This window comes from Myotis daubentonii, chromosome 18, assembly GCF_963259705.1.
Source record: "Myotis daubentonii chromosome 18, mMyoDau2.1, whole genome shotgun sequence".
Lineage (NCBI taxonomy): Eukaryota > Metazoa > Chordata > Mammalia > Chiroptera > Vespertilionidae > Myotis > Myotis daubentonii.
The window spans coordinates 23355626-23499804 of NC_081857.1; the positions used below are offsets into that span (position 1 = coordinate 23355626).

At 43.5% G+C, this 144179-nt stretch overlaps 2 protein-coding genes across 2 annotated transcripts in view; one reads left to right on the forward strand and one right to left on the reverse strand.

Moving 5' to 3' along the window:
- Positions 1 to 9838: 9838 nt before the first annotated feature.
- BRINP2 (BMP/retinoic acid inducible neural specific 2) lies at positions 9839 to 97851 on the reverse strand. The gene is made up of 8 exons (XM_059673459.1): positions 97117 to 97851; positions 52832 to 53172; positions 30103 to 30293; positions 28860 to 29068; positions 21852 to 21957; positions 19100 to 19336; positions 16399 to 16621; positions 9839 to 14783 (listed from the first exon to the last, which is right to left on the reverse strand). Exons 2-8 carry the CDS (start codon positions 53098 to 53100, stop codon positions 13667 to 13669), a joined length of 2352 nt encoding a protein of 783 aa, XP_059529442.1. The 5' UTR covers positions 53101 to 53172; positions 97117 to 97851; the 3' UTR covers positions 9839 to 13666.
- A 6119-nt stretch (positions 97852 to 103970) lies between these two features.
- The window catches only part of ASTN1 (astrotactin 1), a 283425-nt gene continuing 243216 nt past the window's right edge, over positions 103971 to 144179 (forward strand). The window contains exon 1 of the mRNA XM_059675026.1: positions 103971 to 104368. Within this exon, the coding sequence (XP_059531009.1) occupies positions 104086 to 104368 (283 nt within the window). The 5' untranslated portion in view covers positions 103971 to 104085. The remainder of the gene's footprint in view (positions 104369 to 144179) is intronic.

Genomic DNA, 144179 nt, shown 5'->3' on the forward strand with positions numbered 1-144179 from the left:
GCTCCCCTAGACAGCTTTCTTCTATGCAGAGATCCAAGGACCCTCAAACCTTATATCTCATGGCTCTAACCTTCACGCTTCAGAACCCTTTCCTGTCTGCTCCTAGGAGAGGAAAGAAATAAGAGAATTGCATGTGGGAGCATCTCTGGGGAAGGTCTGGGAGGAGGTATATCATCTGTACAACCCTTTGTCCAGAGTTCAGGCACTTAACTTCAAGAGGGTGGTAAATACTAACTCTGTGTCAAGGAGAAAAAGGGGAAAGGTTTAGTGACCATAGGTTGGTTTTTGCCTCTCTCTCCCTCTCTCTCTCTCTCTTTCTCGCATGCGCTCTTGCTCTCGTTCTCGCTGTCTCTCTCTCTCTCAACTAAGATAGACTGTTTTGGGCTCTCACTTGACCCTGGAGGTTTGAGAATCAGGAGACTGAAGGAGAAGGGCAACCTTAATTAGAGGGTGATGCCCTAGAGTTTCAAGGTGATTATTAATCAGGACAGTGTCATAGTCAAGAAGTTGTATTGCCAAACTAAAATTTTTCTCTCTTAGGTTCCAGACCTAGTTTATTAGTTTCTGAGTCAAAGAAAGACAAGGTGCTATAAACCAGAGTGCCCACAGAGTGGAGGGCTGGGCCAGACTTCTCAGCACTCATTGGTACCAGGCTGTCACCCATGGCCCCATGTTCCAGCCACACTCAGTGGATCATTTGTGGTGGTATGGTATGGAAGAATATTTTCCTTTTGATTTCAAGAGCAATCCTGAATGCCCAGAGTAAGCAACATTATCAGTAAAGATATGGAAATTCCAGTCTGGTGAGGCACTGTGAAAGATAGGCGATGGTCATGGTGGGGTCATAATAGAGGTCATTATAACAGATGTTGTCGTGTGCCACAGGGGTCCCCTCTTCAGAGTTGACATACATCTCCGTACTTCTTTGAATATCAACCATTTACTGCTCACAGTTCCAAGCTATGCCTCTCACTAAGAAATGCCATATCCAAAGTTATGGCCCCTCCCATGCATAACTCTAGCCAGTGACTGCACACTTGGAGATTTAAACTTTGAGCTCTCTTGCCTCAGTTTGGGACAACTATGAAAGGTTGGTTAGGTTCCAGAACCCCAACAGAATCTGCTTAGGTCTCAGCAAAAGCTTCATTGCAATTCAGCTTCTCTTTCTGCCCAAACTTGCTTTCTTCACTTCCTTACATGTGTATCATCTCAAGAACTCTCCCCAATCAACCTTCCACATGCAACTTCTCAACAGAGGATTAGTTTATACAAAATGTGTTTTGAGGAAGCTGACTTTCAAAGTGGGGTTTTGGAGATGGATCAGTCATTGGCTCTGGCAGTGCAAACTTCATCACCGGTAGTAGGTGGAGTGAGGCTAGCCCCTGAGATGCTGCAGCAGTGAAGTTGTTAAGTGAGGAATTTCCTGAGCAGTTGTTAAAACTTCCACCAGTGGTAGACTGATATGCGATGTGCATAGAAGGGGGTACAAGGCCTATTGTAGTATTCCTCCTGATCGAGTGGAACAAGGGAAATTGTAATTATAAGGACCATGGAATTGGGTGTCTGTTGCTGAGCATCATTGATTTTTGAAAGATAAATAATGCTCAGATGATTAATCACCATTTCAAGGCACACAAGAAAGCTAGAGGGGCTTCTTAGCAGAATTTAAGGAAACCCTAATCTCCCGCAGCCAGAATACCAAGAGAATAGAAAACTAGGCTCAGGACTGAATCATATAAATAGTAGATCTTCAGGGAGGACTGACTTCTTAGCCTCAGTAAGTCTCCTACGCCAAGGACAGGGCTCAAACAGGGAAGGAGGAGGATGCTGAGACCTGGAATGTCTGAGTAGATGCAGTTAAGTACCTTAAATTGATGGCTCTGGAAGTCCCCTACACCCATCTGCCTTTTAGAAGAGAGTAGCCCTCTCCTGGTTTAAAGATGATGCAGAGAACTCAAATGAGGCATGCACTTTGCAAGATTACCCCTAAATCCCCAAACAGCACAATAAAGAAGATGGAATCTCAGTACAACCAGACTAGAGGTAGACATGCTGAGCCTGTTGTGGAAGGAGGGAGAGCATATGCCACGGGAGCTATAGGTGTGGCGAATGTGTACCTGTAGTAGTAGCTGGTAGCATCAGTACAGGACTGAACCATGGAGTATTGGATCAAGAGGGGAAGAACATGAGGCATAGTCCCCATTTTATATGATTCAACACTTCGGTGAATATCCAAGAGATGATAAGACTATCTTGGTAAAGGGCTGTTAGGATCTGGAAAAAAGCAAAGGCCCACGCTATGTGAAGTAAAAATGCTGGAACTGGCATGTAGCATGGTGAAGGAACAGATCAAGGTTCAAAGAAGTTAGCACACTGGAGTGCATGCACTGTATACGGCTGAAACCACCAGTTGAATATGTCTCATGGAAGGGTCTGAATGATGCTCCAAGTGTCAAACCAATAAGAAATGCCCTGGAACAAGTGGGAACAGCTCAGTGATGACTATTCTCTGTGGGCCAAGGTAGGAGAGGCTAATATAGAACTGGACTTCCTGATTGCCTGATTAGAGCCCCATACAATAAAGGTCCCAGTGGTAGCACTCAAACCTCAGAAGCAAGGAAGTTGCAGATATCATAGTGATAGCAAGGTGGCCACAGATACCACATTATGTGGCAAAATCCAAGTGGCATTTGGGTTCAGTTGAAGCGGCAATCTAAACTTGAAAGAACTGTGGAGATATTAATGGAACTTGATATTTCTACAGGCAAGTTAGATTAGCGGTTAAAGGGGCTGTTTCTTAGTTTACATAAAAAAAAATAGCAAAGATGAATGATAAGAAGGCTGAGGGAAGCCTCTCAAATTGAAATTCATGTTACTTTGCCAAGTTTCCACACTTGAGTCAGTTCTCAGACCCAGAACACCAAAGGCAGAAAGAGTTGCTTCTGAGGAGGACTGCAAATCCATAGCAATTATATTCTGTTGAAATTCCGCCAGTTCTTTTCCTAAGGGACCACAGTCATTTACTCAAGTGACTGTGTATTTGGGAAAAAGCAGTATCCAAACTCTTCTATGAGTATAGGGTCAGAATTTACACTGATAACCAAAATGGGACTCATATGCCATAATAGCCCTCCTGTTAGAATGGAATCTGCAGATCCATTTGGGGAGTATTGCCATTCAGTGTGGCTGTCTGGGAACAGGTAATAAATGGGATCCTGGAATTCTAGGTCTGGCTCACAGTGTGTTCACTGGTTTCATGAACCCACCTGATGGTCAATTGGAAGAGACATACTTGGAGTTTGGCAGAAACCCGTGGAGTTGGCATTGCTTTCTTAACCCGTAGAGTGAGAAATATTAGCCAAGTGGAAACTTCTGCAACTGTGCCTCCCCCAAGCCAAGATAGTAAATAAAAAAAATATTGCAACCTGGGGAGAATGGTAGACATTAGTGCTACCTTCAAAGGTATAAAGAATGCAAGGGAGTCTTTGACAAATCCCCGTTGAATTCATCAGAATGGCCCCTAAAAAAATGAAATGAATCACAACTGAATGATTCACTACGGCAAACTTAATCAAGTTAGTGGCCCCAGTTGCACCTACTGTGCCGAATGTGATTTTACTAGAGCAGATTAATATAGCCTCCAACACATACTGAATAACCACTGATTAATTTGGTGAGTGCCTTCTTTCCCATCCCTATAAGAAAAGAGGCTCAGAAGCAGTTCATATTCATGTAAGATGGACAAGAGTACACAATTATGGTCTCATCTTAAGATTATGGTAACACTTGGACCCTCTGACATAATATTGCTAGGAGGAATATGGAATGTCTAACATTCCACAGAACCTCACATTGACCCATTTTATTGACAATGCCATCCTTATCATCCTAGATGAGCAAGAAGTGGCAAGTATGTTTGTACCTTTGGCAAAACACATGTGCTCCAAAGAGTGGAGATGAAAGATTCAGAGCACCAGCTTATTAATGAACTTTTTAGGGATCCAGAGTACTGGAGAATGCCAGAACATTCCATCCAAATTAAACAACAAAGTGTTGTCTCTTACACCTCCCATTACTAAGAAAGTAGCATAAATCTTAATAGCCTTTAAAGGTTTTGGAGGCAGCATATTCTGTACTTGGGAATATTGCTCTGTTTCATTTGCTGGGCAACTCTGAAGGCTCTGGGCTTTGAGTTATGCTCAGAGCAGGAAAGAGCTCAACAGACAGATCAGACTATGGTAAAGTGGTCTTGGCATTTGAGCCATATGACTCAGGAGACCCATATGGTACTAGAGGTATCTATGGTAGGAGAAGATAATGTGTAGAGTTTATGGAAGACCCAATAGAAGAATCACAATGTAAACCTCTGGGGTTCTGGAGAAAAATCCCTGCCATCTATGGTAGAGGACTATCGCCATCAACAAGCAGTTACTGATGTGCTACTTGGCCCTGGTAAATACAGAGCTTCTGACCATGAGATACCAAGGGATTCTGTGAGTATATTATCCATCATGAGCTGGGTTTGATCAAAGCCACCAAGTCATAAGGCGGGACCAGTCCTACAGCAATCCATTCTAAGATGGATATGGTACAACTAAGGTTGGAACAAGCAGAGAAGGAGAAAATGCATAAGATAACCAAGTAGGTGACCCAGAACCCCATGCCATCCATTCATGCTGCACTAGTGTATCCCCCACAGCTCACATTGGGAGCTTAATGGGAAGATCTTTATGACCAGATAAGAGAGAAATAAAAAGGCCTAGGTTCACTTATAAGGTGGCTTTAATGGACAATGATGAGGGGAAATCCTTCCAGAGAACAGAGTTTTGATGCTAAGTTCATCAGTTTTGTGTAGAAAGAGTGGTGGCTTGAGGTAAATATATATATATATATATATATATATATATATATAGATGAACTCATGGGCAGTGGTGAATGGCATGATTGGTTGGTCAAGGCCCTGGAAGGAGAAATATTGGCAGATTAGAGACAAGGAGGTCTAGTAAAAAGACATGTGGATGGATCTATGGAAGTGGAAGCATGAAGATTTTCAAACTGTATGTTAACGTTCAGCAGAAAACACCTACCATGGAAGAGCTACTGAACAACTAGGCAGAGTGACTTGGCCAATTGGTGAAGAAGCCAATATCTGTCATTGGCCACTCTGGTGCCAGCCCAGTGAGAGTGTGAACTAAATAGCCATGGCAGCCAGGATGTGTTCTAATTTGTTAAGGCTGATTCAGTTACCACTGCTGTTGAATGGTCTTTGGAGGCAGCTAAAAACTTTGGAGATGGGCTATGAACAAACACCCGGATTATTGATTATTCTCACCTTTTCATCATTTTAGCTTTTGGATGCTTTTATGTATCCACAGATAATGCCGAGAGAGATATCTTTTTCTGTAGGCCAACCTGACTCCAGAGTAAAATAATTTTCTCAAGTGTTCCTGGTCAGAGCATAAAGGGGAAGTCCTCCTGGCCCCACAGGAGGCAGCAAGAGCAAGAATGAATCTTCACAGCAAGGGCAAGAAAGCACTGGTTGAGGTCGAGTCATTAAGAATAAAGGGAATAGTAAAACTACATTTGGAGATGAGTTGCTCCTGTATAAAAAATGTTCTAAGGAATCCACACCAAAAAACAATAACTGTTAGAACTAATAAATCAAGTTTAGCGATTGTAGTTGTATACACAGTGAACAGTCCAAAAATCAAATGAAGGAAACAATTCCATTTATAATAGCATAAAAATAATAAAATACTTATAAATAAATTTAGCAAAAGTAGTGTGAAACTTTTAAGGCCCAAAACTACAAAACACCATTAAAAGAAGTTAAAGATTTGAATGGAAAGATGTTCCAAATTTATGGATCTAAAGACATGGTTATGATGGCAGTACTCCCCAAATTGATGTACAGATTCAACACAATCCCTATCAAATCCCAGCTGCCTTTTTGTTTGCAGAAAATGGCAAGCTGAACCTTATATTCATATGCAAATACAAGAGGCCCAGAATAGCCATAACATCTTGATATGGAAAAACAAAGTTGGAAGTTATATATTTCCTGATTTTAAAACTTATTACAAAGCTACAGTAATAAATACAGTGAGGTATTGTCATAATGAGAGACATATGGATACATCAAATCAAATTGAGAGTACAGATATCAAGCCATACAATTGTTGTCAATTAAGTTTTGATACATGTGCCAAGACAATTCCTTGGGGGAAGAAAAGTCTTTTCAACAGATGTGCTGGGACAACTGGATATCCACATGCAAAAGAACTAAGTTGGACCCCTGTCTCACACCATGCACAAAATTTAACTCAAAATGTATCAGAGGCCTAAATGTAAAAGCTGGGACTCTTAAAACTTTTTTAAAACTCTGAACTTTCTTCTTAGAGTTTCTTTCTTTTGCATTTCTAAAACACTTCCTTCTTAGAAGATAACATAGGCATGAATCTATGTGATATTAGGTTAGGCAGGAGATGTGTAGACAGGACACCAAAAGTAAACAGCAAAAGAAAAAAATATACTTTATCAAAATTTTAAACTGTTGTGCTTCAAAAAAACACTATCAAATAAGTGAAAAGAAAATCCACATAGTGGGAGAAAATATTTGTATTTGTAAATCATATGATGTTTATGCATCATATATATTGTATGATCACACTTATATGAAATGTTCAGAACAGGCCTCTCCATAGAGACAGCAAGTAGATTTAGTGGTTGCCAAGAACTGGGAGTTAGGGAGGAATACAGAGAGATTGCTAATGGGCATAGGGTTTCCTTCTTGGGTGATGTAAATGTTCTGGAATTAGATAGTGGTGATTGATGCACACCCTTTTGAATAAAAACTACTGAATTGTACACTTTAAAGTAAGGGTGAACTTTATGGTATATGAATCCTAACTTAATAAAGCTGCTATTTGATAAAGAAGAAGGAAGAAAGTGAAGGGCATTGACCCAGGAGGCCGGGTTTAGAATGTGAACATTAAGCTGAACCCTCATCATGTCCTTGAATATGTGCCCAGATATATGCTCTTCTTAGAACATTTTCTCCACCTTTCTGCCTACCCAAGTCTTATACTTCTAATACAATTGGAATAAAAACTCTACCTCCCTCATGTCTGTATCTAAAAAACGTATGTCAGTACTACGCCCTGGCTCCTCATCAAAGAATTCAACCAGGAGTTGACTGCAATCTGGAATTTGCTAAAAGTGCACTTAATATGCACTATTGGAAAGGGACAGTCTAATGGGCACATTAACTAGCCATTGGCTTAGGTACTCCAGGCTCGATCATAGTAATAAGTTACATCATCAGAAACAATGCGCTTGGGCCACACGACCTAGCCAGCCATGGGCATTTTGGTGAGGAGTGATGTTATAATATTTTATTCTCTGCTTTTATGGAGGGTCTGTATAAAAATATCCATTTGAATGGCTTATCTAAGTCTGCCACAAAATTGTAATTGAAGACCTTTTCCATTATATTATCGAATGACCCTTCTGTAATGGCCCAGGCGATAAATGTCTCTTTGTTAAGGAAGAGGTTTCTTCAGCAAGTGAATAACATGGATATTTCTTTGCTTTTCCTTTGCTTCTATTTCCTTCCCCTCCCTTTACTTTTCCCCAAACATAGAAAGTATCTAATGCATTAAAAATGACCCACACTTACTGAGCATGTACTGTGAACCTGTCGAGATCCTTTACATGTCTTTCCTTATTTGACCATCACAACATCCTATGCTATACACACTGCTATTGTCCCTCCTACACAGATGTGCAGACTGAGGCTGAAAAAGATTTGATGACATATCCTGCTTCTCCCAGTGTGTAAATGACAGAGACGGGATTTGAACCAAGGTAGTCTGACTCCATAAAGCATTCTAAGTCCAGCTTCTGTTTTCACTTAGCTGTACAGCTTCTTCCCTACCCAAGTTTCACTTTTTAAGTCATCTGCAAAAATTTTGAATTAAGGGAGTGTGCCTACTAAATACATGTGTGCTTTATTCCTCACATCTGCTAGCTGAAAATGCTCAATAAATAACATTGATTGATTTATTCCTCCAAGTTCTGAGATCCTTGGAAGAATGACCCTCCATAAATCCCGGTGGCTATTTTTATTAATGATGCAAGGGTAGTAGTAATCATACAGGCTGAAGGGGAGGAGGACAGAGCTGAAAACAAAAGTGATTCATTTTATTTCTTCGATGAGGTGCCTGGAGGTGCAGTCTGAAGTCTGGGGCCTCTGGGTGCTTGCTCATTGCTGGTATAAATTTAATCGTCTCGTCTGATGTGTGTTTCCACAGAGTGGCAGGTACTCCCTCTCCCACTTCTGAACAGATTTACTCTGATAGGCTTAGGGAAAAAAGACCTTTTACTCTGCCAGCATGATTTAGCCGGTCGGTGGGACTGCTCTGCTGTAAACGCATTCATAAGCAAGCTAGCTCTCAGTCCACAGAATTTTGATTTGGTTGTTTCCTTTCTTTTCTCCCTTCTCTGCTTTTTTGCTCTATTGGTACATAGAGGTCAGACACCTGGCTCCTAATTGGTTGAAAGATGAAAGGCCAGTATAGCATCAAGATTTTCATAAGTGAGGTCCTCACCTCCTAGCCAGACATGATTAACCTTTCTGTTTCTCAACCCCCGTGCTTCTGGGAGGCTCCTGGTTTAGAGTGCTGATGCTGCAGGAAGCTAATAGGCAGACTCCCTAAGAAACTTGCCCCTGAAAATGTGGTCCACGTACCAGCAGCAGTAGCATCACTTGGGAGCTTGTTAGATGTGCAGAATCTGGGGCCTCACCCAGACCTGCTGAATCAGAATCTTCAGGTGAATCATATGCACGTTTAAGTCAGGAAGCACTCTTTTGAGACCATTGTAGTCTCAAGAGGTGGAAGCAGCTCTGCTACTAAACACACCTCCCATGGCAGCCCCTTGAGCATGCCTTAAACTGAATGCCTTGGTGCTGACATGGGGTTCAGGAGTTAGAAATAAGGGCACCGACCAGACATAACGTGTGACTTCAGTGGGGCTCTGCTGCCATCCTTGCACTTTTCTGCTCTCTGGGAAGGATGCATATGTTATATGTTAGTCTTTCCCTCCACTGAGGTTCACAGTAAGTGTCATTAGTGTCTCTTCCAGGGAGTGACTTTTCTGTGCATCATCAGTACTTTGTACATCTCTACTAGAGAATGCACCTCTCTGATTTGTGTATGCACCCCACTCCCCACATTATATTGTGCAATTCTTCATGGCCCAGAAGCATGTTTCAAAGAGTGTTCAATACCCTACACTTTAGCCTAGTGCCTAGCACTTAAAACATGAATGAAGGAAAGTAGGAAGGAGGTAAGGAGAAAGAGAAGAAACAGGCTTGATGTTTGGAGAATTGAAGATATACATGGGTTGTGGAGAGTATAGAGCAAAAGTGTGCAGGGAGGTGAGTGTTCAGAAAGAGAAAAAAAAGAGAAAAATCTTAAGGAGGTGGGCATGAAGTAGTTGGGTTACAGATAAGGGGACAGGTCAAGAATTAAGGTCACTTAAATATAAATGTGGAGCCTCTATGCAAATCCAGGTCTGTCCGACTTCCCAGACTGTCTCCTGCGTCATACTATTTTTTTAAAATATATTTTATTGATTTTTTACAGAGAGGAAGGGAGAGGGATAGAGAGTTAGAAACATCGATGAGAGAGAAACATCGATCAGCTGCCTCCTGCACACCCCCTACTGGAGATGTGCCCGCAACCAAGGTACATGTCTTTGACTGGAATTGAGCCTGGGACCTTTCAGTCCACAGGCTGACACTCTATCCACTGAGCCAAACCAGTCAGGGCTGGGTCATACTGCTTTTAAAGGGATAGTACCAGAAGGACCCCCAGTACCTGGGTAGAATATCCAACTCCCTCATACACAGGGGAGCAAAATGGGAGAAGTGGAATGACTTTCTCACGGGTGTAGAGATGGCTGGAGGCAGAACCAAAAGAAAGGTGTGTGTCTACAGTCAGTCACACTATCTGAATTTTCCACCTGTCCTTCCAGGCCAGGAGTGCCAGCCACAGGTTTGTCTTGGGTGGCTCTTTTGGCCCACGTTCTCACTCTACTGCTAGAAGGAGTGAGAACTCTGTACAGCAGAACTTGCCTCATTCCCCTTCTCTGCCATGGCCTAGACTCCAGTCATACACTTGACATGCTGACTGCACCACCTAAGCCCTTTGGTGTTGGTGGTACCTGGATACCTCTAGCCTTCACAAGAAAGTTGTTACACAGATTTGTAAAGATATTCAAACTCCAATTGGTGATCTATAGAAAACATCAATAAATTAGAGGCAGGATATTGTAATTAAAAAACATGTAGCTGATAGAGTCATCAGGAATCCAGTAAGGAGATCCAACCTGGATGGAAATATGTCTAGGCTGTGCTGAAAGCTTGTCCCGGGAGAAACTTCAGTCTTTTTCTATTGCCTGTTAGAGAAGCTGGTTACTTTTGCTAGAACCAATACCAGGGAAAGATGTGAAGCTCTTCCCATCTCTAAGTAGTCCTCTTCTTCCAGGGAAATCACCTTTCCTCCACCCTCACACTCCTAAGCCCCACACAGGGTGCCTGTCATCTCCCAACACCCAGATGTACTAGCGAGAGAGGTAGAGAAAAAAGCAGATTCAGTGCTATTACCAGTTCTGCTAATACATAGAACCTTGGGCAAGTTCTGTCACCTCTCCTTCCTCACATCAGAAATGAGTTGACTGAATGACCTCTAAAAACCTTCCAACTCCAAAAATTGCATCCTCTCTTTTGCCAGTGGGTTAACTTCTAAGATTTATTTCCTTCTAAGGGCATTTTCGTTTTCATATGAAACATAATGGCAAAAAGAAGGAAGACCCCTCTTGTGCAAGAGAATAGACTTGCATGATGGAATTACAGACTTTGTTGATGATATTTGGGGGCAGGACATCACGTAGCAACGCATTCCATCTACACATAAGGCAGTTCTGCCCATCATGATGACTGTTTTCATATTTGTGAAAAGAAGCCAAGAACTGTATGTGAACTATCTGTGATACCCAGTATTTGAAACAGACTTCATTTATGTTTTTGGCTGTGTGAGTATGAGTAGGCCTGCAGAGCATGGCATTATATTATTAGCAGCAGGCATTAAATATATTATTTAGTATTAGAGGTATTAGTCTCAAGCATTAGAACAGATTACATTTGATGTATTAGTTCTTTAGGGTGACAATTAAGGCTTGAATTCCTGATTGTTATAGCCAGTAACTGAACTGTGATTTGACTCTTAATTCCACAGGGAGTTCACCAACATTGACAACCCACTATTAATTAGTGACAATTCTTTATTTGTGACTATATCTGGGAATAGTTGTTTCCTATCATCTGGGTACTATAGACTTGGAAAGTGACAATTTTGACCAGTGGCATCCTTTTATTATTATGGCATTTCTTAGCCTAGCTTTTTTGAGAAATTCTATGCTGAATTCATGGTATTAAGCCTTTAACAGCCCCTTCAGGAATCCTGTCTATTCTTTATTTCTTCCTTTTCTTCCATCTGCCTTCTAGAAGCAGTCTTGGTACATCCATAGCCCTATTGATGAAGATGATCTGCTGGTTCCATATCCCACAGACAAAGAGCTTGAGACACACCCTCCCACCCCCAAGCAAGTAGTGGCTGAACTAGAAATGGGCAATAACCGTTCGTCCCTAGTTCATCCATCACTCTGCGTTCCCAGCCTAGAAGACTTCAGGGAGGTGTGAAGAAAGAAATGCCCTAGGCTTCTTATCTGCCTGGGATTTCAGGTCCTCGTGAACAGAGAGATGGTTCAGGCATTAAATAAAATGCTGGATTCTTCTCTATGCAGTGACAAACATGGAAGCTCTTGGGCAGATAGACATGACCATCCTCTCATTGTCTCCCAGTTCATTTTGTACCAACTGAGATGTACCACAGGTACAGAATGAGGTACTTAGTATTTATGTGGTGACTTCCGCTTGAATAAAATGGGGGTTGTCATGCCTACACATTGTGCTCAGGGCATGTGGGGAATAGTCAGAGAGACATGGTTCTTTAAAAGATTTGCTGTGAAGCGATTTCCATACCACCTGGGGAAGGCACTAAGGAGAGAAGAGGCACTGCCCTGTGTGGCGTATGTCAAACCTGCTTTTCAGGCTGGGAAGGTGGTGATCAGACCGAATGGAGGAAACTCGTGCCAAGTCTGCATCTTTCCCAGTGTCCTCAAAGGGCAATCCCAGACTTTAAGATGCAGAGTGTGGAAAATTCTCCTGATATCCGCAGCAGTGTAAGCAGAGGTGCCCCCTTTAGCCAGCATTTGCCCAGCATAAAGGCTGCAGTTCCCCTAAAGAGCAAAGACTTTCATTCTCCTGATAGTGTACAACCCGTGTTAGTCCTCACTCCTGGGAAAAGGGAGAGGGGAAGCCAGATTACCTGGGAGAATTCTGCCTTACTCTTTCTCATTCCAATCTTTACTCATTCTCTCTCTCTCTCTCTCTCTCTCTCTCTCTCTCTCTCTCTCTCTCTCTCTCTCTCTCTCTCTCTCACACACACACACACACACACACACACACCTCACACCCAGTCAAGATAGGCATGCATTCACTTGTGTATATACTAGTCAACCAGCTTCTCACACAGCAATATCCACCATCTAAGGACACCCACGTGTCACCCACAGAGCAGTAAAAAAATCCAGGAAACTATACTATTTTTTCCTCTTTTCTCTCTCATTTTCCCCCTAATAAAGGTCTTTAAAAATATATATTAAATCAGTTAATTTTTTTTTTACTCATATGTTCATGTGGCTGGAGCAGATTGACAAGGAAAACAATCACAAAATAAATATTTTTGTTTTTGTTTTTAAAAAAGAACATTTCCCTAGACATCATCTCTCTGACTGTACAGCTGCTTTCTTGGACAGATTGGGGGCTGTAGGAAGGGAGCTCTGGCTGGACCAGGGTAGGGGACGTGGAACAAGCCCAGCCCCAAAACTGGGGTAGCCCAGGAAGCCAGGGGACCAGGGAGGAGGGAGGAAGGTAAAGGGGGAGCAAGACCGCCTGCCCACCCTGCGTGTCCTCAGTTGGTGTCACTTCCCCTGTTTCCTAAAGGAGCCGCCTGGAGGAGCAGTCAGCGTCCGGGAGGGCTCAGAGGAGGCAGAGTACAAAAAGTAGGAGCCAGTGTGGGAATCACGAAACACCAAGAAACCTGGTTAAAAAGACTACAAAAGTGACTCCACAGAGGGGGAGCAGGAGCTTCCACCCCTCCCGTTTGTCCCCTCTTGCTTCCTTGAAAGATAAGAATCACTTTTAAGGATTTGTTTGTTTCATGGTTTGGCTGGTTCTTTTTCTTAATCTCTCCCTTGGCTCCTCTCCTTCAACTGCATTCATTCTGGAAAGCACCGACTTTACAGACACAAGGCTGCTGAGTTGTAGCCTCCCCGAGGGAGCGTGCGCGCGCACACCCGCGGCGTGAGTGTGTGCATGTGCAGTGGCTGTTTCTTTCTCTCCTGCCTGTGTCAGTCCAATCCCCGAGGTCTCATCTGCTGGATGCAGAGTCTCAAGGGAGCACCTTGTTGGCACCAAGGTGAGTGCCTGGATGCATGGATCCCCTCCCTGTCCAGCACTGAAGTGCCCCCCCCCACCCCATTAGCTACAGAGTTTGCCTGTCTCATACTCCACAGCATTTGGCAGCTTGGAATTGAAAGCCCTCAGGGAGGACTGGATCCTGCCCACCTCGTTGTTGGCCAGCTTGAGCCGGTGCCGGAGCAAGCAGGAGAAAAGGTCCAGCCGGACTTTGCCAGGTGGAGAAAGCTGGTTAACCCGGTCCCTAAGCTCTATGAGCTGCAAGAGGGCAGAGTCCTGGGAGCCTTGAGTGTATGGGTAATCCAACTGGAGAATTAAGTCCCGGATAGCATCTGGGTCAAAGGGCAGGCTGTAGCCAAAGACCTGCAAGGTGTTGATTTTCATGTAGCCCAAGTTCTTGGAGGGATCTGTCATCTCCAGGGGCTCATAGTAGATGGTCTCATTGGAGCTGTCATCCAGGGACTTGATTCGGCTCCGTAGGTAAACATGGACTGTCTCAAAGAAGGTCTTCCACCTGTTTCCCAAGGTGATCGTCCAGTTCTGGCACTGGGCAGCCGCGTCCACGTTAGTCCTTTCCCAGTCTGGGAAGTGGGCCTCGTTCACGGGCATGAACCAGCTCTCAGAGTGGCTGCCTCCAAAGGGGTTGACGTAGATGGCCATGACGGGCTCCAGGGTGCTGTTCTTGGTGAGGCAGATCTGCAGGGACAGGGCCAGCATCACATGCACCAGCCCAGGCTTGTACTTATTGCTCTTCAGGGTGAGCAGCATGCGCTTCCTCCAGGAGGGGTCAAACCAGCTGCCCAGGCGCATGTCGTTGCTGATGAAGATGGAGTGCACCTCGATGCGGCTGTCCCACTTCTGCAGCAGGTACTTCAGCTCCAGGTCCTGCAGGTCTGTCTCCAGCCCCAGAAAGTTCTCCAGGGACTCAGCCACCTCTGGCCGGCACAGCCCTTGGACCAGCACGTAGCCCGGGTTGCAGCCCCCACAGCGTGTGCTGTTGTCCCGGGCACAGTGGGCACAGGCAGACCCTTCACCCAAGGCACATGGGATGGGGCCCTGGCAGGAAGATTGGTCATAGGGGCAGCTGCAGCTGTGGCTCTGCTCCAGGAAGGTGCCAGGGAAGGTGCTTTCTCCACAGTAGAGGAAGGACTGGATTCGGTTCCACCAGAAGGACAAGGACCTTTGGGAGAGGAGACAGAAATGAAGCAAGAGTCGTAGGAAGCCACACACCGCCATCCTCCCTGAGGGTACCAGGACAGGGACCAGCAGACAGGGAAGGCGATCAGGAAATTAAAGGCCCACATTCTCTAAAAGATGGAAACCCTACTGACTAGGGCCTGGGACTCAGGTTCTGACAGATCGGCCCCAGAAATATTTGACATCAACCTTGAAGTGGAAGCCACCAAGCTCATCCCTCCCAGGCACTGCCTCACTCCCTCACTCAAAAGCCTACAGAAGCTCTGCCCCATCTTTTGTGTCAAATCTGGCTTCCAGCCTCCTAAATAAGATCTTCTCACAGCAGGCTCTCCACTTTCAAACATCCTGCCGACTTCCTCCCCACTTCTTAGTCGCTGTCCTTTGTGTTCCCTCTGCTTCTCTCACTCTTCCACCAAGAATAGGAATTTTCTAACATGGCTCCTTTAAAAAATTTCAGCTCTGTGATAATGCCTCCTCAAAGAGGTCTTCCGAGACTTCCCTTTCAGAAGAACTGCCCAGTCACTCTCTGTCTCGTCACCCTGTTTCTGTGAACCCACAGCAGTGATCAGGATCGGAAATTATTGTGTTCTTTTGGTGCTGACTTGTTCATGGATGGCTTCCTTGCAGATGCCGTGAGAGTAGGGACACTGTGTTATTCGCCAACGTGTTCTTAGGAGCTAGAATTGTTCCTGGTGCACAGTAAATATTTGATAATTATTCGTTGAAAAAGAAATGAATTGGTCTTGAAAACCCTTGCTGGCCTGCACTCCCCCTCTTCTTCCTTCTCACCTGTGCCTCCGGTAGAGTGGTGCCTCTGGTTTGTTGCCAGGGCAGCTCCCTCTCCTGGAATGCCCGGCTCACATGCAACCGCCTTTCCATCTCCCTTACAGCCTGGCGGCTCCTCCTTCCCCATGGTGGCTTTTCTCTCTGGCCTTTGCTAGACCATGTTTTTTCTTTACGCTCCATGAGCATGAAGTGAAGTGGCTTTAAGTGGCTGCCACATAGCTGCAATTTTTCAGTTTTTATGTTTCTGTATATTTTTTCAGTCTTCCCAAATGTCCCCCACAGCTTAATCAAAGCACATGCAATGTGGACTTAATAAAAACTTGTTGAACAAATGAGTCAATGAGCAGATGAATGAGTGAGTGCCTAAGATATAGCCCCACTCTGTCCCTGAAGACACAAGACCCCAGCTCTCTTTTCTCTTGTGACTCGGAGCAGTCACCTGTTCAAAATAATCCAATGTGTGTAGTTCTCATCCCAAGCAATTGGTATATGAGCTTTGACCCCCCCCTTTCTTTCCTAGAAGTCTTATCAAAATGGAAATAAGTGGGAATAGGAGTATTATTAGGATAACATTTGATTCTACCATCATTTATATATAAAAGTCCAATTAGCCTCTCTTTTTTTCACTCGCTCACTTTAGGTACATCTCATAGTTGAGGATGACACATGAGTAGGTCAAGATAACAGGAGCATCTAAAAAGCCATGTGTGTAGCTCCTTATTCCTGGGTCTCCCATGTTGGGCAGAGGGTCCTCCCTGGCCTTAGCTGTTGGGGAGGTGCCAAGCACTGGCTCTGGGGCCTGGGGTGCTCACCGCTCCTTGGGCAGACGGAAGCGAGGCTGCCGGTGGCAGCGTTTGCAGAGGTTGAAGAGCCGGCTGACGATCCGATGCATCTTCTTGAACAGCATTTTCAAGCTGGCTCCCAGCTGCTGGTAGCGGTGCTGGAGGCCAGCGTCCATGGCCCAGAACTGGGAGATGGTTGTGGAGTTCAGGAACCTGTCGTCAGGCAGCCTTTTCAGCAGGGTTTGGAATTCCTCTGTGGGCAAGGACACAGGCAGGGCTGAGGGGGTCCGTGCACACCCCCAGAGGGGCAGGTGGGTGCTCCCCAGCCCTTCAGAGTCACTGCATACAGAAGAGGCTTCGCAGCCATTCTTCTCCCAGACCCTTTATTTATGTATTTTTCAATAGCTTTATAGAGAAGTAATTAATATACCATAAAATATGGCTTCAGGATTCTTTCCCATCCTTCCTGTCCTTAATATGCTTCTCAATTTCAAGACAGATGTCTGTCATCCCCAAGGGGCCAATGGCCTTGGGGCATATACCCCTTTTCCCCTTTCTACTTCCTTGTAAGTCATTCACAATTGTAAGTCTGAGGCCAATCTTCAAAGACACCACAGCACCCTTACGGAAAACGGCACTCTTAAGGGTGAACAGCCCTTTCAGGCTGGCTCCCCACTGCTCATAGCAGTGCTGGAGGCCGGTGTCCATGGCCCAGAACTGACTAACCAATGGGGACACAGAGAGGATAGAGCACCAGCTGAGAAATCTTCCTGAAAGCCTTTCAGTCTCTGAGATCAGCCACCCTCTCCCTATCCTTTTATTTTTTTATTTTTTTTACTCTGGGATATACTTCCTTTTTTTGAGCTTCCACTCTTGGTCAGATACCCATTCTTTCCTGTAGCTAATCCAGAAGCAATGTGCTTTCTGGTTCTCAGCTCCTACTGCCAGTCTGAGATGTTCTCCGGGCTTCCTGGTCACATCATGCTTTCTGAATTCATGCTCAGGGATCTGTCCACATCTGCTTTAATGGGACCTGCAGCCACCAGTCTCCTGATGGAGATCCAGAGAGTCCTTGTTTACTCAGCAGCAGCAACTCATGGTGGTGAAAGCCCAAAGTCATTTCCTGCACACTTAAAAGTTATGGAACAGCTATCCCCAGTAGCCCATAGCAGCTGGGGTTGGAAGACTGGGATGGGATGTTCTTAGCTGCTAAATGCCTTGCCTAGAACTTGGAATGACAGGTGCCTCAGTTCATTCTGACTTCTCAAGCATCTGGTTCTGCATCCCCTGCAGAGAAGTGGAGAATCACTCCTGTAGTGAAACGTATAACTATCATGTACATCATTCTGTTTGATAAAACATTTAACCTACAAAGGGGTATGAAGAATAGCAGGACAAGTTCCCATGTGCCAACTACCTAGCATTTGGCCCTTTGCCATATTGGTTTCAGATTTTTTTAAAGGAAGTAAGACAAATAAATATGCTTGAATACCCCAAACTTCCCCACTTCTCCATCGAGATGTGGGCATTCTCTTGGATGTTTTCTTTATCATTATCACATATTTTTATGTGTTCCACAAGTGTATTTATCTATAAAAATATTAAGTATTCACTAGCACGTTCTTCAACTCCATATAAATAGTATTAAATGTGTATTATATTTAATAGATTATTATATTATAGCATTATATATAAATATTATATATAAATATGTATATATCTCTTCCTCTTGCTGGTTTATCTAACATTATGCTTTTGAAATATATCCATATAACTAGCATTCAGTAGTATGGAAATGTATGAATAGAATTGTGCAGAGTTCTTTTCACATTAATTTTATCTCAATTATCCCTTGTAAGCCTTCTATCCAACTGTCATTATCACTTTCTGTCTAACAGATGAGGAAACCGAGGCATTGAGAAGCCGTGTGGCCAATATAAGGTCATAAAGCTGGACAGCAACAGACTGCATCAGTCTGTTTGGGCTGCTACAACAAAATACCACAGACTAGGTGATTTATAAACCACTAAAGCTTATTTCTCACAGTTCTAGATGCTGGAAATCTGAGATTGGGGTTGCAGTATGGCCAGGTTCTAGTGAAACCCTTTTTAGGGCTGCAGATGGCTGACTTCTCACTGCGTCCTCACCTGGTGGAAAGGGTTAGAAATCTCTCTGGGTCTCCTTTATAAGGGCACTAATCCCATTCATGACCTAATCATTCCCCAAAGCCCCACCTCCTAATACCATCACTGAGTGCATTAGATTTTCAACATATGAATTTTGGGGTACACAGACTATAACACAGAGCAAGGATGCAAAACCAAGTCCTTCAGAATCTAGGTCTCAAGGTTACATTGATATTAGTTATACCTCGCATGTCTGGGTCTCCTAGAACTTTTCTATTCACTTTACTCATTCAGCTAACATTTATTGTGCACCTTATGTGCAGGCACTGTTCTAGGCACCGTGGAACCTATAGCATACAAAACAGACAGAGCGTATGCCTCCCTTATATTTCATTAGCTTACTAAGTCCTTCAAACATATCTCTTTGGTACGTAGTATGCCATTTGCATATAGAACAGAAAGAAATGACTTGAGACTCAGAGTGGTGATAGAACCTGCTTGAGGTGGCTGAGCCAGGATCCACGTTGAGTTCCCATGATCTTGCCCCGCACCTTACATCCACCTCCCATTAACAGGAAGGACACCTGGGACTGGTGACTGCTCACCTGACTCCTCAAACTGCCGGTTGTGAGTGGCCCAGGAGTCCTGGATCTGCAGCAGGCTGTCCTCCATGGCCTGGATGTCCGCATCAGGACAGTTGCACTCAGGGAAGGTAGGGCTGCACTGGCACCAGCAGTCATTCTCCTTGCAAATGAGCTCACCCTCAGAGCTGCATGTAATGTAGCTCAGCGCTGCAGCCACGAAGCGCTCCCGCAGGTACTCAGGCAGCAGCACCTGCAGGCCTAAGGAAAGGACGTGTCAGGAAATTGCCAGGCAGAACCAGTGGGGCTCAGTTTCCCTTACCCCAGGCTGCAGGAGCCCCAGCTAGGGTTCTGCTTCCTTGTGCATCCTGGGCCCAAGAACGGTCACCCCAGGGCCTGATCCTGCTGAGCTGGTTGGGAGAGAGGGTTGCTGCTGCCCCAGTGACAGATGGGGGAGGATCTGAAAATGCAAATGAGGATCATCAAAGCCCAAGGCTTAGTTGAACCCCTTATATCAGCCAAATTGAGAGCGTGCACATCATATGAACGGGCTTATTGGCTACCCATCAGCATTTCTAGGATGGAAACAGGAAGATGTTTCAGATAAAAGAAGAGCTTACGGCTCTCATGGGGGAGGAATCAAGCCTTGATGGGCTTTTTGCTTTGTCTCTGATAACCATCCTGTTTCTAGCTTCACTGAGATTAGCAGCAGGCATCCTAAGATGTCACTGAATGCTGATCCTTCTGGGCCTCCCACCCCAGTCCCAAGGATGGAAGAGGTTGCCCTGGTTAGGAGGCAGGGACAGGTATTGTGGGTATATCGTGGCCAGGCACTACCCCAAGTACTTTCCATATACAATTGCAAGTAACAGTTGTGGTCATACTAAGCCTCTTAGAGGTGAGGAAATCCAAGCCCAGTGACCACGGTGACCAGCCCAAATCACAGTACTAGTAAAGTCAGACGCTGCCCTTGTCCCACCAGGACTGGCTGCCCCATCTCAATGTAATTTAACTCCTGAGGAGATTCGAAAATAGGATGGTGGTAAATACCCAAGATCAGTCAGGCCTGGATACATGCAAATGGCTCTCAGCTCTCTTCTAATTAGCATCCTCTGATCTTGGCTGTAATCCACTGATGTTTCAGTTTCCCCACCCATCTGTGGTAGGTATTCGTTTACCAGTCGTAGCAGAAGATACCCCTAGCTGGTTTCAAGCCACACAGAGTGGCTGTTGGAAGCATATCAAGGGATGAGTGAGGGACAGGCATGCCTTGGGACACAGCCTGAGCTTGTTCAAGGTCAGACCTGCCGGAGGCTCCCCCGCTAGGGACACTGTGAGATCCTGTGTCAGGAGCGTGAGGGACATGGGGACTTATGTATATGATGCACCCCTTTTCTCAAATGTCTGCCAGCTCTTTATTTTCACACCCTTGACCTTGTCCTTGGCAGGCAATCAGAGAGCCTGAAGTATATATCCCAGTCTCAGCAATTCAAAATATGTTAGAATTGCAGCTGCAGTGGATGTTTGGTGTTTTTGTCTAAGGCCTCCCTCCCATTCTGAACTGCTCCCGAATTTTCCTTCCTTGATGTTGTGCCTGTAGGGGCCTTAGAACTGCCCTCCCCACACTCCCTGTCCATAGGCGTGCTCTCAACACCCACCCCTCTGCAAGTCCATTCCTTTCACCTCTCCTATCACCTCCCTCTGCCTCACCATAACATTTCCCACTGCTATAAAATAAGTGCCCGGAGCAATGTCTGCATGAGTGATGGGCTATAAAATTAAATGGCATAAACTATTCCAAATGAACCACCAGACATTCTGAACTTCCCTCGTTGCTAATTTCCAGGCACCAACCCAGCCCACCCAGGGATGTAGGAGAAGAGGGATGCTAACCGCCTTAGGTGCCAGCTAAGGAGTCTTTTACTCCTCTTTATCATTTATTCCTTGATTCCTAAAGCATTTATGGGTTGCATCCAGCTTATGTTGCCTGGAATTTGTAAACGTAGATCCTGGGTGAGGGCTATTGATTTTATAATACAGAGACAATAATATCTTTAGCAGAGTCCAATTCAGTTAGGCCTTAAAAAAAATGAACTTTTCCCACTAGCAAACAGCTCTGACTCAGTTTGCGTGCCTAGGGGGCAGACAGCAGGAGTGATGCCGCCCATCTTCAGCCTCCTGACCTAGTGGAGTTCCCTTTCCTCTGGCGTTCCCATTTTCCTGCTTGCTGCTCTGTCTTCAGTTGAGGATCCCATTCCTCTCACACTCTCCTCCTAGCTTTGATCTCCCATGGAAGATCACTGACTAATAACAGAAAGCAGGGCACTACTTTCAGGGTAACCAGTGGTCCCATGGTTTGTATAGTTCTTAATTGAGCTAGATATGGTGGCCCCATAACCATTCTGCAAAGGCCAGCTGTTTCCAGTGTGTTCTCAGGACAAAGCAGAGGCTTCTTTGGACAAGAAAGGAGATCGCTGAACGAGGTCAAGGCATATAAAGATGGATGTGTTGTTGCTGTAGGACAGTGACAGCATTTTTGGATTCGGGGTGTTGAGTGGTATAAGCATTGGTCTTGGGTGTGGGGCAAATCATGTCAGAAGTTTTCTCAAATGAATGATGGAAAGTTGTTAACTACCAATCCCAGAATTCTCGGTCATTCTTGTCTTAAAAGGGGGTGAGCAAATGGGCAGGGCCAGCAGGACTTTTCCCTGCTCCCTGGGGATCCACACCTTTTACCAGGTGTGAGGAATGTGAACACCATCCCTATGCAGCTTACCGAGTAACTGCACTCTGTTCTCCGGACTTTGCACCAGGACTGAGCTGACCGAGTCCAGATTGTCGTAGTTGCTGCAGCCCAGAGGGCCAGTCCTGGTCTCCGTGACCTAGAGCAGGAAGGGCAGAGCATGGGTTTACATATCAAGGGGAGACTCCCTTTGCCCTTCTCTCTCCAGTCATCCATCTGAGGCTCTGTGTCCTGTCCTGACTAGCCAAAGGAATGGCATGTGTTCCCCCACCCCCAGAGCATAACACCACTTTTCTTCTTTGTCCTAAGATAGTGACTATCTGTGGGGCATGGTTGGAAGCAACAGTTCTACACAGAGGCAGTCTTTCAGAGGGAGCCAGAAAGAATTTGTGTCGGGGAAGAGAAAATTCAACATAGGCAGAGGAAGCTGGATCTTTAAGCTGGACCCTCCCCTCCCTGGAGGGAGACAGGAGACCAGATGTGGACGCCTGCTGGTGAGCCCAGATGCAGCCAATCACTGTGGTGCTGACAGGCTTGATGGATCCCTAAGATGAAAAGCACTAGAGAAATATGAGTTATGAGTATTATTATTAGTATTAAACATTTAAGTCCCACCTCGGCACTGAGGAAGTCCTTAGAGAAAATCAGCCATGGGCTTACTGCATATTTTACTAAGTATATTAAATATACATAAAGTCTTATAGCCATGTAATATTCCAAAACATCAGAGCCATTTTAAAATATTATAAAGTTGGCCTATCAGTTTTTCCCTGATGTTTAAAGTATAAGATGAAAAATGAGGAGCTTTAAATGCACTGAAATAATTATGTAATAAGAACGATGGGGACCTGAGGCCCTTTCTTCTCAGAATCTCCGAAGGCTTTTCCCACAATCAATCAACCAATGAACTAGTATTTATTGAGCAGCCACCATTTCAATTCCATGCAGTTCATCAAATATTCATAGTGTGCCTTTCCCAAAGTTCTTCCACGAAGTCTTCCCTGACACCTCTCACCCCCTCTCTGAGCTCTGGGCACCTCTGCTCAGCAGCAGGCAGGCAGGCCACCCTATTCCATCCTTTGCGGTGAATATTTCATAATGTCTGGGTCCTCCACACACCAAAGGCTCCACAAAGTAAGCTCATATTGTCAGCAGCTGTTAACACAGTGCCTGGCACATACCAGGTACTCAGTAAATTAGAGAATTTATGAGTGATAGGTTTCAGGCTTTAAGGGGAAGAGGGGGTGAGCACAAAGATATACACATTATATACTGTATTGTCCAGGAGATTACAATCAACTACCCTCCTCCAAGTCCTCATCTATACCTGTAGTGGGGGTTAGGTATATATACAACTGACTGATACACATTCAAGTCTAGCAGAAGCAGTAAGTCATGGCTACTGAGGGAAGTATAGTTTTAAACAAAGAGAAAACAAGGGAAGAAGTAGCAGAGAAGAAACCAACCGAGTTGGTCCTTAAAGATAAGTAGAAAGTGGACAGGAAGAGAAGGGAGGGAAAGGTACTCTGAGAAAAAGAAGGGGCAACATGATGTAATACATATGGGTTCAAAGTGTATATTTCTAGCTCTCTTCTGGTTACCATGTGAATACCAAAGTATAAGCAACATGCTTAAAGGGAATTTAGCATACTTAGGCTTAATACATATATATATATCTCAGAGTAATCAAGTGAGAGCTGGTATGATAATGACTTGAAATACAGTGGGGTGAGAGACAGAGATATTTGTAACTTAAGTAGTCAGGAAGGCTTTATGAAGAAGGTGAGCCACAGCCAGATACTGGTCTTGAAGGATGAGTAGGGGTGGGATGGAATGGGGAGGGAACTGAGGGAAAAGGAGGTACCTCAGTCCCAGAGTCTGCAGAGTTGGTCCAAAGACCAAGGGGCAAGGACAGACACAGTACATGAATGGGACACAAGACCAGACAAGGTAGGAACAACAGTTTTCCAAGTTCATCTTCCAATATCATTCTTTTTCACCTTCACAGTGACTCTCTGAGATAAATCTCAGTACTGTCACTCTCCAAAGGAGGACCCCAAGGTTCCACACTGTTGAGTAGCCCAAACAGGATTTTAACCCTTGAGTCTCCAGACTCCAGTTTGGTGCCCTTGTGTCTCCTGTGAGGGCATGTCAACAGACTGCAGAAAATAGAGTTAAACCCCTTTAGATGGCATCATTGTTAAAAACAATTACTTTAAACAGCATCTTTTAGTGATTTGCCTTCTTTTCCGAATGTGAACCTGAGGCAAAACAAACTGTATAGCCTTGAGATTGGAGGACCCTTATATTATAAATTAGGAAGCCCAGGCCAGTGAGCTTAAATGACTTATTCAAGGTAACACAGCTAGTCACCTGCTGGGCTAGGATTCATCCAACTTAATTATTCATTCACTTATTTTTTTCACTAAACAAATATTCAAGGAGCAATCAGAACTCACAGAGTATAAGCCCCAATCACTGCCACAAGAATGCATAGACAAGTGGAAACATGTTTCCATAATCCCCAAGTTCTGGCTGTTATACATGGGCCTGTGTCCCTCAATAGGTGGGCATTAAGGGCTGCATTGGGTGAGTGAGTGAGTGAGTGAGTGAGTGAGTGAGTGAGCGGTGAGTTGCCAGACTGAACTGGAAGGCTGAACATTGCCTTATATCAAGTGAAATTTTCTTTGTCCATATGGTATGAGAATCCCTGTAAGAAGAGCCATGGCTAAGGACTAGCTCACCTGTTCTGGAGAAGCCTGCCCCCAATGGAATGGCTTGGGTTGAAGGGCTGGGTAGGATGGTGGGTGTGGTATTTGGAAGACCTACCCCTCCCCAAATCCAGGCAAGCTGGCATCACACTGTCACATAGTTCTGCACTGGATTTTCTATCCACCCATCGCTAAGCTGGTCCATTCACCAGCATCAGGTCTAGGCAGAGAGGGAGCTACACACTTTATGTAGGAACAGGATGACTCCCAAGGAGGAAAACCTAGAACAGCCACCTTCCTGTCCTTAGTCCCACCAGTAAGCCTTCCTCCCTACCACCCATCCATCTGACTTCCCACCATCCTGTTAGCATTCTGGGCTGCCTCGGATTGTCTTTCTGACCTTCACTTTGCTATTAACAAAGGTAATTTCCACAGAGGACAATCAGCTAGGTAATTCACTGAGCGAGTGTGAGTAGCTTCACTTTATTAATTGTGGCACAAGGATATGAATGAGGAAGTGACAATGACCATGATCCCCAAGCTCATTTCTTGTTAGAGGGAATGATCAGGCCTTCTCTCCAAGGGGGAGGAAGGTTCACTATGATTTTACTAGATCCCAAAGTCACTGCTCTTCCCACTGCTATTCTGCTCTGAGTCACCTCTGTCCTCCCTAGACAAGTAAGGAGGAGGAGAAAGGGCATTGGAGAGGGTGCTCTTGCAGACAGTGCCTAAGCATGGACTTAATAAGCAGGATTGCCTAATGCCCCCTCCCCCCAGTGATGGAGTCCCAGAGTCTGCAGAGTTGGTCCAGAGAGCCCTGTGCCTCTCTCTGTGGAAGAGGCAGGCAGCTTGGGCAGATTATAAAGAGGGCCCACAGAGGTAATGGAAAGTGCAGTTCACTCAGGCGCACACGTTCAGAGTGTTTCAGATAAGCTTTCAGAAAGGGGAAATAATTGTGTGCTAATTGGCCTGTTGACAGAGACCAGCCTGCCATCAGAACGCCCTGATGGATCTCAGGTTCATTAGCACATCCAGTTTTTTATATATACCATTCTAGCCGCCTACTCTCCTCCCCTTGCCCTTCACTTCCGGCTGCTCTTGTCCTACCAGATAGGACACCTGCCGAGCTGAGAGTGAGTAAAATGGGCTTCTAATTGTGAGCAGTGGGGCTGCTTGGGAGAGCAGGGCCGACGCCAAGTGTGCCAAAAAGATCTGCAAACTGAATCGAAGGCTGCTGCTGTGAGCAATTTGTACAAAGCCCTCCTGGGATGCTTTGTGAGAACCACTTCCTTTTGCCATCTCGGGATCCACCTGAACTTTGTGTGGGCTCCGGAGCATCTTGAGCCACCCCCCACCAAGTCCTTCCTCAGCCTTTGATTAAATAGAGGGTGAGTTGCAACTGAGGAACAGGCCCCCTCCCCTCCTTCATGCCTCTGATCCCGTCCTGACACTTATGGGCAGGATGGATATGTAGTCAGCCCTTTATAGTTTACAAAGTGTTTTCATGTGAACTATATCATTTGGTGTCACTCCAGCCGAGAGTCAAGGGTTATATTCACAATATTTGTGGCAGGAAGGACAGGGTATGCCAAAGTAGGGTTCTGGAAGCCTCCTGAGGTGCATTAGCCCTTTGGTTACTACCAGGGGGGCATCTGGAGGGTCCAGGGAAGGGTGAGACGGTTAGGGTGGCACACAGGGCGGTGTGATGAAGACCGTTTATCAGCCAGGATGGAAGTGTTTTAATATTTTAGTAACTATGTAGCCATAGCAACTGAATATAAGCCTGGGTCTAGGTAAGTCAAATCGTTGGTAACTCCATATCAAGGAGCTCAGTGACTCCTCAAGGTCATAAAGATAGGAAGCATCTAGGCTGAAACCCAATCCCAAATCTCACTTGAGTAAGTTTGTTTCTCACTAAACCATGCAGCCCACTGTCACCTATTGAACATTTGATTGGCCTTACTATGCCAGATACTGTGAAGGGACCCAGAACTGTGTGCACTCCGCAGTCCTACTATTCAAAGCCATCTTGTCGTGATGGGTGTGGGAGACAGAGATGGGCATGTAAACAGCTGTAGTATAATGTGCCATGTCCAATAGTAGAGGTGTGTGCTGATCAGGGTCCACCTTGCTCTCAGAGGAACAGGCTGGATAATCAAAAGGGACCACCATCCTTGGAAGCCTGTTTTTGGAACATCTCTACTTGGATGTCTAATAGAAATGTCAAGTTCGATATGTTGAAAACCAAACTTTTGTTTCACTCCTTTCAGATCTGCACCTCCCTTTCTTAGCAAATGGAATCGCTGTTCATCCAGTTGCTCAGGCCAAAAATCTTGCTGTTAATCTGGATTCCTTTCTTCCAATTCATGAGTAGTCCTGTAGGCTCTGTCTTCAAAATACATTCTAGCCGAAACCGGTTTTGCTCAGTGGATAGAGCGTCGGCCTGCGGACTGAAAGGTCCCAGGTTCGATTCCAGTCAAGGGCATGAACCTGGGTTGCGGGCACATCCCCAGTAGGAGATGTGCAGGAGGCAGCTGATCGATGTGTCTCTCCCATCGATGTTTCTAACTATCTCTCTCCCTTCCTCTCGGTAAAAAATCAATAAAATATATTTTTTAAAAAAAAGCAAAATACATTCTAAATCTGCCATGCCAGCTTCTCACTGCTTACTTATAGCCAGCTGTGTCCGAGCAAGCTACCATGATTTCTCACCTTGACCACTGCAACAGTCGCTAATAAGTAATGCTCATGATCTTGTGCCTACAATCACTTGTGCCATTTCCCACTTCACCCCCTCTTTGACTCCACCTCATATGGTGTTCCACCGAGAACACTCCCACTTTAGGGCAATTGCATTTGCTCTTCCCTCCATCTAGAATGCTCTCTCTCAAGATGCCCATGTGGCTTACTCCATCACCTCATTCAAATGTCTGCTTAAATAACATTCATCTAGACCAGTGCTTCTCAACCTTCTGGCCCTTTAAATACAGTTCCTCATGTTGTGACCCAACCATAAAATTATTTTCATTGCTATTTCCTAACTGTAATGTTGCTACTGTTCTGAATCGTAATGTAAATATCTGATATGCAGGATGGTCTTAGGCGACCCCTGTGAAAGGGTCGTTCGACCGCCAAAGGGGTCGCGACCCACAGGTTGAGAACGGCTGCTCTAGACAGATAATCCCTAAAGCACCAGGTCTCCATTACCCTCTTTTCCCTGGTTCATTTCTTCATATCAATAATCCCACTTGACATGGCATATTTATTTAATTATGTCTCTACTACTAGAATTTATGCTTCATGAGATCATGGACTTAATATGTTTTGTTCACTCTTGGATTCTCAGTATCCAGAAGAGTGACTGACACATAGTAGGTGTTCAAAATATTTATTGAATAATAAATAAATAAAACAGGACTTCCTTATGAATTTTGGGTAGGATAAAGGCAGGATATAAGATGAGACTGACCCTTACTTGCCACCCTAATTTTATATTTTGAATTCTAAAAATCCAGTATTCTCAAGTATTCTCACTAGTCTTCTCTTCTCTAAAACAATATGAACTTTCCTCGAACTCTGCTAGATGTAAGTAGAGATAGTGGGATGGAGGTTATAGTTATTAAAGTTACAATAATATTGATCTTTTCCAAACATGTATGGTCATATTGCTCCTCTGCTCCAAACTCTCTGGTTGTCTTCCATTGTACTTTGAAGTTCTCTATCATGGCCACATAATCTGGCTCCAACCTACTTCTGAACCTCATCTTGTACCAGCACCTTTCTTGTTCATCTCACTGTAGTCACAGTACTCTTCTCTGTGTTCCATCAAAGCACCGAGCTGGTTCCTGCCTCAGGGCCTCAGCACTTACTGTTCCCTCTGCCTGAACACTCTTCCCTCAGATCTACATACAGTTGGTTTCTTTTCATTCAGATCTCCATATATAGACCAAAGGTGTCCTCCCCTGACCAATCTGGTGAATATTATCTGCTCCCTTCTCTCACCCCAGAAAAATCTGTACCTTATGACTCTTCCAATTTCATAATTATCTGAAATTACTTTACTGATATTTAATTATTTATCATCTCTATCCCCTACTACAATGTAACCTTGGGGGAGCAGGGACCTTGTCTCCCTTTGTCTATAGTCCCTCGGCTGGAGTCAGCTTCAGAGCAGATCTACATGACTGTTTGCTGCAGAATGAAGACCTGGACCATGTTTAGGCTTGACCATGCTTCTATAAGAAAACTTCCTTCCCCCTCAGTCGGTCAGGCCTGGCCGGCTTGGAGCTGGTTAAGACTCTCGCCTCCCCGGTGCCTCTCAGACCGTTACCTTGATGGCCCCTGTGGCTATCTGGATATGGTGCAGCCGCCGCAGGGTGCTCTCTCTGTCGATGAAGTAGGAGGCTGCCAGCTGATGCAGGGTCTCCAGGGACACGGCTGAGCTGTTCCCACTGCCCCCAACTGTAGGGGCACTTCCTGCTGCTTCTGTCTTTCGGCTCAGTTTCCGCTTGTCCACAAAAATGGTCAGGGACTCTTCTCCTATAGCAAACAACATGGGTTCATTGATGAGGCCTTCTGCTCCCTCCTCCCCTACCATTAAGAATGAAATGTTTGGCCAGAATAGACGGAGCTAAGAAGGAGCCCAGTACTTCTGTGGACGGCCTCTTCCCCGTCCCTTATCATATTTAGAAAAATCTCAGCAGACTGTGTCATAGGACAGCAGACATCACACCTGAGAGGTCCTCCTTCCTTTCCTTAGTTCCGTATGTCTCCCCAGAGCTCCCCCTTGTCATCCAGCTTATCCATTTAACATCCTCTTTTGATCTCTATCTCAGGCATCTACCTCCTTGGAGGACAGAAAATTCTTCCTCTTAAGTTGTTTATGAGAAGTTGCCATGGATATGTATGCTCCCTCCTAAAGGACAGAAGCCTAGAAGTTTAAAGGGCCCTTTCCACTCAAACACTCAACACCTACCACATGCAGCAGCTGGCCTGACCCCTCAGAGAGCTCTTTTTTGTCCGTCAGACAGTGAGCTAAATGTTATAATAAATCCTGTTTTCTTCTGCCAGGACAGAGAGAACTCTGCCTCTAGCCTCCATCCAGCTCAGAATTATTAGAATTGGTGTGTCTGGTTACTCGTCTAGAGAGGAAGCAGGGGGCAGGGATTCAATAGACATTTCCCTCTTTGCCCATGGGCTTGGCAACTGTAGCCACAGCAAATGTAGGGATGTGGAGAAGCTTCAGGGTTGATTGGCTCAGTCAAAAGGAAACTGAGAGCACCCACTGCTGGCAAGGGCTTGGTGGGAGTCTGTGTGTCCCCCAACCTCTTTATCCCGTCCTCCTCCTCAGGAAAATGCTGAGAAGGTAACAGCAATGTTCTGGAGTGAATTTGGATATTAAGAAGCTATACTGTTCTCAAAGCCACCAGAAAGGAGACAATTCTCAGGCAATAATAGGCCAGGAAAAACTAAAGATGCAGGAAGACTACTAGTATGGAAGCTATACTCAGTGGGCTTTAAAGCTATTTTCAACAACCCGGCAACAATTCACGCCGGATCATGGTGTTGCTTACCTCCAAGGGTGGCAGAAAGTAGGAAATGGGTGCCGTACTTTTTGATCAGGTTTTCGGTAACCTGTTGCAGGTTGGGTCTCCTTCCCAGGAGGCGGATGTTCCGGATAAACTCTGGGGCAAGAGGCAATGGCAAACTGAAGAAGTCTCTCCTTTCCAGAGCCAAGTTGTTCACTTTCCAACGGGCAAACTCCCTGGAGGAAAGGTCAAGGGATAAGGAAAAGCTCATTGTATTCTGGAAAAGAGGCACGCAGTCCGCAGTAGGTCATGTTCTTCCTCCCCTGGAACCTGCTCATCTGCTCTCAGCCCACATCTCCAGATGGATGTACCCACTGCCTGAAAGAGGCCCTTTGGCCTCCCCTGGCCTCTCATTCCCCGGGCTGTGAGAAAGGCTTTCTCAGCTGACCTCCATCATAACTTACTTTCCAAACCTTTCTCATTGGAGAGTAGCTGACCACCTCGTTCATATGAAGGTCGTCATGGTAGTAGTGTAGTAAGGGAAACAAGCAATGCAAATAGTGGTTTTCAGAGATAGGATCTAGTCACAGTTGGCCCCATGTGGGTGGATAACATCACCTGTTATGGCCTCAGTTACCTCTTTGTAAAGTCAGATGTTGGTGTAGAACAACAGTTCTCAAACGTTTTGGTCTCAGGACCCCTTCACACTCTTCAAATTGATTGAATCCTCCATATTTATGTGGCTTACATCTATTGATAATTGCCATTGTCAAAATAAAAACTGAGAAAAATAATTATTTATTTTATATTACATACCACATAAATAACACATTTTTATGACAATAACTGTATGTTTTGAAACAAAACTAATTCAGCAAGAAAAGAGGCAGCACTGCATTTTGCAGATCTCTTCACTATCTAGCTGAGCAGGTGAGGACTGCATAGTCAAATTTGCTTCTGCACTCATCTGTTATGATAGTTGTAGATATTGTTCTATGGGGCCATACTAAACTCAACAAACATGGTTTCTTAATGATTAGTTCCAGTGTGCAATCTGAACCCATATCAATGAACTCCTCCTCTGTTACATTAAAATAAAATGTTACACATTGTTCTTTGAGTAGATCTTTCTATCCTTCTTATTTTGTAACATCGTGCGTTAGTCATCCGGAAAATATGGGAACACTGAGTTATTCAGATCTTCCACATTTTGACACTTTTCATTATATAATATCAAAACATTATATTCATTAATATTACCACCAATCTCATCAGAAAAGTCTTCAAATATTGGAAAGCTGTCAAGCTCATGGTGACAAATAGGAGTTCTCCAAAATTCTATTTTTTTGTTTGAAAGCTTAAATTTTATCATTGGTAATAAATACTGTCAGTTGTTTTTCTTAAAGAAGCAGGCTTCCTGCATTTTTTTTAAAGAAAATGTCTGCCAAGCACTGAAGTCTGAATAACCATATTTTGTCTGTTGGTTGTCAAGCAAAAATTAGTTCCATGAAAAAAGTGGCAAGCTCAGCTCACAACTGAATCACAAAAGTACTTTTTCCTGAGACAACCATCAACCATCATTCTTTAGTATCCTCAGACATGCTTTATGTGCACCTCCTATTTTATCATATAGAAGATTAAAAAGACATATACTCATGGTCAAAATCCAATGAAATTAATAAGTTTTACTGCTTCAAGGACATTCTTACATAAAACGAGCATACATGTGCATGTGTGTATGGATAGATGCAAGTATATAATGATTAAGAATACACAACTACTGGTGTCATTTGATAGAAATGCCTGTATTCAAACTAGATGCCAGATTGTTTTTGGATCTTTGGTGTAAATGTCAACATGGACATCCTGAAAGGAACTCAGGGGACCCACATTATGAAAAGCCCTATTCTAGAAGATGGCAAAGTTCCTTTCCAGTGCCATCTAGAATTTTAATCTTCATGCTTTGCCCCACACTGAATTGTTTGTATTTGAAAGGGGACCAAGATTTCCAAGGGGGATCTTTGTCCTGGGATGAAATGTAAAGGATCATATCCATTAGTAAGAAAGGAGTTTCCCGTACCTCTGAAATTACACGAGTAAGGACCAGCTCCACTGCCTTAGGGAACAACAAAATGTAGCATCTTCTCAATCTTATCATCCATCCCAACTCTTCTCCTCATGACAGTGCTAAGCCTTGGTCATACCTTCCCCCATACCCATGAAGTACAAATAATAGGGGTGCAAAAGAATAAAATAATTCAAAATAAACAAATAAAAAACCATGCCCCATTTGAGGCTATAGAGTCCCCAAATCTAAATCTAGAGACAAAGACAGAGAGGAGGGGCACAGGGAAACAAAAGAAAAGGGATGACTAATAATTCACAGTTCCAACAAAGTCTTTTAAAATTCCTGCTGTGTGGCTCTACTTACGCAGGCAAGTCCATAATAATATATTATTATTTATGTCTTTTGTGCATAAAATGCTAAATTTTAATAATAAAGTACAGGGTACTTGTCAAAAGTGGTTTTTTTATCCCAAATCCCACTACCATGTGAAGAACAGTTGCTTGATCTCATTTCTAAATGGCTGGATGGCCAATAAAAAGACATAGAGCAGCTTAATGTTTTAATGAAACAAAAACAAAACCCAATTACAAACTGCCTACAGGAAACTCACTTCAGCTTTAAGGCTATATATACTGAAAGAGAAAGAATGGAAAAAGATAGTCCATGCAAATGGACACACACACACACACGCTGGGGTAACTATACTTACACCAGACAAAATAGATTTAAAACCAACGATTGTAACAAGAGACAAAGAAGGTCATTTTATAATGATAAATATATCAATTCATTGAGGAGATATAATTTTTATAAATATGTATGCACTCAACATAGGAGCCACTAAATATATATAGCAAATATTAACAGATCTAAAGGGAGAAATAGGCAGCAATATAACAATAGAAGGGGACAGCAATACCCCATCTTCAATAATGGACAGATCATTAAGACAGAAAATTAACAAAGAAACATTGGACTAGATGGTCTTAACAGACACTTACAGAGCATTCCAACCAACAGCAGCAAAATATGCATTCTTCTCAAGTGCACATGGAACATTCTCCAGGATAGATCATATGTTAGGCCATAAAACAAATCTTGATAAATTTAAAAAGATTGAAATCTCATCATGCATCTTTTATGACCATATGCTATGAAATTAGAAATAAATTACAATAAGAAAACTGGAAAATGTACAAATACATGGAGATTAAACAATATGCTCCTGAACAAACAATGGATCAAAGGAGAAATTATGTATATAAATGAATGATGAGGCAAATGAAAATGAAAACACAAATATAAAAACTATGGGATGCAGCAAAAGCAGTCCTAAGAGGAAAGTTTCTAGCAATATATGCATATATTATGAAAAAATGAAGATCTTAAAAAAGCAACCTTACTTTAAAAAACTAGAAAAGAATAAACTAAGCCCAAAGTTAGTAGTAGGAAGGAAATAACAAAGATCATAGTAGAAATGAAAGACATGGAGACTAAAAAGTCAACAAAATAGATCAATAAAACTAAAAGCTAAGGTTTGTTTTGTTTTGTTTGGGAAAAAAAATGAACAAGGCTGCTCAGCCCTGAGGAGACCAGCACAGGGAGTTAGTCCTGCTACCCCAGATTTTGCACAGCTGCCTCAGGGGCTGAGGGCATCAACCTATGGACACATCTGTAACCCATCTGCAGCACCTCCAGCGCCAGCATGCATAGGGTTGGGAAGGTCTATTATAATCACCTTATGTCAGTGATAGCGAACCTTTTGAGCTCGGCGTGTCAGCATTTTAAAAAACCCTAACTTAACTCTGGTGCCGTGTCACATATAGAAATTTTTTGATACTTGCAACCATAGTAAAACAAAGATTTATATTTTTGATATTTATTTTATATACTTAAATGCCATTTAACAAAGAAAAATCAACCAAAAGAATGAGTTCGCATATCACCTCTGACACGCGTGTCATAGGTTCGCCATCACTGCCTTATGTTATGAGAAAACCATGAAACAGAGAGGGAAGTGGTTTGTCTAAAGCAGCGGTTCTCAACGTGTGGGTTGTGACCCCTTTAGCGGTCGAACGACCCTTTCACAGGGGTCGCCTAAGACCATCCTGCATTTCAGATATTTACATTATGATTCATAACAGTAGCAACATTACAGTTATGCAGTAGCAACGAAAATAATTTTATGGTTGGGTCACAACATGAGGAACTGTAGTTAAAGGGCCAGAAGATTGAGAACCACTGGAAAGCAATATAACCAGTTGGTACTAGAATCAGAACAAAAAGTTAGCGTCCGGACCCTTCCCCAGTGCTATTAACAACTGTGATGATCGTGACAATAGACAATGAGACCCAGAGAGTTAAGAAAGCAACTTGCACATCACCCAGTAAGTGGCAGAGCTAAGATTAAGTCCCAGGTCAATACCAGACTGCTGTTTCTATAACCCTATTTTCCCTTGTGTAATTAGGTTAAGTGTATTTTACTGCATTCTAATTCTTTTTAAATGTTTACTGTCTTCTAACAAAAATATTTCATTGCCTGAAACATTTCATTCTTTTAATTATCTACACAAAACATGAGTTTACTGTGTTTCTACAACACAGTGCAACATATACACCGAAGCAAAACCTTTTTGGATTAAGGTGGTTTCAATACACACATTTGCAGAAGGAGAAATTAAACCCTAGAAAAAAATCAAGTCCATACACAGGGTACCATGGGAGAAATCAGAGAAAAGGCCTAATTCCAACTCCTATAAATGCTCAGGAAATTATAACACAGACTAACAAGGACTTAGAAAAATGAATGATACTATCTTAGGAAGCTTTTTATGAGCAAATAAAAAATAAGGGTTAACATTTAATGAATTCTTAGAATGTGCCAGGCATTCCAAGCATCTTATAAGTACCAACCAGTATAATATTTAAAACAACACTGTAAGGGAGAAAATATAATTACCTTCATTTTATGGATGAGGAAATTGAGGCACAAGTAAGTTAATTTCCCAGTAAGTACTAATACCTAGTAGGTGGAAGAGTGAGAATTTAAACACAAGCTGTCTAACTCCATGATCCAATCTTTACCACCCTGCCAAAGCACCTCTCCTGTGAAGCTCCAAGGGGCAATAGTTTTGTGGGTGGAAGAGTGTATGAGTGTGTGTGTGTGGGGGGGGGGTGAATTTCATTTAAAAAAGAATATATGCACTAGAATGAATTAGTCACAAGGCCTAGCAGCTGCAGGAAGATTCAGGCTTGAGGGTGCCCAGTGGTTTTCTCTTCCACTTCACTAAGTTTCTTCCTGCCCTTTGGAGCCCTTCCTGGAATTAAAATAATGGGGGAAATGTCTGTGAGTGGATTTTGAGTCAGAAAGTGGTAAAAAATATGATTACAGAACTTATTAACCTGGTTCTTTGCCGCATCTTGAAACCTCAGAGGCAATACTGGAAAGCAGCGCGCGCTGTTCAAAGAATAAACGTTCTTTTCTGGTTTTTCATTTAGTAGTTCTTTGAGTAATAAAAGAATCCAGGTTTCCTTTTCCCCCTCAGGAAAAGGATATTTTCTACATATTAATTAATTAGCACAGGCTACTTCAATGAAGCCTTCATCTTTGTTTCAATGAAGACACCAAATAAATCTCCATTTCACGCCAGCCATTTCTCTTAAAACCTTCTCCCACTGAGTTTGGTTTGCAGTAAACAGTCTGAGAAAGCAAACATTTCAAACACAGGAAAGCCCCCTCGGAAAGTGCCTTTAGAACAGCGGAGGCCAGTCCACCAGGGGCTCACCGGTGAAGCCAAAGGTGCCCAGAGCTCTCTAATGTGGACTTGACCTGTCAAAAGTGTTCACACTGCCCTCCAAAAGGGGCTTCAGGAACCTGCTAGATAATTACCAGAAGTTGGGTCCTTTCCCATTGTATTTTACATTAGCCCAGAATGAACAACACATATTTCTGACAAAGGCCTATTAACATACCCATAAAATGATTAGTAACAACCAAAACAACGTTTAGGAAAGGTGTAATCCAGTTTGGAGGGTAAACCTCAACGTGTTAAATAAAGCAGCTGTACATACTGACACTCAGAAGTTTGAGCTCTAACTCAAAATCTCGATCTCTGGCTATATTCTAAAGTGATTATAGTTATCTTGGTCCCAAACTGCTTAACACTAATGGTCCAGATTGTCAAAAAGCCATGCTTCTGGTTGTATATGAGGTTAGGGATTTTCCCAGAATCCAGCAAGAGGAAAGCTGAACAGGCGTGCCAAGCCTCAGGCAACAGGAGCTCCTGGGAGCTTGGGGCCTGGGCCTGGGCCAGCTCTGGGTTTGCAGCAAAAGGGTCTCCATGACAATACTAAATGGATCAAGGTGTTCCTAATTTGAAAGATGTAAGTGAAAAGGAATGCCTCCCAGCCACAGCTCCTGACTGTAATGGCAGCAACCATCCTGCAGCACTGTGTTCCTTCATGTTACCCAAGGTCAACGAGAATGCTGCCAGCGAGGGTCCCCCACAGGGTCCCAGCTCCTGGCGATTAAAGACTCAGAAAGAGCACAGCCGGGGTCTTCCGTCCCAGGTGCTGTATGCAGCAGCTGCCCGCTGGGGCACCACTTTTCGGGCTTGGAAACTGAGAACATTGATCTGGCCCCCAGTGAAGAGTCATTACCTATGAAGCCTCCTCCCTGGGAAGCCTTAAGGGAGAGAGTATTTAAACAACAACAACAAAAAAATCCATGGTTTCAGAACAAAAACAAAGCTATACCTCAAGTGAGGCTGGCATGTAGTAGTAATGAATCCTGCAGCCTACAGCGTGGGCAGTGGTGCTGAGATCCTAAGAGCCGAATTATTCTGTTACCAGTTTCTAATCGACGTCTCTTTCCCTCTCTGTGTGAGAGCCCGGCCAGGCCCATTTCCAAGGCCACCGACATGGGAAGGCACATTTCCTGTATCCTGAGTGTGCAGCTGCCCCTCTCCCCTGCTGTGCCCCCCTCTTCAGGCCGGATACCCGTATCGATGTGCCCCGAGTGCCAGGAGCCCATTTGTTCCTCCTGAGTTAGACTCCAGGCTGGTTCACTGTGGAGGGAATCAATGTTGCTTCCAGCAGAGCCAACCCATCACCACGTGCCAACTCAGGCAGCATTTCTCAGAATAGGATCTGATCCGAAGAGTCAGCAGAGGTCTTAAGGCAGCCGTGGAGCCCGGGATGCCCAGCTCCAAGCTCCACTTTGAAAACAATGGTAGAAAGAATGTGCTGTTGTGGTAGCGACTAATCCCCTTCCCTGACCTATTTTGGGTAACCTCTGTCTTGGGGGGCATGCTCCTCCAAACTTCAGTATTCAAAGGGATTGCAGTGCTGAAAGGGACTGAGCTATGGACTCTCCAAATGGCTATTTTGGTATGACCTATCCTGTAAGAAAAAATATGATTGGGTTTCCTTGAAAAATTAAGGAAGGCACATGATGGGTTATTGAATAAAATATTTAAGAACTTTGAAGCAAAAAGGATGGATTGGCCTTAAGCCAAGGCCTCAATTTTCTTGTCATTTTTCCTGTGACTTGACTTTGTCTATGTTAATTGTCAACCAGTGTCCATGGGAGATTTTCTCTTATACCAGACAGCTCCAGATAAATATCTTTGTTCTCAAAAACCCCCTTTCTTTTGGAGAGTTGCCTTTTCCCAAATAGCTTGAGACTTGCCAGTTTGATACAGTAGTCTCAGTAAACCCCGCTGATCATTGGGCCACTGAGGTCCAGACACAAAGCAGCTTTTCTTTCCTCATTTTCTGTTAACATACCTCATATCTTGGGCTGTAGCTTCCAGCACAGAAGCCAACCCATCAAGCTAAGCTGTTACACTTCTTCTTTTCCACGGGGCTCACACCCTTCATCATGAAAAACTCCCATGAACAAGAATAGCCAGAGCCAACACCCACATAAAGGATGCCAGCTACTTGCCTCAGCAACGCAGCTACGATGGTCTCATATTCTCTAACTGGACATGTTAGAGGCTGTGGGATCTGTGGTGTTTTGGCTCCTGTATAGAAGGCATTATTTCTAGATACATTATATCATCAGGAGATTCCTATCTCAACATCACATTATTGTAATGTACTTGGCTATTAGAGCCTTTACTGCTATAATGAATAGGACACCATTAATCTAAGCTATAAAGAGAAATTATAATAAACACCATAACCTCTACTAGTAATATTGGTATAGAGCTTTCCTTCAGATTTTTTTTAAAAAAATTGTATACAATTTTCACACATGTTCAACTATTTTATCTATACAAGGCCCTTAGAAAGGAGGAACAGAAAATATCATTACTCAACTGTTAACTTTTACAGGTTAACAAATGAAGTGACAGAGAAATTGAGAAAATGACCCAATCTCAGTTGATCAGCAGTAGTGTGAAAAGATCCCAGACCATGCTGCGAATGCTTTCCTGCCTTTGTCTGTGACGTGTGCAAGTTCAGAGACCACTGTACACCTTTGTCATACTTCTCAGGAAATACTTTTGCCCTGTTTTCCACTGTGGCTGGGAGAAATCCACAGGCAGGAAGGCTTCAATCCAGGAGCCATGGGTTAAATAATATCTGGGCCCTGAAACTCTGGGGGCACAGGAGCAGAATGGAGGCCAGCCCTCCCATGATGACCACTGCCCCTGTCTCTCCTCCTGTCTGGGAGAATTCAAGAAGCCTCGCATGGAGGTAATTTAACAGCCTGCTGTGTTCTCACACAATGGCACGTAAACAATGATTGGCCAATTTCATTCTAATCTTCACAATTTTGCTCTAATTAAAATCAAGCTGCAGCTTTCAAACAGTTTAATTAAGTCTGATTGGGAGAGATGGGGAGGGGGGACTCAAGCTTAAAGGAGAGGAAGAGACCAATGTTTAGGGAATCTCACACTGCCATGTTGGGGCTCCACAGCTTGGAGAGGGCACTGAGGGTTATATAGAATTAACATGAAATGCAAACAGACAGGTTGGAGTGGAGGACCAGTGGATCTGAAAGAGTAGAAGGAAATGAAAAGGGAGCTAAGGTCTGTGTTTTTCCAAGTACAGAAACCCAGCTCTGCTCTGACCTCTCAACCCACTCCCCACAGCTCCTCCATTCATCTGTGGAAAATGGCTCTGGTCACCACTCTACCTCCCGTGTCCTTGTCTTTGCTCAGCAAGCAGATAGCTTGTGCTATGCTTGTCTCCAGCAAATGTCCATGGGCCACCCATTATCTACTCAACTCTAAGAGAATTCCCCCAGGCTGACAGTTCCTTCCATTATTCTACAAGATTATTCCTTTTGCAGTGAGATAGCCCTTCTGTTATTTGGGTGCATTTACTTTTTATATGGGCCACTCTTCTTTGGACTAAATATTTTTAGTTCCTTTACTACAGTTTCCAGATTCCCTAGGCCCTTTATGTTCAACCTCATCTGCTTGAAATCTAGCTAGTGAATATATTTTTTAAATGGCAATCCAAGTTAAACACAATCCAGTGGGTGTGCTCTGAGAGTACAGTAGGATACAATATCTGGATATGTACATCATTACCATCATCATCATAACTATCATCACAGTGCCTCTTTCCTGAGCCCCTGTGTTGCCAGGCTTGAGACTGGATGCTTTACATATTTTTTTAATCATCACCACAGTCTTCCAAATACAGTGTATTATATTGACTCCTCATTCTTATCTGCATTAGAATGTCCCTAGACATGTGACTTTGCAGTATCACTCACTCATATAGAGAGAGCTCATTTACCTCCACCATTGATATTGGACTTGGCTATGTGACTTTGATTTGGACAACAGAATATGGACAGAAGTGACAGTGTGCCAGTTCTGGGCCAAGATCTCAAAAGTCATTGCATGATTCCACTTTCTCTTGCATCTCTGCACTCACCATTAGAGTTGCATTCCCTAGTAGCTGCAGGTGCTGCTCTTTCAGCCTGTGCCCCAGGAAAAACATCACTGGAGTAAAGACTTCATGACCCCCTTGCAGGCCTGCATCCGGAAGCATAGCTAACCAAGCCAACCTACAGATGCATGAGAATAAGTGATTCTTGTTTTTAGCTACTGAGTTTTGGGGTTATTTTCATATGCATAGTCATACCAGTAGTTAACTGATACACCCTACATGCTTTAGCCCTATATAGCTAAGCTGGCTGAGACTCAGATAATTTAAGTATTTTAGTCAAGGACACTTAGTTAAACAACAGATGGAGAAAGTTGATGATCTTTCTCCTATACATATTTCCTTTATTAATGCACTTGCGTATTGTATTCTTTACACTTATTTATGCATTCATTGGTTGATTCTTATATGTGCCCTGACCAGGATTGAACCTGCAACCTTGGCGTATTAGGATGATGCTCTAATCAACTGAGCTACCTGGCCAGGGTCATTGTATTCATATTTTAAAAGAGAAAAGTATTCTTGACTAACAGAGTAATGTTATGATCAACCAAACCTTACTTTTTTTTCAGCCCCAGATTTCTTCTTTTTCACAGCTAAGTCAGATTTCCTATATATTTGTGAAGTTGACATTTTGAACTTAAATTTAGGGCTTTGCATTTTACCCTTTTCTTGCATTCTGCCCCTTGTGACATAGACTAGAAAGTTGTTCTCTAAACTGTTTCTACTTCCCTCCTAACTCACGGACACCCCCCTGCCCCAGCTTCCTCTGTATTAAGTATGGCAATGTGACTGAACACAGGCCTAGCCCCTAAGATCTGCCTTGACGTGCTTCATTCTCTCTCTCTTTTCTTGTCCACCAGGACCCTGAGGAGGATCTAAGGTCCCAGAGTGATTAGATAGAACACACCTTGGACCTGAATGATTTCATGAAGCAATCTACTTTTAACCCTTCCATAAATTGTACTGGAATGTGACATGAACAATAAAAAAAAACTTTTATTAAGTCACTGAGATTTGGGGACTGCTTGTACCTGCTTTAGCCTACTACGACTAATACTACCTTAAGTCAATCTCATTTTCCAGCCTGGCGAAATGATCTTCACTCTTGATTTTATTGCCTGTCTAGATTAGGGTACCTTTCAGTTACCTGACTTTTATTGTCTATGAGGTCAAACATCCATGCCCCCACTTCTCCACAGCTCAACAACATGCCCATTGGGGCCTCTCTTCTTATTTTATCTGGGTGGGAAATGGTGTTGGTCTCGAGGCCTCGACTTTGATGCTGTGGGATCATGGTATGAGAGTCATCTCTGCAGGGAAAGCATCTGTCACTGTTCAGGATTTTTTTTGAACTCTTGATAACTATAAAATCAGTGGATAGATTAACTCAGACTACAGTTAGGGAGAGAAGTGTGGGGATGTGGACGAGGAAGGAGTCGAGCAGCATCGTGCCTGGCCGCACGAGGGAGCAACGGCAAAGGAGACAGATACAAATCGTGTAATAGGATACATGGCAGGGGCTGCGTGGCTATGATTCTACCACAGAAACTGAGTCTAGCTGCACAAAATCAAACCAAGTGAGAGGTGGAGGCAATTCTTTTGGAAGCTGAGGAAAAAGTTAGGATTTTTTTCACCTACATTTAACTTGCATGGAAAACCTGTGTTCTTTCACCACAAGCCTAGCACTTATTTCCAATTTTTCATGAAGCATTGATGCTGTGGTTTCAAAGGAGAGTCACCACTCTCCTGAGGTGGCCTGTGACCTAGCAGCACCCTCACAAGCCTTGGAGAACTGCAAAGAATGCAAGGAGTTAAAAAGTCTGTGGAAAGGACAATGCCTGGCCTGAACAACTCCAGAATGGTGACAAGATTCTTGAGCAAGCAAGCTCCTAGGAGCCAGAATTGGTTCAACAGATCTTATGTCAAAATAAATGTATTATATTTCCTTTATGAAGAAAGATGAAAAGAGGGAGAACAGCTTGAGGGAGAGGATGTGAAAGGAGGGGAAGAGAGAAAAGAACTTCTGGAGGGAAGTTGTAGCGTGCTGACAAGTCTAGGAATCAGGGAGAATAATAACCATCTTCAGGTCTCTAGAGACGTGTTGTGAAGAGGAGGCACTTCAACTTGTCCCACAGAAATAAGAGGAAGCAGAGTCAGGATCCATAAGTGGAATTATGGGAAGAAAGACTGTGACTCAATATCAGAAAAATCGTTAATAGTGGGCTGTCGAATGGAAATTGGCTTCATGAACACGCAGAAATGGAACTGCTCAAGCCCAGACTGTTCACCGCTTTCTTGGGCATTTGTAGAGCAGTTGTCTGCATTGGGTAGGAAATAGCTGACTTTAGGTTCAAGTATCAAGTATCCCTCGGTTCTATTCTGTCCCCGTCACCCATGTTGTTGGGCTTCCTTGCACACCTACGTACTGTCTTTGCAGCTTTGGCTTCCTGACCTAGGCCAACCCCTAAAGCTGTGGCTCCCAGATTTAGTCTCTCAGCCTTCAGGCACCCAAATGGACACCACCCTCCTTGGTGGTCACAGAAGACAAAAGAATGTGTTATCAGCTTCTAGAGTTACACTTCTATCGAGTCTCATTTGGGCACGAGTTTCTAGCTGAATGTTTGATTTGCACACACCCACCTTTTTCTCCACACTGTCTTTATCAAGCTCACCATTTAGAACACCCACAGAACTAGCTGAGCAAGAGGCTGGCTTACCACACTGAAGTTTACCGCTGTTACTAGTAAACCAACGACATAGATTATGTCGAGGGATCATTAGGTGGTTTCATGCCTCTGGGCATCCAGGGGAACTCACTCCCCAGAGCCTTTCTTCCTGTCCCTCCTCCGTCACTAGCATGTCCCCAGGTAAGGCCCAGACTCTCTGGGCACGCAAGGAACATGAGAATCCTCCCAGCACTGGGGCTGGTAATGAAGGCTTGGAGCAGTGCTGGTTCTGGAGACCTCATTTCTCTCCCACGAGGGCTCCTACCTGGACAGTGAAACTTCTTGCTCTGACTCAATGTGGCTTCCAGAGCTTGTTCTTTGCGTGCAGAGGGAGAAAGAAGCACATTTCTGGGTTCAGGGGAGAGCCTGGCATGGTGGCAGAATCAGGTGCAGAAGGGAAGACACAGCAAGCAAAGGAAGCTCAGCCAGATCACTGCATCGTCCCCAAATAATAGCCCTACTATGCCTCCCCCCCACACCTACAAATCCTGAAACTGAATCGGGAGTCCAGACCTGGGTCTTGTTCAGAGCTTTATTGGAATCCACAGTGTGCTGTGCATGCAGGGAGGAAGCAGGGGTGACCCAGAGGACATACCAATCTTGTCACTGTAAGAAACTCCAAATTTACAAACGAAATAAGCAGAGGTTATTTGCAGCACCAAAGATTTTTCTGGCTTTGTGAAAATGTTGCTTCCAAGTAGATATTGGTGTTTATAGATCAGTAGCTATCTGATCCTAAAGTCGGGGGCTAGAAACTGACTTAACACTGAATTTTTATAAGCCAGGCAAAAAAAAAAAAAAAAAGAGAGAGAGAGAGAGGCTGCATTTTGGAAATGGTATGAAGTACCCCTCCAGTAGAGGATTCAAGTTACAGAAATTCAGTTTACAATGCCCCCTACAGAAACACACTGGCTGTGCAAAGCCCACAATACAGGCTTTGCTGCGGGTGAGTTGCTTCCTCCCATGGAGGGTTCCCCAGAATACAGGTGCAGATGGAGGAATCCGGTGGAAACAGAACCATAGGAACTTCGTGTGGGTTCCACCACCCTCCAGCTCCTTGAAGCCCACCTTATGCCTGCCAAAGCTCTGCAAGGATACCACCAAGGGGAGCGGAGGGCCAGGGCACAGGGAGTTACAACTGGTTTTCCTCAGAGTGATGGGAATCCAGGCTCAGATTATTTACTTCATTCAATAATAATTTAATGGTCAGGTCCTCTATTTTATGGGTTGAGTGCTGGCTCTTCTTACCAGTCATGTGACATCCCCTAATCTCAGTGTCTTTATCTGTAATGTATGTGTACAAATAGCATCTCCTTTGTATGAGGATAATTATATATCGCTTAATAAAATGTTGGGCATATGTGAGCACCCAATGTATATTAGCTTTTATTATTTATGTTCTTTATGTTTCGCAGTAAAAAGAGAGTCATGTGTGCTCTTTCCCTATGTTAGATAGAAACTTTGGCCAGCTTGTTTGTCCTCCTGGAACCATCTATTTTCTTGGCCCCTGTCCTCCTTTTGTCCCACAGGGAAGTGGAGGAGATTGGTGACTCCTGCCGTCTTGTGGTCCACATTTCAATACTGTGTGGAGTCAATGCATTGAGCTCCCAGCTCACAACAGGCTCTTGTCCCTTGGGTACCACGCCCTCCAGTGGACAGCCCCACTGAGGCTTCCCCCACCCCCCTCTCGCTGGTACCTCACTAGCTGGAGCTCCATCGGAGGCCATATGGCCAGCCACGACCTCTCTAGGCTTCATTAGGATTGGGCAAACCAGTCCAATGGAATCCAGGTCCAAACCTTCATCTCCAGCCCAGGTTTCATGGTCATAACTCTGTCCCACGGGCCCTCAGTACCTTGTGAGTACACTTCCGTCTCCAGTTCTAGAGGGGAAGGCAGGTGACAGGCACGGGAACCAGACCCCTCACATCCAGCACTTTTTGGCCGCATAGACCCCGGGCCACTTCCAATCACTTGCTCCAGGTTTTTCCGTGAGGGCAGCGCTCCCTGAAGCCTGGGGTGTATCCTGTTCACGCCGTGTCCCCAGCACTTGTGGAGTGGCCAGCACACCCAGATGCTCAATAAATGTGCCCAGTAAATAAATGCACCGTGTGCCACTCACTGTTCTGAGCTTTCTGTGGACTGAAATAATTTTCTTGCGGGAGATATGAGAAGCCCTCAGGTGGGATAAATGTGGCAGAAGCTGAATAAAGAAAAAAAAATGAGATTCCCTGACCCAGAAAAAGCTCTTCTCTCAAGAAGAAGAAAGAAAAAAAAAAAGCAGAAAAAGAAGAGACCACATGACTAGCCAGTGTCCCTGTCTGCCTGCATCTATGTCCTGACAATTTCTAGATGAAGCTCACCTCACTCCTTTCTAAACGTACATGTCTCTAAGTAACAATTCATTCATGAATAAAATTAATTATTTCTCAAAGCAAAAATTAATCCTCTTTTTCTCTGCCTGGCTGACTCAAGATCTTGCTTTTGAATCTCAACGGAAAATAAACCCAATTCAGCCTTCTCCCCCTGGCCATCCTGCATTCTCTCTTCACTTCTTGCACATTTTTATTTTTTTCATTTATTCTTTACAGACCATCTTTGCCATCATATTTTGAGCCAGGGTGAATAACGTGGTTACAGCCCCAGAAGACATGGGAAAATGTGGGGTGAGAGTCATTTTGTCCTGGGGGAACCTGGGACTGGCATCCTGGAAACTCATTCTGACATTGCATTCGAGGGCCAATTCAATCCATCAATCATTGAGCATGTCCTAAATGTCCTCCTCTCTGCAGCACTTGAGATGTGACATTCTGATGTGTTTTCCGGTGTGTGTACTGTCACTCAAACTGGGCTGCTGAATTCCCAGAAAACACTAACCCTGTTCTCTCTCTCTCTCTCTCTCTCTCTCTCTCTCTCTCTCTCTCTCTCTCTCTCTCTCTCTCTCCTACTATGTCCAGAATGTTCTACACAAAAGAAAATGCTCTATAACTGTCCATGGGAGAACTAAGCGAGCACATGCAAGATGTGGTAAGCTTTCTCTGAATTCAAACTTTTCAGCATAAATGATGCTGGATTTTCAGTTGAACAAGTAGGTTTACAGGACCTGAAAGTACTGCTTACCATTTCCTCACAAGAGGAATAGCCTTAGCTCCTGACTTCTCCAGACATGCAATGACTTTAACTTCATTTCCTCACCCCTAATGCAGAGAAATGACAGGCCCTGCCAGGTGAGTGTTTTGAAACTGCATTCTGGAAGAAACCAGTGTCTCAGGGAGCCTTTTGGCATTTTGGATGGACGAGTTATGGCGAAAATAACACAAAGCAGGGGAAGGAGGGGCACAGTCATGTGCATCTTGACATGGATATCAGATGTGTGGAACTGGCTGCCCAGTTCCTGAACCACACCTTTGTCCCCATGCCTTGGGGAATACTGTCCACCACACCATCCCCCATGCTGTCTCCCTCATTCACTGGGTTTGCCCTGTACATCACCTTTTATTACAGCCTTCCTTGACCTTCCTTTGCTGAGTGACCTGGCACTTTCTCTAAATGTGCTTATCTGTAAGTTCCATCAGATGAAGAATGGTGTCCTTCTTATTCACAGTTTATTATTAGAATTTTCCAAAAGCAGAAGCACAGAGTTGGCCCTCAAAAATACTGAATGAACATTGCTCTTCGTAGACTCTTGAACTGTAGTTGCTTCTTTTGTGCTAGTTCTCCTTTACCAAGAGAGAACACTTTCCTCTCCCATGTCAGAGATGGGGCAGGACTCTGCTCCCCCTCCAGACGCTCTGGACTGAAATTCCTTGGGTAAAGATTTCATGCCGGATCTACCCTCTAGATGGCATATGATATGTCAGAGGTACTGTACACTTAGTCAGCACAGAACTCTTGGTTAAAGCAAATTCTCAACATCTCATCTGTCCCTCTCTCACACCTCTGTGGGCTGAGGAATAGTGCCTGTGACCAGACCTGTAGGCTCGTCATGGCCTCATTGCCTCTCCTTTTGCCCTCACTTGTTTCCCTCTGTGTGTGCACCATGGCTTTCTCTCCTTCCATCCCAATGCACTCTCTGGTTGTCAAAATATAAACCCAGTGAGAAGTTCAGAGATCAACCAGTTCATTCGGGTGACAGTCATTTTCCAGGAGACCTCCCCTCCTTCCCTGCCTGTTCCACTCCCTGAGAACCGTGGCTTCCGTCCCTCACGGTTCCCTGTAGCTGTGTGGTAGCAGCCTTTTGTCTGTCCCAGTAGCCATAACGAATGCCTGAGAAATCACTGGAATTTACCTAGGCAGGCTGAGGTTGCCTTTGGTTGTCGTCTGTTTACATGGACTGTGATCTCTTAATTAGAGATGGTGCCTCTCCCAGGGTTTGCTGTTTATCCAAATCGGTATTTGTTAGTCCGAGAGAAGTGGTTGGATGATACATCAGCTTAGAGCTGCTCCTGTGATTGCTTCCACAGCTGCTTTCTGCCTCCTCACCTCTCCGCTCCCAGGAGGCACCCACAGGCTGGTTCTAGGCCCTCCAGCCTTTTCTGTTTTTAAATTTTTCTCCCAGCTGCTGCATCTATTCTTATGAGTTCATGTGCCTTGGCACTAATAACTCCTAAATTTAACCTTCTTTGATTATGATTCTGTTTCATCTGTAACATCTTCTGTCACTATTCTCACTACCTCCAGGGCATTGTGGGAGATGCTGCCTTCCCTTGAAGCCTTCTGTCCATCCACCCTGGTTGTTCCTGCTCTCCTCTTGGTCTCCGGAGCACTTAGTGTAACCAAACACAGCGCCTCTCAAGCTTTAATGTCATGCTCTTGTGAAAATGCAGGTCCTGATTCCGCAGGTCTGGGAGGAGCCTGAGGTCCTGTGTTTTTTATGAGCTGCAGGTAAGGCCAAGGCTGCTGGGGTCACAGACCACACTTGGAGCAGTGTGGGTCAAATACTTGCTCTTTCCCATTTCTCACTTCCTGCATACATGAGCTATTACCATATCTTATTTTTCATCCTGATGAACTGCAAACAGGTTTTCTTTTCTAAGGGTTATTGTGCTGGTGCCTGCTGATAACTTCTTTGGCCTTAACTGCCCTTGTTCATCACATCTTCTGATTCTGTGTCTGCTTGCCCCATTGGATGTTTCCAGATGCACCTGCTAAAACACATTCCTGCCTGAACACTGCCTACCTTTGGGTACCACTCCCCCCTCTTGACTTTCAGCTTTGTTCTACTTCGGTTCTCAAAATATATAAACCTGGCCCAGAATATGATCAGAATGTAATGTCCTTTTTTTTTTTTATCAATGAAGATATCTATTTAATATATTTTTTGTTTATCTTCCTCCCAAAACACTTCTACTGTATCTCCAAATCCTTCCTTTCTAAAAAAATAAAAATAAATGAGGCAGCTAGAAATGGAGATAATATTGACAAAGGTCAATAATTTGGAATTACACCAACCTTGCTCTCCCCCTAACCACCCTGTTATACTCATGGTTCTGTATGGTTTTTTACTTTTTCTCCTAATTTTAATTTATTCTTTCCGAGTTTTAAGTGTTTCATCATAGTGGCTTGGATTTTTTCCAATCCCATGATTATCTCTCTATTAAAGCCTTAATACAAAAAGAAATAAAAAAAACAGACTGCTCATTACTTTGATTTGTAGCAAAGAGAGAATGGAACATTATCGCTAGAGTGTTTCGAGAAACCATATTTACATTTGCATCAGCTCAATTTAGGTGCCTGATTAGGTTGCGTGTTATGATGAAGATGCACTTACCAGTCAGAGGGAAGTGGCGTGGTCTAGATAATGAGCAGGAGACTTCAAGTCAGGAGCCCTGAATGCTATTTCTGGCTGTGACTCTCTACCTCTCTGACCTTGAACAAATAAGTCCGTCTCATTGCCTTGGACCTAATAGCCTCCTATGCCTTATAGGGCTGCTATGAGAGGTGGATCACCTAAGTGTTTATTATGGAGTAGGAGCTATGGAGTGAAGCAAGGGAGGGGGGTTGGGGCTCACAAATGGGATTGGAGATGGGACCTCTGCTCTGATGGCTCCACTAGCCTGCTAAGAGACAGTGTCTGAGAAGTGGGCTGACTGCTCAGATGTTGGTCGGACAGGGCTTGAGGACATGATGAGGGGTTAGTTAGTGAAACTTAAAAGCTTGCCAAAATATTGGGTGAGATGATCAAACCATCCTGTTACTTAGGAAGGCTTAACAAGAGTACATACTGTCTTTCTTCTCATAACGGTGCCTTCCTGAGGTGTCCATGTCACACCTGGGACCAGGACTGGCAGTGACCGGCTTCTGTAGGACATCCTAAGGAAGGCCTGCTCAGCTGGCGATCCCTGACTTTAGGGGAAATATATTCCTCTGTGGTGACTCTAAAACATGCTTGAAACAAGCTAGTTTCCTCTGTTAAGCCTGCAAGACCAGGAAGAGTGTGCCCAGAGAAGATTCATGCATTCTTTGGTTGAGTTCCTCTCCCAGCAGAGAGGTAGATGGAAGGGTGAAGGTTAATATGCTTTTAAAAAATAAAGAAAAATAGCAATATTTTCTTTCTTTCTGTTGGATGCTTAGACCTCAGCAGACATCACAAAGACAGCACCTGTGGCTCTCATCTTGTTACCATCTTGTATTGGCTACTATTTGTTGAGAACAACCTAATAATGATAGGTTGTATTGATTAAACACTGTTCTAAGTGCTTTACATCAACCAACACATTTAATTTTCACATTAATTTATTAGTGTTTCACATTAATTTATCAGGGCTATTTCTATCCTGATTTTACAAAGAAGGAAATTGGGGAATAAAGATATTAAATAATTTGCTGAGCATTACACAGCTAGGAAGCCACAGCTGCAGGCTTAGAAAACAGGTCTGCTAGCTCCAAAACCTTCCCTCAGAAAGGTGAAAACAAACTTGAAATGGAGAGAGCAACAAACTCTGGGGCCCGTGGTTAGAAAGGTCAGAGCTATTCTAGACCAGCCGTGGGCAAACTACGGCCCGCGGGCTGGATCCGGCCCGTTTGAAATGAATAAAACTAAAAAAAAAAAAAAGACCGTACCCTTTTATGTAATGATGTTTACTTTGAATTTATATTAGTTCTCACAAACACTCCATCCATGCTTTTGTTCCGGCCCTCCGGTCCAGTTTAAGAACCCATTGTGGCCCTCGAGTCAAAAAGTTTGCCCACCCCTGCTCTAGAGCAACAAGTCATCTCCTGAAAGTGAGAGCGCAAGCTGATATCCCAACAAGAATATGTGGGATCCAGAGACTAACATGAGAACCTTACTGTGGGCTAGTTCTGACCTGTTCACACCTGCAAGGGGTCTTTTTCCTGATGCGAGAGAGTTTCCTAGGATTCTGCATCAAGCGTCCCACCTGTTGGAAAGCCTTATTCTTTGCCGTTACAGTTCATCTCCTTTCTTCTATGGAAAGCACATGAGAATAACATTTGTTTTCTATGGACCAAAAGCTTTCTTAGAGAATTGAATGAATTCTGTTTGAGACTGAATATTGCACCATAATACATTTCTGATACTCTCTGTAAGCTTATTCTCCCTCTACTGTTCTGGATAAAGTGCCCTTCTGTTCGTGTGGGTGACCCTCCATGTGTAGTTTAACAATTTCTTGTGACCCTCTTTCGTCAGAGGAAGCAAGGTCATGAATTTGCCAAAGGGAGTTGCCACTAGATACCAAAGGAGAAGGAGGATAAGGAGGAATTCCCACAGGAACAGGGAGGTGGATCACAATACAGACCCTACAACAAGTCTCCCTGGAGCCACCACTTCGCTTGATAACTAAAGGCAAAACTCCCAGAATGCTCCTGGAGCAGCTGTGTGTGACCATTCTTTGGTCCCCCACCAAAGGGTCACAAATCAGAATGCTGCATGTCTGTCAGAATGAATGCTTACTCCCTCCCCAAGTACAGGTTCATGTGCAAGAACTGACCCCTGAGAAGCAGAATGGCGCCGTGTAAGAGCTTGTCACATTAAATGATCAGAAAGCCATTACCGACTGATAGAACGGTTGATAGTGCAGAAATGATTACACACTCTCCTCCCCATCGGCCAGCTCAGAGCTGCCACCAGGCCCTCCATGGCTTCCAGGCTGGGGCTGGGACTTGATGAGAAGAAATCTCTATTGAAGAAGGAAACTGATGGTTGAATCCCTCCGGTTCTTACAGCCCTTGAAGTGGATGGTGGTGGTAGGATTCTCAGCCTATTTCAATTCCAATGTACTTTTAAAAAATATATTTGTGGGATAACAGTGCTTCTAAAAGATTTGGGGTAAACTGAAACATCTAAGATAAATTAAATCTCATTTTCATGGACTGGAGGAATTTGCTACTTAATCTCTCTCTCTCTCTCTCTCTCTCTCTCTCTCTCTCTCTCTCTCTCTCTCTCTCTCTCTCTCTCTCTCTCTCTCTGGAGCAGGATTTTGTTTCTGTGTAACTCCCCAACCCCTTCACTCTCCAGACCCTTCGTCTGCATGTGCCTATGAGAATCACATGCCAGGAGGTAGGCCTCTAAAATGTATGCTCTTACCAGTTGGGAATCTTCCAGTGCTGAATACCTTAAAACCTTGTTTCTGAGACATCATACTGACCCAAACAAACATTAAAAAAACAAAATAACAACAACAACAAAAACCCAACCTCTTAGAAATAGAACAATGCCTAAATATATTTCAAGAACCCAGATTCTGGAGTCTGACCATTTGGGAACTAAAGCTGGCTCACCATTTACTAGCTGTGTGTCCTTTGGTAAGTCCCCTAACTTCTCTGGACCTCAATTTCCTTATTTGTGAAAAGGGAGAAGAATTGTTCTTCCGGCATAGAGTTGCTGGAAGGATTAAATGAGTTAATGTACTGCCCTGGCCAGGTGGCTCAGTTAGTTGGAGCATCACCCCATGCACCAAAAGGTTGCGGGTTCCAACTCCGGTTGGGGCATGTCTGGAGGCAGCTGGTTGACGTTTCTCTCTCTCTCTCCCTCACCCTCTTCCTCTCCCCCCCTCAAATCAACACAAGTAAAATAAATGAGTTAATGTACATAACAAAGTGCTAGATCTAGCAAGAGGTCCAACCCTAGAGTATGTTCATATGACTAGACACACATGTGCCACGTGGTTAACAACAACCTCTAGGTGCTGGAAGAATAGGCGTTTTTCTGGTTTTGTTTCTCCTTGTGCTTTTAAGATACTTTCTCTCATATTTTTGCATTGGGAACTAATTTGTAATTGGAAAATAAATGTCTTTGATAAGAGAAAAAAGTTCAGCCAAGCTCCCAGGATTGTTTGAAGACTAGGGGCATGGTGAGGGGGAAAGGGAGTGGGCGAGAGGGCAAATTGGCAGAGGAATGAAGGAGACATGGGAACTCAGGGATGCACTCCTAGGAGCCCTGACGTGAGGATCTTGAGGTGCCTCCTGCTTTACAAGTGCTGGTCCAGCAGTGGGGTTTTTATCCCTGCGTTGTCCCTTGTCACATGGGCCATACGGGTCTCATGCTTGACTTTCTGCTCTCTGATGCTTCTGAGGATGGGCACAGATGGGCCAGGGAGTACAGCCTGGTTCCGTAAGCCAGGCCAGCTGAGGCTGTGGTGTTGACAGGAGTGAGGGCAAGCTCGTCCCTGTCCCCACGGAGCTCCCCAGACCTCTGGAGCAGGAGCAGGAGCAGGCGCTTATCCTGCCTTCATTTGCATGTCTGGGTAATTAACAACTCATAAAAGTATCTAACCCATTAGTTAAAACCCAGCCCCCGCATTTGACTCTACCCTCCTGCCGCAGCACTGGCCACACGCTGACTCTATGCTGCCTCATTTGTCCTCAATTTATAAGCAGCGGAACCTATAAATAGAAACCCTTTTGCTAAGTTCCCCAGGAGGCATCAGCAGGTTTTCCAGCCTGTATGTGTTTTCTTCTTTCTTTTTTTAAACACCAACATGGTAGGCTTGTTTTTCCTGCCCACTGCTCCTCCAGCCCTCACTTCTAACTCAGTCTGTGGGCATTCCGGCTGGCTCAGCCGCCCGCCCGCAGGACCTGTCCAGGTTGGGTTCTGAGGGAGGCCCCACTCACCTGTAAATCCTGTACCTGGTGGTAAACCCCTGGCGGTACCGTTCCACGAAGTCAGTGTACTCCTGAGCGCGGTGGAAGGGGCCCCGGTCCGTGAGCAGCCAGTCCAGGGGTGGCTGGCCAGCTGAGGACGCATGCTGTTCGGGGACTACAGCAGCAGCCGTGGCCGAGACAGCCAACACCCAACCAGGGAGGCCCAGCACCAGCAGAGTTGCCCATGGGGCCGCCGCCGGCCGGAGCCCTCTAAACCGAGTGCCGCTCTGCCACCTCATGCTTCTCCCAGGCAGTTGGTGTCTTCATTCTCTCGCCACACTCTCCCCCTCTGAGCCTCTCCTCCAGGGCCCCTGGAACCAGAAAAGTACACACGGAGATGTCAGGTGAACATCCTGGTCTCACCAATGGGCCTGTGTCATCAAATATCAGTGGGCAGGACACATCCTAGGAAGAGCCCACCCAGAAGTTGGGGCCAAATGTAAACCTCTCTCTATATAAAAGCCTAAGTGACCAGACGACCGGCCAACCAGCCGACCGGCCAGAGTCAGAGAGATCTGAGACTCAGCATCTGTGCAGGATGCTCAAATCAGTCCCTGGTCATAGGATAGAGGGACAGAAGCATGAGTGCCTGGACCTCCAGAGTCACTCCTCCACTCCAGCTCGGAGATATTGGTCACTTGCATGTGCGGGGTGATTCTGAGAAGTTGCCCCAGTTAACACACAGTAAGAGAGGTTTATCAGCATTATTATTATTATAACTAGAGGCCCAGTGCACAGATTCGTGCACCAGCAGGGGGGCCTGAAACTGGCTCTTTGACATTCCCCAAGGGGTCCTGGATTGTGAGAGGGTGGTTCTCGGGTGACACACCCTGGAATTAGGCTCCCTCCTCTCTGGTTCCAGGTGCTTCACCCAAGAACTACAGCTGCCAAGTCGCCACAGCTCAGCAGCTCCTGTGTTGAGCGTCTGCCCCCTAGTGGTCGGTGTGCATCATAGCTACTGGCCGTTCGGCTGGTTGGCCGGTCAGCCAGTCACTTAGGCTTTTATATAGAGAGAGGTTTACGTTTCACTGGGACTCAGAGGAATTAAGCTAGAAAGATGCAGAGGTAGGATATGAACCTAGGTCTGGCTCCATGTCCAACCCTTGTCAAAGCATGCTGTGCTGTCTAAGGAGCTAGAGCAGGCAGCAAGGCAGACCCAGGCATAAGGGACTGGGTGAGAGAAGAATAATGAGGCCATGCCTGCTCCTACTGGATCTTAAAAGATATTATAAAATTCCAATAATTAAAATAGGTGATACTGGCCCACAAATTGAATGGGCAGATCAATGATATAGAACAAATGGCTCAAAAATAGAGCTCATTATACATGAGAACTTAATATATATTTAAAAAAGCATTACAGACTAATTGGGTAAGGGATGGAATATTTTATCCATCATATTGGAAAATTAGTTCTAGATGGATTAAAAAGTTAAATATAAACAGTAAAATCATAGAAGGGAGAAAATTCCCCAAATGTTTTCTAATAAGCATTCATTCCTTTTAGATCATGGGGGAAAGTGTTATAAATGAAAAGGAGGAATCAGCCTTACACATGGGTTGTAGCATATTTAATAGGGTATAATCTGATGAGGATACCCAAAATATTTCTCATTTAATCATTCGCACATTCATTTATTGAGAAGCATCCATTGAGGGCGCTGTGCTAAACATTAACAATACAGAAGCAGGTGCTCATGCCATTATCTGAAACTCTACCATTAGTAATTAATTCCTCTTATAAAACATTGTTTCTAAAGGCATGTTGCTGGAGGGGAGAGAAGGATGCTCACTTTGGAGGCTGGGCCACTTGACACAGCCGTCAGGTGGATGTGCATGAATGGGTGGGAAGTCACAATTCTAAAATGGCCACAAGTTTCCCATATCCATCAGTGCATGCCCTTCCCCTTGAGTGTGGACAGGACCTGTGAATAAGATGAGTCACCACTCCCATAATCGGGTCACTAATCAGTTGACCATCAAATGGAAAGTATCCTGGGTGGGCCTGACCTAATCAGGCAAACCTTTAACCATAGGTGACGTTTCAGAGACAAGCCCCTGCTGGCCTGGAAGACAGCAAACAGCCAGGCTGTGAATGGCCTGTGAGGGCCATGCGGCAAGGGGTTTTAGGTGGCTTCTAGGAGCTGAGAGCAATTCCCAGTCAATAGCTAGTAAGAAAATTAGAAAGTTGGTCATATGGCCACAAGAAAATCAGCTCTGTCAACAGCCACATGAAGAACCCTGATCCCCAGATGAGAACTGTTTCCTGTATTTCAGTCTGGTGAGCATAGTAAATTTGTTTTTATTGTTTTATGCCTTTAAGTTTGTGGTGATTTGTTAGACAGCAATAGATAAACAATACAGACTTAGCAAAAGACAGTGGTACCCCTCCCCCATTCTGCACAAGGCCTGGCCTGGTGAGAGTTCTTTATGTCCCCGAAGACTGACTATTCTTCTCAGCATGAGAAAAAGTGAGTGTGGCAGTTTCTGGAGCAGAGTGACGCCCCTAAATCTGATCACATCCACGCCTTCCCTGTCTGGATTATGGATCCCTCTAGATCAGCAGCCACATCTTCGTTTTGTAATTCCAACACTCAAGGGCCCTAAAAAAAATTATGAAGAATCAATTGCATGCAGTGAACCAGTGACAGTGCGTGGCCTCGGTCCAGCCACTGGACCTCTTGGTGCCCTGTGCTATAATCTGGGGATTGGTAGCTGCCACCTCCCCTGCGAGTCAAGGGTTTTGTAAGGACAGGTGACAGCGTGTGGGAAAAAGAGAGCCCTATTGAGTCCACACGTGCTTCTTGTCATTCTTTGTTTGTAATTATGCCTTCTCGGAGCTCACATTGTGCTAAACCTGACTGGGTGTAGCAGCATCGGCTTTAGAATCAAATGCTTGTGATTGCGGGGCGAGTCTGCTGAGCGCAGCAACAACACCCAAATCCAGAGCCAACCGCACATCTGAAAAGCCAAGCCTTGGATCATGTGGTTTCTGCTCCATAGGTTTCCTCAGGGTCTCAAAACATTTTCACTAAATAAAAATATTTTTAAGAAAAGGAGGTTTTAAACTAGTTTCAAAACTCTTTTTTTAAAAAAAGTCCTATAATTTGTTGATTTGCCTTAATTTAAAAAAGACAAAATAATTGCTGCATTGACAGTTATGTAAAAATTAGGCTCCTCCAGGGAATAGCTTTTGGCCATTTCCTGTTCATACTCCACAAATAATATGACTAGAAATGTTTTTATTAGTGATCTGTGAAGAAATTTTTAACCTTCTATATTCTCATGACTTCTGGTGGCATCACTAATATTCAGCAGGTTAAATAATTAGCACCTTCCCCGTGTCCTTTGTCCTAATGCTGACTATGTGAGTAAGCCCCCTCATTATAGGCCCGTAGATTGAAATGATGGTGAGGCTAGCTCTTTGATAAAAAAAAGTATAAGTTTACTTGTGAAAGCTCAATAATTTCATTTACTTTGACCATATTTAAGACAGAGTTTTACACGGACCCAAACAATAAATTCGCTTTGGATTAAAGGTGCAAGTGAAGTAAGTCCTGACTTTTGCTTTGTGAGTACATTAGCTCAGATCTGTCCATGAATTAAATGCATTATAGTTTTGTCAGTAGAGAAAATCAGGTGCAAGTAAAATCACAGGAGAAGGAGCCCCTGCAGCCTTCCAAACGGGAGAGCTTATGAGATTCCTGTCTCCACCACTTGGAGGTGATCCCGGCTGTGGCCTTCTGGGGACTCTTGTGTCCTCCTGTTCATCTCAAACTCCATTTATGTTTGGTGTGCCAAGACAGCCAGTTAGAATGTGGGCATTCACAGCTTGTGTACTAAACCCCAACAAGTGAGAGAAACTTCCCCCTTGGAAAATTACTGAAGAGCAGGGGTTACATGTTAGAGGAGTTAAGGATATGGCTAACCTATTGTTAGAGGCCAGAAGAAAAGAAGAAACAGGTGTAAAATCAGTATTGTAATTGACAGAATGGTTAATCTTGCTAATAATTATCATTGATAAACACCAGAATAAATCATTTAATATTTGTGTGGAACTTCCTGCTTATGAAGCATGGATAATAAAATCACACTCAGTCTTCCCCTCCTAGATTGTCTGCTCCCCCTTTCACAGATGGGAATACTGAGGCTAGGATTACCAGGTCCTGTATTTCAGTGGCAGATCCAGGTCTACACACTCCAGATCCTATCCTATTTGCTCCTCACTGCACCACTGGCATGATTTATAGCTATAAAATCTTGTGGGCTTTGCCACTTACAAGTTGGTGCCCGTGGGAGTAAGTCTCTTCCCTCTGGGAGTCTCCCTTTGGTCATCAGCAAACTGATTTAAGAGGTAAGATGAGCCCTCTGGTCTTGCCCATTGCTCAAATTCCATTATTCCAGGCAAATGCAAGGTCACAAATAGAAGGGGAGAGGCATTAAGATTTTATTTTTAGGAGGAAGCTCTGTGTTTCAGAAAGGGAGTGAAGCATAAGAGAAAGGAGGGATAAAGCAGAAATCCCTGCCTGATGGAGCAGTGACATTTAATAAAGTGATTAGGCAGTGACATTAAATAAGTTCTCAAGCCATTTGAGTGGTTAATTGGCCAATTCTATTGAAGAGGTGTTTTCCTGAATACATCTGAGGATATCAGTGGGAAAAACTCGCAGAAAGTGTTTTGTTCTGATCAGCTGCCACATCTTGATGCAAAACCTCTTGTTTTGAGCAGAAAAAGAGGGTGGACAGGAGAAATGGCAGAACGTTCTGGGGTGGGGACTCCTACAGGGCAGGGGTGGACGTGGGTGCTATTAGAGCAATGACTTTTATTCTCCCCTCCTGTTGGGGTGATCTGCCACCCTCAACAGAGACAAAGTATGGTGCGTTTACTCCAATAATAGGTCAGAGAGCTGCAGCAGGGCCACGATTCCCCTACTGAACCCAGGCAGAGGTTACACCCAGACCGCCACTGACCGGCTCTGTGATAATGACCTTCAGTTTCACCTCCAGATCTGGCGTGGAACTGGCAAGCGATATTTCATGCATTTCCCCACCGCTGGTCGGGACATGACTTAAAATAGGTGAGACACATGGACATCTTCCCTGTATAGAATCAGGTTACCCACATTAATGATTATTCAAGCAAAGATAAGAGCTAATCATAATTGCTATTTACTAAATGTTCTTTCATTCATCAGAGACCATTAAGAGGAGAGGCTGGGAAAGGAGAGGGACTTGCTGGCGCCACTCCCCAAGGAATGAAACTTTAATATTCGCAGTCTAAGGTCTACACTTGGTTCTCCTCTTCCTCGCTCACCTGTGTCCATCTGTCAGTCAGTTACTAAGCAGTTTGTGTGCATGAGGACTGTACTAGGGAATGCAGTAAATCTGATGATCAAGGTGGTCCCAGCACTTGCCCTCATGAAACAGGACTTGAGGATCATGTGATGAGCTTAAGAGTGATGATATATGTTCTCTCTCGCTCTCTCGCGCTCTCTCTCTCTCTCTCTCTCTCTCACACACACACACACACACACACACACACGGAGCGTTAGTGACATTAGACCTTGTAGGCACCATCCCCTCAGAGCCCCACATTTACAGGTTTCTGCTGTGTGATAACCAGCCCTTCACATGTGAAGAACAGATTCATGTGTCAGTCGCAGGGGTTCATACTTGCCAGCAGGGTGTCCTGGGCACTGTTTTTGGAGAGACAAACTACCCATCAGGCTTGCCCAGAGGCTTGTATGATAAATTCCAGGTCATGGGGTGCAGACCAGGGAGGCCCCTCTGTCCCAGAGCTTCCCCTGAAGCCATAGGGGTCTCCCATATAGAGAATGAAGGCACTGCCCATCAAATAGAACCTCTAAATGAAAAATGCACATTTCAGAGTCTTTGGAACCTCACCTCCATGCAGATGAACCATTCTCAAACCATGACACATTTCCATGGTACTTCTTTTTTAGAAACCCCAGCAGCTCTTGGGGCTCTGATAACAAACCTGCCTTCCTCTGCCTGGCACTGAGATCCCTCCATCCCATCAGCTGCTCCACAGTGGAGGGGTCATGAGCATGGGCCACCAAGCCAGAATGTCTGGCTTCCACTTGGCTCCACCTCTATTGCCTCAGCTTCCTCATCATCTTCAGAGCTACCATCATCATCATCGCCAATTATGTTTAGATATCGGTTACTCCGTGCAGACATGGTCTAAGCCAGGGGTGGGCAAACTTTTTCACTCGAGGGCCACAATGGGTTCTTAAACTGGACTGGAGGGCCGGAACAAAAGCATGGGTGGAGTGTTTGTGTGAACTAATATAAATTCAAAGTAAACATCATTACATAAAAGGGTACGGTCTTTTTTTTTTTAGTTTTATTCATTTCAAACGGACCGAATCCGGCCCGCGGGCCGTAGTTTGCCCACGGCTGGTCTAAGCCCTTTCCATTCATTGACTCATTTAATTCTCATGAAACCTCCATGAAGTTGATATTGTGAAATTCCCATTTCACAGAGAAAACTCAAGAACAGATAAGTCAATAATGTCCTCCCAAGGAAGCCATAGTACACCCTAACTGACCTCTAAACCTAAGATCCACAGGCTTTACTCTGACGAGGGAGCCATAGTCACAGGAAGTTACCTAGACCCCTCCAGATGACTTGTGTTTAAAAAAGTGCTATGAATTGACAGGAAGTTCAGAATCTTAAAATACAAAAGTAGGAGTCACCTAAAATCATGTTCCTGGCTTGGAGAAGGCCATCTAAGTGTCTGATTTGGGGAAGCTCTGTGGATCCTATTTAGGTGGCCCATCAGCATGCCCTTGTGAAAAGGCCGTTACCTTTCACAGTACTAAGAGCCACAAGGTCAAGAATGTTCCCCCAACCTGGGCCCTGGTGGATAACCCACAATTGCTGGTTCCCTGCGTGCCCCTGAGTTACCGTGCTTTTTCCTCAGACCCCAATCTGAACAGAGCCTTTGCCCAAGTTCCCCATCCTCCTCCTTAGGGCCCAGTCTCAGAGGGTCCATCTAAGGTGTAAACACACACCCTTGCTGGCCCCTGCATCTGCTCGCAGCTCCACACTTTCTGTTGTAGGGAGACGGACCACTTAGATTTGCCTGCCCCTTTACCTGGTACTTAATTGCACTACCACCTCTTTCTTCGTGTATTCTGGCCAACAAGTCTGTCCTCCCTGAACCAAGATTACCTGAATTATGCCAATTTGCCCCTGCCTCTGGGTATGCCCAGCCACGCTCAAGCTGGCTTAGCGAGTCACTCCACACCTCTGGCAGACAGCTGGTTCCATCCTCCAGAGAGAAACCCTTCTCTGTCCCTGCCTCCTTCCCACCAGCCTGGCTTTCTCTTGTTAAGCCCAGCTCGCTTCCCAGCAGAGTGAGCCTCTGTATACACACAGGATGTTAAGTGTTTCTCTCAGGACCGAGAAGCCAAACTAAACCTAACCCATTCACATAGAAATCGTTCATGGCTCTGCAGGCTGCAGAAGGGAGGTGAGGCTGACAAGCCAACTCTCCCTCTGACCCGCAGCCTACAGTTCTATTCCTACTCTTGGCCTTTTGCCAGGCCTGTCACCAAACCTGAACTTTTAGCCCTAGCTCTGCCCCATTTGGGCCTTGGCATGGAGCAGAATGTAAAATGATAATGCCCTGAGCTGTGCCAAACAGCACGCAGCTCCTGAGATGTTACAGATGCAGCTGTGACCAGCAAACACATTGTTTCCGGGATTGTGTTTGTAAATATATGAGTTGCCTGACAGCTTGTGGAATTAAATATAGATGCTACATCACAAACCCTAGCTAAAATAAACTATATGCTGCTCGATGAATGTCAATAAGTACACTGAGAAAGAATCATTACCCCTTTCTGTAGTGCAGTCCAAAATACCCATCCCTAAGTGGTTTTCTTTTCTTTCTTTTTTTTAAGTTGTTGGGGTTTTTTTGTTTTTGTGTTTTATGAAAGTGACTCCTCCCACCCCACAAGCTTTTGTCTGGCACTGCTGGACAGCTGGGGGGAGGGTGGTGTGAGGACACAAAGTGGGTGCAATCAGTAAGGTTGCTGCATTGGGGATGATGTGTATAGTGTGTGGAAAGCCAGCTTGGAGGTTGCCAGGGAGATGAGAGAGTCATAGTCAGCCTTTGGGGATTGCTGGCCTTATGGCAGCATTTCTCAGTGTATGGTCTGAGGCCCACGCGCTGGGGGGGGGGGGGGGGAGGGGGCTGTTTGGAAAGACCTTTGGATGGAGTGCAAACTTACCTGTCACTCAGTCTTCTCAGCAGTTTCTGAGCCCCATGACTCTCCTTTCCTTACACTCGTTTCTACAGGCTGCTTGTACGTTAGCAACTGCTGAGATTAGTAAGGCAGGGGACGTGAAGGTGGTCTTCCCACACTGCAGTCAGCACCTGGAAAAGCTTCCTGAGCACTCTCACTGGGTCTTAAGGGAAGAAGGCTTGTTGCCATGGAATCCTGGGTGTTGATGCTAAGCCTGAACTGCCCTTTCCAGGTCACCGAAGCCTGCACTCTGGGAAGTGGTACAAAATGAAGACCCTGTGAATTCAACGCAACGGCAGTGCTGTGTTGTGTTAAGGTTTTACTTACGTTGATCATTAGGAATTTATGCAATTGCTATGTTTCTGCCAATTTTATTTATTTGTTTGTTTGTGGTGTTCCTCTCTAGTTCTTTAACACCAAGTCTTTCCTCCACTAAGAAGTGGAATATAGACTTAGATAGACTTAAGATTGGGCACATTGAGTGGTCCTTATGCAAAAATATTTAAGAGCCTCTAGAACCAGAATAATTCTTAAAAACTTTTAATTCATCCTTGCTGGGTAGCTCAGTTGGTTGAAGCATTGCCCCAATGCACCAGGTTTCAGGTTCCATGCCTGGTCAGGACACATGCAGGAATTAGCCAATGAATGAGTGGAACGACAAACCTCTCTCTCTCTCTTCTCTCTCTCTCTCTCTCTCTCTCTCTCTCTCTCTCTCTCTCTCTCTCTCTTCACTCTCAAATCAGTCAGTAAATAAAAATCTTAATTCAGACTTCATTCTGACTTACACTTACTAACTACCTAAACTACTTATGACACATTAAACCATTTATTAGATGTGGTAAGAAGTTCCCCACTTCCTTTTAAGACATGTAATAAATAAATACTCATTCAGCTATCTAATGTTTATTGGACAAAGAAGAGTTCATTTAGCTAAAGTATAAAATGCATGGACGGGACAGTGGGAGAAAATACTAGAAGGTAAAGCTTGGATTTCTTTGAACATGCAAACCCTTGTTAGAATTCAGGCCTTATTAGCCAAAGCCATGTTAGGAAGCCTCTGCTGACCAGGATCTGCCCTCACAACTCAGTGAAAACAGAGGCCCCAATCAGCAATTTCCAAACCAAAACTGAGATGAAATTATTTTCAGCCTAATTTTATATTGTATCATTGATTTTCAGTCCAAATCTTTAGAAAAGTAGTATAAAGTAACTCTATTAAGAATTTTAAAAATTAAATCAAACATTCCATTTCTCAAACAGGGAAACAGAGAATGTAGACAGAGGCAACCATTTACTCCAGTGGGTCTCAACTGGTGTGTGTGTGTGTGTGTGTGTGTGTGTGTGTGTGTGTGTGTGTGTGTGTGTGTGTGTATGCCAGAGAGAGAGAGAGAGAGAGAGATTGATTGATTGATTTTGCCCCAGGTGTGAAGAGACCCACGTCCTGTGTGGTTCAGGGTTTGGGCTCTGGAGTAAAGGCCACAAGCAAATGACAGAGATGAGACAAGAAATAATAATTTGGAAATTGGGGAGCCAGGCAGGAGCCCAAAGCAAAAAGGTGGACTCCGCTTGGGCTCAGGCCTTGCCATCCTTTTATTCAATTTGGGATACACCTATAGGCCTTTGGCAGTCAATTTCCAGTAATAGACAGACTATCTTATCAGTAAGGATTTACATGACTATCAGGTGGGGAAGTTGCTTCAGCTACCATTGTCTCGACTAAAGGACTAAACAGTGGGTGCATAGCTCTGACCTTTGCCAGGGCTCAAGGGTCACCAGCATTCTGGGCTCCTTGTCCACACCTCTCTGCTAGTGAAGACAATAGGCGGCTTCCCACACCAGGAGACCTTTGCCAATTTCTAGAGAAATTTTTTATTGTAATGATTTGGAGAGGAGTGCTCTTACTAGTGTTAAGGCCCAGCAGCTGTTGAACATTCTACAGTGCACAGGACAGCTCCTCACAACAAATCATTCTCTGACCCTAAATGTCAGCAGTGCTGAGGTTGAGAAGCTCTGACTTATGCCAACAAATTCTAATGAGCCCTGACTCATACAATGTCTGTGAATAATGGATGGTCAACTTTTTAGGAAAGGTTTTCATGCATATCTAGTTTGCTAACATATGTCATAGTGTCAAAGACCAGAATTACTCATTTCCACAGTCTCTTCATCTGAGACTCCTGTTTCATGCTGAATTGGACCTTGATAACAATGACAGCAAAACAGTAAAACGTCCTATTTATTGAGTACTTATTTTCTACTGGGCACTTCCTTTCAACAAGATAGGTATTATTAATCCATGAGCAATTATTATAAAGACAATGAAATTCTAAGAGAATTAAGAAGTTTGTACAACTAACTAACTTCCTTCCTTCCTCCCTCCCTCCCTCCCTCCCTCCCTCTCTCCCTCCCTCCCACCTTCCCTCCCTCCCTTCCTTCCTTCCTTCCATCATCATTTGGCCAAAAAGCTAATAGGCAGTCCTGTTTGTGTGGGGTGGGGTGGTAGGGTGGCATTCTAGTAAAGGTCTATATATATATGAAGTAGGTGGTTGAATGGGCAACAGCCCAGTGGACTCGGGAAATTGGTTACACGCAGGGGGGTCTAGCCAATAAGTAAATATATTGAAACTAATAGGAGCTACGGTTCTTGTGAAAGAGGAGAGCTATAAATTTAGGAAGGACAAAAGCGAGAATAAACCATGCAGTGTGGCTTTGAGACTCAAGACATGACAACTGCCTGCAATGTACAATTCTGGGTTGGATCTTCTGTTCTAACAGACATGATTAGGTCAGTGGCAAAACTTGAAAGGGGTCTCTGGGTAAAGGGCATATGGGATTTACTTGTACTCTTGTATAAATTTCTAGTAGATTAAAATTATTACACTGTGCAAAAGGAAAGAGAAAATCATACATGGTTACACAGCTCTTGCAGCCATCATTGAAACCCTATTGTTCTATCTCTGACACCTATGCTATTTACCAATTCATGATTCTAAAATATATGTGTTGCCCTGGCTGGGTGGCTTAGTTGGTTGGAGTGTCATCGCATGCACAAAAACGGTTGCAGGTTCGATTCTTGGTCCAGGGTGCATATGGGGGGCAACCGTTCGATGTTTCTCACATTGATGTTTCTAAAGTCAATTAAAAAACATATCTACTGATTTAGCCAACTAATAATAATACAATAAAATATATTTGCCTATTGAAATACCTGTGGGGTATCTAAGATATGGTTTTAAGACAGACACTCATTGTTTACATCTTAGAAGCCATACTGGAGACTTGCTATATGTGGCTTCATCCAGTGTAGTTCAATAAAAATATAATTCAAACTACATAGATATTTTAAATTTACTAGCACCAACATTAAAAAGGTAAAATGAAATAGATGCAATCAATTTTAACAACATATTTAATCTAAGGAATCTAAAATATTGTCGTTTGAACATGTAATTCATATAAAATTTATTACCAAGATATTTTTTTCACTGAGTCTGAAAAAAATGGGGGAATTTTACACTTACAGCACATCTCAATGTATACGTTAATTTTTCATCAGAAATACTTTATTCTGTATTGAGATTTGAAATAATTTACAGTTGAAAAAATAAATTCACATACTTAAATTATTCCAAGCATACTTCAAGTTTTTCTAATAATGGAATTGAGTATAAGTTTTAAATTTTAAATTAATTAAAATTAAATAAAAATTTAAAACTTAAGTTTCTTAGTTGCATGAGCCACATATTAAGTGCTCAATAGCCACATGTGTCTAGTGGCTACCATATTGAACAACACAGGATGATTCATCTGCTCCTATGTATTCCTGTGCATGCATATTACTTACCCCATCTCCATATGTAGAGATGTGCTATAACTTTATTAGAAGCAGTATACTCTTTTCTAAAATTTAATTTTAGTTGACATACAATATTATATTAGTCTTAGGTGCACAACATAGTAATTAAATATATTTATATAGCTTGTGAAGTGATCATCCTGATAATTCCAGTACCCATCTGATACTATACATAGTCATTATAATATTATTGACTATATTCCCTATGTTCCCTTACCTCCCTGTAACTATTTTGATAACTGCCGATTTGTACTTCTTAATCCCTTCACCTTTTCACCTGTACTTCAAATCCCCTCCCATCGGATAAGCATCAGTTTGTTCTCTGTAAATTTGTTTCTCTTTTTTGTTTATTGATATTTTTCTTTAGATTCCACATATAAGTGAAATCATATGGTATTTGTCTTTCTCTTTCTGACTTATTTCACTTAGCATAGTGCCTTCTAGAGTAGACCATCCATGTTGTTGCAAATAGCATGATTTCATTATTTTTATGCTGAGTAAGATTGCATTGTACACACACACACACACACACACACACACACACACATACACACACACACACCATATCTTCTTTATTCATTTGTCTATTGATAAACACTGAAGTTGCTTCCATATCTTAGCTATTGTAAATAATGCTACAATGAACATAGGGTGCATATTAATGTTTTGGATTTCTTCGGATGAATACCCTGAAGAGGAGTTGCTGGGTATATGGTAATTCTGTTTTCTACAGTGGCTGCACCAATGTACAACCCTCCAACAATGCATGAGGGTTCCCTTTTCTCCACATCTTTGCCAACACTTATTGCTTGTTAATTTATTGATGATAGTCATTCTGACAGGTGTGAGTTGATATCTCATTGTAATTTTAATTTGCATCTCCCTGATGATTAGTGATGTTGAGCATCTTTTCATATGTTTGTTGGCCATCTGTATGTCCATTTTAGAGAAATGTCTAGAAGGTCCTTTACCCATTTTTAAATCAGATTGGTTTTGTGTGTGGGGAGGGGGGTGGGTGGGTGTTAGGTTGTATGAGTTTCTTATATATTTTGGATATTAACCCTTTATCAGATGTATCATTGGCAAATATCTTCTCCCATTCAGTAGGTTGTCTTTTCATTTTGTTGGTGTTTTTCACCTACAACTACTAGGTTAACCTCCCTTATCTCATGGCTAGAACTTAGTGAGTAAATATGGAAAGTACATAGCAGGATGGTACCAAAAGAGAAAATCCTTTACAACTGAAAAGTTGTATGCAAGTGTTAATTGTTCAGATTATTTCTTTTATTAGAGGCCAGAAGCAGTGGACAGAAGACATTGTCATTGAAAAGACTTTGAGCAAATCAATGGGTATACCAGTTAGACTTCTCTGTAATGATAATACAGGGATGCACTACCCTCTTCCAACCACCCCTCGCGCACTTATGCTGCAGAATGGATCTGAAATTGTCTGCTCCATACTGTACTCTCCTGAGAGAAAAGTGTTTTAGGTGAATTTATCTTGATAACTGTTGCCAAGTACTGCAATTATAGATGCATTTTATTTTCTTTGTTATGATTTTATGTTCCAATCTTTTTTATAAAACAGTGCATTATTTTTGTAATCAGGAAAAAAAAAACTTAGGAGTACTCTTCTGTCTCCATTTTTCTCATCATCTAGATGACTGAGAGAGGCCTATCTTAGCTGTTTTTACTAAAGAGCTTCAGTCACCCATTCGAACAGCTGGTCAGACAACCCTCTCATTTCCAACCATCTCACACTTGGTTGCTCCACTTGTGTGAGGCAGAGCCGGGGCTTAGTTGAAACAAACAGAAACAATTCCTCATACTCATTTACAGACATGGCTATCGCCTGTCTCCACCATCCCTGATATCCTGCCCGCTCTGCAGCCTGTGCTTGCTCAGTCCTTGGCCAGGCAGCCAGTGGGCACATCCTGGACCTGGCAGTGGTGATTCAGCAGAATGAGGCTTTCTGTCTCACCCCACTCATCCTCATCCCCTGCCCTAATGAGGTGCCCAGAGGCTGAAACTGCTCTCCTGGCATCGCCGCTGGTGTGGAGGTGCCTGGAGAGCAGTTATCTGTACGTTTTCTGGGTTGTCATCCTTTGAACTTTCAATTAAAGTTGCCCTCAGTTCTTATGTGTTTATTTGTTTGTTCCCATCCTGACTTAGAACCCTCCCCTCTCTTCTAGGACTGCTGTATACTATGATTCAGATGGTCTTTGCACAACACCAAGGACACCATTCACACTGTAGTCTAAGTGAATGGCATCCTGAGTTGTTGAGCAGAAAACAACCTGTGTGGTCACACCTGGGGCCCTGCCACATCCTACATTTCCCTTAACCTCCAGAACAACAGTTAAGCCTCCCTCTTGGTGGGGCAGCATAGTTACAAAGGGGTAGGGAGCAGATGCGAGAAAAGGTCGAAAAGGCAAAGAAAATACTAAAGATAAAATTGGTTTGACCATGTAGGACATCTCTGTGCACCATCAACTCACCCTATGAGATGGCTTGTCAGGGTTAAAACATTTGAGACTATGATATAAATATAGAATGTCATGGACGAGGATCCAGAGAGTAATACACCTGCTTGTAGATTCTGTTTGTACCTGGGAGCTATTTCTCTGAAGGGCCATTACTAGTAGTTAGGAGTTCGTAACTCTCACCACACCAGGACAAAAGGAATGGTAAGTGCACTTCTTAAAATGCTTATTTTCCCGTTTTTATTTGAGAGACACAAAACTGCTTCTCCACACTTTTCTTGAACCTGCTCACATACAGCCCACCCCCCATTCCACTAACATCATTAAGCTTGTCTTCTGCAATACCCACAGCAACTTTCTAATCTCCAAACCGGAGGGACTTTTCAGTGCCTGCGGCTAATACTTATTGAGTAATAACTGGGTACCAGGCGTTGTTCTCACTGCTTTACATACACTGTCGCATTTGATCCGCAGGACAGTAAATAGCTTTGCATTCCACTGTTACTTTCTTTTTATGGAGAGGAAATTAGGAGCTAAAGAGATTAAGTAATTTCTCAAGGTGCCAGTGTTTTATGGCCAGGGTGGGTTGTCTGGATCCAGAGCTCAGGTTGTAACACTGGGTCCTGCCCACCGCAGCCCACTCCTCCCTCATTACCCTGACTTTCCTACAGCTTTTGGCACTGCTGGCCTCTCCACCTGACTTCTCTCTCCCTTTGCTTCTGTGTTTCTGTCTTTTCTTGCCTCCTCCTCTAAATAGCTTCCCCAACCCTTCAGTGTGCCCTGTTCTAACTCTCAGCTCTGGGCACCATCCTTTTAGGGAGTGGAGAAAGGGAACCCACCTGAGAAGAACTATAAATGATACAGATGGACAAAAACCCCAGGAAGTCCAGCCAGCATGGCTCAGTGCTTAAGCCTCAACCTATGAACCAGGAGGTCACAGTTCCATTCCCGGTCAGGGCGCATGCCTGGGTTGTCAGCTCCATCCCCAGTGTGAGGCGTGCAGGAGGTCCTGCTAGCAGTCAATGATTCTCTCATCATTGATGTTTCTATCTCTCCCTCTCCCTTCCTCTCTGAAATCAATAAAAATATATTTTTAAAAAACACAAAACAAATACAAAACAAAAAACCCAGAAGAGGCTGCCACACCAGCAACTGTCCTCTGGAAGTCTAGAATGGTAGGAAGATAGGCCCTTGGTCCAGAGAGGAAGAACCAGAATCCAGAGTGTGGTTACAAGATTGAGGCTTATGCACCAGTTAATGGACAGTTGGGGTCAAGGCCGGTCTTTGCCACATAGCCCAGAGGCCTTCATGGTACCCCACTCCTCTGACAAACCTATGGTTCCCAAACAGACCCAAAGGACCCCGTTATCCAGGCAGGACTTCCACAAGCCTTCCCTGAAATACCCAGATTCTGAGGCTACTTTTATGTTCCCCAGCCCCACTCTTCCCCTTCCCAGCCTCTTTCTACCCTGCATTTCTCCTCTCCCTTTGTCTTCAGCACTGAGTGTTTACAGTCTGTCTCCTGTCTCCCTGCTCACCTGTAATCTTGTTTTTTCCAAGCTGTTAGCCACTGGGCTCCAGGTAAACATCTTTCTTCTTCTATAGGGTTGTTTTCAGCAGGATGCAAAGGCCATTAGTAAATCAATAACCCTTTATGAAGAAAGGGGCGGGGGGATGGGACCTGGAGTTTTTAATTCAGATCTAGCAACTCCTCACCACGCCACCGCCACCGTTAGCAGGCATGTTCTAAAATTAGGCCCTTGGAAAGCATGCAGCTGCTACTGCTGGAACTTTATAGCTTCCTGCCCATAAACAGGAGCAGCTTGCTATGGGAGGGATCATTAGCTGAACTCTCCCTCTCCTGTGGTTGTGATGTCTTGCTTTAACTCTGACACCATATGTATTAGCTATTGCATTGGGCTCTTGGCTTCTTTTATTCTTGCCTCCTCTCTCTTCCCTCCACGCCACTTTCCCCTGATCTCTGCTTCTGCTCTTTTTCTTCTTTTGAGGAAGCTTTGAATTTCCCTCTATCGATGTGTTTCTAACACTGCAAATACTTCTGCAAGTGCATAAAGTCTCATTTGTTGATGTAGCTACTTTGAGCATCTGTAAACACAGATCTTCCTGCTATATTTACAAAGATGATTCTCTGTGTCAGCACCTGCCCAGTACCCATCGTGTTTCTTCCCTTCTATCGTTCTGTCTCACTCCTGTCCCACTCCAACTGTCCCCATGCAGAAAACAAAGACACAGTTCTGAGACAAGCCTGTGAATGGGACAAGAGCAGCGATGGCATGACCACTCCCAAGGCCAATGCCATTATTTCCAAAACAGCGCATATATAACATTGAGTGTATACAACCTGAGTGCTTTAACTGGATGTCCTAAAACTTCCTCAAATCAGCATACCCCAAACAGCCCCATGATTTTACTTGGTTTCCTTTCAGAGTGAAGGGCAGAACAACCCATCTATTCTTGTGGTTCAGAGTCCTCAGTGGATATTGGAATTATCTGGAAAGCCTTATTGTAAATACCAGTGCCTGGACCCCCAATGGTTCTGGTTTAAAAGTTCTGGGGTCAGGCTCTGGAGTCAGTATTTTTTTTTTAAATATATTTTATTGACTTCAGAGAGGAAGAGAGAGGGAGTGATAGAAACATCAATGATGAGAGAGAATCATTGATCAGCAGCCTCATGCACAACCCCCAGTGGGGATCGAGCCCACAACCTGGCATGTGCCCCAACCGGGAGTTGAACCTTGACTTCCTGGTTCAAAAGGTTGGTGCCCAACCTCAGCCATGGTGGCTGGGCTGGAGTATTTTTTAAACCACTCCACAATGAATGTTAAGGAGAGTGTAAAATACCACAGATCTACTTACTCGATAGGAACCTGGTTGCAGTTGTTGACATCTTCCTCTTCCTTGCTCTTTGTGTGACCCATCACTAAGTACCATCAATTTTACCTCTAAAATATTGCTCAAAAATAACAACCATAAGTCTTTGTCCTTACTGCAATGACCCCAATCTAAAAGGTCACCTCTCATCTGGGCTTTCGATGCATTCTGCATGACACATCAGATCAGGACCTGGCATCTCTTCTTCCCTCTTGAGGAGGACACACTCTAAAGTGTGTTTGTGTATTTACCAGTGCATATTTTTTTCAGGATTAGGGAGATGTCAGATATGAGCACAGAGAGAAGAAAATAAAAATATATTTTTTGACTCTCAGAAATTTCCTATTTGCCAATTTTGAAGGACTACGGATTCCTAGAGTTTCAGAATCTATAGGTCTGGGGAGGGGACTGAGAATTTGCATTTCTATTAAGGTCCTGCTGTTGGAGGCACCTTATTTGGAAAGTAATATTAGCACCTAACTCATAAGTTTGTCATTGGAATGGCAAGATGAGTTACAGGGTAAAGTATTTGGAGTAGTGACTGGATATGCTAATTGTCCAATGAATGTTAGCTGTCAATATTATTCCCTGCCCAGCAAAATTGTACATGTTTGTCATCACGCATCTTAAATTTCACCTTTGCTGAAAGCTTTTGTGAGACTGCCTGGCAGAATTTGCAGTCTTACGCCTATAGCCTCCTTACCCCATTATAGAACTTATCACGTGGAACCGAATCTGCTTACACGTTACACGAATGCTCATGCCTTTCCATGGACTGACTGCTTAAGGATGGGAACTTTGCATTAAATCTCATTGATTTCCCAGAATATGCCTGACCCAGAATGGCTGCCCAATGAATATATTTTGATTGGAGAAATTAATACCTAGAGTGTCATTTTCCTGTGAGTTGCAGGGTTGGCGGAACTAAATAAGTGCTGTTGTCTGGCTGTCATTTAGATTTTCACCTAAATTCCAACATAGGAGATTTCCTCTTTGGACAGTGGAATCACATTTTGATGATAATCAATGGCAGAATTATCTTTTCCACCAAGACATATCAGTACAGTGTTCTCTGGGTGTAGAACCTGGGCACAGGTAAGTTTCAAAGTTCATCAGGTGATTCTAATGTAGAGCTAGGGTTGTGAACAACTGGTTTAGAGGCATGCAACCTCTTAAAGTGGGCAAACCATTCAACATTATCAAGCTTCTGCTTCCACCCATGAATTTGCTTCTCTTACCCCAATATAAATTGCCAGCTTGGAGCAGTTTTGAAAAAGGCTAAATAGAGAAATTAGCAATTGTAGTGCACTTTACAGTTTTCAAAGCACTTTCATACTCAGTGTGTCATCAAAATCTTAAAATAACCCAGTGAGGAAGGTATCATTATTCTTTACAAATGCAACAGCCTAGGGAGGGGGTTACACACCAAACCCTTTTAAAAGAAGCAACAAATCAGCAAAATGCCATCTGCCAGGTTCTTGCGCTTTGGGCCTATCTCCTATCGACAATGCTACCTATAGGCCATCTTTGTTGTTCATCTAGGACAGGGGTGGGCAAATTTTTTGACTCGAGGGCCACAATGGGTTCTTAAACTGGACCGGAGGGCCGGAACAAAAGCATGGATGGAGTGTTTGTGTGAACTAATATAAATTCAAAGTAAACATCATTACATAAAAGGGTACGGTCTTTTTTTTTTTTAGTTTTATTCATTTCAAACGGGCCAGATCGGGCCCGCGGGCCGTAGTTTGCCCACGGCTGATCTAGGACTTGGATTCCAGATATTTTCTCCACTTAGCCACCTGGTCCACGGCTGGTCAATGACTTCTGCATCCTCCTTGGCCTCCTCGATGGCTTGGCTCTTTGCCAGCTGCTTTTCAGGGATTTTCCTCACCCACTTGCAGGCACTGGTGTTGGTTTCACTTCCTTCTGCCCACGGGCAGCATCCCCCAATTTTCCCAGTTAAGGACTCTTCAGTTCAGGGGACTTAAATGACTTGCCTAGAGGCATAGAGTCAGTAAGTGGCAGGACTGAGACTCGAACCCAGATTGTAGTAAGAAACAGCTCAGGAAGACTCAGTGCTTTGAGTTGGGCGTGGGCACAGAGGAGTAAGGATGCTGTAAGGAGGCAGGGCTTTCCCTTTACAAGGCTGCCTAGGGCCACTTTGGAATTTGTGGGCATAAGATTGGATTACAAAGTAATAACAATGGGTTGATAATTATGCTAAATTTAAACATCCAAAGAGAGTATTTTGCTCATCAACAAAGTTCTTTAGGTACACTGTTTTATTCCAGGGATGTGGCAATGACCCAGAAATATTTTTGGAAGTGCCTCCCAAATCTGAAGCACATTCTTGTAAAATATAATTAATGGTGGCAAATATTTGTCCTGTGAGGGAATAATTTATGTTTAGATTAAAAACTCACTTAGGCCCTTGCCGGAGTGGCTCAGTTGCTTGGACGTTGTCCTGGGCACCAAGGAGTTGCTGGTTCAATTCCCGGACAGGGCACATGCCCGGGTTCTGGGCTTAATCCCTGATGGAGGGCATGCAGGAGGCAGCCGATCAAGGTGTTGCTCTCTCATCAATGTTTCTCTCTCCCTTCCTCTCTCTCTAAAAATCAATTAAAAATCTTTTAAAAACCTCACTTAGACCCAAATATAATGAGTAAGAAAGAGAGATGAGTAGGATTCATTCAGGAAAACCCGGGGCTGTAAGTGCCTCATGAAGAGTGAGCATCTAAATTTCTTGTATACCTGCAGGCTCTGATATCTTGCTAGACCTATGGCAAGAGGTTTTTGGTGAAACAATGAGCAAATGAATGAATGAGTTGAAAATATTTTGGTATGGGGCCCAGATGGTACTATTTTTAAAAGAATACCCCCAAATGCTCTAATTATTGGAGTATCACTGAAGGGAGTGTTGAACCTCTCAAGGAGACTAAGGGTTAGTTGAGGGCCTGTTCTCATTGAATCATACAGGTCTTGATGTCTTTGCTGCACATCCACACGTGCACGTGCACACTCACACACACATACACACACGGCCTCATCACTTTATAGTCTTACTTTTTCTATCCACATGCAAATATGTGTGAGACATCCTATATGTATTGAAAGAGAGTTAAATCTTCTTAGTCATGGTAGCTGTTCAGGAGACAGGGAAAAATGAAGGCTTATAAAAATCAAAAGGGGATAGAAGGAGATTTGATACACTAAATGGTTAGGTACAAGGTTTGCCTGCAAATTGAGAATGTATCTTCTCCCTCTTTCTGATCCCAGGCAAATGAGCATTTCTCATCTTCTCCACAATCCTATCTATTTAAACCTCAGGTGTCCTGGGAAGGTGGAGTCCAGGGTGTAGCACAGCATCCTCAGTCTGGACCTGGATTCTCAGAAACCTTCCATTGGGGGGAAGAATCCCCTGATCTAGCCTCTTTGAATTGTGGATGACAGAACCATGGCAAAGTGGAATACTCTGCTTATGGAAAGATGCGGGACTAGGATCATATTATAGAGATGGGTTTTTAGAGTGTTGAGATGAATAGAAAATTTGATTTCCTACAAGTCACTTTAAAAATGTTATTAGGAAAAGGAGAGTACGAAAGAACAAAACAAACCCTCCCATGGCTCTCCTATTGAGTTCTGATAGAAGACAAAGAACAGCAGTGTTTTTGTTTCTGCATGGTACAAACAATAAGATGTACAGCTAAACATCTCATAAACATCATTAGCAGCAGCTCCTAATGTCAGTCCCTCTCTAGTCCTATCACTAGCATTTCTATTGCAACAGTGGCATGTAAAAATATCCAGGGCCATGGGCCAGGAAGAATGAGGTCTGGATTCAAGTTGCAGCTTTTGCCAATAACTAGCTCTGTGACCTTGAACAAGCTACCCCCCCTGAGCTTTAGTTGCCTCATGAAAAAGATGAGGTGATTGGAGTAGACAACAGCTGGGGCTCCTTCCGGCACTGGCAGGCTAATAGTTTTTAAACACAGTTTCACCATATGATGGGAAAGATGAGCATAGAACAATACTATTCTGTGAATACCCCAGCAGTGTCTGCTGAAAAGACCACACCTTTGTCCAGGGTACATGTGGGACACGGCACCGTGCTAGATGTTAAATTCTACCTGAGGGATGCTTTCATGGCATGGCTCAAGTTCAAGAAAGGACACACTTTTATTTCCTCCCCACGCAAAGAGAGACAAATAAATAAAGATTTTGCTAAATTTCCCAACAAGGGGGAAACTAAGAATCTCATGCAATTATATAGCTCCTGAAGGTTCTTTTAATTGAATTACCACAGGCGCCTGTTGGGCATTCCTGGCCACGTCCCCTATAATTCCAGTAGTATTACCCCTGAGGATCCTATAAATGCCATTAACATAAAGCAGCTATTTGCTTTCAGTAAGATAACAGAGATGATTTTGTCTAATTGTCTCTCTAATCCCTCCCCCTCACAGCCTGGGAAATCACTTCTAATTGCTCAAATCCAGAACTCTATTATTGTTAATCACAACTGCTTTGGAAACATGTCAGTGTTATTGAGAAGGGTTGTCTCCTCCTTTCACCCATCACATGCTCTTGTCTTCCAGGCAGGTGAAAGGAACCATTTGTACTGAGATTCCCACATAGAAGCCTATAGGGAGGGAGAAGAAAGGTAGATAGAGCTGGCCCCTGTCCTCACTATACTGGCTATGGACACAGGACTAAACTCGTGAGCAGTTTATGCCTCAGAGCCCAGATGAGTTTCCTTCTCTGAGACTCTTGTACCTGACGTGGGCAGTGGTTTGCTGTTGGGTAGTTGTTTGTGTCCATTGGACTGGGATCACCATCCATGGGCGGCAGTCAACTACTGTTTGGTCGCTATGTCCAGTGGAACAGGATCAGTCTGCAGCCCTTGTAGGCTGGTCTTATCATTCAGTCACATTTCTATTGTTCTTGGGCTACTCAATCTTGGATATTCCTAAACTGAGTCTGTTTTTAAGTTATTCAGGGCTTTTGCTTGTTTACCTTATGTTTTTGACTGTCTGATTGCTCATTCATTTCCACATGTTGGCTGAGCAAGGTAAAACTTGACCTCCTTCACCCCTATTCATTGCTCCAATGAGATATTTGTAGGAAGACTTAGGAAAAACTAGTTTCAAGTGTTATTTGAATTGCATTTATTCATGTTCACACTCACCACTATAAAAAAAATCCAAAGTTGAACATAGGTCTGGCCACTGGTCAGTGGTAGTAATAAAAGTTGACATTAGTTGTATCAGATAATGAGTGATGTTCTTAAGAGTCAAGCTTGGATGGACTCATTTCCTCTCCACAAACCAACATATATGAACAGACCCAGGCTGTGTTATAAAAGGAAAAAGTAAGTTAGACTAAGTTGGGGACCAGATGGCTCTCACAGTGGGTCTCCCTAATCTCCCTCACCTATATTTCTGCAAATCACTTCCCTCTTAAACTAATCCTTTGATAATTACCAGGCCCATCCACCCACAGCCAACCTGGGCGCACCGGTACACTGAGAGTCCTGAGGACATATGCAGTGGGCTGCCAATTAAAGACTACAGGTCTCTCATCTCTCATCTCCGCTGCAGAAGGTCTACCCTTCCCTTGTTAAAGAAGGTTCAAATCAGAACACTCCTAACTTTACAAGATTGGTGAGGAATCTCAATCAAACATGGGAAGTAATAAGAGGAAACGAGCTTCGCAGGAGACTCCTATTATCTCTGCTCACAGTGCAGCAATAATTGGAATAATTGCTCCACTGTGAACATGAGTCTCACAGTTAAATTTGTTTCCCCATTATTTTCATTATTCCAATTGATTGATGCCACTTTTAAACCTATTTGAAAGAAATATGGTCTTCCATTATAATCTTTTATTTTTTAATGTAAGATTAAATCAAGATGTGTAGTAGTAAAGAAAATATAAGGAAAAAATATGTATTTTACATAAAGGAGAAAACTGACCTGATCTTTGTAAGAGTTATTCACTGCAAATTTTTAACTTCAACATATGCAGCTAGAGAACTGTCAGTGTTTGGTCCTTCCAGTCTGGGTCTCCTCTGGACACATTAGAGGTGAAACACATGAACCAAATGAACAGGCCTTGAAAACGGACCACCAGGCCATTAAGTCCTGTGTCCTTAAGAGCTACAGTAGTTTGTTCTCTTCCTCCTACTCTCCAGAGTTCTATCTGGTTTCAATTGAAATGTCTTTAGAAATATAGGTCCCAAAGGAAAAGGTTGGTCTGGATAACAGAGCTTAGCATTTAAAAGCTTTCCAAATACAAGGCTGCGCTTTGAAATTTAGCTCCAGAAATCTTCTATGTGCAAATTACTACTTGTTCAAATAGTACACAAGTTTTAGGGCTTTCTAGTGATGAGATCTTGGATTAGTAAACTAGTCCTCTGTGGCTAAAGAGACAGTGGAGACATTATACTTTCCTGAAGGGATGATACTCTCTGGACAGATAATGACACAGCCAGGGCCCTCAGCCCTAGGGAGATGCCAGGTACTTCTCTTGACTGTTGAGGGCAACATTGAGCTTTTGCTGATTGGTCTGGGATGGTATGATAACATGAGCTAACATTTACAGGCCAGACAACTGTGCTAAGCTCTGGATGATCTCATTTCATCCTGACCGTAGCCCTAGGAGGAGGACACAGTGACCATCTACCACCCACGTTTTCCATGAGGAAGCTTAGCTCTGTGATGCGACTCACGCATAATCACATAACTAGGGAAGCCTAGCACTGAAACCAGGCCGTCTGACCCTTGAGTCTGTTCCAACCACACCCAGCTGTGGGCCCTTTGCCTGGGTCCAAGAAGGCAGACTGGTATTCCAAATCTCTCTTCCCATCAGAGGAGTTCAGTTTGCTTACAGCTGCTTCAAAGGGACCCAAGTGCTTTTCTTGACTGACTCCCACCAGGGGACGAAAGAGAGGAGAGAACAGGAGCCTGCCAACTTCAACAGATGATGTGTGGGCTCCTTCTGGAGATGGGAAGAGAGAGGTTTTTGCTGGCTGACAGAGAACAAGGGGAAAGAGATCGGAGAGAAGAGTGACATAAACAGAAAGAGCAAAACTTGAAATATATGTGGAAGAGAAGAAGATCGAGGGATAAGGACAGATCTAGGGGACAGATGGGCAAAGAGTCTTGAAAGGGCATTTTTTTAAATGCCACTTAACTTCCAGTCTAGGGAGGAAAAGTGAGCAAGGAGACACGGTCAGAAAAGGACACTCTTCTCTATGGTGTTTGCAATTCTCCCAGTGGGAAGATTCAAGAGACATGTAATTCTCCCCTCTACTGCCACCACCAGGGAGTTAGGGGTCCATGCTCCTGTCCAAAGGAAGCTTGCCCTAGTCGTTTTAGTTTGGAATCAGCCTCCAGAAGAGCAAAAGATGGGAACATTCTTAGGAAGCTTAGAATAATATCAGTCCCTATCCATTGTCAACTGATTTCCGGAAAGGGATCAATACGATGCAATTGGAATTTCTGTTTAGTTGACCTTTACAGATGTGCCACCTGATACCAAGCTCCAAGGACCCTCCCAGATCCTGGCTGAGAGACTCCTGAGAGTGAGACCAATGTCCCCCATCCTTCCCTTTCCTTTCCCCTCACAAGTTGCGCTTAAATTATTTATGCACATGACTTCCCATTAAGATGGTTTATGCATGAGCTGGCCTTAGGAGACAGGAGATAACCTGCTTTTGTGAGGGTCCCTCTGGGGAGGGGCGGCAGCACAATCAGGCTCTGTGAGGACAGAACACATCTCCATGCTGAGGCCTCTGTTTAAAATAAGGATCAATGTTGCCCAGGTCCCAGGTTAAGAATAATTTATATTGACACAGTTGCTGGAAGAAAAACAATCAAAAGATTATTGGGCACCAGACAGGGCAGGTATGTGTTAAGTAGGACAAATCGGTACCTCTGATTGGTTGCATCAGTAACAGGCCTGAAGGTAACATCCCATTGTTGGCTGTGGTTCTTCTCTGGAAGGAATCAGGGGCAACCAGGTGAATCGTTCTGCCATCTTTACACCATTCACTGTGGATGGGGCTTGGCCAGAGGCCTGTCTTGGACCCTATTCTGGGAGGTTTGGTTACTCAAGAAACCAACTGCCAAATGGGCCTTACTGACGAGCAGGCCTCACCAGTCAGATAACTCTACTGCATCAGAAGAAAGTCTTTTTCTTCGAGTATCTTTGTTCAGCTTTCTTAATTTGCTCTTTGGTCATTTGTTTTGATTTTTGGAATCAAATCTAAATGGAACTATTGCTTTTAATTAAGATCACATGATGAATAACTGCAATTCTTAATTTATGTTAATGCTTTTGGAATGTTTTGCCACAGTTAGGACTGCATTCATGACATGGGTTTCATCTCTCCCTTATCCTCCCCTACCTGGGCCCTTCCCACTTCTTCAAGAATTCTCTTGAGCTACAGATTTCCCGACATTAATTTGTGTTTGGTCCTGAGTTAGCTTAATTGGAAACATCAAGCTAATAAACCTTAGAAAAGAGGAGTGTTTTATAAAGGTACAAGTGACAGAGGTTTAGTTTTATTATAAAACTATACACTGCAATTTCTGCTCTTAAAAACTATTTTTGGGAAAGATAGGTGTGGGTTTATTTTTTATAAACAATTGCTGAGTTTTTAACCTACGCATAATACTGAGAGGGAGCTCTGTGAACTAGCACAAATGTAAAGTGTAATATATACTCCAAGCAATCAAGGAGCCTACGGTGGAATAAAACATGCATACCTTGCAAGTTACATGGTAATATAAGAATTCAATAGGTATCAAAGAGTGTTACTGAGAACTTACCAGAAAATATGTATTCATTTCCCACTGTTGGGAAAATTCTACAGATATCCACATGGCTCACCTCCCAACCTTCTTGTAGTCTTTGCTCAAATGTTACCTCCTCATTTATTCTCTAGTACTCCAATTTCCCCTGCTATATGTTATTTCCAATAGCACTTACTACCTTCTAACAAACAGTACAACTCATATATTACGATTTTTGTTTATTTTATTTTATTTTTTTAAAATATATTTTATTGATTTTTTTACAGAGAGGAAGGGAGAGAAATAGAGAGTTAGAGACATCAATGAGAGAGAAACATCGATCAGCTGCCTCCTGCACATCTCCTACTGGGGATGTGCCCGCAACCCAGGTACATGCCCTTGACCGGAACCGAACCTGGGACCTTTCAGTCCGCAGGCCAATGCTCTATCCACCGAGCCAAACCGGTTCCGGCAATTTTTGTTTATTTTTGTGTCACTTCCCACCAAAACATAAGCTCTATAAGGGCCTGGATTTTATTTTTTTGTCTACTTAGATCACTGCTATATCTCAGGCTCCTAGAAAGTGCCTCGCACCTGGGAGGAGCTCAATAAATATTTGTTATTCTTGTTATATGAACTTGGAATTGAACTAGATAGAATGAATACGCAGCTCAATAAGTTACAGTACCTGCTGAGAGAAACTCGCAAAATGATACTAACAGCAAAGATAAAACGGTAATAATAGCAACAATGATAGTTGTTTATATATCCAGCGCTTATTGTGGACCAGTCATTGTGCTAAGCTCCTTATTTCACTATTTCATTCAATTTCCACAATAGCCCTGTTGGATAGATAAGATCTCTATCATATTGATGAGAAAACAAAGACTCGGAAAATTTCAATCATTGGCTCCAGATAACACAGCAAGAAAGTGATTGTGCTGAAATTTTTCAGCTCAAGACACTTTCACTCCAGCATCCACATTTTTAAAAATCCTTTTAATTATAGACCTTTCCCAAACACATATAAATTTGGAAAGAATCATGGTATCGACCCCTCTGTACCCACCACTTGGTTTCAACCAACAATGAAAAATCCACAGCCAACCTGGTTCCCAGGGTCCATGATTAACTACTGGTATCTGATCAGATAAGCGGAATGGAAAATTTACTCCTTATGAGCAGAGGTAGAGCAGAACTCTGCACACAGGAGTGGTTAGGAAAGCCCTCAGGTGGTCTGCTGTGGTTAACCTCTCCTCTCCCTCCTCCTTCTCTCCAGCTGATCACCCAGGCTTCTCGTGAAGCCCAGAGGATGGAGGGCTCAGTCCCTGCTCCACTCCTATCCTGTGCGCAGGATGTGTGAGGCCTGATCCAAGCGAAAATGGAATGAGAACTCAATTCAGTAAGTGTAGATGCTTAGCTTGGGAAGCAAGACTTTCCCATTAAGCCTCGTTACTGGCAAGGGGTTTGGGGGTCCAGAGGAACAAGTTCAGATCAGAAGACCTTGGAAGTAGCTGTGTGGCCCAAGATGAGCTATCTCTGTGGGTTTCTGGAACTGGTGGCTGATGGTTGGTCCATCAGCCTGGAGGCGGCCTAAGGCATTTTCTGTTAAGAAGTGGGCACCAATGATGACAGTGGGAAATAGTTGACTTAGGAGAGCACAGAACTTGGAGTATAAGAGAGGGTGCTGGGAAGGCTTGTTTCCAAAGATCATGGTGTGATTTCTAAGTAGCTCTTTCTAAGTTTTCATCACTGAGAAGCTAGTCCTCAGTGGTCCTCCTTGCCTTCTTTCTTCCTCCTGCACCTTTTCTGAGAGTTTGGGAGGAAGAATCAGGGATCTGGGTTAAACAGACCTGACTGCTATTCAGCCTCTGCTTCTCTATCTGGTGTGACCACAGGCTAATTACAAACTCACCTAAATCTCAGCTTCCTGATCTTAGATGGGGCAACTGAGTTTACGTTTGTAGAGCATCTAAAATGATGTGTGGCACATGTGAGTTAGTTCTTTGGCAATCAGGGCTGGGAAATTACCCATGGTTGCCGTGGGACACTTCTCCCGCTTTCATTAATGAAGATGCAGAGTTCTCCAGTGGGATGTGCCCATGACTAGTATTATTCATGTTTTACAAAGAAGGAAATTAAAGTAACCAAGAATCCTGGTTGGATTGCAAACCCCAGTGACCCACATTCCACATGTAGTTCGGAAAAGATCCAGGGCCTCGGAGCCCAGGTGTATCTTCCTCAATTCCCTCTCATTCTCACTGTGGACCGTAACATTGACCTCTTGTTATCTCCTCCATAACATCTCGGAAGGTACTAACAGGGAAAGGTCTCCTACTGCCACTGTGTCATCCCCAGGCCCTTACAGTACAAGAGGCTGAATATACCTTCCCTGTGCCAAGCACTAGGACAAACACTGTGTGTGTGTGTGTGTGTGTGTGTGTGTGTGTGTGTGTGTGTGTGTGTGTACAAATTTATTCCTTATTTCTGTTTTTAATTTATCTTCATTATTGAAAGTATTACAGACATCCTCTTTTTCCCTCCCATTGACTTCGCCCCCAGGCCTTCACCTCACTGTTGTCTGTGTCCATGGGTTCTGAATATAAGTTCTTTGGTTAATCTCTTCCCACCCATTATTATTAGTTTTCCTTCTACTCTTTTTGAGATTAGGAAACAGAGGATTAAGGAGGTGAAGTAACTTGCCAAAAGCCAAAATTCAGCCTAGCTAGCCCCTTGAAGGATAGCTCCCATGTTCAGGAACCATGAGGAGGTTGAGAATTGGTACAGGGACAAGAGCCAGGCTATCCCATCACATATCAAGGTGACAGCAGGCTGGCCAGATCTTCAGCCCAAAATTTGGGATTTTGTAGGCACAGAATATGCACCTAATTCGTCTTCATGAATCAGCCTTTTCAGGTTGTTTTGCTAAGTATATCTTGTATGTAAGTACAGCAAAATCTTTCAGAAGTTCAAACAGTTTTCATAATAATTCTCTGATAAATAAGGGGAGATGAATACAACCCTCAGGTATGGAAGAGAATCCTAGGGCATGTCTTCTGTGCTGTCATTCTTCCCTGGCAGAAATGTCCAGAAACTTACTCCTGTCTAATAGAGCAGTTAACAGGGCAGGACTGGAGGGAGCCGGCCTGTGTTCAAATCCTACTCTACCACTTTTCACTTTGTGATCTTGAACAGACACTGACCTCTCAGTATCTTAGTGTCATCCTCAGTGAAACGATTATACTAAAAGTGTCTGGCTCACAGGGTTGTTTTGAGAAGTAAATGAATTAATACATATTAAAAATGTAAAACGGTGTCTGGTAATTATTAAATGCTTAACATATGATTGCTAATATGACAAACACTCCCCCAGACTATCAGGTACCTACCCTGTTAGCAATTTTCCCCAACTCCACACTCATTTTATTTATTCTCTCTGTTGGAAATTTAATAATAGTAGAGCTGGGCTGTAATACCTATCTTGTCCAGTAGGTGCCACCCACTCCTTTATGGCAATGTTTCTCATACAAAATTCAACAATATTGAATAGGTTTTTAGCCATAAAATAAAATGAAACGAATAACAATTTCAAGATCCACACATATTGGAAATAGTTGGTTAAACGAAATTAAAACATGTTTCTTTACTGCAGAAATTTTCAGAACCTCTGACATTCTAGGTACATTGTAAACCTCCAACTATCTATGAGGGGATGGGTGAGAAGGGGAAGAGAACCATGTCCCCCAAGTTTTCCAAGCACAGACCTTTTTTTTTTCTTCACGATATTTTTTAACCATTTAAGTGACACTAATGTTCTACCAAACTGAGTTGGGTAACATTTCACTTGGATTGCCTTAAAATGGTGTTCCTCAAAGTGTGGTCTTTTTATATCACCTGCTATTAAAGGCAGTGTTCCACATGTAACACAAGACCTGCAGAATGAGAGTCTCCAAAGGAGGGGCTGAAGATTCTGCATTTTACTTAACAAGCTCCCCAGGTGCACATTAAAATTTGAGAGCCACTGCATTAAAGAAAATACTTCCCTAATTTTGGAATTCTTTACATTTAAAATCCTGACTACTGAATTTCCCTGTTAACTCCTAGAAACCCGTATTTTAATGAAAAAAGGATGCTATGGTGAGGTTTGTTTAATTGTATAAACATTAAAAGATTTCCCTGTGCGAGGTGTCATGTCACGGAACTCAGAATACAATGACAAATCAGACTTCAGGGTATTTAGACTCTATAATAAAAAATGGATCTAGGGCCCTGGTTGGTGTGGCTCAGTTGGTTAGAGCCTTGTCGAGTGCACCAAAGGGTCTCAGGTTTGATTCCCGGTCAGGGCACATACCCAGGTTGTGATTTGATCCCCAGGCAGGGCATACAGGTGACAACCAATCGATGTTTCTCTCTCGCATCAATGCTTGTCTGTCTGTCTGTCTGTCTCTCTCTCCCTCCCTCCCTCCCTCTCTCTTTCTCCCTTCCTCTGTCTCTAAAATCAATAAAAACATGTCCTTGGGTGAGGATTTTTAAAAAGATGGGAATCCAGGGACACTGCTCAGTCTCTTGCCAAGCATCACTGTAGGACTTTGGCTGCAGCCACCTTAGTGGTCAAGTTCACATGGGATACAGTGAGTTGGGAATTAAAGTATGGAGAGGAAGAATTCCGTTCTCTTCTAAATGGCTCAGTCACAAATGAACCACCAAGATACTGATTTTTGTTTTGTTTTTTGATATCCTAAAAAAAAGGCAGTAGGAAACAGGACAAAGAAGTCAACAAAGCAAAGGATGAGAGTGGGAAGTAAGGGGAGGGGAAACCTAATAGCTAGATGAGTTATGGGCAGAGAAGAGCCCCAACCCTGCTGACTCTGTTCAGTTTCAGGTGAGAAATAACAGGATTAGAATGTCAAATTGCTGAGTCCTGCAGACCTGAACCGTAAACCTCCTCTAAGCTACTCAGCTTTTCCCCTCTGCAGTCACTAATTAAATATTGCCTTGAAAGAAATAAAATAAAAAAAATAAAAAAGCCTTTTGGAGTCAAGCAGAAGTGCATATCATCAACCTGAAACAGGGCTGGGAATCATGTTGACCTACACAGTACTAGGAGCTAGCTGACAGTGGAACGGGACTATAGGAGAGATAGCAAGATAACAGACAGCTTATCTCTGACTTTTTTACAATCACTTCTTGTTTCATATGCAACCTTTGTAGCATCTTAGTTTCATATGTATTTTCTTTGCTCTAACTAGCAGTAGTAAAAATACGTGGGATTCCCCTTTCAATTTGATTTATGCAGAGATGTAGACCAGAGGATCCAATCCAAGGACATTTGAAGTCCAAAAATCATCCATGTGTCCAATGGAAGGAACGCTCAGTAGTCGCTCCAAATTAGGGTGGCTCAACAATTCAGCATCCTTTGCACTAGTCCCACCTGTTATCCAGATAATAGTTTTATACACTCTTTACTTCCTGGCACGTAAAGCTTGCAATATGGCTGCGTTCCTACGTCTCCTCTCACTCATGTCATGTAAACACTGTGTCTGTGTCCCAAGCTTGATGTTTGGCATCTTTATGCTTGAATATGTGATTCTAGCACCCGAGGCCACGCCAGGCCATTGTCCACTGTGCCGTCCTCTCCGTGGTGGAGTAGGTCTGCCACCAAAGAATTTTACCAACTGAAGCCCTAACAGAGACGTACCGCTCTGCACTCTTCTGTTGTTTGCCCGAGCAAAATCTATCATTTCTCTATCTGCATATGGCGTGTGTCAACTGCTTTAAAATTAGCCAATTTTCCTCAGCATAAAAATGGATTTTTGTCATATCACACGAACCATATATCACAGAAACAAACCAGTTTTTGTTGTGGCTTTTCTTTTCCTTTCCAAAATGCATTAAGTCTTTTTAAGTCACTGCCAAATCCATTGCGCTCACTGCATTTGTGAGATACATTTAAAGAAACCAAGCAGAAGGGGGGAAATATCCCCTACACTGCTGTCACCTAGAAAGAAATCTAGTCCATTACCAAGCCAGCCACACCTAGGAGGCTGGATTGCTTCGCCTGCTTGTAAATAATAAGGACAGCATTTGGATGCTGCCCTGCACGCCAGGCTCGGGAAAGAGCAAAAATAATAAATGAAACAATAAGATGATTAAGAGAAAGAAGTGCCATTTATTGAGCACTCCTTATACCCCAGACATTATGGGGAGGGCTACTTCTGCATAATTTCATTTCATACTCAGAACGATCCCGTGATTCAAGGTTTATTATATCCATTTGACAGATGTGGAACCCGCGGCTGGCAAGGTCACATAGCTAGTACCTAGCAGAGCCTGCCAAACACTTGAGCTCAGGTTAGTCATCCCCCAGCCGAGCCTGTGCTCTCAGTGCCGAGGGCATCTCCTGCTCCAGGGAAAGCCCATTAGACAACAGCAGGCACCTCTCTGAACTCTTGCATTCTAGGCCTCTCCTCTGAGTGAAGGCTATGTGGGTGCCTCATGGACTCTATTGCCTTGGGTTTCTCTCAGTCAGAGAAATCCCCATTTAGCTTTGGAGGAGGTGGAAGAAGCGGGGTCTCCTGTGTCTGCTCCCACCAGCACAGGCTGCCTGAGGGATGGTGGAGCGGAGCAGCCAGCTGCGGGAAGTTCTGCCTCCTCCCTGCACAGTGCCTCCTCACCTTGCTCCCATGAGCAGAGATGCAGCTCGTGCCTGAATGGGCAGCTGTCTGCGTGGTGCATTTTGAGGGGCCTACAGTTCCTCCCAGGAGGAAAGAACATGAGTCTCCTACTTGGCTTAAAATCTGTGAATTTCTCTTTCTAAGTGCTGGAATGTTAATTGAGAGGGCAGCATATTAAATCATTACTAGTCATTATTACTTCGGCACAAATTAGTTGATCGGGTTACTGAGAGGTGTGCAGAGCGCCGAGGAAAAGGTATCATTTTGACAGAGGTGGTGGGGAGGGCTGACTGTGGGGCTGGCATTCAAAGGGAGGGAGGGAGGACCATCGTATTGCTTCTAGCGCGTGCGTGGGTGCTCCCCCCCCCCCCCTCACACACACACACTCATGTGTCCCTGTGGAGCTTTCCAGGACTGCACTTATAAGCAAGGGTTTTAGGAAAGGTACCAGCCACTCCTCAGCAACCTCCTCTAAGAACCTTGACTGCACCTCCAAGGCCAGGGGGGCGTGTAACACAGCTTTTGGCCTCTAGGGGTCTCCAGCACCCCGAGGCTTCAGGAAGATGCTGACCTTGCTCTGGTTTCCTGAAGGGCCCAAATCCCAAAGAGCTGAGATTTTGGAAAGAGAGAGACAGGGGCATGGAGCCCCCAGGACCCCACCACCCACAGAACACTGCTCATCCACCCTCCCTGCTCCTGCCTGAAGGCCGGTTTACAATATGCTGAATGGCTGAACCCCAGGGGGGCAAGGGACAGAAGTTAACTGCCCTGCACTCCTCACTGAGGCTTGAGCATTCCTTTGCCTCAAGGGCATTTCAAGGACTTCCCTCTGCAGCCCCACCGCACACTCTTCCAGTAAGCCCCACCTCCAGGCTAGGAGACTATAGCTGCGCAGAAATCTTCACGTACACACACACACACACACACACACACACACACACACACACACACCACCCCAGACCTATACCCTGGCACTCAGGATCCTGCACAAGACCTGGGAGAGCAGGGCAGGGCAGTGTTCCCTAATCACCAAGCTCCCCCTGCCACTGGAGCTGGACACCCATGGCCAGGAGGTTGGGGATGAAGATGGGAAGGGATAGTGAGGGGGAACCACAGCCTGGATCCTGGGAGACTGCAGTGCCCTATGAAAGCAGAGCCACTGAAAGCCAGAGAGTCCAGGGAGAAATTTTTCTGTAAAATCACACAACTGAGGAGTATTGGAAAAAGTAACAAACTTGGAGAGAGATACTGTCATTGCAGGTCCATGCTTAAAGAGGCCGCAGCGGCGGATGGCAAGACCCTGGCCCTCTAGCCCTCCCACGGCTTGGGTTTGAATCCCATTCTCACAAGCTATGAGATCTTGGATAATTGACTTAACCACTCTATACTCAATTTTTCTCATCTTCAAAATGGGATAATGAGATCTACTTCTAGGAAGTTGTTAGAATTGACTAAGATCTTACCGCTGGGGGTGCACTGTGCCTGACACGCAGCAGGCATGGAATTTCACGCATCTTCAAGCATCCAGAACCAAGGGGGACAACAGCGATTTGTCCCAGGCTCACTGAACTTCACAGGTGGGTGGGGGTTGGGGAGAGTCTTATTTTAAAAATCAGTTTTGGTATGTCATTTGAAATGAATCACGAATCTTGCTTTTTAAAGGAATTCTGTAGTGTGGTGGTTTCCAGTGTGTTTTGAACAACCTTTAGGTTCCTAGAAGGTGACTCAGGGACCACTGTGGGTGAGGAAAAAGAAGTGGCAGGTGGGGGAGCTCCAGGCCCCCAGGCCTGCTCTTTTACCTGCTTCAGGTATTGGGGTTCTAGGTAAGGGTTTGTTTGCTCAGAGTCTTCTACTGCTTTTGTAAAATGTTAAAAATCACTGATAAATCCTTGTGTAATTCAGGGAAACCTTTTCTCCAAGCCTAAGGACACTCAAACCTTATCTTGCTTTGAAAGCCCACTCTTTTGAAAAAGGAGCACACCTGTGTTCAGAAACAGAGGCACTTGAAATACTCAGCCCACCATACTAAGTACTCATTTGAAACTGTGCGGCATTTTTGAATGTGCACCAGCCCACTTGACCTGCCCCAGAAACCACCCTGCCATCCCTCCCCCACCCGTGTCTAATGATGCTTCCATCCCACTCCTGACTGATGTAGCGTAGACCTCAGAAGAGTTACCTTGACCTTGACCATGGAGGTGCCCTTGCCCTAGATGTGGCCAAAGACAGTGATCACCTTGCAAAGCCCAGTATTGAAGGGCATGCGCTTTGGGATCTGGCAACATGGGTTCAAATCTGAGCTCCGCCAGTTCCCAGTTGCATGACCTCAGGTTAGTGACTCAGTCTCTCTGAACTTTAATTTCATCTTCTATAAACAAGATAACAACCCTGTTCAGAGGGTTGTTAGATGATTAAAGGAGACAGTGCCTGGAAAGCACTTAGCATGGTGACTGGCATATGGTAACTATTGCCAGGAAGTTCCGGATTCCCTGGCACCTAACAGCATATACTGAAGCTACTGCCTGACTCTGGCCACAGCTAAATGTCATTGTTCTCCATGGAAGTCCGTGTCTTACGTGCTTTCCTGTTGGGGACACAAACCAAACATCAGCTGCCGTTTTCTGAATGCCTATCCTGTGGCAGGTAACTTTGCTGAAATTTTTGAATCATTTTCTCTACGCTTCATGATGTTTATACAAGATAATGGCTTATGGTTTCCATTTTAATACAGGTATAGTGTAGCTCAGAGAGGCTGTGTAACACATCTGAGGTCACAAAGTAAGTAACCAAGATTAGACTGAAGCCCAAATTTGTCTGAGCCAGAGTTGGAGGCCTTTTGTGCCCACCTTGTTGACTCTCAGTGCTTCCTGCAGGGTCTGAATGTCAGTTCCTCTGGGCTCCGTCTTCCTCAATATCAGTCTCTAAACAGGAATGATACTTCATAATATTGTGAAAAAATGTAATGAGATAATGTAAGTAATAATGAACAATTTTATCATTAAATAGGCGTTGGATGTATATCAAATATGTATAAACTTGCTCCACCTGCTCTATCTACTCTCCAGAACATTGTTTAAATCTTATTCTGAGAAATATTCATAGAGAAGATTTTATATATATATATATATATGTTATATATATATATGTGTGTGTGTGTGTGTGTGTGTGTGTGTGTGTGTGTATACAAGCATTGTGGTGTGTGTGTGGATATGTAGATATGCATGTACAGGTGCATCTATGTGTGTATATGTATACATTTATGTACATTACATATGGAAAATTATAGCACAAACTACCACCCAGGTCAAGAAACAAAACACTGTCAGCGTCTCAGAAGCACCCTCATCTGTATGTCCTCCCTGAACAAATTCCCATTCCTCCCTCCAGTCCAGTTCATTTCTCCTCTTGCTAAAGAATAATCTCCTGTCCCCCTTTCGCTCATGTCTCTGGGTTGTCACCAGCCTTTTTGATGTGCCTGTGCCTGTCACTTCACTAAAGTTCTGAGTGACACATCATTCATAGGAGAGAAGTGAAATAAAGTGGTTCCGCAGAGCGGGGACATATGTGTGTGCGTGTGTGTGCGTGTGTGTGTGTGTGTGTGTGCGCAAACCAGATGTCTTGTAAGATGACTTAACCCAAAATAACCGAAGGAACAGGTGGTCTGATTGGGGAGAGGCATGGGGACATTCAGACAGTGTGCTATTCCCCAAGACCACCAGGGACCAAGTCTGATACCTCCAATGGTGAGGGGCCAAGGTCAGGGCCGCTGGAGCCTAGGTGACACAGAGTACAGTTTCTCTTCCTTACATCCCAGACTCCACCCACCCTGGGATTTCTACTTCCTTGAGTGACAAATCAGGCCTCAGTTAAAAGTCCCCTCCTGAGGAAGCCTTTCCTGATCACCTCAACCACCCTCTCCTACTCTGTTTTAATAATCTTCGTTATCAGTACCTGAAACACTCGCATTGATTTCTTTGTTTACATGTTCGTTTGTTTTCTGGATACCATAGCAATAGGCAGTATGGACTCAAGATCTAAACTGGGTAAGTATGCCAGCTACTCACTTACTAGCTGTGTGACCTTGGACAAATGCTTTAACCTCTCTGGGCCTCCAATTCACCATCTATAAAATGAGAATATAGGATTTATTAAAATGGGAATTACAGGATCATTCGGTGAAGTAAATGAGTTGATGTATATAAAAGCTTTCAGAACCATGCCTAGCACATAAGTACTATTAAAATGTTAGCTCTAATCAGCAATGTTAGTAATGATCATTATTGTGATTATCATCCTATCTTCCCTCTAGAATGTGAGCAACTCGATGGCAGGGCTTTTATCTGTTCTTCACTGCTGAACACCCCCATGCCCAAGAAGAGTTCCTGGCACATATTTGTAATAATATACTGAATAAATATTTCCTGAGAAATATGTCTTACCACCCGATCCCATCCCTGCCTCTGAGGAAGAAGATAACCACATAAACAAATCATTACAGTGTGGTGGGTACAGTGCAAAAACTGAGTTTACGGCAGATGTGTAGGAGTACAGAGGAGGAGGCAATTAATTCTTTCCCTGAGTCTCAGGGAAACCTTCACAGAGGAGGTCATCTTTAGAACCTTGATGCTCAGGAACTCTCAGGGAGCAGAAAAGAGGGCGGGGTTCTGCAGAAAAGCAGCACAGCCCACCCACAGCCTTGGGGTGCTGAGGGAGCTGCCCCTGTCTCAGGTGCCGAGGGGAAGCAGGGAGGGGAAGTGGAGAGATGCAAGAAGAGGCTGTTAGACCAGCTCATGAAGGATCTGTTGGCCATGCTAAGAAAGTGGAATTTTATTCTGACAATAATTACATTGAAGAATTACAATAAAGGGAGAAGCATAATCAAATTTACCATTACCACTGCAAGCGGGGGAGGCTGGCCCAGCTGGCCTTCAAGGGAAGGAACTGGGAGACCAATTATTGGGAAAGTCCAGGTGAGAAGGGACAAGAACCTGACAAAGAGAGTGGCAGGGGGAGAGGGTTGGCTTTGAGAAACCACTGGGAGGTGAGCTGTGTAAGATCCTGGGGATTGGTTGCATTTTTTTGGGGGGGGGACTTGTGAGAGAAAGTAGGGCCCAGGACAACCCATATTTCTTAATAATGTCTCTGGGGGTTTGGTTGTGCCATTAACCAAAGCAGGGAACTTGGAAAAGGGAATCATTTTATGTGTGAAATTGATGCATAATGAGTTCACCTTTGGACATTTTCATCTTGGCCATATCAAAGTCAAGACCTTGGGTAAGAAAGGAGGCTGACATTTTTTTTTTTGAGCATCTACCATGCACCTGGAACTGTGCTTGCCACCATATATATTTTATCTAATTTAATATTGAGAACAACTCTTTGAAAGATGGGGCATGATATTGTTTATTTATAGATGATGAAGTACAGGCTCAGAGAGGTAATGATTCCCACTTTACATAGTTAACATTGAAGAACGCTAAGTGGACCAGTTTGATTAAGCAAGACTGAATGAAGTGCATACAAAGAGTAGGATTCAGTTATAAAGATGTTTAGGGGCAGATCATGGAAAACTTTGAATGGAGATATCATCCATTCCACAGGGGTGTTGTGAGAATCAGGTGAGAGAAAGCTTGTAAAACATTTTGTAAACTGAGGAATGCTGAGAAAAAAGGAGTGCAGGTTGTGGCCAAATCTTGTTGCAATGAGAAATAACAATGAGTGAATGATAAAGTTCAAATCTGTAATTATTCAATCAGGATGTCTTCTCCCATTCTTCTTACTCATAGGCCCACAAAAGAATCTTGAACACAGCATGTCTTTTGTTTCTTCCCTTTCCCTCACCCCAGCACACACACACACACACACACACACACACACACACACACACACACACACACTCTACATGTCTGGCTTGAAGAAAGCTCTCAGAAGGAGAGATGATAATGTGGCCAAGATGACAAGGAAGAAAGGGATTGGAAAATCAAGCGCACCCGGCTCATCCCAGCTATTGTCTCCTCACACTTTGGAGTGAAATCCTAAAGATAATTTATTTAGTTATTTCTACTGTCAGGCAGAAAGTCCAAAATATAAGGATAACATTACTGGCAGCCTACCTGTTAACTGTTTGCATGTGAAGTGACAGCTTCAATGCTTCTCAAATGCTTTAGGTGGGATAAGTCAGTTGAGGAGGTCCCTCAAGTTTAAGCCAATGTAAGCCACCTGTGCCCTCCTTACCCTTAGACTTCAGAAACATATGCCAGATGCCCGAGCTGCTTGTCACCCCTCCCTCCATGATCTCTATTCTCAAGTCTCTGGCTCCTCCTGTCTCATGCCCCTGCAGGGCCTACACCAGCGCTTTGAAAAGAAATATGATGCGAGCCACATATATGATTTAACTTTTCTAGTAGCCTCATTAAGGAGTAAAAAGAGATGGATGAAGCTAACCTTTATATACTTTATTTAACTCAATCATTTTTTACATGTAATCAATATTTAAAAATTACTGATCAGATATTTTATTATCTTTTTTTAATACTAAGTCTTCAAAATTCATCATGTGTTTTACACTTAGAGCACACATTTAAGTTCTCATCCTCTACACGTGGCTGGTGGCTAGTTTGTTGGTAGCCCGCTGCAGGCTAGGGCTCAATCTTGGGGGCTATCAGATTGCCACACCCTCTGTTCAGTCCAGCACTCCCCAAATATGTGCATTTCATGTGAGCGTCCATAAAAGGAATGATGGAACTGGCTGTAAAGATTCCACACTGTCATCTCAGTACTCAACTTTATTCCCATCCTCAAGACAGAGTGACAATTGCAAGAGAGATCAAACTGCATCCTAATTGGTCAGGTGAGACCTGCCCTCTGCAGCCCCCAGTCTGAAGCATAACTGAGCTGACAGTCTTCACTCCCAAAGAGAAGAGGCTTTAACCACAATCACTAACCACAGGCACATGGGCCTGGACCTCTATCGTAGCCCCAAACATGGCCATGGACACTTGCAAAGAATAAAGAAAAAAGGCAGTGGCCTCACCATTCAGCTGCAGGGTCATTTCACGCTGGAAAGAAAGGTGACAACAAGGCCAAGGGCAGGATTTTCAAGAGAAATTACATATCCCTCAAGACTTGTCCCTGGGGCGAACTCGGGGACTAAGCAATCAAACAGACTGGGTTCTTGGGCATTTTCCTCTGGACCTGAGAGCAAATAGGATGAGACTTTAGGCAAGTCATTCACTCTCCTTGCTGAAATGGGGCCACCCAAGCAACCAGGGACCTGCAGGGTGAATGGATGTCTCCAAACCCAGTGCAGACCAATGAATAGGGTAGTTGTGTCTCAAGGGACCTATGCTTTGCCTTGACCTTTCTTCCAAGGAGATCAGGCTCAGTGTTGGAGCAAATGAGTGTGGCTGGCTGGTCACAGCCATCTCCTGGTGGTCTGCAGCCCTTGGCCCTTCCTTGGCCCTGCCTTGGTTGGCAGACTGCCTCTCCCCTCTGCTGCTCAGCTGAGCAGTCACAGTACTCGGTGGTACAGCTGCAGGCAATCCTGCACCCACCCCTTCTGCTTTTTTGTGGCTGCCTCCTTTGTGACTGCTACAGCATATGTTTTATTAAAAGGGAAAGAGGAGGGGAGACAAGAGGTTATGTACATGGGCATGCTCAAGAATCTTAAGATTGAAAATCTGCTCAATGTGAAATGCCTAAAGGCTTTGGTATTTTGCTGGCTCTAAGTAAACCCCAACAGGGACTTTTGGGTAGGGAAACAGGAAATGGAGGAAAAGCAGGGTTTTCTCTTGGGGGAGCCTGATTCTAAAAATATGAAAATATTTTCTCATGTTCTCTTGAAATCTGCCTGCTGTCCCTCAATGTCTTCATCCAGTTTTTGTGATATGGTGTTGATTAGCTCTCTGACCTTGAGTTCTGTTTTCCCAGAATGTATGACTTAGGCTCCAGAGTGGGTGGAAGGCTAGGTAAATTTCAATGGCTGATGAGATGTCCAACATTTCAGTCCTCTGCCTGGCCCAAGGACAGCTTCCTCTAGGCCAGCGGTTCTCAACCTGTGGGTCGCTACCCCTTCGGCGGTCGAACGACCCTTTCACAGGGGTCGCCTAAGACCATCCTGCATATCAGATATTTACATTACGATTCATAACAGTAGCAAAATTACAGTTATGAAGCAGCAACGAAAATAATTTTATGGTTGGGTCACAACATGAGGAACTGTATTTAAAGGGCCAGAAGGTTGAGAACCACTGCTCTAGGCCATTATGTGCTTCAAATAATTAACCCAAGTGTATGGTCTTCCTATGATACAAGTGGGGAAGTGGCAAACCCCATGGAATCACACAAGCCTGATGTTTCCAGGCTTTCAGCTTGTGCTGCCCTTAGCATCCCTGTCAGCTAGAGTCCTTTCCCCATTTCTCCCTCTTCAAACAAATCCCACCCCAGTCCCCCTGGCGTAGCACAATGGTCCCTCCTTGCAATACTGATAGCTCTCATTATCTGGACCAATCAATCCTAGATTAATTAGGTCAGCCTCTCAAATCTCTTGTATTGAACTGCTGCTTAGAATGTATAAGGCCATTTACCTTTTCCCAGATGGAAGCCTGTTTTCCTAACTAGACTGTAAGATCATTGAGGGCAAAGGCAAGGTTATTTTAAGACTTTTACCCCTCAAAGCCTTTAGTCCAGGGCCAGAGGACAAGGTGTATGTCACTGCAACCTCCCATTCTTGTAGAGTTCAGAAAAAAAAATGAATCAGATCACAGGCATGAGATTAAGCCATTCCTTACTTAGGAGGAGTCATGGAGCCTGAGATTGGTTTAGCAGTGATGAGACCCACACCCTACCCCATACGTTCCCTTAATTTCCCTGAGTAAGAGCAGTTGGTTCATCTTCCTGAGGTCCTTTGCCCTTGCTTTTCCAAAAAGGGGGCTAAAATCATTCTAATTCTACTTCTTAGGTAATCAAAGATCAATGAGACAATAAGGCATGTGAGGATTCATTAGATGAGCTCCCTGCCATGCCCCCAGCCCATTGGAAAATTTAGACAAGGTCTTATTTAAGAAAAATACTTGAATTGCCAAAAATACACTGCACAGTGGGGAAAACAAGCCATTAACCAGGAAACCTCAACTCTAAGCATCCCAGTCAGCAGAAAGTGCCCACATAGATGTCTCAGTCCCTCCAGATTACCTCTTGTTTGTGAGCAGGGGAGGGATTTTGGAGCACAGTCCCTGTCCCTGGAGGGGATCTCTTTGATGTGAAGCTCCCCAGTGGCTAGCCTGGGGATCAGAAGGAGTTGATGACGCAGGGTTGTTCTTTGCCCTCTGGCCTTACTCAGTAAACAACCTGTTAGGAGGCCAGAAACACCCAGAGGATGATCTTTAAGGGCCAGATAGGAGAAGATGCTTCCACCTTTGAGAGTGGCCTAGTGCTAACAGAGCAGGAACCCTCCTCCCTCCCCAGCCATCCCCTTCTCTCCTCCTGCTGTGCCCACACTGCAGCACACCTCACTCCATTCCGGGTGACAAGCTGGCCTCTTGTTTGGTGAGGAAGGAGAGGCCAGAGTCAGGGGTGCTTCTGTCTTCTACATGCCTGCAGCTCAGCTGTCAAACCCTTTGAGGCAGCCTCCCTCGTCAGGGAAGACCCTGGTCTGACATTTGCTACCTTTTCCTCAAACATCTCACAGTATCCATGCTCTGCACCTACCCAAATCCTATCCCTCCTCAAGAAGCAAAGCATGCATCTTTCCCCAAAGTAGCAGCGGCAGTGCCACTGGTAAAAATCTCGGAACACTGTGGTAGCATTGCTTGGTCATGCCCCCAATGCTGCAAAGCATCGTACTCTGGCTGAGCGGGAACTCTGAGAGTCCGGCCTTAAACAAATAACATACCCACAACTGTGTGAAGTAAAAAAAGAAAACACCAACTTCAGCATCCCTTCGCTGTTGCCTGATGTCATCAGACTGCCCCCCAGGGGATTCTGTGAAATACTTGAGCTGCTTGGTTAATACAGGCATTGCATGCATTCTAGAGAGCCTGATCAGAGAGTATTACTTCCACATACCCATGTCTGGAGAAGGACAGAGGCAGAAATACTTGACTGACAACATGCCTTTCAATCTCCTGATGGGTCTATGCTGACATATTATTGTCCCTGCAGGAGAAAGCCCAGATTACCCAGCTATCAGCAGGCCTGTTTTAGTTGCTCCCCTTTTCACAAAACATTTCTTCCTGCTTAGGGCACGGGCTTCCAGGCTAGGAAGAGTGCACACACAGTTCTTTACAGAGGGGTCTGTTCAATCACGTTACAGTGCATTAGCTTGATTATTCGATAATACTTGGCTTAGGTCTATATACCCTGGATAAATATGTACCAGGCATTGGGACTGCTTGGTGAGGAGGAAACTCCTCTGGGCTGGAATAGCAGCTCCCAAGTTCAGGCTCCTACTAGGAAGGAACCCTCAGCCTGGGGCCTGGGCAGCAGGCTGCACATGCATGTTTTTTCTGTTGGCAACCCGCTTCCTGCATACAGCTGTGAGCACAGACACACACACACACACACACACACACACACACACACACACACAGCATTAGACTGTGTACTCAGGCGATCACAGAACCAGGGAGAGAGATGGCTAGATAATGTCAGCACACCCCTCCTTCCAATGTGCAGCCAGGCTCAACTCAATCCATGGGCTCCTGCCACCACCCTGGGGAGACTATTTGCAGCCAACGGGGCTCACTCCTCAGAATTTTTTTTCTTAGTCGTATGTGCATGGGAGGGAGAGACAGGACTCTACAGGCATGTCACTGAGCTCTAGGAACATGTGAGTATAGATGTATCACGTAGCATGGCTCAGCTCTTTGGGGTCCTTCTCAAACATAGTGAACCACGTACAGTTTCAGCTCAGCAGGCAGAAGTCCTGGGCATTTTCTGCAATTATGCAGCTCGGTTGAATTTTCTGAAGCTAATGGGAGTTGCACTAACTTTGAGGACTTAGCCCAGGCAAAAGCAATATAGGTCAGGCAGCGTGCCCAGGCGGGTGTCAGTCATGCACACCAGGAAGCAGTAACAGGGCCATCTCTAGCTAAACCCTAAATTGTATCGCTCAGCTCCACCAGACAGAAACTACCAGATGGGATCATTCCTTCTGCCTGCAACTGCCAGGCTACAGGGCAACAGGGTAGTAAGGGGGCAAATGATCCCCTTACCAAGGAACGTAGCAGAAAGGGCAAGGAAAAGGGGACAGAGGAAAACCACCCGAACCCTGCACTGTTACCTTGGATCCTTGCAAGAGCCCTCCTGGCTGTATCAGCTGCTCCCCAAATGTCCACCGACTGGGAGGAGATTCCTAAAAGATTCCAGGTTTTTGTGCAACATCTCCAGTGGCAGCTTTCCAAAGTTTCTACTTCATGATTTCTTGTGGCTTTCTCATTTGGGGAAACGCGAATGCCTCTCCTTCAGCATGTGAGAGGGAAAGGAAGTCTTTTTTCAAATTCTCTTGCTCTGGGCTTTGCCTCCGCCGCTGTCTCCGCTAGACCACTTGCCGGCTGCCTTCCGCTAAGCAGCCTGGATCCCTGGCACCCAAAGCAGGTTGGAAGTGGGCTTCAGCGCACTTGGGTGGGAGAGGGAAGGAAAGTGCAACAGCAAACCTGGAGAGTCCCCTGTCTGTCCACCGAAGAGGAACCCAAGATCTCGCCTTCCTTGCAACTCTAAAGGGATTCACCCTCTTGCTCCCTTGCCCGTAATCACTGCCTAGCACATGGGCAAAGCCCGTTCCGCCGGCTTCAGCGCTCGCTCTGCTGCCCGCAGACCTGTCCCTGAGCTCGCACCGCGCGGCAGGTGCCCAAACCCGGGCCAGTGCGAACGGGATGCTCAGGCGCAGGGGAGGCGCTGCCCCAGCCCCGCCGGTAGCTTCTGAGGCGGGCGTCGTCCAGTCCGGGCTGCAGCCGCGAGCCCCTGCTCTGACTCCCGCTCGGCACCTAAGCAGTGTCACCTGCAGACTCAGACACCAGATGAGTGTCTTAAGATAACAATGCTGCCCGGCCTGCCTCTCTCTCTCTTCTGCACGTAGGTTGGCAGCCAATGGGACACAGCGCCATCGTCCCCACGGGCGCCCATTGGCTGGCGGCTTGGCAGGGGGTGGGCTCGGAGTCTCCCCGCTATCTCCTTTGGTCCGCGCCAGGCCGGGCACCAGCTCTGTTAACCCTCCCGGCCCAGCCACAGGGACTTTTTGGTGTGGATGAGGAGGGCTTGGGCTGGGAGTCAGAGAGTCTATGCAGGCTGAGGAACGGGGAGAAGCTTGGGAGCTAATTAGGTTTTCTTCTCATCTTCCTGAGTTACAATAATCATTTATCCCAGACCATTTTGTTTGCTTAACTAGAATTCCCAGAGATAGGGACCCATTTGAGTCATTCCCTTTCTAATTTGAGGTTTTATTTCGTTGTTTGTGTATTTTAGCCTCTTGGTCCGGAATTAATTAGAAATGAGCCCCCCCCCCCACGTGTGTGTGTGTGTGTGTGTGTGTGTGTGTGTGTGTGTGTGTGTGAGAGAGAGAGAGAGAGAGAGAGAGAGAGAGAGAGAGAGAGAGAGAGACTTTGAACAGCTAAATCTAGAAACATTCTGTCCCCAAACCAGGATTGTGAAGGCGAAGGCAAGAAAAATTCTGGGGCGAAATTAAGGGGTGTGGGGGGATGCCCTGCTTCCAAAAGAGGGAATTGTTCTGCCTGTGCTGTTTTCCTTCTGTGTGTCTCCTTTCACGTCAGTGAGTGTAAGGAAGAGGGAATGTGAACTTCCATTTGGTTTTTAAAGGGGGACCAGAGATTCTGAACAGGCCCAGCCTTGTTTCTGTGAAGCAGGTGGTGTAGCTGAGCCTTTGAATTGAGAGTGGGGGAGGGGAGAGAGAGAGAGCTAGGGAGAAAGAGAAAAGGAGAGAGAGAGAGAGAGAGAGAGAGAGAGAGAGAGAGAGAGAACGAGAGAAAATATTAACTTTGAATCAAAGAGTGTGAAATATATCCTTGATGTCCTAATGAGGAAGCAAAACTGAATTACGTCCAGCTAACTAGCATACTACACTAAATATTGGCAAGAAAAAGGACACTAATAGTTGAAGAAAACTGCAGTTCAATAGAAGAGCTAAGGGTTGGGGCTGGCAAAGGAATTTGGGGGTTTCACAGTAAGTCAATGTGGTGGGAGAAATATAGAGAGAATACACAGGGAGGGAGAGAAGTATTTTGGTTTAGTTTCTAGAATGAAGAGCAACAGCAAAGATTATTTTATTTAAAAAACTGGAAAAAATTAAGGAATGCAGAGGCTTAATGGGTGTCAAAGTAATATAAACCAGGGTTAGCCAAAAAGCATCAAGGAACCAGGTGTTCTGAATGAATGGGGGTAAATTAGAAATATTCCAAAAATACACAGCCTTAGTCCCAACGATCCATCACTTTCACCTATATTATCCCCTGTGTATCTTATACAGGTTTGAGTGTCTGTCTCCATCCTGTAGGTATATGTTTGTCTAAGCTATAAAATGTGTTAGAGAGAGGTGGTCCTAGAGGGTCCCCAGCTCTTGTCCTGGATAAAATATCCAAGTGAACCATGACAGGCTACATCTGTTGCTGTCCAACTGCTGAATTATGTACTCCTGTGCTTCTTAGTGACAGAGACCCCCTGAACTTGTCCCAGGAGCTAAGACATTATGTGTGGAAACTCTCATAAAATTGGAGAAGGGAGTGATTAAAGGGAAAGAGTAGTTGAACAAATTGTTATCAATTTCAATGGAAAGAAAGTTAAATTTTCTGAGATCTCTAAGGAAGAAGGAAAGGGGGTAAAATTGGGAGACGAGAAAACAACTTGAAAAAAGAAAAACTTACTTGTACTTTCTTCTCCTATGGAGTCCTAAGCCCTCTAAAAAATCTATTGTGGTATAATATACATTAAATTCCACATGTGTACAGTTTGATGATATTTTGCCTAAACATGTATCCTTTGGAACACTACCCACGTAATTTCCAGCACTCAAAGAAGTTTGTCCTGCCCTTCTTAGTCAAAACCTCTCTCCCCAAGTGATAACCACTATTTTGATTTCCACCTTCCAAGATTAATGTTACCTCTCCTTGAATTTCATAAATATAGAATCTTGGGCTAGACACTTTCACTCTTATGGCCTGAATTCTTTCATTTATCATTATGTCCGTGAGACTCATCAATGTAATTACATGTTTATTTTTTATTGCTGTGCTATATTTTGTTACATGACTATATTACATGAATTTATTCTCCAATTGATGCAATTTGGATTGTTTACATTTTTTGTCTATTATGAGCAAACCTGCTATAAATGTTCCTGTACATGTCTTTTGGTAGACACATGCAATCATTATCCGGCATATATAGCTAAGAGTGTAAATCACTTAATTTGCTTTTGGCTACTAAAAGGGAACAAAATCTCACAAAGAAGATTCTGAAGACTACATTATTTTTGAAGTACCTGAATGAGGGGATAATGGTAAAAGCTATCATGTTGAGCACCAACTAAATGCCTCAAATGTGTCAGATTATATATATATATATTAGAAGCCAGTTGCACGAAGATTCGCGCAATAGGCCTTCCTTCCCCTGGCTGCTGGCACCGGTTTTCCTCCGGCACCCGGGACCCAGGCCTTTGGTCTGGCTGCAGCAGAGAAGCCAAGCATCTTCAGTCTTCAGTCTTCAGTCTTCACTCCAGCCGGAGCCTTCAGTCTTCGCTCTGTGCCTGTGTATGCAAATTAACCACCATCTTTGTTGGGTTAATTTGCATAGTCACTCTGATTGGCTGGTGGGCGTAGCAGAGTGACACCAATTTGCATGTTTCTCTTTTATTAGTGTAGATATATATACATCTATTCTAAAAAATATGTATCATTGTTTCTATTTTGCTAATAAGAATATTGAGCACATTGTCTCAGGAAATGGTCCTTGGCTCCTAAGGATGTGTGTGTGTGTGTGTGTGTGTGTGTAAGTCCTCTGTGAGAGGAGCTATGAGCAAAGGAAGTGATGGAAGGTCTCACTATATAAAAGAATCTGGGTATTGGTCTGCATGGATGGGAAGATCTAGGGAACACAGAGTGGTGCATTCCAGGTAGACAAAATGCACGAGAAAAGCAAAAATGGGCTTTAATTTGATTGGGTTGTGTATATGTGTTGTTGTGGGGAGGCGGGAAGGACAGCATAATAATCAATAAATCTAAGAGAATACATAATATGAGATTTGCAAGAGTTTTTAAATTTCTAAACCATGCTTGAACTTATTCCCATAGGGGGGAAAATTTTTAGAATGGCATGATGAAAGCAAGATTTCATGAAGATAACCTGGCAGCTGTGTGAAGAATAGGCTAATAGCAGGGGAAGCATTTGGAAGCTATTATGAGTCAAGGAGCAAGGCCACTGATACTTAAATATAGGAAGATGGATCTCAGGAGAAAAGTCTGAATTGGGGATAACAGAACCTGAACTTGATATTTTATAGTGTCTTAGTGAATATAAACACTTGCACTTAAAGTACCTGTAGCATATGTGATGGGCAGAGATCACTGACCTCATTTTATTGATGAGAACATTAAAGATAAGATTGGTCCAGGCTCACCTCCAAATAAGCAAATTACATAGTTGAAACTTGAATCCAGGTCTGTGGTTTTACTACATCGTGTTTGCTATACACAAAGGTAATGATTGAGATGAATACAAACTTCTAGACCCATTTAAACTTAAGACATTACACTGTGCAGATGGGCTGGTTTCTGTGAACTTCAAACTCTCCCCTATCTCTAGGTATTTAATTCCCTAAATGGAGGCCATGTGACATTATATGACATTGTATCCAAGTTTACAGGAATCCAGTGCTCAGGCAAAATACTATCTCTTTTTATTTGTACAGTTTTCTTGCTCAGTCATTCCATAGAGAATGAGGTATACAAAGGTTTAGACACCAAATTCCAACTACGTATACATTTAAAAATGGCCGTGTACTATTTTTTTTATAAGTGTCAATAAACATGTACAAATAACTATAGATAAGCACAGAATACTAAAATCAATTTATCAGAAAATCGACCCCAAATGGTTCACTTGGGTTTTCTAAAATGATTCAAGACACTTCAGAAAATTAGAGAGATTTCAAAAAAATTGATTACATGCTACTCAAAAGCAGAGATTTTTCCCCCTAGTATTTGTCCATGCCTAGCCTAATGCCCAGCATATGGTACGTTTGCATATGTTTACTGAATGAGTTATGATGACCCACAGAACCCAATGATAATTCATGGATGCTCTACCATAGCCACATAGTGGAAAGAGTACTAAGGAAAAAATATAAGTTATCTCTACCCCTTCTCAGCAGATTGATCTTGGGTAAATCACCCAATTATTTCACTGGCCTCAATTTCCTCATGTGTTAAACAAAAGACTGGATTAATAGGTGATCTGGCAATTTCTCACTATTTCTTACATTTTAGGAATAAGTGTGTTTTCCTGGCATTTACCCTAATTTTTCAATGATAAATCTTGTATAACTAGGTTTAATATTACTTTTTATGCTAGTGAGAGTAGGGAAAAGGTATCATGGAGTCTTTCTCTACCTCACTACCTCCTTGGGGAACAATGAAGATGTGGAAGAGTTTTAGAAAGGTCATTAGCTGATAAATCTGCTCTGCAGGAGCTTGCGATGCTACATGGTAATATACCTCTGGGTTAGTTCCCAGATACAACAGATTCAGACTTGCAATAAAGTTTTTCTTTTTCTTTTTTGAGGTGATCATGGCTCATTTTCTCTATTCCCATCCATTAATTAGAGTAACTTTGTTAAATATATGGCAAAGCTTTTTTTTTTTTTTTAAGGACATGCATTCACATATGCCAATAAATTGATACCAGGAAGAATAAGAATGAAATTGTTTCTAAAATGGGGGTCCTCTTTGAAGAGTGTGGTCCAAAAAATTCCTATGGAGTAAGAATTACCTGTAACAGCCTTATTATCACTAGTATTTAAGTCAGCATTGAATCAATGATGGTGGAGGGGCATACCTTTCAAAAAGTTGTTGGTTATCATGTGAAAGTTCTGTTAGAGATCAGATTCCAGCACACATAAATGTCATTTTCTACCACTGTTTATTGCATAAGGTCATTACTTTAAGGCAACACTGCCCAGCACTGATGGAAACAAAACTTATATGCATTTTTGTTGTTGTTGTTTTTATCTGTTCCGTTCCACTCTTTGATTGGGCTGGGCTTGACTTGGCCCTACCCAAGGATATCCCTCTATTCTTTTTTCATTTGTTCAGAGTGCTTCGAAACTTTAGTTTGTCTCCTGTTCTTCCAATTCCATTCACTTTACTGGATTCTCTAAAATTAAAGGCTCAACATTTATTACAGCACCCCCCAAGTCATCTTTACTAGTATATTGGTTATAACAGATAACATTTATAACAGAAATGAAACAAAGAGGCAGAGAGAAGTTGCAAAGGAAAGTTCTGGTCTCCTGCTCACTGTGTGCAGTAGATTGGCTTTGCTCTTTGTTGTTCATATCTACCTCTCCATCTATACTTATCTATATAACTAACATTTTCTTTAACTATTTCTGCAAAGTTAGTGTTGAGTAAAAAATACACAGTGTGTTTATCCCAGCATCGGCTTATCCGGTATACAGGTCCAACTAGTGGTTTAAACAAGACAGAATGGGGCCACCTATGTCCACAAAATAACTGGGGGTAACCCCTCCCACCACCACCTCCACCACTTGTTCTGAATAAGCACCTTGCGTGTTTGTGCCCTTCCCAGCCATCTGGATGATGTTGCTAGAGGGGAGATTTTAGACCCATTTCTAAAAATGCCTTGCTGGTAGTTAATGGCCAAGAGGAGGCAAAGGAGGAGAAAGGCTTGCGCACGGGCAGCCTGCTGGGGACTGACCTGCTCTCATAGAATCCTAGGCTCCCTTCCTCCCCCTGTCCTTCCTTCCCGGTTTCTCCTCTCCTCCCCCCTCCTTTTTCCCTTCTCCAGATTAGCAGCTCCGAGAAACAAAGAACGCGGGCTCTCCAGGCATCAGCGCCCAAGCCCCGCGCTGCAAGCAGCCTCCGGTGGGGGAAACCTGGGCTCCCCCGCGGCGCGTCCCCTCCCGACCGCCCCCGCCTCCCGCGCGCGCCCGCTCGCGCCCTCCCCGCTCGCCTCGCGTCCTCCCCCACCTTCGCGGCGCTGGGAGGAAGGCGCCCGGCTCAAGATGGCTTTAGTCGGGCTCTGCGCCCTGCTCGCCTGCTGCTGGGGGCCGGCGGTGGTGCTGGCCACGGCAGCGGGCGACGCGGATCCCTCCAAGGAGCTGGAGTGCAAGCTCAAAAGCATCACGGTGTCGGCGCTGCCCTTCCTGCGCGAGAACGACCTGAGCATCATGCACAGCCCCTCGGCCTCTGAGCCCAAGCTCCTCTTCTCGGTGCGCAACGACTTCCCGGGAGAAATGGTCGTGGTGGACGACCTGGAGAACACGGAGCTGCCCTACTTCGTGCTGGGTGAGTCCCGGGGAACATCGTGGCGGCCTGAGGCGCCGGCCGGCACCCCCACCCCCCACATTGGCTCGCTCTACCCACCCACAGGCCGGCGACCTCCCCTCCCCCACTCCCACCTCGCTGGATCCTCCCCCTACCAAGCGTTCTCCACACCCACATGCCGGCTAGCGCCTCAGTGCACCTGGCTTCTTCCCACATCCTACCTGGACGCTGGGCCCTCAACCTCCCTCAGCTGCCCTGACTCACAGGAACAGGTTGTCAGTCTCTCAGAAACCTCTCCCAGCCCTGATCTCCCAGCTCTCATTCAGGAGCACATGGACAGCACTTGTGTGCCGCTACTGGCACAGCTACCATAAGCCTTTCTCCGGACTCCCTGGCCACATGCTCAGTCCTTCCCTTCACACCCCCTGGATACTCCACCCGCAGCATTTCCTGGGGGAGTAGGAGACAGGCATCCCTTTGTCACCTTGCCAGGCATGTGCAGGCCACTTTGTATTGGCTGGATCTCTGGTCTTCACTTATTGAGAGTTCCTTTCTGTCACCAGGTACTGACTGAAACTCTCTGGCCTTCCTTCAGAACACTCAAGTTTCTCATACCCCTGGTGTCCATTCTGGCACGTCCTACCTTCATACCTACATATATAACAGTCATGTCCACATCTCCATGCCACCTCACAATTCCATGGATAAAGAAGTCATCCAGCTGAACTCCATTGATATTGGCATCCTCTTTATTCTCCAGGACACCTCAGATAGGCCTAGACATTCCTGCACACCTGGCTCCCTGGGCAAGAGGCTTTTCCTTCCTTCCTTTGTCTGTTTACGTATCTCTCTTGGTGCCTCTGTTTTAATTTTCTTAGGCCACGAAACTCCTTCAGGTACTGGAAACTCTACCTCACTTCTAATTCCCAGCCCCCTTTCCACTTCCAAGTTGCAAAGGTCTCTGCAGCACCTTTGCAGAGATTCATGTGACTTCGTTTAACCAAAATTTTCTTCACTTTTCCATGCGCACGTGCAGCTCTCACCCTGCGCACGTGTAGTTCTCTACTATATACAATCCATTTCTTTAGTGATGGTGTAAGTCGTTCTTATTTTGCCCAGGAGAGAATTCAGAGATAACCACAAGTGAGTCTCTAGATTCAAAAACAAATAATGCAAATGTTTAGGAGACTGTTTTAGCTACTTTAATGCCCTACCAACTAGGGCTCACTTTGCAGGGATATGGCCTCCTGATGGCCACATGTAGGTTAGAGCTACAAGTAGAATGTTATTCAACATCTTCTCATGCTCGTTCTTCACAAGAGATATCTTCACACTGAACACATCAAGAAGTGGGTGAGTAAATCTTCACTTCCCACCCATGTGGGAGAGCTATTTCTGAAATTGCCTGACCTTTGAAAAGTTGGTTTACAGTTCCTGGAGTGCTGCTCAGGCAACCCTATTAAGAACACCTACGCTCTTGATGGCATTATTTATTTTTGCATTAAAAATGTACTCATAACATAATGAGAACTAGGGACTGACTGGGAATAATGGAGACATTGTGGATATGCTGCTCATTACAGTGTGCAATTGCTGGTTATTCAGTGGATGTAAATTTCATGCCAAAGTCCTGCTGATATGCAAGTACAATCTGTTCATCATAGTACATAAGAATGAGTATAGGGAGTTATGTGTTTCTAAAGAGCCTGTTTTTTGGGCTTCACATGCAGTGTTTACTGTGTTGAAAGGGACATGAGTGGTATATGAAAAAAGGGAGATTAGACTAGCAAATATTCAAAATTCCACTTCCTTTTTTTGCAGAATCCCAAAGCTAAGGCCTAAAACCATGATGTGCCTATTAGGATCCAGTGTGCACAGCAAAAGCCCAGATGTTAAAGAATGGGTTTCCTGCACCTCTGTGCAAAGCTGCCCACTGCAGCACCCTGCTGGAGTTGCTATGGTAACCTCCTGCAACTTGGCATTTATACACAGGAACAGACTCTCTCTCTCTCTTACTTTAGAGCCAGATGCATTTGCTAAATGCATTGATTGTCCACCACCCTCCCAGCCAATGGGCGTGAGGGGGGGGTATTAGAATCAGAGATGAGCTGGTACCTATTCCTTTTGGCCCAGTATTCCCAGGGGAGTTGGAGTGAATCTCTTCTTGAGTGGTGGGGCAAAGCTGGGCAGAAAGGGAAAGGAATCCAAATTCATGGAATGTAGACTCAAGTGTAGTTGCTTTTGAAGTTAACTTTTGTGGTCCTGGATCCTGCCACTTATAGCCAATAGTAAGGGCTGTGGTGACTTAGATTTTGAGCTTTCCTTACTTGTATCTCTGGAACCTAGTTTGCTTGTATCCCCTGGAAAAAAATCTGAATTAGTCAATCCTGGGAATTTATTGCGCATTTACTTGCTGGGCACTATTAAGACAGAAGTTAATTAAAAAACCAGAAGATTCCCACCCTCCGGTCTTCTCTAGTCAGTGGAAACACAGACTGAGATGCTGTAAGAGCTGCAAGTAAGAACACCTGATTGTGTGGCAGAGGAAGGTTGAGGAAGGAGATAACTGCATGATTAGGTTAGACACCATGAAGGCATGAGCTTGACTAGGGCCCTTGACCCAAATCAGACCCTTTGGCTTCCTTTTGTCTCCAGGATCAAGTTCTGCCACTTCAGTGCGGCAGACAAGGGTCTTCTTCCAGCTGCAACCAGCTTCTGCAGCCTTATTCCTGCAAGCCTGCTATGGCCTTTCAGGACTCTCTCAAGGCTTTGCACATGCTGTTCCTTCTGCCCAGAATGCTTTCCCTGCCTTCTCCACTTGGCAGTTCTTCTTCTAAACCTGCACCCATGTCACATCTCTATGAAGCCTTCCCTTCCCTCCAAAGCAGTCTTTGTCCACTTCTGTGCTCTATGCGTGGATTAAACAACATAGATGATCGGAATTGAAGGCAGATTTGATTTGGTTTGGCTTGGGATAAGGTGAAGCCATTTGACATCATGGAAAACAGCTGCGTAAAGGATGGTGGTGGGCGTGTAGGCGGGAATGGCGTGTGTATGGCGGGGATGGAGATCAGCCTGTGGTAGGAGAGCGGGAGGATGGCACCTGGCTCCGTGGAGTGGGGCGTGGTTCTCCCCTTAGAACCAGGTGGGGAGGCTGATGGCGCAGAACGCGGTGCAGCCGACTCCCAGCGGCCATTGCGGCCTCACGGTCGCCATCTTGTTGGGTAATCCGGAGTGGGCCGCGCAGGAAGGAGGGAGGTTGGCGGAGGCTCCTGTTGTCCTCGGAGGTAAGGTGGGCAAACTGTGGTGCTAGGGGCATATGCGACTTCCAGGTGTGCTTCGCTGGGCTACATCGTTGTAAAGTGTTTCGAATCTGAACGTTTTCAGTCGAGGCACGCCGTGCTTCTCGCAAACACTGCCCCGTGGCCGGGCCTGTCCTTGGTGGCGCTTGAGCTGGCCGGCAGGGCGAAGTGAGGTAACCCACACCTCTGCCTCAGCAGTGTTGTACCACTCCCCACGCAGCGGTTCGCAACCTTCTGGCCCTTTAAATACAGTTCCGCATGTTGTGACCCAACCATAAAATTATTTTCGTTGCTACTTCATAACTGTCATGTTGCTCCTGTTACAAATCGTCACGTAAATATCTGCTATGCAGGATGGTCTTAGGCGAACCCCGTGAAAGGGTCGTTGGACCGCCGAAGGGGTCGCGACCCACAGGTTGAGAACCGCTGCCCTACAGCCTCATACGAGAACTGTTCATTTCGCGTTTAAGATATTTAGATACATAAGCCCGCTGCCCCTCTCAGGAGAATGTAAAAGTTTGTCGGGGTTAGTCAATGAACGTCTTCTGTGTCAACCTCGGTGTTGTACCTCGGCTTTCAAAACAGCGCCCACCCCCGTGTTGGAGCCACGTTTGATTGGGAGACCACTGGCTGGCCTGCCGGGTGGCTTCCACACGCGAGGGCGACTTCTGTGCTGTGACAGGACGTCACTGACGGTCGTGTTACTACGAGAAAGGGCTGCGCCTCCGCCTCAGCCCCAGCCTCCGAGCTTGCGCATGCGTGAAGCGGAGCGAGGCGCGCTTGCTCTCGGCCCTGGGGTTGGGCCTCAGTGTCAGGGTTTGATGGGAGAATGTCCTCCTGAAGATCAGTCAGCCCGCAGAGCTGTCATGCATCCCCACAAGGAAGGAACAGTCCGGTGTGGTTAAAAGAACAGGCGTTGAAGACAGATCCGGTGTCAGCTCCCGGCTTTGCCACGTATCCCAGTGGAGGAGAAGAGGAAGGGTTCGAGAAGTTGAGTAGCTTAGGGTCACATAGCGAACAGGTGAGGGGCCCATCACTCAGACTCAGGTCAGTTCGCATTTAAGGCTTTCTCTCAGTTACTGTTTCATAGGCCTTAATTGGATGAAAGGAGCCCTGGCAACGGTTAGAACAGGGAAAGCCCACTCACCTCATTTGGGTAGAGGAGTCCCTTTGAATATCCTTGCCCACGGAGTGATTGCTCACACAGACCTTAATGCAGCACAGGTGTGTAAGTATCGAGACCTACTTACCTAAGTTAGTCTACTCCCCTCTGCAGAATTGGGGAGTTCTTATCTTACTTGCCTTTTCCACGTTTGGGTAGCCATGTTCCATGGTGTGTTAGCACCCACAGTTGTGATATGTGGGTGAAGTCGACGTGTCCAGTGCTCTTCTTAGAAGGGCCCATGGAAATGCAAACTGGGAATCCAGGGAGGATGCTCCACTGTCAAATGGAGTCATCCAGGAGTTGCTGTAGTTCTAGCGCCTTCCGCAAGGCACTGACCTTGGAATTCGGTGGCCTTGTGCTTGGAACCCACTGTCAGAGGCCAGTGCAGGTGCAGAGGAGCAGTTACCCAGCTTTCCCATTGGCTTTGAATGTAATATCAGACAGAGCCTTACTTAGTGGTGAGCTTTAGCTTAACAGGAAGCATCCCTAGCATTCTTTTTCACGCATCACTCCATTTGAAAAGAATCTTTACAGTTTATTTTCCCTCCTTGGTTCTTAGCTACAGTGAGCTGCCTAGGTTAACAATACTGGTAAACAAGTTTGTATAGAGTGCCAGCCCATCATCCAAGACAAGGGAGGATGAATGGTAGCAATCTTCACTAAGGGTCTGCAGAACTTAAAATTACTCATACTAGCAGAATGCACTAATTCATAGTGTTATTATTTTATGGTTTCTCTACAGAAATGTAGATTTTTTACATCAAAGGAATTTTGAATGCGGGAGTGATGAATTTTACAACAATTCAAATGCTCTTCTAGATATACTGATAAATGACTTAAATTCAAGTCATTGGCATTTTTCAAGGAAAAATGAAATACAAGCTTAATTTCTTAGGGAAGATTAAGGACCTGTTTTATAGAGCTTATATCTTCCGTCCTCCCTCCCTCTCTCTGTTTTCCTTCCTCTCTTCCTCTCTTTTCCTTTCTTCCTCTATCCTCCTTCCTTCCTTGCCTTCTTTTTACGAATGTAATTAAACCAATCTTAGATTAAGGCCAGTTCACAAGAAGAAAACTTGGCACCTTTTCAGCAGGAAAATGCCAAGTCTTTATTTCTTCCCCCTTTACACCAAGTTCAAATATATGCATACAGATGGCAGAAAAATCACTATATTGAGCAAGTTAATCTCCCAGGACAAGTTAAGGCTTATGGTAATTTCACATGTACCACAATTCAGCATCTATCACCCTATTTTTATTACAAATATGGAATAGTCATTATTTTCTAATCACATTCAGTTTAAAACTGAGAAAAAAAACAAAGCACCTCTATTGATCCCTAGGTTCCCAAGGAACCAAATTTGGAAAAAGTAAATCGTTACCAATGGTGATCTAAATTGACATGGCAACTTTTGTAAACAATTTGGCATTGTAAATAAAGTTGAAAGCATGCATGCCTTATAACCCAGCAATTCCACTTCTAGGTGTTTATTATACTGGAATTCTTACATGTGTACACAAGAATATTTGTAGCAACATTGTTGGTCACAGCAAAGCATGGAAACAACCTAATGTCCATTAACAGGAGTCTGGACATGTACATGGTGTTACTGTCATCCAATGAAACATCATTCAGCCATGAAAAGAAATGAGCTGTAGCCACATATACCAACATGGATACATGTCACACTGTCATGTTAAATGAGGATAAGCTACTAGCTGAAAAATACATACAGTACAATTTAATTTATATAAAATTCAAAACAACAAGACATTGTTCAAAGACATCCAAACGTGGCAAGTTGTTATGAAAAGCAAGGAAGCAAGAAATGCAAAATAAAGGATGGCATTATGTGTGGTGGAAATGGAAGATGCTGTGAAGGGGAGGGAAAGAAGAGGGACTTCAAACATTCTGGCAGTTTTTTGGTTTTGCTTTTTTAAAAAAATTTCTTTTATAAGTTTCAGATTTACAGAAGAATTACAAAGATAGTACAAAGAGTTCCCATAGACCCCAAATCCAGTTTCTCCCTTTATAAACATTTTACGTTTAGTATGATACATTTGTTACAATTAAAGAACCAATATTGATATGAATAATTAAGTCCAGGCTTTATTCAGATTTTCTTAGTTTTTACCTGATATCCTTTAATATAATTGATTTCAGAGAGGAAGGGAGAGATAGAAACATCAATGATGAGAGAGAATCATTGATTGGCTGCCTCCTGCACGCCCCCTACTGGGTAGCAAGCCTGCAACTAGGCATGTACCCCTGACAGGAATTGAACCCAGGACCCTTCAGTCCACAGGCCGACACTCTATCCACTGAGCCAAACCAGCTAGGGCTACCTGATGTCCTTTTTTTGTTGTTCCAAGATCCCATCTAGTATACCACATTAGTTGGTTAGCACCTCTCCTTAGGGGTGAGACTTGCCTGTGACCGTTTCTCAGGCTTGATTTGATGACCTTGACAGTTTTGAGGAGTTCTGGTCAGGTATTAAAGTCACTCTTTCCCTCTTTGTCCACTTTTTGAAGGATATTATTATGTGTAGTCCATACCAAAGGAATGGGGAGTTAAGGTCTACCTTTTTAAAAAAGCATCTACATAACTTACACTGAATTATTCTAGATGAGAAAATTATCTATTATCCCCCACTAATTTATTTATGTAATCATTTATTTGTATCATGTGGACTCATGAATATTTTATACTTTAGATTATAATCCAATACTACTTTATAGATTTCAATGCTCACACTGTTCCAGCTTTGGCTAATGGCAATTCTTTCCGTTGACTTCTGTGTCTCTGTGACAGACCCTCATTAGTGTGAGTTTTTGTTCTGTTTTTGTTTCTTAGAGCACTTTGTTACTGTGGATCAGGACAGGCTGCCCCAGGTTACTTTGTATATTGCCTGCCCAGGTCCTAGAACCAGCTGTTTCTCCAAAGGGCCCTGATTCTTTTAATTGATGATTAGTATTAGAAACCAGATCAGGGGTGGTGGTGTTTCTAGGCAAGGAAATATGTGTGTGTGTACTAACTCATACACGTATCTATAAATATTTCTATATGTAACCATCTGTATATAGAGTAAGACAAACATTAGTTCATACTGATATCTCCAGCTCTAATCTGTTATCTAATTATCATGACCTAATTTTCATTATCTAATGTATTGTTTAATCCATGAATCATACTAGCCTCCTCCCCTTGCTCTGCTCATTCCAACAGTGAGAAATTTGGTTCCCACTACCTTCCATCTGTTTATTGTGTTGTTCAATTCCGCTATGCATCTATAGCAGTATCAGAATTGTTTGCCCATTCCCAATGAGCAAAACTTTATTAGAGTGCAATTCTTACATACAATCCTGCTCTTAAGGACAGGGATATGTTCTGAGAAGTGTGCCTTTAGTCCTTGTGTGAACATCCTAGAGTGCACGCACACCAGCCTAGATGGTTTAGCCCAGTGGTTCTCAACCTTCCTAATGCCGCAACCCTTTAATACAGTTCCTCATGTTGTGGTGACCGCCAACCATAAAATTATTTTTGTTGCTACTTCATAACTGTAATGTTGCTCCTGTTATGAATCATAATGTAAATATCTGATATGCAGGTTGTATTTTCATTGTTACAAATTGAACAATTAAAGCATAGTGATTAATCACAAACACAATATGTAATTATATATGTGTTTTCTGATGGTCTTAGGCGACCCCTGTGAAAGGGTCGTTCGACCCTCAAAGGGGTCGTGACCCACAGGTTGAGAACCATTTGTCTAGCCTATGGCACTCTGAGGCTATGTGATAGAGCCTGTTGCTCTGTAGGGGAGGAAAATAATTTTCCCTTTATCTTTCTGGGTCCTTGGCTGTGATCTCCCTGTAATAAAAGACAGATTGACCTGAGAAAAACAAAAGTTTAATAACATTTGTACCTCCTGTCAGCTCTATATTTTTGATATCCATTTATGTCACTCTTACTATTTATACAGATTCATATGTTTATCTGTATTGTTTTATTTATTGAAGCTCTGTAGTTTTAATATTTGGTAGGACTAGTCACTCTTTGCTACTATTCTTTTTTGGAGTTCTAGCCATTTCATGTAACTTTCCAAGAAATTTGTCTAGTTCTAAAAAAAAAAAAAGCCAACAAACAAGCAAAAATAAACAACAAAAAAGCAAGAATAACAAAAACGTGTTATTTTATTCAAATCCTGTTAAAATTTTAAATTAAGGAATAATCTATTTCTTACGATATTTAGTTTTTCTGTTTAAGAAGCAGTACATTTGTATTTGTCGAAGTCTTTTAGTCTGCCTTTTAGTAGAGTTTTAAAGGAATATATTTTTTCTCATGCAGTGCTTGTATATTTATTGCTAGATTTAATTTTAGGTATTTTATTTTTTGTGATATTGTAAAAGGAGTATATTCTTTTTATAGATATATTCTAAATGATTACAGATTGTGTATATGAAAGCTGTTGATGTTTATGTGTTAATTTTCAAACCCGCTGTCTACTGAGTCCTCTAGCTCTCAGTATGCTTCAGTTGGTGCTCTTGGATATTTTAGTTATGCAGACATATCATATGCAAATACCATTTTATATCTTCCACTCAAGTGTTTATACTTCTAATTTTATTCTCTTGTCTAATTACACTGGTAGTAACTCCAGTACAATATCAAATACGAACGTGATAACGTGGATTATTGTATTTTCCTGACTTAATGGTAACAAACCTGCTGTCTTGATATTATGATAATGGATTTTGGGTTAAAAGAGATAAAAAGTATCATGTTAAATAAGAATTTAGTGTTTTTTATTACCAAAAATTATTTTTTAATGAAAAATATTTTTTCAATATTTATAATCATATTTAGATTTCTTAAAAGGATGAATTGTATAAGTAGATTTTCTAGTATTAAACTTTGCATTCCTGAAACAACCCTCACTATGTAAATGATGAATTATTTCTGCAATATGCTGTTGGATTCTGTTGTATTAATATTTTGCATCAGTAGTTCTATGTGAAGGTAGCCTTATTTTGTGTGTGTGTGTGTGTGTGTGTGTGTATGTATATATCTGTGTGTGTGTGTGTCTTTGTCAGGAATTGATATTAATTTTACATTTACTTCCTAAAAATAATTTTCAGGCTTTACTTCTTTGTTTCCTCTGGATAATTAAAATAGCATTGAAATTACCTACAAAGTCTATAATCTCAGCCACTGCGCTACCCACTGTGGGGCATGAAATGGCTGAATTCAGAACTGGTTCCTTAGTAAGTAATGAGCTGCTAAATCAGACAGGATCAAGGAAATTCTTTCCAGAGAAAATGGTCTACATTGAGATTAAAGGATAATGGGATTTAGTTGGGTAAGCATGGGGGTTCTGAGTTTTGGGGATAAATTAGGAGCTCTAGCGTAAGGAAGCAGGGAGTAGAAGGCATAAAAACCAAAATATGTGAAAGGATGCAAGAAATAGTCAAGCATTTACACTTTGCGTAAGACCTTGCCTCATACTTTACCTTAAAAATTGAAACTAGCAGACATAATTTGTACACACCCTCAACTTCCAAACTTGTAGACCTACCTCCAACATTCATTCTTACCTTTTCATCTCCAACTGCCAATACTTTATAAAATTCAACAATACTATATTCAAAATAGTATTATTACATATAATCAACATGTCATTATTAATGAAACATTTTAAATTCTTTTTGTTCTGTCTTCTAAATCTAGGGTGTATTTTATACCTATAGTGCATCTCAGTTGACTAGCCACATTTCAAGCGCTCAGTAGCCACATGTGGCTGCTGGCTACTGTATAGGATAGCACAGATAAGTAATTGTAAAGAAACTTACCAGTTTGATTCCTGGTCAGGGCACATGCCTGGGTTATGGGCTCAATTTTCAGTAGGGGGCATGCAGGAGGCAGCTGATTGATGTTTCTTTCTCCTCCTCCCTCCATCTCTCTCTAAAATCAATAAAAGTATATTTATAAAAGGAACTTCCCAGTGCCTTGAAACTACAGGTAATACCCAAACAGTTTAAAATCACTCCTGGCAACTTGCGTAGCTTTCTGAAGCCAACTTCAGTGCCTTGTAGAGAGGAGGTACTCAGTTTATTTTTCTAATTACGTTATTTTTGTTTGCTCAATTCAATGTCTATACTTATGTAGATATGGTCAAAATACCTCATTGTAGTAATGACTCATTTTGTTAGTCATGAAACAAAATATTCCATATATTTTATACTTTGTTTCTCAGAAATGAGAACTGTTTTAAGAATGTGTTTTTATAAGATTTGCCAAAATTTTTCATCACACAATAGTTTTTTTTTTCTTCTGCCAATACTATTTGAGTAGCTGCTAAGTACTGGTCATAATAGTAGGCTCTGGGGATGTTACCAGAAATAAAAAAATATACAACTCTGTCTTCACGGTATCAAGAATTCTTCCTCTTCTGGGGCCTCACCGTGTCTATCATTTCTCTCTTCTAGATATTTACTTTTCTTTCCCCTTCTTTTTCCTAGACCTTTCCCTGCAGCCTATAGATATATATTCATGTTTCTCCTATCTTAAAAAGACTGTTCGTTTACCTGTGTATACCTCTTAGCCAGCACCTTATCTCTCCCTGTTCACAGTGGCTTTTGACTTCTTGGCTACTTCACTGCAATGAGGTTGCCTTTGACCCCCAATGTTAAGTCTAAGGAACACTTTTTTAAAAATATGTTTTTATTGATTTTAGAGAGAGGAAGGGAGAGGGGGAGAGAGATAGAAACATCAATGATGAGAGAGAATCGTTGATCAGCCACCTCTTGCACGCCCCCCTTCTGGGGATTGAGCCCACAACCCGGGCATGTGCCCTTGACCAGAATCGAACCTGGACCCTTCAGTCTGCAGTTGGACGCTCTATCCGCTGAGCCAAACCAGCTAGGGCTCTAAGGAACACTCTTATCTCATCTTAAAGGCACACTGTGGCATTTGCCACTGCTTATCTTCCTTGAAATTGTCTCTTCCTTTTCTTGGGTAATGCACAACCTCTTCAAGGTAAGAGGATACTTTGTAAAACTGAAAGAAATCAAATGTGGCCGGGCATAAAAATAGAGTCCTCCCCAAATCAGTGGGTGGCACCTTCAAAAGCCTTGTTATTTCCCATCTTGTGATACTGTATTGATGCACAGGACCTGCTGGAGAGTGCTCAGGATTCCCAGTAAGGCATGGAAGGTACTCCAGGTTGCGGTTCCTATTTCTGTAGCGCCATCTCAAATTAACCTCATATTATCATATTAGTTGGAACTTTTCCATTGCAAGTAAGAGAACACTTAACCATCTGATGTACATGATAAAAGGGATTCATAGGCTCAGGTCAGTGAAAGTGGTTGTCAGGCTTACTTGTATGAGGGCTCCAACTATGTATCTCTGCAGTTCTCATGACTTTGGCCCCCTCTGTATGTGGCCTACATCTCAATACCTAATATTGGCTCAGTGGATAGAGCATTGGCCTTGCGGATTTAAGGGTACTGGGTTTGATTCCAGTCCAGGGCACATGCCCGGGTAGTGGGCTCGATCCCTGAATCAGTGATTCTCTCTCATCATTGATGTCTTTTTTCTCTCTCCCTTCCTCTCTGAAGTCAAAAAATATATTATAAAAAAGGTACATTCAAATTTCAAATGGATAATGGATTTTAATGAAGAGTATACAAAATGTTCACTGTATGGTTTCTGTTTCCACATTGCCACTCCCATTTAAGAGATTGCTACTTAATGAGTTTTGGTGTAGTATCAAAGAATATCCACACTTTTCTGAAATGGCTACTAAAATTCTTCTCTCCTGTAATGTTATCTCTGTGAGGCAGGATTTTCTTCATGGACCTCAGCCAAAATTTAGTCAGTGCAGAAGCAGAGATGAGAATCTAGCTGTCATTCATTAAGCTGGGTATTTGAGAGCTGTAAAACTATAAGACAGGCAACTCTTTTCATTAGTTGTTTTATCATAAAAAGATTTTTTTCATAAAATACATGGTTCATGTGAATACATAGTGGATTTCTTATTATGGTTTGTAAATAAAATGAATTAAATATTTAAAACATTTTTCAGTTCTGGCTTCAAATATGGTAAACATTGATAGATATAGCCCACATAACTAAAAGCTACTTGTGATTCTCAATAATTTTTAAGAATGAAATGGGTTGCTGAGACCAAAAGGTTTTAGAACCTTTGACCTAGGTTGCATGGCACTTAACCCCCATGGGGCCTGACCCTATATTTCAGAAAGAATCAACTAACTTTCATGTGAATATTGTAACCCGTGGTTTACATCTCTGGTACACTTCCAACAGAGTAACATTTGGTGGTATTACTGCTTTTTTTAAAAAAAAATTATCTTCATTATTGAAAATATTACAGACTTCCCTCTTTTTTCTCCCCTTGATCCCTTGAACCTTTACCCCACAAGCTACAGTCTATGTCCATGGGCTATACATATATGCATGTAAATTCTTTTGGTTAATCTCTAACCTACCCCCACCCTTTACCCCTGCCTTCTCTCTGAAATTCCTCAGTCTCTTCCATGCTTCTATGTCTCTGAATCTATTTGGTTCATCAGTTTATTTTATTCCTGCTTTTTTTCCCTAGACCAGCGATTTTCAACCCTTTCAATCTCATGGTACACATAAACTAAATTTTTGGTACACCAAAAACTACAGAGTGCCCCCCAAAAATGTATACACACTTTGAATGACTATAAAGTCAGAGTTTATTAACATACAGTTCATTTTCAAAATTTAAAAGAATCTACAGAAATAAATAATTTTTTTGTGTCAATGTCTTTTTTCAAACTGGTGACCTGACTGTTCTGGTCCAGGCACTGCCAATAACACAAAGCAGTGGAATCACAAACATTAATAATCATCTCATTTGGAATTTGTGTGCCTTCAATTCATGACTTGCCTACGAATAAACTTTATATTTTATGTATACCCATAAAAAAAGTCTAGTGACCCTTATATATAAATTTTCTTTGTTCAAAACTTAGTCTGGCTTCACCCATTATGTCAAGTCAGTTAAAATTTTTATGTCAATCGAATAAAAATTAAGTGAGTTATCAACTGTTAAAGTGTGTATACATTTTTGGGGACACCCTATATATTATGTTTTTTGTCAATTTGACAAAAATAGGTATAATTTTGATTTATTCACACTGGACAGCTATAGTGTTGACTCTTGTCATTTTTTTAAAATATATTTTATTGATTCTTTTTACAGAGAGGAAGGGAGAGGGATAGAGAGTTAGAAACACCGATGAGAGAGAAACATCGATCCGCTGCCTCCTGCACACCCCCTACTGGGGATGTGCTCGCAACCAAAGCACATGCCCTTGACCGGAATCGAACCTGGGACCCTTGAGTCCGGAGGCCGATGCTCTATCCACTGAGCCAAACCGGTTAGGGCGACTGTTGTCATTTTTTATTCGACAATCTAAGGGAAAAGAGGTCAGTGCTCCTGACTAAATAGGTATTGAATGTTTCAAAAATTCTTGTGGCACACCAGTTAAAAATTGCTGTTGTAGTCAGTGACTCTCATGCTGGTGCATATCTGGTAGCCACTACTTGATGAATAAACAGAATAAAAAGAGTGAATGAATGAAGGAAGGAATATTCCTGGTCTCCTCCTACTACTCGAGCTCTGTTTTTGTTAATGTGGTTCCTTTGGAGGTCAGAGCTTCACACACACCCACAGGCATATGTATGCACACATGCACATGACACAGGATAACGTCTACCACTTAGATGTGCTGTGTTTAGCCCCTGCCCCTTCAGCCATGTGGGGAATTTCTAGAAGTGAGGAAGGAAGCGTCATTGATAAAGAATCTCTGACATCTGGCACCTAAAGGTGCTTTTAGAGGTGCTTTTCTTTAGCCACTTACTTCAGGATTTTGGATATGTAGTAAACCTGAAAGGCACACTGTTTTAGTTTCTTAAAGGTCACAAGGGACACTGATGGAAAGACTATGACGTTTAAAGCAACTTTGGCTTATTTCCCAGGTGTCTTGAGATTAAAAACAAGGGGGATGTTATTGTTCTAGAGCCATTTGAAAGGGTTTGTGCTACTTTTAGACAGACTCTAAATCCAAGGCATTTTCACCTTCATTTACCGCCAGAAGGATAGAACTAAAAGTTGATTTTTCTAAGGTTGCAGGTTAAAGGAATCAATGAATACTCTGATCTTCTCAAATCTTGGTCCTGGACCATGCAATTCTGGGCATTCGACACTTGGAGACTTAGAGATTTGAGGATTTAAGGCAGTTGTTCATGGCAGATCTCTCTGTGTCTCCCTGAAGTAAATTAGATGTCTTTTCATGGCTGGAGGTGTTGGGCTTAGGGACTGTGGCTTATCCCAGTTCCCACCCCTTATCCCAAGAGTTGGAGGTAAACATCATTGCATATCTGCAGCCCATTTGCAGCATGCAAGTATGTTATGGCATACCTATTGGGAAATTATTTTCTAAAGTGTCTTTGTGGGAAGGAGTTGGAATCTCATCATACCCTGAATGGATTTCTTGAATGCGATGAGAGATCACTAATAACTTTTCTAAACATCTGAAAACTTTGGCACCTCCAAACTGGATCAGATTGCCCCTAAACAATTGGGACTGTTATCCAGTGGGTTAAACCAGTTTGGAGATAACACCAAACAAGTGGGCTTCACTACCAGCTCTTAATTCTTTTTGGTCTCAGTTATCTTTAGTCTAGTAATCTGGAATAGAGAGCACATTCCAGAATTTCTCATGATCTCCTCAACTGCAAGTTATAGTCTGTGGGAATATGTAATAACCATAATTTCCACAGGGACTTGATACAGTTCTAGCGAAACCTAAAGGCAAAGAAACTCGATATTTCTTTTACCCGTGAGTCCTTGTTTGATGTCATCATTGCTCAATAAATGGTAACTTATTTTGAAATAATGTTAGGTTTACAGAAGTTGCAAAAACAATGCAGAGAATGCCCCTGTGCCCTTCACCCAACTTCTCCTAATGAATCTCTTGCTCAAATGTAATGAATGATCAAAACTAAGAAATTAGCATTGGTGTAAGGCTACATTTTAGAAATATAGTATTTAAACATATATTAGGAAATATGTGGTTTAGAAAATAATAGGCATATCAAACTCGCAATTTCACTGATTTTTTTTCACTAAGATTAAAGTTAAGCAACAAGTTGATATAAAATAAATTTTAATTTTAAAACATGAAAGTGACAAATTTTAGGTGGTATGTGGACATGGCAAAATTAAATTATGAAGGTATTACTTGAATGAAGGACATTTAGGGGTCTTAAGTAAATGCATGATTTGGAAACATTAAGCATTTACCTCCTTTTCCGTACTGCCTGGGTAGGTGCTCCTTGGATGCTGACTTCCCTGGGCACTTTCCTGCTTCTAAGTGCCACTCCTGAGTGATTTGACTCTCCATCCAGTCAGGGACGATGGTCAAGCCTGGCATGATGTCCCTGTACTCCAACATAGCTAAATTGACCTCCCTATAATCCTCCCATTACAATGTAGATGGATGATTATGATGGTAGTGATGGAATTTAATGTTCTTCTTAAGACTGGACATTGACAAAAACTTGGAAATGCCCATACTAGAGGGAGATTTTCGAGGGAAATGTAAAGTATCCAGTTAATGGGCTTTCTCCAATAAAAATGCAAAAACTGCTTTCATCTTCAGGTCAGCATGTAAATCACACTGCCGCCTGGCAGGTTTACGTTCTCTCAGGTTCTGTGCAGAGGTGATTACTCAGAACTCTGGAGCAGGGTAGCTATTTGAAGAGCTCAGATAGCCACGAGGAGCGTGCAGAAGGCCAGGAGGACTTGTGTTTAATTTGGAAGGGAATTTGCTGACCACATCTGTCTTGTGAAGTTCAGCCTTTTCTCCTCCCTCAGGAGTCAAAATCACTTTAAATAAGTTGTGACTCTTGAAACTCAGTCTTTATATTTCCTTCCTCCTTTCTCCTGGCTCAAAAAAAATCCTGATTTTCCATGCATGTTCTAATTGCCAGTGAATGAAAGCGTGGTGAGACATAGGGTTTAAATTATGGTACCCCCAATTCCATTGTCCTTACGGAAGTCAGGACATTGCTAGATTAAATAAACACCTCCATATAGAGCTAAAGTGCTTTTTGTTACATGGTATAATTTTTGAAAAAAATTTTTAACCAAAGTCTTTCTCAAGGAACATAGATTTAATCCCACTGATTATCAGATGCTCTTGCTTTTCCCTATTTTTTTCCCTATTTTTTATGTAAAATCTTGGACATGAAGAGTGACAGTGATGTGTAAAGGACTATTTGGTAATTGCCACTTAATAGTCTTCTGTATTTTTCTTTTATATTTTTATATTTTATATCTGCCTGGCTTTCCGGATCATTCCACATTGACTGGTATTCCACAGTAACACCAAGTCCTGGGGTTCTCTGGAATAACAGAAGAGGGAGTCTGATTTATAAATGTCAGGCACATGAATTGGAGTTAACGTAGTCTTCTGGTTCTGCCTTGGCTATAATTTGCTCATTTTTTAAATCCTTTTCCTGGGTTTGCTTATCATATAATCACCACTGTCAGTACAAGCATAATTTTTTAAAAAAATACAACAGCAATTTGACCACATGCTGACCACCTTGCCGAGAATTTGTAAATTTGCTGGTAATGTGTAATTATTATTATTATTATTATTACTAGAGGCCTGGTGCACAACATTCGTGCACTGAAGAGGGGAGGCCCTCATCCTGGCCTGCACCCTTTAGCAGTTTGGGAGCCCTCAGAGGATGTCCAGCTGATGCCCGTGGGGAGCAGGTCTGTGCCGGCAGTCAGACATCCTTAGTGCTGACACGGAGGTGGGAGAGGCTCCTGCCACCAACCAACGCTGCCAGCCGTGAGCCCGGCTTCTGGCTGAGCAGCGCTCCCCCTGTGGGAGTGCAATGACCACCTGGGGGCAGCTCCTGCATAGAGCCTCTTCCCCCTGGTAGTCGGTGTGCATCATAGCAACCGGTCATTCCACTGTTCGGTGAATTTGCATATTACCCTTTTTTAATATAGTAGGATTATATAGGATTTTTATTGCCCCAAACAACAACTACAGAATAAATATGACCAAAGGGAACTGTCATCAGAGCCTGTTTGCATAGCCATTAGAGCTAGGGTTCATGGTTTAAATGGTGTAACAGTCCCTTGTGGCTGTTTTTTTATTGGTGGACACTCATACTGTCCCCTGGATACATGAGGGGCATATAGTAAATTGGCTCATTTATTCATATTGACTTGGCAGTGGGGCCCCCTGGAAGAGAAACAAGAAAGGTGAGAGGAGGTTTTCCCAGCTGTGTCATACCTTCTTGCTGCTCTCTGCAGACACAATCACTGCATTTCTGTCCACTTTGGGTCTTCTACTTGGAAGGTTAAAATAGTAATTATTATTAGGTAATCCTAAACACAAAAGTTTTCCCCTTCTAATAGACTTCTTAACATTCAAGAATCTAGGTTATTTCCACAATATCTCTGCTCCAGCATAGCTGTCCTCATCTCTGCATCCCAAGTGTCCTTGATTTAAGTTCTTCAACTTCTGTTTAGGTCAGGTGCATTGGTCTTGACTTGGTTCATAGCATGTCTGTCTTTCTAGAATGTTCTCCCATTCTTTACCCCCTGAAATACCAGTCATTCTGCAAAGATCAGCATGAGTCCCTCTGTTTGATAAAGGCCTCCCATAATATACTATCTCACTTAGATATTTCTCATCTCCTAAGTCCCATAGTTCTTGTCATCTAACTCGCATTATTTTATATTACTTAACTCTGTGCTCTGCATTCATTTTTTCTCTCAGCTAGATGGAAAACTCATGCATAGGAGGTACTATTTTTCTGTGCATTTCCTTAGAGCTCTGTCTTTGTTAGTACCCAGAACAATACTCTGCCCATGGCAGACGCTCAGTAAACAGTTACAGAATACATGCTGGAGCCCTCATCTGCTGAGGTCTACTAAATCCTGAGCTCTGTTGATAAGTCACCCCTGGAAGGGTTTTCAGTGGATTGTCCTTTCCTTCCTAGCTTTTCTGCATGGTGAAGTGGAAAGAGCATAAACTTTGGTGTCAGAGAATCCTCCACTTATCATTCAATGACCATGGCCCAGTTTTATTCAAAGCCCCTAAACATCAGCTGGCTGCCTCATCTGCATAGCAGAGATAATACTTTTCTCCTAAGATTGCAGGAAATCACTGCTGTGGGAAGGCTAGTACAGTGGTTGGCACCAAAAAGATGCCTCTTCTTGCTCCCCACTTGGACACCACTCAGACTGCACCTTCTCCTCTGCCTTAAATCAGGTAGCTCCCAAGTGCCCCTTGTGTTCAGTTATATCCTGATTAATGAAAGCTTTCTAAGGAAGCTCAGCTTGGTGCAAACAAACTCTTCAAAACCTCCTCTAAATCTTGTGAAGTGCAGTTGTCTGAGTGCATTAGCATGATAAAACCACTCCAGGACACTGCTATTTGTCCCAGTCCAGTTGAAGAGGGAGCCATGTTGGCTCAGCAAAATGACCAAGTGTTCTAAATATATCTGAGCTCACAGCCTCTTCTTTCCATGCTTTTCCTCTCTCTCCTTTTTTAGCAGCCAGAGACTCCTCCGTAACTTCATCTGGGCCACATAACCAAAATTTGGAAGGACCTGATATAAGTAATGCTGTTTGATGGATTGGTTGAAGGTGAATGTGAATTTAGCCCGTGTGTTACCTCAACCAGCAGTTCTATATCAAGCCTTTTTGTGTCTGGTGGTCTAAGAAACTTTGTCCCATGAAACTTTGTCTCCAGCATCAGCAAGCAGGGAGATTTTCTGGAGCAGGGAAATTCTCCCATCCAGTCTGCCAGCTCTAAGGTTGGCCTTGAACATAAACCAAATTTGGGATTTTTAAGGTGATAGGATATGTTGGCCAGGTGGCGCATCTTTCTTCTTCCTTGATGGCTCGGCTCCTTCCTCTCCTGGGGAAAGTTGACACGGGCTGGGTTCTGACACTTGTTCAGGTGGCTGGTGGTGACTGGATAGAGAAGTGACTACTGTATCATAGGCCCCTTCCAGCCTCTGGAGGGTTCTATTCCCAGCCACTGGTACCCTGGAAGGCACCTCCTTCTTTCCTGAGTGAGGTACCTTAACCTCATTCTAAACCAGTGGTTCCCAACCTTTTTTGGCTGTGCCCCATCTAAGAACCTCTAAAATCCTGATTGCCCCCCACCCTGTGACATATAATTCTTACTATTCAAAAAGTGAAGGAAGTATAAGTGTAATTCTTATTATTCACGTGGAGGAAGCCTAAAAGGCCATTAACTTGGTCTAAACAAGCTCCTACAGAACATGGCATCCATGAAAGAGAAAAATAAAAGAACGAAAGGACAATTGAAATACTAAGGAAGAAATAACTAAGAAATTGTTAAAAAATAATAATATGAAGTGATATGAAAAAATAGCAAATAAAGTTTCAAAACAATAGAGAACTAAAATGCATAAATATGTAAATATATATATACACATATATACATATATATAGTATATGAAGTCCCTAGGACCATAAGAAATACAAAAAAATAATTGTTAATAATTCATTCTTGAATTGTCCCCCTTAAAAATCAAATTGCCCACCTGTGGGCATGTGCCCCATGTTGGGAACCACTGTTCTAAACTATCCTTATTATTTTCTATTCTGAGATCCATAGATTCATGTTTTATATTTTCTAATACCCTGGATGCTGTTTTAGTTAGCATTTCATTAACAGACCTTCCACACTCTAAAAATCCTCATGAATCACAACGGACAGAATGGCACAGTGGAGAGAGTAATAGGCTACCATGCAGGAGGAGATCCGGGTTGAATTTTACTGCACAGCCATCACTGGTCCTCAGTATTCTGTAGGCCCACCTCTGGGTGCTGGGTAACCTAGGACAGGTAATACCGACCCTGAACCTTTACAGACCTTGAAGGTCTGTGTTCCAGCTCTGTCTCTGGATAATGTGACTGGGGTCATGTGTAGAATGATGGCACTGGAGTAGGCAAATCTAACTCCCATTCCAGCTGTAGATTTTATGAGTCTACTAGAAGCCTAGTGCATGAAATTCATGCACTTGGAGGGTGTCCCTCAGCTTGGTCTGAGCCCTCTTGCAATCCGGGAGCCCTCAGGGGATGTCTGACTGACAGCTTAGGCCCCTGCCATCTCCACTGTGCTCACCAGCCATGAGCCTGTCTTCTGGCTGAGGGGTGCTCCCCCTGTCAGAGCCCACTGACCACCAGTGGGGCAGCTCCTGCATTGAGTGTCTGCCCCCTGGTGGTCAGTGCACATTATAGCGACTGGTCATTCTGCCATTTGGTTGATTTGCTTATTAGCCTTTTATTATATAGGATAGGATGCCCCAGTAGACCTGCCTCTAATAATTAATACTTCAAAGTGACATTTTCATACCAGAACAGCCCTTCTTGTCTGACATCCTTGAACTCTTTTCTTTATCTCTTATGTTATTTCCATCTTAGTTAATGATAACTATGGCTGGCAACAGCCTTTGATGAGCACCTCTGCTCTTCAGTAAGAGATGTTTGCCATTATTAGAGGTTGTCTCTGTTCCCCTTGGTTTCTCCTCTCTGAGTCATGTACCTCTCTAGATTCTTCCTCCATCTTAACCAGCCCCTTGACTTGCATGTGCCATTAAAAATTCTCACATAATCATTTTGAATTCCTTAACTGCAGAAACCAGATATCCATTTTCATGACGATAGCATGCACCATAGGGCTACACAATGAGAAAGAGAAGAATGATTTATTATTGTTTGACTAACCCCTGGGTAGGTAAACACTGTCACTATGTACATTTAGTCATGTTACAGTCCCCCAGCGCATCCAGGAAGGGAGGTTTGTCTAAAACCATGGTTTGATACTTCTTATAATACTGAGAAATGTCTAAACACTATTCTATTGGGACACTTAACCAAATGCAATAAGACTAAAGATCCTCAGGTAATCCATTTAAGATATGTTCAAAAAAAAAAAAGACATTCCACATGAGAATAGCCATGAGGACTGCAGCAATGACTTCTGAGGCATAGGAGGCCTGCTGTGTGTGAGATTTACTTTGATGACAAATTTCAGCACAGTGTCAGGCCTCTTAATGGGCAACAGTGATTCTTCTTCAATAGGAGAGGTTATTTAGTCTGGCATTTGTTTTTGCTTTATTTTATAATTCTCAAGTTAGAACTGATGAAACTCTATACACCTGTAATAAAATGTTCTCTCACAATGCTTGTAAAACTTTAATGTGCATGCAAATCACCTGGGGACATATTAAAATGCAGAGTATTTTTAAGTCCTTCTGTTAAATTTCTTTCTTTCTCTCTCTCTCTCTCTCTCTCTCTCTCTCTCTCTCTCTCTCTCTCTCTCTCTCTCTCTCTCTCTCTCTCTCTCTCTCTCTCTCTGCCATGGACACCCTTGGAGTAACAAGGTTTTACAATGTTAAAACTGGAAAGTATTTTTAAGGTTATTTAGCCCAAGTATGGACCTTGAGAGCTTGTTTGGAGGTTCTAGCAGGGGAGTGCAGCTACTCGTATACCCTTGACCGAAGACCAGTCCTCTCCTCAGGGGGGAAGGTCGTCCTCTTCGACCGAGCGCGCAGCTTCGGGAGGGATGCACATGGATCGGTGAGGGAGGAGGGGGACACCCGCCTAGCCAGCCAGATCAGCCGAATCAACCCTGGCGATCAATGGGGTGACAGATGTCGCAGCCAGATCGCCCTCACATCCTAGCCCAAGTATGTATGTCACAAATAATGCAAGTGAGACCTGGAGACTCTAGGGCTATCACGGACGGAGTGGTGACCAGATGTCCATGCTCAGGATAGTCCTCTCCCTTCCCCATTCCAACCTTGCTGCACAGTCTTTGGCAAATCACATACTGTTGCTGAGCCTTGGGTTTCTCTTTTTAGAAACATGTGGCCTGTGGTCCCTGTGCATTCTGTCTTAGCCAGGTGTCATTTCCTTTAAGCTTCTGTCATTTAGCTTTGGATACTGATGGTCACCACTACTCATAACTCTATTTCTGTTGCCTTCTGCCTCTAGGGGATGAATCTGGGGAATGCAGGGAGGGAGTGAGAATAGGCAGAAGACGGCTGGGGACTGATGATGGGGTATCGGCAGGATAAGGAGCTGCCATCTTCATTTGGTGAGTGCACCTCTTTGAGATGGACTCTGACCTTGCTCACAAATGAATCCCAGCACCCATCATGCTGGCCACTACTGATGTGATGAGAGGCATAGAGCTTAATGTGAACTGGCGTTCCTCGCTGCTGAGACACAGGCATCAAAACCAAAGCAGCGTCCTGTGGTAGACAGCACACCTATCTACCCCTCTTCATGTGGCAAAGGTTCTCAGAATCATAGGGATGCTATTTCTATTAATACTGCATTGAAGGGCAACAAGGCGCAGGGAAGGAAGGATGAGGAGACCTACACCGTTGTGCACTTGACCCTCTTCATCATTCATCTGCTGTAATGCCTTTTAAAACTGGCATCTTATTGCTTTTTAGGTCATTCTTACAACTAACCACTATGATTAGCTTTGGACATCCCTCTGGGAATTCCTAAGGCATTTCTCACAACTCATTAAAAAATAATGATTATACCTGTTCTCATAGAATGGTTCTTATTGCTCAAGTTTTACCCCTCTCCTGTATACATTCTTACCACTTCCTCTTTGCATTCTGTAGTAGCATCCAGAGAAGCCATTTTTAAAACTTGAGGGGGAAAAAAATCAATATTTTAAGCAATAAAAATCCATTGTTTTTCACAGACTTTTTCTTTGAGGATTTTTGCAAGAATCAGACAATACATGTCCTTCGTATTCCTTTAAAGTATGAAAGAGGGTTATTCTTTTCCATTTTGAATAACAGTGAGACTGACACATAGCCATTGAACATTGGCCTAAAGTCACTTTTGTGTTTGGTGGGGAGTGGTCCCACAAGAACAGAACCAGGTTATCTGGTTGAAAGTCAGACCTTGTGTGATTCTCAACTCCAGTGAGGTTGCTCCCTGTAGTATATTAGGCAGGACTCCAAGGGTGGGAGCTCAGTGTCTCTTTAACAAGATCAGGACTGTAAGAGCTGATTACACCTGCAGGATGGAGCAGGAGTGGATAATGAGCGGCAAGGAGGTCAGCTAGGTGCTCCTGCTTCCCTGGCCCACATTTCAGAAGCAAGAAGGCACTCAGTGAAATGAAAATGTAACCCAGTTAGTGTTGATGAAATGACATTCTTACGTTTGCAATCCATTAGTAATCTGTGCATTTCAGTGCTCCTTGGAAGCACAGAGGCCAGCTACATACATGGAATGATGGATTTAGTAGGTGTTAGAGCAATAGATTGGAATTTGTGGGTCCAGAGATTGGTGCCCTCAATTCGGCTACTGTTATCTGTAATCAATAAATGTTTTCAACTCACAATCTCTGGGAGACTGCTATGGACACAGCACAGTCCTAGGCACATATGGTTTTGTCCCTCTAGCATCTGATACACAGTGGGTACTCAGAATAAGTTCTTGAGTAAATCAGTGTGTGAATGAGTTAATGTATAAATTAAAGCCAATGAGAACTGTTCCTTACACTTATACAGCTTTCAGGAGTTTGTCGTCTGTAGCAAGTTAGTCCCATTCTTGTGTCTCATTTTCTCCACCTTAAAAAAACTTAGACCTTTACAGGGCTAACCTGTGATGAAATCATACCTTCTGACCCTTTGGATAAGTAGGAACGTTTTGCTACAAATTATTGTTAATGTTTATGTCCTCACATTAGCTGGACTAAAGATAGAGTAATGAGTTTCATCCTTGTTCTGGTGACATTCAGTGTGCTACTATATTAATCATGGGATATAGCACTCATTCCTTCCCCATCATTATGCTTTGACCATCTATATCCTTGCTTTACCCATCACCTATTAGTGAGAAGAGAAGCAATGATGAGGTATTTGGGATTATAGGACATTTATGCTTACAAGGCACCTGGATTTTGTGCCATGTAGTTTGGTAGGTAGAAGGCAGTTTGTTTCAGTCTAAATATATATATATCAACCCCTAATGCTTGGACTTTGTACCAAGACCCTGTTTGAGCTCCATCTATGGGTCATTGCTAACCAGTTACTTAATTTCTCTGAGCCTAGATTTTCTTTGCACCCTGGGGAAATTTAGAAACAGTGAATTGACTAGCGCATAATTGTTGATTATAGCTCCTCTTATTCTAGTCATTACGTAGGTCATTGCTTAGTGGTATCATTGCAGATACCTCAGTTGGACAACTAAGGTGATATGTGTGCTAAAAACAAGATCCAGCAAGGGTGGGTACATATGTGCATGACTCTAGGATATTAGGGGCATCCTAAAAGCTATCTTTAAAAGTATATTGTGTCATCAATTGTGCTTTAGGAACTAACCTGAAAGGATTATTTTTCTTGGAGGATCTGACCCATGCTAGGTAATTGAGAGGGAGAACACTGACATTGGGGTATCTCCCTTTATACCCCCTTCTCACTCTGGGTATGACTATCCATTAACACCTGTAATCCTCCTTGGGATCTGTAAAGCAAAGTATGTGATTCCAGGTCTTCCATGAATAGCTCTGTTGGTGTCATAGCAGTTCACACCTGTTAAGCACAAGCAGTTTGCTCATTGAATGCTAGAACATATATCAAGACAGTTTACATAGAATTATATTAGCTTTGTTTTTCCACTGGGCCTTTGGCATCTGAGATCCCAGCTGTCCCCCAGCTTGTGCTTGGGCCTTGGTGGGATTCTGGATTATTGTTTCCAAACTACTGTTTCGGATGTTCTGTTAAAAGTATGACCTTGGGAATGGAGGGCGGTAGAAGAAGGGAAAGGGGATAAACAGTGATGGAAGGAGACTTGACTTGCTGATAAACACACAATATAACATACAAATGATGTATTGTAGAGTTGTATTCCTGAAACCTGTATCCAATGTCACCCAATCAATCCCATATAATAAAAGCCTAATATGCAAATTGTCCCCTCGACTGGGAGTTCGACCTGGAGTTCCACTAGGGGGCCGGGCTGGCCGTCCAACCGCAGGAAGGGAGGCCCCAGCCGGCAGCCGGCAGGGACCCTACCTGTGCACGAATTTTGTGCACTGGGCCTCTAGTTTAAAATAAATAAAGTATCTTACTGAAGAACTGAACTCCTGCTACTGTGCCTGAACTATCCTGATGAGTGGACTTAGATGCTGGGGTTAGCAGGGTCATGTGGGTGTTCAGCCCCAGAGTCACAAGGCCATCCCAGCAAAGCCACCGCATGGGGAAGGGATACTGTCACCTTTCCTCTGTGGTGACTTCATTTGCTCTCTATCTCTAGTTGGTGATTATTAAGTCTAAATGGAAGCTAGCGATTGGCAGACTGGAAGGCAGACCTGAGTCTTAGCCAAGATAAGAATACCCTTTTCTATTCAAAGGAAAGGAGTTAGTCAGATTGTATTTATCTTTCTGTGTTCACATGTCTTAAGAAATGCAATACTTTTCCGATGTCCTTCAATTGCATAGGTAATATCTGTTTCCAGTCTTTGTGTCAGAAAAAAAACAAGAAAGCATAGAGAGAAGAAAAATCACTGTTAACCTAACCAACCCGAGGGAACGGGAACCCTGTTGACATGAAGGTGTGGTCCCTTCTTTTTAAGTATAGTTTTTACATACTTGAAATAACTATTGCATGTCTAAATTAAAATCTTGGGTTTTCACTTAAAATGTTAGTATAAACAAACTCCCCTATTATCCAAAGAAACGTTGATTTTATAAAGTCTGAGAAGGCAGTGGATGGGTATAGATGGTTTACTATTAAATTCTCAGTGCCAGCCAATATTTGTCAAATAAAATAAACAGTGATATCATTAACATATGGCTATTCAATATTCTACTGAATAATATTGATGTTTCCAATTTTTTGTTTTCCTAATGCTGTGGCAGTCATCCTTGGTATAGCAAAGTTCTCTTGTATTTCTGATTCTTTTCTTTGGATACATTCCCTGATTTGTAATTATACACTTGGTCAAAAGGATAGGTGCATTTTTAAAGTTCTTGGAACATATTACCAAATTGCTTTCCCAAAAGGATGTGTTAATTTACACTTCCCCAAGAAGTATGTGAGAGGCACATTTGTCTGGACCACAGGCAGATAGACTTTCATACCAAGGACCACTGAGCAGCTCCATCCATCTGGGAGGACAGACCAGGGCAACTTTCTAGTGAACTGAGGGAAGGTATTTGAAAGTAGGACCTGAAGAGGGAAATGTGTCATATACTTAAATTTCAAAAAGCCAGTAAGTGGGAACAGGGGCTCAGAGCAGGAAAAAAGAAAAGTTTTAGGAAAACCAAAGTATAAGCGATCTCCTGCTCTAGGGACCTAAGGACCAGCCCCTGCCAGCCTCAGCGAGGGACTCTATGCTAGGAGCTAATAGTAACCTTGTATGCCTTTCCTGCTCAGTGTCAAACACTTTAACGTGAACCAGGCTCATGCTGAACTCTCTCGGTGACACTAATTCCTGATTTAATTACCATTGACAGTGTTCGATGGGCCTTAATGAGCTATGCTTTCTAATGAACTGCATCTTGCGGTTTTAGAGCATTGCCTGAAAGGTGTGGCCCTCACCCAGGCTAACTGGTGGGTGCAGAAAACCATTTTCCAGCTCAGGGACCTCAGTGCAAGTGACAGGGCAGCATTGGTGACCTGCAGTGTGATGCTTCTAAGTGGGAGGTGACACATGAGTTTTTCCTGGCTGTAAATCATCAGATAGGAAGAACTATAGGGACCATTTTAAGAGCATTAACCACCTTCCCAGCTATCCAGTCATCTTTCTGGGGACAAGGACCATTTTTCTTTTTGGATCTTTATTAAAGTTTCCTTCCTGCCATACCACAGGGCTAAGGTAGGAGGGTGCAACGCTAACTAATCTGGAGGGACATCCTAACTTTGTACCCAGGGTGGCATAGACCACTGTGTTCTGCCCTGGCAAAGTTTACTCCTGGTCTTCTCTGTTAATTGAGACATGATTGCTACTTTGAAAGAGGAACATCAACAAGAAGACCCAATAGAAAAAGAAAAAGTCAAATAAATTTGAGAAAGTAGATGAGTTTACAAAATAAAGCTTAACCAGGAATGAGTTTGTCTATTCACAAGCCCTATGACCTTAGAACAAGTTAACCTTCCTCAGTTTCCTCATCTCTAAGGAAGAGAACAGTACCCACTTGCAGGATTTGTGAACATAAAAGGCAGATGCACAAAGAAGAGAATGGAGCTTAGCTTTGAGACCCTCCTTAGGGCTCAAGAAATGGCAGGTGCTTTGTTGTTGTTATTATTTTCCTGACCTCTTCTTTATTCAGCTCTTTCCTTAGAAAGAGCGTACTATTTAAAGACATTCCAACTCCCAGTCTGAGGAAGGTTGGGGCTGACAGAGCTTCTACATCTGGTAACTGAATAGATCCTGTCTAGCAACCTTTCTTCTTAAAAAACAAAAAACAAAAGAAAACAAAAAACCAAAAAACTGATGAGAGAGAGACAGTGATTTGTTGTTATACTTACTTATACATTCAATGGTTTATTCCTGTGTGTGCCCTGACTGGGGATTGAACCCATAACCTTGGCATATCTGGATGATGCTCTAAACAACAGAGCTACTCGGCAAGGCACAACCTGCTTTCTTATTTAGTAGGATCCTCAGATCTGACAAAAGCTGTTCTCAGGTCTTATTTCTGTGTGTCCCCCTACCTGTCGTTATGCTGATTTTAGTTTGACTTGGAAACTATTATCTCTTCTATTCATGTCTGGTGCCCAATGTCCTGCATGTGAATTGCCCACTTGGAATTCAGAAGACTTGTTCTATGAACTTAATGATTATGCAGCCCTGGCAGTTACACTGTCCTCCCTTACACGTTTCCTGGGTATTCTATACATGACCTGAAGCTTATTCTTCAGTTTGTCTCCCCAGTAAAAGTAAGCCTACCATCTGATGAAATGTGGCAGACCTTCATCTGCTGGTCTGATTGGGCACACTGACCTAGTCTTAAAGCCCAAGTAATCCTGATGGTTACACCATCTTTTCTTGGCATTTGTTTCACCTTTGACAATTAGAGGCTGATTCATTCTGTTTGTAGATTCACAAGTCTTTTTTGACTGTTTATCATATTTCTATTTTGTGGTGATAAGAAATCCCAGCCCTCCTATCATATTCAGAGCAGTGATAAATGATTGCTGTGTCCTAAGGCCAGTGGCTGATCCAGGCTTTGCTTGGTTGGGTTGCTAGTTCTATCCACTTCTCCGGTTTTTCTTTGATTCATTCTATGACATTAAAGACCTCTCTCTTTCCCTCAAGTGCCCCTATAGGGGGTTAATTGTTTAGATTCTTGTCTAATGCCCAGAGAGCATAAACACACTATTAAAATCTCAGAAGAAAGAGAAGAGTCATTTTATCACAGATGTTTCTTCCAGAATTTAATATTGGCTTTGCTAATAGGATCTCAGATTTGGTGCCTACATGCACAGACACACACCAACTTCGCATATAGCTGTTGTGCCGTGCCAGCACAGCCAAGGGTTTGGTGAACCTTATGCGGCGTGACGAAGGATGTAGAAAAGACAGACAAAGAGAATAAGCTGGGTCTAGGTGGATCTTCCTGTGCCTGGCTGAGGCCACAGAGAGAAAGATCCAGATAGCAAGCTGGGCCTTTATTTTATAGCCAGAGGTAAACAAGGTAGTGGTCACCATAGTTACAATGTTCTTGCGAGTTTCACTTCTTTTGGCAGCGCTTGCTACATTTCCCTCAGCCCATTAGTTAGCTACCCAGATAAGATCTAGGGAGCATCATAAAGTCAAGCCTGATTATGCTAAGATGGCTGTGCCCTCTAAGCTGGGACTTATTTGTGGCTTTGCCAACAGGTCAGTCTGGAGGCTTAACCCTATAGCCGCTCCCTACATCTGTGGTACTGTGAGTTCCCCAAACTAAGGGAAAGAATATTTGAAAAACTGTGGGCTTTTTCAAAAGTAACTTGTTTGACTTTTGAAAGCAATATGTGGAGAATTTTAGGATAAAAATTTTAACTCTCTAATAAAGTTTGACTTTTAGAATTTTGATTCAATTAAGCAAATCTTAATTGCAGTTGGCAGCCTTTGAATTCACCTTAGAAAAGTCCCAGGCATAGAATCCCTTTGTATAAATTTATAGGTGAGTCTAGCCTACAGAGGTAGGAAACACTCTCCAGAAAGGCTTATGACAAGAGGAAAGTGGATACCCTTTGTGTTCTTTTTCTATACAGTACTTCAAAATTATGACTCCTCTTCAGAAATGTACTATGTGCTCAAATTCATTTAATGACAAGAAATTATGTGAATAACCTCAAATTCCTATGTAGTGTTTTTTTTTAATATATTTTATTGATTTTTTACAGAGGAAGGGAGAGAGATAGAGAGTTAGAAACATCGATGAGAGAGAAACATCGATCAGCTGCCTCCTGCACATCTCCTACTGGGGATGTGCCCGCAACCCAAGTACATGCCCTTGACCGGAATCGAACCTGGGACCTCTCAGTCCGCAGGCCGACGCTCTATCCACTGAGCCAAACCGGTTTCGGCCCTATGTAGTGTTTTAATTCCGAAATGATAAAGGCCCCCAAACCATTTTGCTGTTCAGTTGAAACTTAACATTTGCATTATTATTATTACTATTTTCCTCACACCTTGCTGATTGCTTCACCAGGGTGTTGCAAGTTAGTATTTGTAAATAAATTGCATCTCTCTGGAATAAAGGTTATTTTCTCTTGGTGCATAAGTTGACATGAAAAATTACATCTACAGCAAACATTTATGTTTTGAATCATATGCGTACAGGATGTGGTTGACCTGACAAACTGTTTAAATAAATCATCAAAATGGGATGCCATCCATCCAACAGTTTGGAAAAAAACTTGAGTGAAATTGTAAAACTGGGGGCCAAAGGTGTCAGTGCCTGTATGAGCTACCTGATTCAATAGGTTGCCTGGTAACTGTCAGAGACACCCAGCAGTACCCAGAAGGGCCCTATGGGCCCTCAGATCACCCGTCCATTGCAAGAAAGAGGTGAAGCATTTAGAAAGAGAGGATTGTTGAATAGCTACAAAACCACAGTGTTTACAGTGTAGTGCTTAAGCTCTTGGGTTTCAGACCAGACACAGTGGGCCAGAGAGCCGAAGCTGTTTGATTACTGAGAAGGTGCTGGGTGTGGGTAGAATGGCAGAAAATATTGTGATGTGGGTCAGGAACTGGCTTAGATGTCAAGGAAGGTGATAAATGGATACTTATCGGAATAAAAGGCATTAATTGTGGGGTCTTCTAGAAACCACTACAACATTTTTAATTTAACATTTTAATATTTTTATAGAAGAGAGAGACTATAATGAAATTTCTTTAGTGTGCAATCGACATTAAAGTCTTTCACATATAGGAATGTCAAACCAATAGAAATAAATTTCAGAAGTATTGGAGATTAGATGAGGGAGTTGAAAGGCAACTTCTGTAAAAGATTAAAGCTTTATTCTTTGCCACCCAGATGAGTAGGACCTGACTAGGGTCTGCACAAGGTCTCTGATGGTTCCAGTGGTTGTCCACCCTTATTCGTACCTTTGATGCTCGTTGCTTGTGCTATTTATTTGTCATGGAATGTATGTTAGCTTTAAAATATTACTTACTTTTTTCCATATATTTTGAGTCTCCGATCACATTGCCTATTTCCTTCTGGTGTCACTAGCACCTGCTACACAGAACCCAGTCTCTAGATCCTTAACAAACTGTTCGTAGGACTCTTGATGAATACTTAGCCCAGACTCCCTAGAAAACAGGACCTAGGGACTAAGTTCTGATGCTTTATTTGCAAGGCAAGGACCAAACTAGTAAGGAGAAAGGGAATAGTAAGAAAAGATATGCCACAATGTGGCATTACCATGATGGCTACTGCTTCAGGACACCAGTAAGAAGACACAGCAGGTCACCTGGCACATACATTTGGCTCTGCCACATGGGGAATCTTTGAACTGGGCTGTACCACACTTTAGAGCCATTTATAGATGGCAAAGAGGCAAGAGTGTGTATCTGTCTGGCTTTTTTCCTTGTGTTCTTTCCCATTGGTCAGTGTATGAGCCAGAGGAGTTCCCTGTGCTTCTGGGTTACAGCACCTGGCCCCTGTAGTGGCCATTTAGCAAGCCAAATCTCAAACACTAACATGTAGTGCCATGTTGATCCAGAAATTGCAGGAGATGCCAAGACTCAGAGGGTGTAGCTAGTTAGCCTGGTAGTATGTCCTCGGCTAAGGGGGAAGGTCTGTTACTCCTAGGCAGTAACTGGTTATCTTAGGCCAGCTCATCAGTCACAAAGATAGCTGAGGTGGAGCAAGCAGGGCCTTGGAGGCAAGTGAGGGCAAGGGAATCAGATGAAGCCAGGAAGATGTATCTGAGAGCATGAAAATGATAATGAAGAAGGAGGGGGAGAGGGAGGGGGAGGAACATTGCCTGCCAGAAATGTATCCAGGAAAACATGGGAAGAGGCCAAGAAGAATCAACAAGCAAGAGAGGAAACTTAATATAAAATTAAGTTCAGTACTCTTTACTTAGAGAGGTGAAAGTCAAGAGAAGTTCTAATTTATGAATACAGATTTGTTCACAATATCTTGGAATATTAGAAATAAGGGGCATCCTTTGAGGCTTGAAGGAGAGATTAATTTGGGAGAAATGAAAGGAGGTATTATTACTTAATATAGTTGGTAGTAAACACATAGAATGCATCACCCTCAGAGGTGATATTGTCAGAAACTACAAATTGGTTGAAGAATAATTTAGGTAAGCATATATTTTATGGAGCCATAATCGGCTACTAGGAGGAAATTCAGGGTGTTTAGGGTACTAGCCCTAACCTTTTGAGATTGAGCTCACAAAAGAAGTAATGTCCTTCCTTTAATATACTTGGTGTCATTTTCAGTGGCTGAATCCTTGTCTGAATGGATCATTGGTCTGAGCCTATATGGAGTATTTTTCATAGCTATTTTTTATCATTAATATCCTTGGTAATTTCAGGGACTTTTTTTCCTTGCAGAGGTGTGGGGAGATGTGGATGATGCATCAGAATTGTTTTCTCCAACTCTAGGAGGGGTGATGCTCACCTTAAAGATTACTCTGCCTTTGTCAGTGCTCCGCCTGTTAGTATTTAATTCTCTTTTGCACCCAGTAGGGAATTAAATGGGCACTCAATCCATTTAATCTTTGTATAGTCATTTGAAACACAGATATGTCAAATACATTAGTTTCATCATACTCATTCTGGGCTCATTTTTTTGCCTAAATTAATCTCTGTACTTGGATTTTCTTCTGTTTATCCAAATCCATGCACCAAAACGCTTAGGCCAATTCCCATTTCTCCATAAAAGCGCCTCTGACCACTTCATTCCTCGTGCCCTTTCACTGATTTAAATCGTTTGACATTTATTGTCTTTATCATAAATACTCAGCTTCATGCTGTCTGGAATTGGTTGCTAATCACTTTGTACATAGATCATGTCACTCTAACTAGACTTTAAACCCTGTTAAGATGGGAAATGAGGTCTCCCTGTACTCTCGGTTTCCCCAGCTTACAGTACAAGTCCAGGCACTTGGATGATGCTGAGTGACAGGTTATCAGGTCAGAGAGGCATATGTGCTGCCATGCAGACAGACTCGGGGCAGCGGGCAGCTCTCTGTAGCCCCATGTGAAAATGCTTCCTCATTGCTTTTGGATAATGAAAGTCATCCTCAATTTGTGGTGAGAGTAGTAAAAGTGGTCCTCCCACTCCTTCCTCTTATCAAAACATGCTAGTGAATTCTAAAGACCTTTAGTTGAAAATAAAGAGAATGTAATTTACCTGATTTTGAAAAAGAATTTGCCTTTCTTATCTCTGTCCTGTTGTTCTTCTGGGTAGTGGTATCTCTGGTAGCTGTTAGCAAAGTGCTTCAGTCAATACACATTACTGAGTTCCTCCCAAGCTCAGATCTGAGATGATACCATAGAGTTTAGCCAAAGCTGCAGAAGGCTCACACTGGCACTCTCACCAAACCGGTGATGGGTCTCAAGAGCCTTCTTCCTCTGTCTTCTCTCTCCTGGAAAGAATTTGGAGGGAGGGAATTCATTTGCAATAGGAGGCAGAGAAAAGAGTTGGAGTGAGAATGACTTGAATAATTCAGCCTGGAACATGCTACTCAACTTCTTTCAGCCTCAGTTTCGTTGTCTCCCAGGTGAGGGGATGAAGTGAGATGAAAACATGGACGATGCATGGGCAGTGAGGGTAGTCAGAGCTTCCTTGGCTGGCTGAGCCTCTTGGCGGGGATTCTGGCTGCCTGCTTTGAGCTAATGTGTTCACTAGGCCTGGAAAGATGCTACTTCCCTGTGCTGCTTAGAAAGAGGGCTGTAGTGTATACACACTTGGAAGGAAGAGTCAAGCTCTCGGTTGGAAGCAGCTCCCAAAGCTCTGTGATAATCAGATGCATGGTTCAGAGGCTTCCTCCCAAATACCTCCATATCAGAGAGAACAAAATTAAGTGTCCTTAAATCAAACCTTTCATACTCTGGGCCGGCCCCTCATAGGCAAGATGGAAATACACTTACAAGTCCAAGGCTGAATTCTTTTCCTTCTTCCCTCACTGAGGGACCACTAGATGTGGCTTTCTGCCTGGGGTTAGCTCAGAAGTTGATCCTCAGGCCTCCCCATAGCTTGGCTCTGCCAAATGCCACACAGCCGGCCAAGAAATAATCAGTTCACAATGCTAGTAGCTAAGATGCAGCTTGACATGCATAGCTCCTGACTGTTGAGAAAGTCTGCTCTCTAGAACCCTGAACTCAGAAACAAAGAAAGAAGTAGCCTGTGGGCTACCAGGAGCCTACTAGGTTGGGGTGAGGGTAAGAAGGTGGGGAAGGAACATGAGGGTCTACCTTCTGTGATCTGTGATTGCCACCATTGGGACATTGGCTTAGGTTTGTATATTCTGTAGCACCTGATGCCTGCCTCATCTGAGAAAAGGGAAAGGCTGTACCTATCCTACTTCCTTCATGGGTCTCTGATGAGACACAGCTGCCATAATATATTTACAAGACTCAGGAAACTACACATGATGTGGGCACTTATTGGGCATTAATTGTCATAGTGGCAGTGGAAGTCCAATAATGATTATCATTCTCTGAAGTTTTCCTCTTCATTTTAAGTGAATGCTTGAAAATTTTTGTGCCAATTGGTGTTGACCTTCCATATTTCTCATTGACTGTTGGGATGAAGCTATCCCCCCTCTGCTGGGCTTCTCTTAGGATCACTGATAGCGCATTCTACTCAGCATGCATTGCTCTCCTTTACTCCTCGAGGAAACCTTTCAGAAGAATGTGTTCTTCATTCCTGACTGATGACTGACTCTGTGGTTGAGTCCAACTGCACGGGGCTGGTGTGTGGTTTTCAAATAAGCAAGGCAGAACCAGCTGCAGGGGGCATTGCCTGGAGTGTTGAAAGGTGCCCTTGACCTTAAAGCTGGGGGCTGTTGCTACAAGGCGTGCTCCAGCCATGAAAGTCCCCAGAGGGGAGAAGGGGGTGAGGGTCCAGCAGAGGCTATGCAGTTTGGTGTGTGGATTCCAGTTCACTGTCTCAGGGATCTTCTCTCTCCACCTTTTCCATAATTTATTGTAAGCAGCTTAGAAGATCTTTTGGATCCTGGGCATTTCTACCTCCAAGTGCTTTGAAACAAGGAGGCTAATTCCAGTCCCCTCCTTTGCAGGAGTACAGTGAGTCTGATGAGTTAGGTAATGTCTGGACAGAATGCTGGCCACTGTGAAGTGAGGAGTGTAGGATCGAGTGGGGACATGAGTAGTCAGGTCACCAGGATGAGGAGTGTAGCCCTTGTCAGCAAGAGTCTGAGCTGGATATGGGGTGGGAAGTGGCTAGGGGTGAGATAGGGAAAAGAAATGGGAGGGTCCCCATTTTACTTTTTGACAGTCCTCTCTGTAGCACCCTTGGCCATGCAAGTTGCCTTGCAAGCAGCAATCAAGTACTTTTGTGTTGCCATTGCTCAGCTCCAGAAGCAGCAACTATAAACTACAGCAAATCCAACCACACCTTGTTTAAGGAAGTTTTAAATCACAAATCATCCAATTGCTCTGGAATGAAAATGTTCCACACTTGCAAGCCACTTGCATTTTCGGAACTCAGCACAATAATCTAGTGCACAAAATCATGAGATGATAAGACTACATACATGCTGGTATTAGGTCTCCTAAGTTCAGCAGAGAGAGAGGCTCTTGCTAATGAGACCCTAGCCAGTGATGGCGAACATATGACATGTGTGTCAGAGGTGACACACGAACTCATTTTTTTGGTTGATTTTTCTTTGTTAAATGGCATTTAAATATATAAAATAAATATCAAAAATATAAGTCTTTGTTTTACTATGGTTGCAAATATCAAAAAATTTCTCTATGTGACACGGCACCAGAGTTAAGTTAGGGTTTTTCAAAATGCTGACATGCCGAGCTCAAAAGGTTCGCCATCACTGCCCTAGGCACAGGCCGATCTTGTGCGGGGGAGGTGTCTTCACCCACTACACCTGGCATGCACCCAGATGGTGCCCTCTTTCTAATGGCTGGACTTTTTCCTTCGAATTCCTGCAGCTGAGAGGAAAGCTACAGCAAACACCAACCTAGAGAAACCGGAGACAGCCTGTGCAAGTGAGATAGGAATGGGAAATTCATTATAGCAGAAAGTGCTGCCTTTTTGTAGTGGAGGGCCCTTCTTGTGTCTGGGACTCATGAATATCGCATCAAAAGAATAAGCTTATTTAAGAAAAGGAAAAAGAACCCCAGGAGTGGAGGGAATTAAACTCTGGGAACTAGCCTAAGGAAGGTCTTTTCAATTTGATTGTGTAAGTTAGTTTCTGTCGGGGTTTTGGACTTGGATTTTTAACTTGTGCGAATCCGATCAAGAAACCCCTTCGGGGTGCCTGAGGGGAGGAGAATGGCCTTTGTGGAACAAGGGTGGTAGGTGACTTCATAACTGCCAGTGTTGGCCAGGGCACTTATCTGGCTTCTCAATGCCTGGTTTCTATTCTGCTTTTATTTAAAATTGCCCAATGTTTAAATCTCACCAGGGTAGTTGAGGATGTTCTAAGGGGTGCATCATTGTTGCAGCTCAGCCTTTTAATACTTAAATTAGGGATCAAGCCAGCAAACAAATACTCTTCTAGGGGCTTCCCAGCACAAGATCAGAAGCAGGAGCTCCATGTGGGCCCATTTTCCAGCTCTGGGGCCACGTGGCTGCTGCTTTTTGTGGAGAGTGGAACAAATAAAGATCACAAAACGTTATTGCTTGTGGGAGCCACATAGAACAGGAAGGAGAAGCTTTTTCCTGGATTATTGGTCAAGATTTTGACCTGACTCTGGTGAACCATGCAACAAAGCACCCCGCTTCTGTATGGGGTAAACAGGTTCTTTCAACAGTTCCTCATCCCACCCCCACCAGTCTGCCCTGTGTTTTAGGACTGAGGGACACTTCCTGGTTGATTGTCCTCAAGAAGAGGCAGGTTGTTTATGGACATACTTGAGGCAGTTCCCTGTGATACTGAGAACAAGGAGCAATAATAACAAAAGGCAGAGGACAGGTAAAGGCAGTACAGAAGGCATTAAATAGCCCAGAACCAAAGCCACATTGTTTCCTGTGGGCAGATCCATCCCAGGAGTGCATGGAATCCTAGGAGAACTGGGTCCCAGAACTCACCTGGTTTCAGCTTTTGAGTTGCTCTAATTAGTGAAAGGTTTGGGAGAAAAGGAGAGAAGGGGAGAAAATCAAAATATCTTTTGCATTTCTGTAGCTTCTTTTGAGTTGAGGACTCTTTAGCCAGAGCCTCCATCCAGAACCTTGTTTCCATGGCAACCCACTTGCAGCCTGCAAAGCTAACAGCCCACTCTGGAACTAGTGTTGCCGGACCAGAAAATGGAACAGGAGAAGTTTTGTTTCCTGGGTTATTAGCATTAAATATATGCACAAAGAAGTATGTAGGAATCTGTATATTTAGTAGCAGATGCTGCTATTGTTTTTTCCTTGACCTTAAAAATGAATTCTGTGCATTTATGCAGCACTTACTATGTACTGCGTAGGTTCTGGGGATGCAGAAGTGAATAGGATGTCATCTTTGACACTCACCAATGAAGCTGCCATCTCTGGTGGGGTTATCACACCATGAGATCTGTCAGCATTTGTGCGCCGATGCTGTTTCACTGGCATAGAGGGGGACAGTTAACCTTGGTAGCAGTTGGGAAGGCTTCCCAGTGATAACATTCAGGAACATAACGGATTGAATATAAGTTTTTCAGATGGAAGATGTGGGGAGAAGGGAATTCCTGTGGGAATAATATCTATGAAGTGGAAAATAAAACACATTATGATTTTGTTTCTTTTTTTAATGTATTTTTTTTTATTTCAGAGGGAGAAAGAGAGAAACATCAACCATGAGAGATAATCATTGATTGGCTGCCTCCTGCATGCCCCCCAATGGGGATCGAGCCCGCACCCGGGCATGTTCCCTGACCTCCTGGTTCCTAGGTCGATGCTCAACCACTGAGCCAAGCAGGTTGGGCTGATTTTGTTTCTTGAACTGTTCCTAAGGCCCTAGAGTAGGGGTGGGCAAACTTTTTGACTCGAGGGCCACAATGGGTTCTTAAACTGGACCGGAGGGCCAGAACAAAAGCATGGATGGAGTGTTTGTGTGAATTAATATAAATTCAAAGTAAGCATCATTACATAAAAGGGTATGGTCTTTTTTTTTTTTTTAGTTTTATTCATTTCAAACGGGCCGGATCCGGCCCGCGGGCCGTAGTTTGCCCACGGCTGCCCTAGCACGGCTGCCCTAGAGTCTGCCCACCAGCTGCTGAAGAATGTTCTGGCTGCAGCATTACCACTTTGGGATGATTTAACATCTGTGCACCAGTAGCATTTCCCAAGCCTTCATGGGGCTCCACCTACATACTTGCTTTAAGGGACAAGTGCATTTCTAACATTATGTACAAATGTAAAACTGGCAAGCCAATGCCATGGGCAGCTCAGAGAGTGGCCAGGGCTGATTTAAAAGACAGCTCATAATTAAATATTTGATTTTTTTTGTTTTCTTTAGGGTTTATAATACTTTCTCCCTAAGACATCCCCACTATTAGTTTGACTCTCCATGCAGTGACTTTTTAAAAGAGCAGCACACCTGTTCTGAACTACCATAGTGGTTTTTACTTTAGCAGGTTTCTTTATGCTTCTAGAGATACACTAAATTGCATATTGACACCAAGAATATAAAGATAAATTACTTCTTTCAGAGCACTGGAGAGTGAGGCCCACCTCAGTAATGTTCTGCAGAGCCCCCCCTAGGATCAGTGCCAGTCATTTTGCAAATGCCCCATGCATAGTAATTGGTGATAATTGAATAATAGCACCCGTCATCCTTAAGGAAGAAAACCAGAACCGCCTCAACTGATTGCACTTTTCTACAAAGGCTATTTTTATTACTAAGACTCACTAAATAATCAGATTGTCATTATCACACTCACTATTACTACTAATATACATTTAGTGTTTCCATTCATGCAACAGCAGTGTGGTGCGGATGTAAATATGGAAAAGAACAAGTCCTGTTTTCAAGAATCTTACAATTTACTGTGTTTGTGGTAGGGAGGGTGGAGATGTATATATAAAAATGGTAAGAACAGAATGAAGTAATAGCTATATATGTGTGTGTGTGTATGTGTGTGTGTGTGTGCGCGCGTGTGTGTGTGTATGTATGTATATATGGGTGTATATATAAATATATCTCACTATTCCTCACACATAACACATTTTATAAGTGTCAAATGATTGATAGCATAAATAAACATGCTGTAAACACGCACAGAAGAAATGATTCATTTTGATGGCTATCCAGGGCTTTCAGGACAGAAAGGCTTTATAGAGGAAGCAACTTTTTTGTAGAATTCCGAAGAGTGAGTGCTATTTTGTAGGTATAGGGGAGAAGGGCATAAGGGTAGGGGACACAGTATGGGCAGAGGCTGGGAGGTGGGATGTTGTGAGGTGTGCCTGGGGATGTGAATGGTCCAGTGAGAAAGGATACAGTATGAAGCACCTGGAAGTCAGACACTTGCTTTTGGAGAATCTTGAGTGTCATCATACCTAGGAGTTTTGATTTTATTTTTTCTGGTGGAAAGGGTGGGAAATGAGTAGCCACAGATGTTTGAAGAGGGAATTGATGCTATT

Coding starts and splice junctions, on each gene's coding strand:
- BRINP2 (XM_059673459.1), bottom strand. CDS start 53,100: ATGAGGTGGCAGAGCGGCACTCGGTTTAGAGGGCTCCGGCCGGCGGCG. Junction 16,622..19,099: donor CCGGCAGTTTGAGGAGTCAG/GTGAGCAGTCAC, acceptor CCTTGCCCACAG/AGGAATTCCAAACCCTGCTG. Junction 14,784..16,398: donor TTCCGTCTGCCCAAGGAGCG/GTGAGCACCCCA, acceptor CCTCTCCCAAAG/GTCCTTGTCCTTCTGGTGGA.